The sequence below is a fragment of the Balaenoptera acutorostrata genome, chromosome 1, assembly GCF_949987535.1.
Source record: "Balaenoptera acutorostrata chromosome 1, mBalAcu1.1, whole genome shotgun sequence".
Taxonomy (NCBI): domain Eukaryota; kingdom Metazoa; phylum Chordata; class Mammalia; order Artiodactyla; family Balaenopteridae; genus Balaenoptera; species Balaenoptera acutorostrata.
The window spans coordinates 143,144,478-143,264,307 of record NC_080064.1 but is presented as its reverse complement, the minus strand read 5'-3'; the positions used below and the strand labels follow the sequence as shown (position 1 = coordinate 143,264,307).

General features: G+C 46.5%; 3 protein-coding genes across 8 annotated transcripts; all 3 read left to right on the top strand.

Moving 5' to 3' along the window:
• The first annotated feature begins 18,346 nt into the window (after window positions 1-18,346).
• Window positions 18,347-42,330, top strand: RGS8 (regulator of G protein signaling 8). Of its 3 annotated transcripts, XM_007175188.3 has the most exons (7): window positions 18,347-18,424; window positions 18,570-18,642; window positions 20,555-20,683; window positions 23,118-23,219; window positions 24,238-24,302; window positions 40,751-40,917; window positions 42,140-42,330. In XM_007175188.3, exons 3-7 carry the CDS (start codon window positions 20,658-20,660, stop codon window positions 42,320-42,322), a joined length of 543 nt encoding a protein of 180 aa, XP_007175250.1. In that variant the 5' UTR covers window positions 18,347-18,424; window positions 18,570-18,642; window positions 20,555-20,657; the 3' UTR covers window positions 42,323-42,330. The 3 variants fall into 3 exon arrangements, with proteins under 3 accessions (XP_007175250.1, XP_028020572.1, XP_007175249.2); XM_028164771.2 differs by lacking the exon at window positions 20,555-20,683; XM_007175187.2 differs by lacking the exons at window positions 18,347-18,424; window positions 20,555-20,683 and having other exon boundaries at window positions 18,443-18,642.
• Window positions 42,331-88,699: 46,369 nt separating this feature from the next.
• Window positions 88,700-94,368, top strand: RGS16 (regulator of G protein signaling 16). Of its 2 annotated transcripts, none has more exons than XM_007175186.2 (5): window positions 88,700-88,833; window positions 89,727-89,837; window positions 90,625-90,686; window positions 90,976-91,142; window positions 92,565-94,368. In XM_007175186.2, the coding sequence occupies exons 1-5, from the start codon at window positions 88,790-88,792 to the stop codon at window positions 92,769-92,771; spliced, it is 591 nt and encodes a 196-aa protein (XP_007175248.2). In that variant the 5' UTR covers window positions 88,700-88,789; the 3' UTR covers window positions 92,772-94,368. The 2 variants fall into 2 exon arrangements, with proteins under 2 accessions (XP_007175248.2, XP_007175247.2); XM_007175185.2 differs by having other exon boundaries at window positions 90,622-90,686.
• A 7,206-nt stretch (window positions 94,369-101,574) lies between these two features.
• Window positions 101,575-119,469, top strand: RNASEL (ribonuclease L). Of its 3 annotated transcripts, none has more exons than XM_057534415.1 (7): window positions 101,575-101,692; window positions 103,934-105,598; window positions 109,862-109,947; window positions 111,203-111,408; window positions 112,205-112,337; window positions 116,325-116,395; window positions 117,048-119,469. In XM_057534415.1, exons 2-7 carry the CDS (start codon window positions 104,122-104,124, stop codon window positions 117,226-117,228), a joined length of 2,154 nt encoding a protein of 717 aa, XP_057390398.1. In that variant the 5' UTR covers window positions 101,575-101,692; window positions 103,934-104,121; the 3' UTR covers window positions 117,229-119,469. The 3 variants fall into 3 exon arrangements, with proteins under 3 accessions (XP_057390398.1, XP_007175246.2, XP_057390402.1); XM_007175184.2 differs by having other exon boundaries at window positions 116,262-116,395; XM_057534419.1 differs by lacking the exons at window positions 116,325-116,395; window positions 117,048-119,469 and adding an exon at window positions 115,458-116,007.
• The last annotated feature ends 361 nt before the right edge of the window (window positions 119,470-119,830 follow it).

Below are 119,830 nucleotides of genomic sequence, written 5' to 3'. Positions count from 1 at the left end.
CCATAACCGCTGGGTGGGTGACTCACTAACTGTGGTAAACACTTACACCACAGAGGTCCACCCACTGGAGTGAAGGTTCTGAGCCTGACGTCAGGCTTCCCAACCTGGGAGTCCGGCAATGGGAGGAGGAATTCCCAGAGAATCAGACTTTGAAGCCTAGTGGGATTTGATTGCAGGACTTCAACAGGACTGGGGGAAACAGAGACTCCATTCTTGAAGGACACATACACGGTAGTGTGTGCATTGGGACCCAGGGGGAAGGAGCAGTGACCCTATAGGAGACTGAGCCAGGCCTGCCTGCTGGTGTTGGAGGGTCTCCCGCAGAGGTGGGGAGCAGCTGTGGCTCACTGCGGGGACAAGGACACTGGCAGCAGAAGTTCTGGGAAGTACTCCTTGGTGTGAGTCCTTCTGGAGTCCACCATTAGCCCCACCAAAGAGCCTGCAGGCTCCAGTGCTGGGTCGCCTCAGGCCAAACAACCAACAGGGAGGAAACTCAGCCCCACCCATTAGCAGACAAGTGGATTAAAGTTTTGCTGAGCTCAGCCCACCAGAGCAACATCCACCTTTATCCATCACCAGTCCCTCCCATCAGGAAGCTTGCACAAGCCTCTTAGATAACCTCATCCACCAGAAGGCAGACAGCAGAAGCAAGAAGAACTAAAGTCCTGCAGCCTGTGGAATGAAAACCACATTTCACAGATAGACAAAATGAAAAGGCAAAGGACTATGTACCGGATGAAGGAACAAGATAAAACCCCAGAAAAACAACTAAATGAAGTGGAGATAGGCAACCTTCCAAAAAAAGAATCAGAATAATGATAGTGAAGATGATCCAGGACCTCAGAAAAAGAATGGAGGCAAAGATCGAGAAGATGCAAGAAATGTTTAACAAAGACCTAGAGGAATTAAAGAACAAACACCTAGAAGAATTAAAGAACAAACAAACGGAGATGAACAATACAATAACTGAAATTAAAAATACACTAGAAGGAATAAATAGAGGCATAACTGAGGCAGAAGAATGGATAAGAGACCTGGAAGACAGAATGGTGGAATTCACTGCTGCAGAACAGAATAAAGAAAAAAGAATGAAAAGAAATGAAGACAGCCTAAGAGACCTCTGGGACAACATTAAACACACCAACATTTGCATTACAGGGGTCCCAGAAGGAGAAGAGAAAAAGGACCTGAGAAAATATTTGAAGAGATTATAGTCAAAAACTTCCCTAACACGGGAAAGGAAATAGCCACCCAAGTCCAGGAAGCGCAGAGAGTCCCAGGCAGGATAAACCCAAGGAGGAACATGCTGAGACACATAGTAATCAAACTGACAAAAACTAAAGACAAAGAAAAATTATTAAAAGCAACAAGGGAAAAATGACAAATAACATACAAGGGAACTCCCATAAAGTTAACAGCTGATTTCTCAGCAGAAACTCTACAGGCCAGAAGGGAGTGGCACGATATATTTAAAGTGATGAAAGGGAAGAACCTACAACCAAGATTACTCTACCTGGCAATGATCTCATTCAGATTTGACGGAGAAATCAAAAGTTTACAGACAAGCAACACCTAAGAGAATTCAGCAGCACCAAACCAGCTCTACAACAAATGCTAAAGGAACTTCTCTAAGTGGGAAACACAAGAGAAGAAAAAGACCTACCAAAACAAACCCAAGACAATTAAGAAAATGGTAATAGGAACATACATATCAGTAATTACCTTAAATGTGAATGGATTAAATGCTCCAACCAAAAGACACAGGCTCGCTGAATGGATACAAAAACAAGACCCATCTATATGCTGTCTACAGGAGACCCACTTCAGACCTAGGGACACATACAGACTGAACGTGAGGGGATGGAAAAAGATATTCCATGCAAATGGAAATCAAAAGAAAGCTGGAGTAGCAATAGTCATATCAGATAAAATAGACTTTAAAATAAAGAATGTTACAAGAGACAAGGAAGGACACTACATAATGATCAAGGGATCAATCCAAGAAGAAGATATAACAATTATAAATATATATGCACACAACACAGGAGCACCTCAATACATAAGGCAAATGCTAACAGCTATAAAAGAGGAAATCAAAAGTAACACAATAATAGTGGGGGACTTTAGTCAGACTCCCTGACTTCAGACTATACTACAAAGGTACAGTAATCAAGACAATATGGTACTGGCACAAAAACAGAAATATAGTTCAATGGAACAGGATAGAAAGCCCAGAGATAAACCCATGCACCTATGGTCAACTAATTTATGACAAAGGAGGCAAGGATATACAATGGAGAAAAGACAGGCTCTTCAATAAGTGGTGCTGGGGAAACTGGACAGCTACATGTAAAAGAATGAAATTAGATCACTCCCTAACACCATACACAAAAATAAACTCAAAATGGATTAAAGACCTAAATGTAAGACCAGACGCTATAAAACTCTTAGAGGAAAACATAGGAGGAACACTCTTTGACATAAATCACAGCAAGATCTTTTTTGGTCCACCTCCTAGAAAAATGGAAATAAAAACAAAAATAAACAAAGGAGACCTAATGAAACTTAAAAGCTTTTTTTTTGCACAGCAAAGGAAACTACAAACAAGACAAAAAGACAAACCTCATTATGGGAGAAAATATTTGCAAATGAATCAACAGACAAAGGATTAATCTCCAAAATATATAAACAGCTCATGCAGCTCAATATTAAAAAAAACAAAAAAAACACAACCCAATCCAAAAATGGGCAGAAAACCTAAATAGACATTTCTCCAAAGAAGACATACAGATGGCCAAGAGGCACATGAAAAGCTGCTCAACATCACTAATTATTAGAGAAGTGCAAATCAAAACTACAATGAGGTATCACCTCACACCAGTTAGAATGGGCATCATCAGAAAATCTACAAACTACAAATGTTGGCGTGGGTGTGGAGAAAAGGGAACCCTCTTGCACTGTTGGTGGGAATGTAAATTGATACAGCCACTATGGAGAACAGTATGGAGGTTGCTTAAAAAACTAAAAATAGAATTACCATATGATCCAGCAATCCCACTACTGGGCATATACCCAGAGAAAACCACAATTCAAAAAGACACATGCACCCCAATGTTCATTGCAGCACTATTTACAATAGCCGGGTTATGGAAGCAACCTAAATGCCCATCGACAGACGAATGGATAAAGAAGATGTGTTCCATATATACAATGGAATATTACTCAGCCATAAAAGGGAACGAAATTGGGTCATTTGTAGAGACGTGGATGGATCTAGAGACTGCCATAGAGAGTGAAGTAAGTCAGAAAGAGAAAAACAAATATCGTATATTAACACATATATGTGGAATCTAGAAAAATGGTACAGATGAACCAGTTTGCAAGGCAGAAGTAGAGACACAGATGCAGAGAACAAAAGTATGGACACCAAGGGGTGAAAGCGGGGTGGGGGGTGTGGTGGGATGAATTGGGCGATTGGGATTGACATGTATACACTAATATGTATAAAATAGATAACTAATAAGAACCTGCTGTATAAAAAATAAATAAAATAAAATTCAAAAAACCCCCAAAACTCAGATCTGATAATGCAAATGATTTGACCAACACTCTTTTATTTAAAACTTTTTTTTTTTTTTTTGCAATGTACCCATTAATTTACATCCTCCACTGCGGCCTCCTATCACACTTTACTTTCTGCTCCAGCCTCCCTAGGAAGAGCAGTCACTGTTCCCCAAACACCTGGGTCACCTCTAGACGCTGTGCCTTTGCCCAGGCTGTTCCTCAGCCTTAAATTCTCCTCTCATTAAACTCCGCTGGTCAAAATCCACAGGTAACCTTCACCGTGCGGGTCAGATGAGGCCTCCAGTGAGAGGACAGCTCTGCTTTCTCACGTGGACCTGGTCTCTCCTCCCCCGAGTGTTTCTGTGTCACTCTTTGTGTCCTTAGTTCACTTATCTATACACTAGCATCACTTATTTAAATCTCTCTCTCCTCAGATCACCCGAGACATGACAAGGATGTCTCAGTCATCTTTGCAACCCCACAGCACACAGTAGGCTCCAACGATTGTTTGAATTGCCCTGATTTTGTTGAATTGGGGCAGTGTTTGATGCTGCAGTGAAATGGTGATCATGACCCTTCACAGAGGCACTGTCCTAACCGGAGCAACCATACCCTGAGGGCCATCTGGGGCAGCGCTCGTCAGGGCATCTGAAGGCAGACCTAAAGGAAAAGAACTAGCTTGTAGCGGGGAAGGACGCTTCTCTGGAAGTCTGTCGCAGTTCTTGGCCCCTGCATCCCGCCCCTCCCTCCGGAGAAGGCCCTCGTTTGTGAGCTGTTTCCCTTCATTAGCTGTGCTTGTTGAGTCTCCCCAGCTGCACTTCCTTTGGTCTTCTCTGGCTTCGCTGTTTGTTTGTTTCCCAGTCAGCCTCTTTCTCTGGCTGTGGTTGTAAATAGAGCCGATGACTGTCAGCTCAGGGGCCTGTGCGGTGAACCTGCCGCACGTGGCGGCAGGTAGAGTAGACTCGAGAATCCAATGCGAAGGGTTACCCCTGACGCTCAGAAGCTGCTCCAGGTGCCGGCCCGAGCTGTCCAAAAGGTTTCGCTCCTCACCATCCAAATGGAACTTTACAGACAGAAGCATCCCATGACACGCCCTCTCCATCCCCTCCTGGGCCTCCCTCTCGCTCCTGTTTTTGCCACCTCACCCCCGTCACAGGTTGGGCCATTGTAAGAGGGGGCACTCAGGCTTGCCTGTGGCGTGGAGTGACAAATAACACGAAACATTTCATGCACTGTACTCTTCTAGGCCTGATTTTTGTCTCCTCGTCGAGAAAGTTGGAATTGTGCTTTGTCTACGTTGCCCAGCCATTCTGAATCCCTAAGCCAGAGTGGCCTGGCTTGTTGGCTGTGGCAGGAGAGACACCACCTTGAAGCCAGAGCAGGAGCAGGGCCTTTGGCTCTCGTGTCCAACCTGGTCTGTTTTTGAGTCAAAGCAGGTTCTTCTCTCTCCCTGATGCCAGTTACCCTGCTTCACCTCCTTCCTCAGTGTGCGACCCAGGGGACCTCCTCCCTCCCCAACCTCCACCCTCAGACCCCTCTGGGCTCTGCCTCTCTCTGAATTCTTCAGAGCGTCGGCCCCTCGGAGGCAGCTGCCAGTGAACAAGCTGTCAGCAGGAGAGCCACATAGGCAGTGCCATCCTGCTCGAGTCTGCGGTCCTCCCCCGACTCTGCGTGGCAGTGCGCATCATCTGTCAGAGTGCCCCCTCCCCTCCCTCCTCCTCCCCACCCCCTTCCCCTGGCGCTCGCTGCATTCCCGTTCATGAGCTGCAAAGCCAGGCAGGCGAGGAGCCAAGCTAGTGGGAGCCGCGTGTTGCAGCCGCTCTGCTAGGGGCTGAGGTGAGGTGAGCCGCCCCTCGGCCACCCTCTCCCATGTACCAGGAGGTGGCCGACTCTGTCACTCAGGGCTTCACCGAGCCATGCCCAGCTGGGGCTCGCGCCGGCCACACCTTCCCAGCTGCACTGCCCACCGCCAGACAGGTAAGAGAGAGCAGCTCTTCCAGCAGGGCCTGAGTGGGTCCCTGAACAGGTCGTCCTGAGCCACGGGTCTTGCTGGGAAGTGCAGAACAACCCAAGGCAGAAAAGGCACTGTCCGCCCGTCATAATCCTCCTTCGTTCTCTAATAGTGCTCCTCAGAGTGGGTTAAGCCAGTCACCCTTGCCAGGAACAAGGGTGCAGGAATATGCCCATCCTTCCCAGTTAGTGGGCGCTAAGCTGCAAATGTCCTTTTTTTGTTCTTCCTCCTCCTCGATCCCAACTCCCCAGGTCCCCTGAAACCTGCCTTCTGATCCAAAGGGATGCAGTATCTTCCCTCAGATCCCTTCGGGAACTCTGCGAATGTGGTAGGTTGCTGTCTGGACCGTGAGGCTTTCTCTGTTAGTTTCATTCATGTCTTTTTCTGCTGTTGTTTTAAGCGGATCACCTGCACAGCAGTCTGGCTGCCCACAGCATCTCTTCTGTTTCCAGACAGCATGCAGGTCTCCCGTGTTGCTGGTGACTAACACTGGTGACACATTCCAACGCAGGAGGACTCACAATCACAATGAGTTTGAGGGAGATCAAAATATTCTGGAGGTCACCAATTTCTTTTTTTTTTCAGCTTTATTGAGATGTAATAACAAAATTATAATATGTTTAAAGAGCACAATGGGATGATTTGATGCATGTATACATTGTGAAAGAATTCCCACCATCGAGTTAATTAACACATCCACTGGCAGGTCACCAATTTCTAGTTTAAAAATATTACTCCACCTTTTTATTATTATACATAATGCTGAAATAACATCATAGTTAAAATTTTGTTCACATGCTGGATTGTTTTCTTAGACATATTCTTAGAATGAGACTTGCTTGGATGACTTTTTTTATAAATTGATACAAGAGACATATAACATTATTTTGGCTTCCGGTATACAACATAACGATTTGATATATGTATATATTGTGAAAAGGTCACCACAATTAAGTCCAGTTAACATTCATCACCACACATAGCTGCAGATTTTTTTTTTTTGGCAGGTCACCAATTTCTAAGCAGTGAGTCGAGGACACAGTTACCACCTACAGGAGGTGATGAATCTTTGGCATCAGCTAACCGGGTCCTTCTCAGAGCTGTCTAGGGGGGCCATGGAGGAGGAAAGTGGCTTTTTTCTGTGTTAGAGTCACTCAGTATCACTCCATTGTTTCAATCCATACTCAAAACCTGCCTTTCAGGTCCTCATAGGTCTTTATCTTGGAAAGCATTCAATCTAATGAAATAGGAAGGAAAGCCTACCCCATCCTGCAACTTGGGTCATTTTTGAATTATTTGTTCCTACAGTTTTGGAAAACTCCAGGGTTTTCTTGGAAGATGCAAGAGGTGCTGGAATGTGGGGGAGTGAGGTAACTGTTATCATGAGCGCATCAAAGCGCTTGGGGAAAGTTCAAAGCTCTAAACATGCAATGTGGTATTATGCTGATGACAGCTATTATTTTTAGTTTGGGCACGATAGCCCAATGAACACTCAGTCAATCTGGCAAACTAGTTTTTATTAGCCATTTGCTCTCTGCTCAATCCTTAGAGTAGGTGTCCTAGAGGAAAGTTGATGGGAGTGGGGTGAGCGGGGGTTGGAGTGTGTCCGGTGGCTCCTAGCCCACCATGGCCAGGCAGAGGTAAGCTGCTCCTGGGGACCAGGTTCTGCTGGCATTTAAAAAAAAATTTTCACACAGTGCCTTACACACAAAGGAATCTGAAAACTTCCTCATATTCTTTGTCCAGTTGAATTAGACCTGCTAATGAAGCCAAGGTGTTTCCCCTATGGGTCAGTGAGCTCTGGCCTGAAGGGCATGGTTCTTTAGCCACAAGAGCCATTTCACAAATGCCAGGGACTCCCGAGGGATCAAACAAGAGTGTGGATGGACGGCACAAATCCATCGTGTTTCCATTTAAAAAACCCTCCCAATGTGGGTCTCAGGGACAGGTCAGCTGCAGCAGCACTGAAAAGGATGTGATGTTGTATAGAGGGGAAGAAGCCCTGGCTGTCCTGGGTTCGAGTCTCCCTAGGGTCATTAATTGAATTACTCTGTGCCCTTCACTCAGGGCTCCTGAACAGTTTTGGTTTTGTAATCTGTAAAATGGGCACAAAAACAAGTGCCCAGCTTACCTCGAAAGGTTTTTGTGAGGATCAACTGAAAGAAATAATGATAGCTCCCAGTTACCAAGATGTGCTGGGAACCTTTGCTAGGTACTTTCCTTACATGCTGCTGTTTAATCCTCCCAAATTCTCCAAACAAACTGAGTCTCAAGGAGCTTAAGAAACCTGATCAGCTAAAGAAGTGAAAGCAGTTTGTAGGCTGTGACAGTGCCATACAAATGTAAGTTTTGTTGTGTATCATGATTTCATGGCTTAGAATACTTGTCCTGTTAATCCTATCCCAGGCTCTCTGTTTTGTGCTTTCTCATGTCCTCTTTGTCCAAATACCTACAGCTCCAGAGTCACTAGAAATGCTCCTTGTGTCTCCTCTGTGCCTTGAGGATTAGAATATTTTTTGCTGTCCAAGAAGCATCAGCATTCTCATCAGAACATTTATCAGTGTTCTCTGTATGGAATTTCCACAAAGCTTTTGAATCCTTCAATAAAAGGTCCTAGAAAGAAGAGGGTCTCAGAGAAGCTGAATGGCTTAAGGTAGATTCCTACCAGGGCCTTGTCTCTCAAGGAGAAGTGTCAGAATTTGCTCAGCATCTTTGTGCATCAGAGCACACCCACACAACCCTGGTACCTCCTCCCGCCCCCAGTGCAGACATTAATGTGCACCTAGCACAGGCTCGAAAGCAAGGCATCTCAGTTCCCAGAGAGCTCTGTGAAGGTAGTAGCAGATCCCAGCGGGAGAGCTGTCCCCAGTCACCACACCACTATTTCCTGCCGCTGTTGTGGCCAGCCCCCATCCCTGGGTCTGATGGCTTGTGGAGTTTCCTTTTTGCATGACTCTAGGTGGCTGGCTAGAATGTAGCTGGCAGGGAGGACATAAAAGCCATTGGCTGAAGTCATTAAAAATGGAGGATGAGAAAGAGCTTATTTTATATTCAGAGGAGGGGGAGAGTGCTGAAACTGCTTTCTGCCCACAGCTGTAGACCCTGATGGCAAATAGTAAAGCTTTTGTTACTGCCTACGAAGGCGAAGAGATTGATAACCAGCACCCTGGCACTGCGAGAAAGGAGGAGAGCCACGTTTCAGTTGCGGCGGTGCCTCGTGCGCTTACATCTCAGCCCCAGGGCTTTGAAAACTAGGTCCTGCTGCTTTTCCATCTCTGGTCCTGCTGCCCTTTCCTCTGCAGCCTCCCCTCCACTCCTGTTTGGTGTTGGGCCTCTGTCTTCTATGACTCTGATGCTCTCCATGTTTTCATAAGGCTGAAGAATTTACAATCCATGTTTGCTTATATATCTATTGAATTCTTACAGTAACACAGGAAGTTGGCGTTGCCTTAGTATTCTGATTTCAGAGATGGGAAAACAAGGTCTTAAGCCAAGATGACCCAGCCATGAAGGGGTGGAGTTGGAGTTTGAGCCCTTGTTACCGGACCCGGAAGCCCATACTGTTTCTGTGACTCCACGCTGCCTCTTCGAGCCAGCATCCTGCTCCAAACGTAGTTTCACTCACCCACCCGACGGCTGGTTCAGTTAAGTTCAGCAAACATTTGCTGAGCATCTTCTTGGTGCCAGGCACTGGGCTAGGTGTTGGTGATGTAGAGATGAAAAAAACATTTTTTACCTGTGTAGTGTACATAGGTCATGTGATGGACCTATGCTGCCTGGTACATTGCTTGGCACACAGGAGATACCTAAATGTTAGTTGAATAAATGAATGAAAGAACGAATGAGAGGATATACTTTCCTATCCTTGGTGAACTTGAGAGAGTCTGGTTAGGAGAAGAGAGTTGCAGGCACTTAATTGTGCCAGGTGCTGAGGTAGGGAAGTATGTCTGGGAGCACAGAGTATGGCACTTGCGGAACCTGGCTGTACAGGGGAAGCTGCTTGGAGGAAGTGGTCCTGAAGTGCAGCTTGAAGGGTGAGTAGGCAGAGCGAATGGTAGAAACGAGGCCTAGAAACTTGGAGCCGTGGTGTGTGCTCAAGATTGTGAACAGTGTGGAGTCACTGGAACATGAAGCACAAGCCACGGGGATGGTGGGTGACTCTCCAGGTAGGCAGGCCCCAGCTCTTGGGGAGCTTATGTGTCAGAATCTTTTTTTTTTTTTTTTGCTGCATTGGGTCTTCGTTGCTGCGCGCAGGCTTTCTCTAGTTGCAGCGAGCGGGGGCTGCTCTTAGTGGCGGTGCGCGGGCTTCTCCTTGCAGTAGCTTCTCTTGTTGTGGAGCACAGGCTCTAGGCACGTGGCCTTCAGTAGTTGCAGCGTGTGGGCTCAGTAGTTGTGGTGCACAGGCTGTAGGGCGCATGGGCTTCAGTAGTTGTGGCACGCGGGCCTAGTTGCTCCACGGCATGTGGGATCTTCCCGGACCAGGGCTCGAACCCGTGTCCCCTGCATTGGCAGGTGGATTCTCAACCACTGCGTCACCAGGGAAGTCCTATGTGTCAGAATCTTTATTCAAGCTCAAACTTTATCCTTAGTCTAGCGGGGCTTATAGGTTGTAAGGGGAAGGGAACATAATCACATTTGTGATTTAAACAGGAGATTATGGCTGCAGAATGGAGTTGAATTTAAGGAGGTAGGCTGGATCACAGATCACGAGGACAAGAACTAGGGACCATGAGCCAGGACGTGAACCAGAGCAGTGGTAGTAAGGATGGAGTGGAGGCCGGTGTAAAAACTATGAAGGAGATTTAATCAGTATGATTTGGTAACTGGTTGACTATAGGAGATGACAGAAAAGGTGTCATCTCTAATTACTTCCCTATTTTTGGCTTGAGTTACTCAGTGGATGGTGGTGCCAGAAACTGAAACCAGGGCTTCCAGAGGAAGCCAAGATTTGTATGTGTGTGGCAGGTACGTGGGGAATAAAATGGGTCAGGAAAAGAAAGGGATATGGTGTGCTCTATTTTTAGGTATATTTGCATTTGTTGTACCTGGGGAATATCTGAAGGGTGTGTTCAGCAACCCATGGGCTATAAGAATGTTTACAACTGTTAGGGGGCCCAGAATTAGAGGAAAGTATTTAGAAATGGTCAGTATAGCCGTGTAGTTAGGACTGTGGACAAGAATGAGATTGCCGAAGAAGCATTTAAGGAGAGAAGAGCAGGGAGCCAAGGTTAGAGGGCAGGAGAATATCAACATTTATGGGGTGAGGAGGAGGAGGCAGCACAGGAGACCAAGGGACAGGGCAGTTAGGAGAGTGTAAGGTCGAGGAGGTGAAGAGAGTAGAGATGCTAGAAGTGAACGGCCACCGTGGTCAATGCAGTGAAGAGGTCCTTAAGGGCAAGGGTCATTTGCCCTCACAGGATGGGAGTCGCTCTTTCAAGGGAGTGGTAGGGATGGAAGCCAATCGTGAAGGATTGAGGAGGGAATAGGAAACAGGGAAACGGGAGATTCTCTCAGACAGCTTTGCTGACAAAGGGAGGAATACCCAAGAGGGATTTTTTTTTTTTTTTAATGAAAGAGTATTTTTATTTGTAAGTGTAATGGGAGAGAGAGAGAGAATAAAGATAGAGGTGAGAGTTGATAAAGCAAGGTAAGTGGGGAAGGAGGGGCTCGAAGCTAAGGAGGAAGAATTTGCCCTGAATAGACACATCTGAGAGGGGTGGATGTGTGTAAATGTGGACAGACTTGTAGGGGAGGAGATGGGGAAAGAGGCTGAGGTATTTCATACCTGAGGCCTGGATTATCTTGATGAAACAGGAGATGAGGCTGTGGGCGTGTGAAGGATTGTGTGACATGAGCTCTCTCTCTCTGTACTGTGGCTTCCTGCCCTTCAGCTGCCTTCACGGAAGCCAGCTGGCCACTGGGAAGCTAATTTGTAAAAACTGAGTTCACTGTTTAAGGCTGAGGTCACAATAGGGACAGAGAAGAGTTGGGGAGGTAAGCGAACAGATCATCCTTTTCATCCTCAGCCGAGGTTGACTTATTGCCCTCCTGGATTCTGGGTGTGTAGGTGGTCAGGTCAGCAGTAGGAAGAAAGGAGGTAGCTGGATTCTGCCCCAGCAGCTCTGGGCTTGAGTCCTGGCTATGACTCTAAGAAACGTGACTTTGGGCGAAGTCTTTAAAGTTTAGTTTCTGTAGGTGATATCTAAGAGTTACACCCACTCTAACCTCTATGAATTTTGGCACCTACTTCCTAGGAGTCAAATAATAGTTTTTTCTGAAAATTGATTTATTTATGGGGAAGAAAGTTTACAATGGAAAATATACAGGAAATCAATTCCCATTCAAATTGCACTTTTCTTCCATATTTTGATTTCCTTGCACTGATAGTTTACACATGGTATGCTCATTTTACTAAAGCACATATTGTTACTGGTCACACTACTTAAAAATTTTTTTATACATAATATCAGATATACATGAGTCAAGAAAATAGGACAATGATCCCCTCTGTACCTACCACTCAGCTTCGACCCCCTTGCACTCCCCACCCTAGATGATTTTGAAGCAGTTCCCAGATAGCATATCATTTCAATGCTAAATATTTCCAAGTGTATTTCTAAAGAAGAAGGTTGCTTAAGGAAAAAAAAATCTCAATATCAATATCACACTAATAACAATAATCAGTGCTCACATTTCCATAATTGTCTCGTAATATTTTTATGGTTTTAAATTTGAATCAGGATGCAAATTAAATTCCATATACTACATTAGGTGGATGTGCTTCTTAAGATTTTTTTTTTTTTTACCACCGATGACCATTGTCTGAGAGATAGCTCTGTTATCCTACAACATCTCCTGATTTCGTGTAATTTCCCCCAGTGTTGGTCTGCCATTTAATTTTAGATCCAAGGCACAATTGCAGTTTAGACACCAAAGCCTCCAAAGTTTCATTGTAAAATTCCTCTAGACACACTTAGAAGGAGAAGTATAAAAATAATGAATAAAGAAAAGAGGCTAGAAAGAAGAAAAGCCTGCAGGGAGTGGTAGGGAGACACATGAAGGCTCAAGAGGAACAAAAGAAAAGGAAAATAGTAATAGAGACTTATGTAACCCACTATCCACCAAGGTTGAAGATCCTTACAGATGTGTTTCATACACTTTTTGCTGTCACCTAGATTAGCAGGTGGCAAATGTTAATCTTTGAATAATAACATCTATTTGTTTAGTGTGTTTTCCCAAACAGCTTATCAAGTAGCTGAGCAGGTATCGTCGAAGTAATCCTCTATGTAAAGTAGGGAAGCAGTAGGAATTCTAGTTCCCATTTTACAGATGATGAAACAGTTGATACGGCTAAATAATTTGTCAAACATTGTGCTAAACTCGATGACATTATCTAATTTAATACTTATAACCAGCTGATGACATTGGTATAAGGATCGTTACAATCCTTATAACAAGCCGATGACATGATGAAAATAACACTCAGAGAGGGAGAGTAACTTGCCCACAGTTACAGATCTGGAAGATCAAGGAGTGGGGATGGAAACTCAAGGCTGTCAAACCCACTGTTCTTTCTTTCCAGGTCAGTCTACTAAGTCATCAATCTTGTTTTGCATATACTTGCTCACTGGCAAAATTCCATTTAAAGAGAAGCTCAGAACGTCACTAAATATAATAACAGGGTACAGTGTGCTGGAATTTGCAGAGCATTTTCCTTCCCACAGACTGTCTCATTTCTTTCTTTTAACCACCTTGAAAAATAGGGCAGGTGTGTTAATTTGTGTTTTATAGATGAGGAAATTGAAATTCAAAGCTCTTGATTATGTTAGTTAGTAATCAGGCAGCTAGTAAGGGCAGTTAGTGTCACGGAGCTAGTTAATGGCAGAGTTAGGACCGGAGGCCCTTTCTTCTGATTCCACATCCCGTGCTTCTCGGGTCCTCTTTGCAAATCTCATGGGCCCACACCTTTAGCTGCTACTTTTTTCCATGTCCCCTCTGATGTTCCTTGTGCGAAGTCAAGCAGGCTTATTACAAATTAAATACCTGGATGCCTGAACTGATGAACAGGAAATGAGGCTGCTAATGCTCAGAGGAATGGAATCAAGATGCATTTTTTTAGCGGAATTTTGGGCCAAGTGGCCTCTTTCTGTCCTTCCTTTCCCTGTGTCCTTCCAGTCTCCATGGAAACCCCAAATCAATGTGGCATATGTTGATTCATGTTTCTACTGTTACTAGGAAGCTACAAACTGGAAATTGCTTTTAAAAGATTTGTGGAAAAGCTTTAGCATGCTCACCAGAATTCAAATCTAATATCAAAATGACTGTTTTTTTAAAAGCTTTTAATGTGGTCCTATCCTAGGTGGTATGTTGATTAAATAAGCACACAGGGGGCATTTGGCAATAAACCTCCTCTTCCACTATCGTGCCTTTTAAAAATATTATATTGCAGACTGTAATTCCCTTTATCTCCAATGTAATAACATTTCTGTGGCCTGTGTGACAATGGCAGGTGTCCTTTTGCTCTTGATTAATTCCACTCTGCCCTGACCAGGCTGTTGGGAACAATAGTTTGCAGATGCCATAGGTACCTGTGCTGCTGCCCCTGGGTGTCATTAGCATTAGACTGACTTCCATCTTGACCTGGAGACTGCAGAAGTCTGGTGTGTTTCTGCCATAAGGAACCCTCGGTGATTTTTCACATTTTCTCATGCACTCAAAATCAAATACAGCTGACATTTATTAAACACCTGCTCCATACCGGGCAATGAGAATTTATAGCAAGGGGAGTAAGTCAGAGAGTCTGTCTTTGCGGAGCACACAGTCATTTGGGAGGCTCTGAAAACATAAATCACAAGGATAAACTACAGGCTGTGATGCAGGCTGTCAGAGAATCACACAGCACAGCGGTGGTGTTGGGATGGGGGTATTCCTCCTGATTGAGGAAGTTCTGGAAAAGCTTTGGAAAGGAGAAATTTTAGCTTGGAGGTATTGGGTTTTGAGAAGGAGCTAGGAGTTAAGAGGCAGACCCAGGGTGGGGACATTCGGGGCAGAGAGACCAGCAGAGGAATCAGGTGTGTGCTTGCGTGCATGCGTGTGTCTCTGTGTGTGTGCACACGCACACGCACGTGTGTACAATGGGATATGAGACTGGATAGGTAAATGGGACCAAATTATTGGACTATCAGGCGGGACAGAGAGCTACAACGGAGCCCATCAAAGACTATTATACTGATGATCCGCTTTATGGTACCTATGCAGTGGGTAACTCTCGTGGAAGTGGAATGTGCCAGCAGGTTTGTGAGGAATGGGGGTGATGAAACGGGGGCAGGAAGATCAGTTAGTTAGGAGTGGGTGGGAGGGCATATGCGTTGTGCTGGGTGCTGATAACCTCTGACATGGCAGTGTCAATGGATGGGAGAGGATGAAACTGAGAAATATACCAGAAATACAATGACAAGGTTTAAAAACCAATTCAGCAAGGGGAATGGAGGAAAAGAAACCCCAAATACCTGCACTTGTTACCCTGAGGGGCTAGAACAGAGTGACGTCATGAACACTTGGAGGGGAAGGTGGTTGTTTTGGGGGCAGTCGAGTCTGTGGGGTCTGAGAGGGGTGGGGCTGTCTAGAAGACCTCTGGAAAAGCAGCGTGGAGCTCAAAAGAGGCAGGACCAAACCACTGATTCTGGAGAGAAGCCGTGGCCGGTGCCTGGGAGGACTGTGTGTCCCAGGAGCAAAGGCAGAGTGGGACAAGCAACAAGGTACAGGGCAGCGGGTGATGCCAGAGCAGGGCTTATCGTGACTGTTTTCCTGGGAAAAACCATCTGTCTCGAACAGCGGCAATGTTCTGCACCCATTCTTCAGCCAGCAACTCAGGAGCAGTAACCAGAGAAGAATCCAGAGCTCTGCATCCCTGGACCAGAGTCCGAATAGCGAGTGCCTTTCTCATTAGCCCTCCAACCTGCTTGCCTTTTCCTGTCTCTCTCCTTAAGGAAAAAAGACCATGCTAGGATGCTTACCCCCTTGGTTTGGCTTAATACCACGCCCCTCCCCGACCCTGGGAGTTCTTTATGTACCTGCCTCTATAGGAAGGAAGATTAAATTAGAGTCCTACCTTGAGAGGGGCCTGTGCTAGGTCTGTGCTGCTCAAACTGGGTGCTGTGTGCTTACTCCTTGATGTTTAGGAGAGTTTTGGTAAAAAAAAAAAAAAAAGTTTGGAATGCTTTTAATTTTCTTTTTACTCATGCTAGAGGCATGTCCACACACTCTCAACCCTCTGTCTTTATATTCCTGTTCTTTCTTTTAAAGCTTTATTCATTATGATATCTTTCCTTAAACATTTGGGTTGGCTTATTGACTTCCTGGTTAATATTGATCAGCTTCCACTCGAGACTTGGGCCCATCTGCAGCCCTGCCCTGTCTCCTTGGTGCCTTTAAAATCCTGGATACAGGACTGGGCAGCTTAAGACTTGGAGGAGCCCTTCCTCCTACTATTTTAGCCCTGGTTGAGGTCCCACGATGACGCTGCCTTTGTGCTAAGGCGAGAGGCGGAACAGAGGCTGGAGGTATGGAGTCTGGTATCAAACACCAGCTCTGCCACTTATAAACGACTTGTCTCTGTTTTCCCATCTGTAAAGTAGGGATGATAAAGATGCTGGCCTTGTAGGTTTGTTGTGCGAGTTAAATAAGATAATGAAGTGCCGTGTTTAGCACAGTGTCTGGCACATACTAAGTGCTCATTAAACATTAGCCCTGGGCAGGGAATCCAGGGGGGATCCACCTTATAATATAAACTTATCTTGGATTAGCGAAGTGCTTATCAGTGGGCTTTTATTCTCCAGTTTATCTGTGTACCTCTTACTTACGGTGCAGTACACCAGGAAAATGCCCAGGAGTGAAGGATTCTCTTTATGCTTTAATTCTAAACCCCAGCTAACCTCAGCGTTCAAGACAGGAATTCTGAGGAATGGAAAACATTTCTTTCGCATCTCCTTTTATAACGCTAAGTTCCTTTTACCTAACAGAGGGGCACTGTGGACATTTTCAGAGAGAGACAATGAGTTACTGTAGAGGCAGCAACAGAATTTTTATTTCATCCTGTCTTCAGGCAACGTGTGGTTGCAGCAGAATCAGTGCCCTGTGAGAGTACAGGTTATGCACCAATAGATCTGCCAGGAAAGACTGGGTCCAGGTGTGACGTAGTGGAAAAAGCTCTGCTCTAAGAGTCATAAGAAAACAAGTTCTGGTCCTTGAGCTGGCCTCTGACGTGTTGTGTCACTTTGAAAAAGGCAGGTCACCTTTTCTACCCTCAGTTCTCTGATCTGTGACACAGGGATAATAATACTCTCTCTGACTATGGCATGGGGTTGTCCAGTGACAATACATGACAACGCTTTCTACGTTGTAAAAGGTTCAACAAATGGAATCTAGTATCTTTATTATAAAAGCATCACTTTCCATAGAGATGTCTGCTGCCTTTAGCAAATGCTGCCTTCTGGGTTTCAGAAACGATTTGCAGCAAAGTCTAGGTACATTTGGAGCTAGGTCCTGGGTGGGAGCAGGAAGCTCTGCCTTAGAGACCTAGAGCGGAATGGGGAGAAGGTAAGTAAGCTTTATCCCAGGGCAGCGGTTTGTAAACTTTAGCATGCATTGGAATCACCCGGAAGGCTGGCCCCATCCCCAGAGTTTCCAGTTCTGTAGGTCTGGGGGTGGGGCCTGAGACTTTACATTTCTAACACATTCCCAGGTGGTGCTGACGCTGCCGGCCCAGGGACCACACTTGGAGAACCGCTGTACTAGGGCGAGCAGGAAGAGAGAGTCCTCCTTCTGGAACTGAGCTGGGCAGTGTAAAGATCCATGTAGGTAAGGTGATTTGGAAGAAAAAAATGCAGAAGACAGAGAAATAGAGACAACATGCAGATTGGGCAGAACAAAGGGAAAAGTCTCATTCCGTAACAAATGCAGGTAGGGGGAAGTTGCTAGGTGATGGATGAGGGAGAGAGGTGAATTTCCACTGTAAGGAAACCCAGGTGAGAGGCAGGAGCATCGACTTGGAAATACATGTGTCTGGGGAGGTGGAGATTTCTCGTTAGGCAGTGAGGAGTGGTGTGGTTGGTGCTGGGGAGCGGGACGGGCTGGGAGAGGCATGCCACTGCAGAGTAAGAGGGACAGCTGAGATGTGGCAGAGCGGGGTAATTTCAGGGCTGTGTGGTTTGGCTCGGTAGTGCAGCACAATAGACATTGGGAGAAAGGGGGTGGAATTTATATGTGTGACCTGCCCCGTGGCTTTCTTGCTGTCTGCATTTATCACATCACGTCACACCCAACAAGACAGCCCCCTCCTCCTGGTTCATTAGGAGACTTGATTCGGCTTGGCTCCTGCTGTCAGCAGCTGTCTGGGGCAAGATCTTTACGCTCCCTGCTCCCTAAGCAACAACCAGCCTTCGGCCAGCAGCAGAGCGTATTAGAAGAGGCCCCCTGGACCCTTGATTTTCAGCTCACTGGTGGCGGGAAAGAGTTAATACCTCTGGCTTCTTTGCCCCCTGGGCAGCCTCTGGGTGCAGAGGAGGGCAGCTCTGGGCTGTGGGGACTTCCCCCTGAGCTGCTGAGCTCCGGCCAGAGGAGCAGGGAAGCACTTAGTGAGGCTGAAGACGTAAGTGCGGGAGGAGTGCCAGGCGAGCTCTGCTCAGGGGCACCTCCTGTATCCTGCCAATGAGGATGGGCGTGCAGACTGTGCCTGGGAGCTGAGCCGCCGCCCGCTGGGTGTAGGCTGCTTCAGTATTTACCGAATGTGACAAGCAGAGAGCAGAGCTTTCGGCGGGGCCGCTTGCTGCCCGGCTCAAGTGGTGGGAGGTGTGTTGTGCATGTATGCAATGTGAATATATGTGTGTGTGTGCGTGTGTGTGTGCGTGTGCAAATGTGCCTCTGTGTTCATGCACACATGCCCTTCACCCGCCAAGGATTTGCTTGCTAAGAGAAAGATCTACTCTTTCCCCAGAGCTCCTTACCCGCAACCTCTCTGACTATCCCGTTGGCAAAGACCCGCAGGCCATGAGGACTGGTCAAAGACAGTGAGTATTGCTTTGGCTTCTCTCTTTCCTCTCTGGGTGCCCGTGTGGGCTGATTGCATTATGCATATTTAATTAACCTGTCTCTCCATGCATATTGATTGCTTTCTTCCCGCTGAGGCTCTTAGTTTCTCTTCCCCTCTTTATAAATCTTTGCTCTTTGCTTTTAACCATTTTTTTCCCTTGAGTATCCTCGCTTTCCAATATGTCCCACCCTGTCTGCCCCAGAGTCACCTGTAACTTGATGCCCACTTATTAGGGCACATGGAGCATGGTGCTGTCATACCCTCGGCCTTCCTGGGCTCTGGGTGACCCCAAAGTCTGTCCCCTAGAAGTCGAGGGCCAAATGGGATAAGAGCCCCTAGGTGCTGGGATGAATGAGAAAGGTGGGGTCAGAGTATCCTGCAGATTCTTACTTAATCGACTTTAAGTTAATATAAGGGGTGGTGGAAGGGCTGAAGGGCAATGATGGCCAGTGCTGGATTTGGAAGAGAGAGGCAGACATCTCAGCAGCTCTAGGAGGCCAGCGTGGATTAGCAGTGGGATGGGAAAAGCGACAAGGCAGTGACAGGAGACCAGGTGATAACTGCCCCAGGTGACCTTGCCTGCTGTGAATGTGGGTGATATAGCACCTGCTTCTGCTGAGCCCCAAGGTAATAAAGGAGGCTTCCCCCTCCTCTGGGGCTATATCCCACAGGTCAGAGAAAACAAGGCTAAGGTACCCCAAACAATGATTTCTAGAGACCCTTACAGCTGTAAAGGGCTTTGATTTCCCGACTTCTGGGCAAGCAGGTGTATGCACGGTTAGGACAAAGATTAAGGAAATGTCCTTGCTGTCAGGGAACACAGCCTTGGCTCGGTCTCCCAGAGATGAGCCTTTACACGAAGTCTAACTAAATTTTTTCCCCAGTTTTAACAAAGCAGTCTTTTAATTTGACTGATTATAGTATTATTAGAGAAGGTTTTTTTCAAAAGTATTTGTGAAATGTTCTAGGTAATATCAAAATAATTTCACCTGCATAGGTCGTGTTGGAACCTTATCTATCTAAATTAAGTTTTTTAAAAAATGGATTCTATGTTTGGTGTCACGGTTCCCCAGGGGAACCCTTTATTGGTGGGCTGCTCTCCTCATGTGTTTTTTCCTATCAGTTTCTTCTGTGGGAATGAAGGGTTTGATGCTCTGAGAATGGGACCCTCAGGAGAGACAGATTATTAGTCTATCAGGCCTCCACCTCAAGACCCCCTTTCCCTGATGCCCTTCCTGCTTCGGTTCGGGAACAGGCCAGTCTGCAGAATGTGGAAGGTCAGACAGCCTCCATATGGGCAGGAAAGAGTGACTTGCATATTCATTTCTTCAGCCTGTGCCTGTGATCCCTGCAAAGGAGCAAACCTGAGTGGTGACAGTGCCTGACAAGCCTCCCTTGGAGTTCTTCCAAACCTTCCTCCCGCTCACGCCCTCCCCAGGCTCTGGCACTCCCACCTCTGGGACACGTTCCCTTGGAGGAAGGTGAGAAGCAGCCAATCAAAGGATTCTGGAGCAAGTGCTGACCACTCCTCCCCCACCCAGGGCTGGCTGGTCACTTGGGTCCCACTCGAGTAAGACACAGAGAACTGTAATTTTTGGCTTGCCACGCCTGTGCTTTCCTCCCCGGGGGCTCGTGTCCCACTTTACGCTGATGGCCAGTGGCTGGGGAAGCAGGACCTCCTGACCAACAGGCAGCAATGTGAAGCCACCCAACAACTGGTCCTCATTCACCCCCGGTTGGTCACCCTTGCTCAGGACCAGCAGATGTTCGTGGGGAACGGGGTGGGTGTGGGGGGAGGTATTCCGTTGGCAGAAAGTCACCTGCGAGGACTTGTAGTGCAGTCAGATAAGAGAGGGGGCCCGCTCTTACAGCAGATTCTTTGATTTTAGGTGAGAGGACGTGAAAGGGTAAATCCCTGTGCCCCGCAGTCTTATCTCCCGCCCTGACGTCCCTGCACACCAGCCAGAGGGTTAACCGTAAGCGGGTGCCTGTATGGCCGCTTTACTGATGCCACGCAGGTAACTGATACTAACCTCTCTTCTCGTCCCTGCCACTTTCCTCTTCCTCCACCTTCCCACCTCCCCTGCTGTCTGAGCCTGCTCCAAGCCTCCTAATGCCGTGGGTGGACCACTGGCGTCCGTCCCCCAGGCCTCCTGTGTGGACGGCGCTGTCTTTCCCCGGGCGCCCCTTGCAAAGTTGGGGCCTTGCAAGCAGCATCTGCAAGGCCCTCCCGCACTCTGCCGGGACTTATGGGGTGGGACTGTGCATGAGTGTGCATGGAACCATTTAGGGGTCTCTGAGTTTCCGGGGTAGAGAAGAAACATGAGGGCAAGTCTAGTCTTTTTCTTAAGTGACCTTAACCTTTGACTCTTGCTTCTGCTCCTATTATTTCAGGCCTGTCTAAAAGGTTAAGTCTCAGACAAGATGGAAAATAGAACTATTTTGCCCCAAAGAATATTTTGTGGAAGATTTTTGCGAACTATTTGGGAGACTTACTGTTGTCTTGGTAACAAGTAGCACACTTTACCCTGGCCCCTGCTAAACCTTGTTAAATGGCTTGCATGGATGTGCTGTTTTTTGAAATCCTCTTAATTGCCCTTTAGGGGCATCGACCTGACTCTTCAATGATTGATGTTTCTGAGGCACCAAGGAATGAACCGACTCACTCTTAAGTCGGTTCTGGCCTGTGGTACAGCCTGGGCAGGACCTGCACTTGAATTCATGGAATGTGATGACTCAAGGGCCCTTAATCAGTTGCCACAATAGCCTAGTGCTGGGGCACCCCGTGATTTGTAACAGTGAGTGGACATGAGATGCTCACTGTCAAGGAAGGGAGAATGGCTGTAGCCAATATTTTGAAATGCCAGGAAATCGATGGCTTCACAATGCACCTGGCTGAGATGAGCGGTAGGGGCACAGATTGTGCAGAAGAGGAGATATTTCTGAGAACTTGAATGTTCTGGCCTTAAAAGACTCCTCGGAGATGGACTGTGGAATACAAGTGTTGTCCATCTCTGCCAAATGTAATACCACCCCCGTAGACATTTGTTGGATAAGATTTCTGTGAACAATTACCAGGGTCAGGGATGAAAACCCATTTGAAGTAAAAGAAAGAGCTTGAATTGGATCTAACATCTCTGCCCAGGTCCAGGATTTGAGAAAATGAGGAAGGGAAAGCCAGGCTGGAAGAACTTCCTTTCAACAAAGAGAATGACATCTTCTAGGACAATTTCCATGGCAAACTGTTACCAGTGTGCATGTGGCAGTCCCCTTTTATCAGTCACTCTTAAGTCCTGATTATCCCAAACCCCTCCCTCTTAGCTTTACCCTCCATCCGAGGAGTTGCCATGGTTAAAGGCCAGGGGTCAGTAAACTTATTCTGTCAAGAGCCAAGGAGTAAATATTTTTGACTTCGTGGGCCATACGGTCTGTGTTGCAACCACCCAACTCTGCCCTTGTGTTCAAAAACAGCTTTAGACAATATGTAAACAAATGGGGTGTTGCATTCCAATAAAACTTTATTTACACAAACATGTATCTTGCAGGGCTGTAGTTTGCCAATCTCGGTGAAAGGTAAAAGTGGCCTAATATTTAGAGTCAGAAAGAGACATTAGCATAATTTCTCATTGGATCTGCCACAACAAATAACTACTAAGTGTCTGGTCCTTAGGAGAATAAAAAATATGAGAAATCTAAGCATGCATGTTACAATTTTACATATGTTGATTGAGATAAACCAAAGTATAAATAGGTGTATGAGAACTTAGTTAAGTGAAAGTACTGACAAAGAGCACCCTGGTTCTTAATGGCTGATTGTACCCACAGCTCCTCCCCACCTGTAGGCATCAGTCCTCACTGGTCTGTAGCCATTCATGTATAGCCTCAGGTTTGTGGGATCGGTAGGAAGGACCTGAGGTAGAACTGACCTGCACTGAAGCCCCATACTTTGCCTGTGCTCTGAGATTCTATGACATGCATCCCTGTATCATGCAAGCATCCCTCTGCTCTCCATATGGGTACCACTGGGGCTCTGTAATCAGGAGTTACTGCTGCTGCTGCTGCTACTTTGCCCTCCTAGTGGGAGAGCGAAATGTGGATTGTTATTATGTCATCACTGTATTTCCTTTCCCCACAGAGAATCCTAATTTAGAAATTCTTCCAAGCTAACGACCTTCATTGACTTACCATCAACTTGCATGTCAGCTTTAAAAAGCATTAAGCCTCTAGGGGTAGGGGACCTATTACTATTCCGGTAGTCAAGATGGGGAGTGAGTATTGCCCTTGATCCTCTAGGTGTTTCTCCTCTTGTTTATGAGATCTTCAGGGGCCACCTGGGGAAGGAGGGGAGGGGGCAGTGCTGGCTCCTGCCACAGGAACTCCAGGGGCGCTTTATGGGGCTGACAGTTATTATTATGACAGTTCCCCATCCTTCTGCCCCTGTGCTTGTTGCAGGAACAAAGGGATGAGGACTCGACTGGGATGCCTGTCTCACAAGTCCGACTCGTGTAGTGATTTCACAGCTATTCTTCCCGACAAACCCAACCGTGCTCTGAAGTGAGTAATATGGCCACACAGCATTCCCGGGGTGCCGACCATGGGATGCCCACTGTGGGACTATACAGCCTCGTCTTCTCTGGTAGATGGCTGAACAGATGAGCCGAGTGACAATAATTTCCTGCCTCTTGGCAGCTCCTTTTATATCTCTGAACATGAATGAAAAAATGTTATATTCCTTTTCAAAGTGTATGGCTTAACGATCTCAGAATAGGGACCCTCTTTTTCTCCTAAGAAAACCATATCATGCACCACCCTTATAAAGCTGCAGTGTAGGATACTTCTTGGTTCTACTTAGTTGTCAATCTGAGCTTCTCAGTTTGGAAACAAATTACTGAAATCTACTCTAAAATTCTGCTTAGGTTCAGATAATCTGGATTCAGTGCCTATACTGTGCTAAATGATGTCACAGATGGTACCTCATTTAACCCTCACGGGGTTCTGTGATGGGTGCCGTTATTCCCATTACAGATGTGAGGAAACTAAGGTGACAGTAAGAGATGGAGTCAGGAGCTCAGCCTAACTTTTTCTAAGTCCAGTTTCTTTCCATTGTTACTGTGACATATTAATTAATTAATTAATTAACTAGAAGTATAGTTGGTTTACAGTGACATCTTTATTTTTATTTTTTTAGATTTTTTTTTTTTTTTTGGCTTGTGGGATCTTAGTTCCCCAACCAGGAATTGAACCTGGGCCCTCAGCGGTGAAAGCCCAGAGTCTCAGCCACCGGACTGCCAGGGAATTCCCCTACAGTGACATCTTTAAATGATGCGCTTCCTTAGTTTTGCTTTTTAGACTGAAAGCCAACATAGTAAACTTACAGAATTCCAATCCTGAGATTTTTCCATCAGCTGCTTAAGAATATATACATTTATAGCGACAGGATTGTAGGAATCCAGGTATGATCTTCATTTGCCCTCCATTGTTTTGATTTATTCTCCTGAGCAAATCTCAGTGGTGGCTGAAGGAGAGGAGGTCGTTTCAGAAATATTCAAGACAGATGTTTCTTCTTTCCTAGGAGACTATCCACAGAAGAAGCTACGAGGTGGGCAGATTCCTTTGATGTGCTTCTCTCCCATAAGTGTAAGTAGAATTCAGGTTTCATCAGGTCTCGGCAAATCATTCATTTTGTAAAAGATGCATCAAATACCTGCCATGATCCAGGTACTGTGCCTGGTGTCCAAGACAGCTCCAGTCACTGCCCTCACAGAGCCTCCTGGCTAGAGGGCCTATAGACAAGAAAACATAATTTAAATGCAGTGGGAAGAGGGCCCTTATTTTGTATTCTGAGCTGAAAGGATGGTCCCAAGGAGCCTTCATGTTCTCAGCAACTTTAGCAAGAAAGAATTTGGCTTAGGGCGTTGCAGTGATGTGCTCAATGGGAATGACAGTCTAGATTCCATCCAAAGCTTGTTTTATAAACTAAGATGACCTCCCCCCAAGTCACTGGAGAGCCTCAGGTTACTAATCAGTCAAATGAATATTCTATGCATTTTGTTATTGACTTGAGTTGGCAGAGTTTTGAGTTTTCTTGTCCCTCCTTATTTGGGGGGTTTACTACCCCAGCTGTACTATACCCCTCAACTTCCGACTGGGTACAAGTTTTATTGTACACACTTCTGCTATCCCTCCTCTTCCATTTTCCCCTTTCCTCATCTTGTATGCCTTCTGTTTCCCACAAAGGCAAAAAGAGTTGTGCACTTTGCAGCGTGGGAAGGGCATTTTGATGGCGGCCAGACTTTTCAGCTCTTGCTTTTTTCTTATCATAAGCAAGTCCAAGTTCCTTGGGCTTTACATCCTAGTGGCATGAAAAACATGGGAGTGGGAGAATAGGAGTCAGGAAGTGTCTTTTGAAGAGAAAAGAAGGTTTTACACAGACATTCAGGGCTCCCCATAAATTCATCTTGCTGATATTAGAAGTCCTGATTGATCTGGGAGCAGAAGGGCTTCTTTTAGTTTACAGCGTTGTTTCCACTTACTTGGGGGGCATAATTCTGATACAACAAAGTGAAGGGCATTGTATGGTACTCACGCTTGTGTTCTTGATTTTGACCCAGCTCGGCTACCAGATAGTTGATGGCCTTGATGGAGTCCCTCAGTCTTCAGAAAATGTCTTTAGAAGTGATTTTGCTTTCATCTGGATGAGCGGTTCCCTCTTACTATGCCCCTCATCCTAGTACTAATTAAAGAATGCTTTTGACTAGATTTTAAAACGAAATGCAAAATTTAAGAATAAGCACATATCGTAGCAAGTAATTTTGTGAGACAAATAGTCATTTTAGTGTTCTATGGATTACACTTAGGAAAGAAAATAAAGCAGAAGAGAACAGCACATATAACATATGGCTATACCCCCAAACAGCAAACTTCTGTGGTGAATCTGCCGAGGTAATGGAATATGTACGATAATACTTAGGATTTGATAGTTGTTTTTTATGGGGCGATTCCGACTTATTTTCTGGAATCACATTAGGCTAAACAAGTGTCACTATCAATTTACACCTTCTTTCCTGGCTGGATTTGATTCAAGGTCATCTTGAAGTTTGGTTTCTATTTCAGCCTCATGATTGACTCAGTTTAAGTCACTGAGGCCGTTTCCTCATTCTTAAATGGGGATGGAAATACCTGTGTGCTACCTGTCACCTGGGTGTGAGAATCTTCATGAGAGGACAACTTTAGATGATTTTGGGTTCTCTATGCAAAGGTGTTTTGTAAGAATATGGTGGAGTTTTTCAGAAATGATGCTTGTATTTCTCAAATGAAAAATAACTGTGGCTTGAGAATAAAAATTCAAGTTTCGCTGCCAACGATTAACGTGAAGCCTTTATAGACAGAGTTTATGATGGTAAAATTAGTGGATGGAAGCTTACGGTATGTTTGGATTGCTGCGGTGATTTAGAGGTTTAATTGTGTTTGTTTGACTCAATGACTTTGAGAGCTAAAGACACTTGGTTCTGCTTCTATCAGGGGTGCTTTGGGTTTCCAGGAATGCAATCACAATTTTCTGAGTTGGGGATTCCACTAAGGAGTGTTACAAGCCAACACCAGATTGCTTCGCTTCTTTGTAAAGAAAAAAAAAAACAAAAAACAGTACAGAAATAAGCTTTTTGAACTTTGAAGTTCTGTGCTCCTTCTTGGAGTCTGATGCTCGTTTTTATTTCTGTCTAGTACGGAAATAAAAAGCCAATGGAGTGAATGTCTTTGAGAAGCAAGGGGCTTTTATTCAGGGGCCTCTGGCAGAATTGCAAGGTTCCCGTGAAGCTGTGGAGGGTCAGAGCCCAGCCTACCTCCAAGAGTGTTGACAACTTTCCGCAAGTCTAATTAATTTGGGTTAGTACTGTGACTCAGTTGGGGCTGATTAAGCTTTTCCAAAGGGATTACAGGTGTGCTGGTCTCTTACGAGGGACAGCAGTTGATCAGAGGTGTGCAGGGCTTTCAATTAAAACAACAAAGTGTCCTAAAAGAAAGGAGAATGACTGAACGACTGGGCCACGGAAAAACGCATGTTATCTAGAGCCCACTCCCTGGTAATTCTCCAGGCAGCTGTCCTCCCTGAGTTTTCTATTTCGGAAAATTCACATAATTGTTCTTGTTCCCGTTCTCAGTTTACAGAACATCTCTGCCATCCTGCTCTGCCTGGATGTTTAGGGCACTCATTTACTCTAAAAAAGGTGTCCTGAGTCTTCATTACAGACAAAATCTATGCTAAGCAGCTGATGGGAGAGGGGCCCCAAGATGAACTGGACAGTCCTGCCCTGGTGGAGAACGCAGGTTTCCGAGAAAACAGACATAGATACAGATAACACAAGAAATAAGGCCACGTGCTAAGACTAGGGGGCCTCAAGATTTCAAATAGAATCCTGACATTCAGTGTTCCTCTTAAATGCCACCTTGTCGATGTTAGACGTCCTCACCGATCCGGAGCAGAAGGGCCGCTTTTGGTTTAGAGCATTGTTCCATTTAATCAGGGAGTGTACTTCTGCAGAATTAAGAACACTGACTGGTAGTCAGACCTCTCGATTTTGACCCAGCTCTGCTGCTAAATAGCTGGGCAGCCCTGACGGAATCCTTCAGTGTCTTGGAAAATCTGTTTCCTCATCTCTACAGTGAAGGATCTGGATCCAAGGGGGCTGGATTGAGTTCTGCCCTATTGTTCTAGGATGCTGTCTGTACCAACCACTAGGATTGGCAGTCACTAGTCACCTACGGCAGGTGGTTTGAGACCACGCTGCCTGCAGGGTTATGTAAAACTGCTTGAGAGGGCTTCCCTGGTGGCGCAGTGGTTGAGAATCTGCCTGCCAATGCAGGGGACACGGGTTCGAGCCCTGGTCTGGGAAGATCCCACATGCCGCGGAGCACCTGGGCCCGTGAGCCACAATTACTGAGCCTGCGCGTCTGGAGCCTGTGCTCCGCAACAAGAGAGGCCGCGATAGTGAGAGGCCCGCGCACCGCGATGAAGAGTGGCCCCCGCTTGCCACAACTAGAGAAAGCCCTCACACAGAAACGAAGACCCAACACAGCCATAAAAATAAATTAATTAATTAAAAAAAAAAAACTGCTTGAGAGTTGAAATGGCTTGAGCAACCCGATGAGAGGCGAAGGTACCTGTGTTATGAAGCTTTCTCCTCTCCTTGGCAGGATCCCACGGGGCAGGGATGCACCTTGCGGGTTCAAATCTCAGGAAAAAAAGAAAGCAACTTTTACTATTTTTTAGAATAAAAAAATCTGGAACGTAAATATTTGGGGAGGAATTTTATTTCCAATTACATTTGCTTACAAGTGCAGCGCAGAGCTAAAGATGCACCCGTGGAGGTCTGGGAGATAACCACTTGCTAAGTGCTCTTTTTTTTTTTTTCCTAACTAACAAATGAAAAATGAAATTGAAAGTGCTGATGGCTTCATTAGATAGGGAGGGATTTCTAATGTGTGTTAATTTGGCATCTTTCTCCTGTTCATCCAGCGACAATTATAGACTTGCTGTCTGTGTGTGTGCACCTAGTCTGTCCCCAGGGGCATGTGTGCGTGCGCCCACCTCTGCAGTTCATACTCGGGAGAATGAAGGCTCCCAGCTTGTGGGAAATCTTTTCTGACAGGTTGCTGGAGAGCACAAAATTCTGTGTCTTCTGCTTTTATTCCTCATGAGGTTCAGGCATATGCTTGTTATTTGTCCAGCTTTTAGTAGGACGTTCAGTCCTTAACTCTGAATCAATTCTCCCTCCTTCCCTCTGCCCCTCCCTCCTGTCTTTGTTTTGTTTTGTTTTGTTTTTTGACGTAAAAGTTGAAATTCATCCCAGTTTTAAGGTGAAGGTGTAGACAGGGTTTCTTCCCCCTTTCTTTCAGCCTGATCCCCCACCTGGATGACAGAGCACCTCCCCCTGGGCCTCCACGTGGTCCTCAGCTTTGTTTCATTGTTTGCAGCGCATGGGGGGTCCAGGCTGACCCGTCCCTGCCAGGCCAAGGGAAGGCTAGGTTCATGGACTAGTGTAATTGAAAGCTGCTTTACATGTGCAGAGTTAGTATTCATCTCTGAGCAAAAGAGAGCAGTAAAGAAGCTTTTAGTTTAAAAAAAAATTAGCCCCTTTGGGATAACGATTGAGATATAGAAAAATAGAATGAAGTGACCTGGTCACATAGCAACCAAGCAGAAAACCCCACACAAGCAAACACTAAAATTATCAGCTCATGAAATTCCTTACTTGTTCATGCAAATGGTCTTTAGCTCTAGAATGTACCGGTTAACAAACAGATTTCCACCTGTCACGCAGCTCTCCTCACATCCCTCTGCAAGCCGAAAGGTTCTAGAACAGTGTCACTCAAAGTGGGATCCAAGGAAGGCAGCACCAGCAGCTGATGAGCTGATGGCAGCCTGTGAGAAGTGGAAATTCTTGGGTCCCATCTCATACTTACTGAATCAGAATCTCTGGGAGTGGGGACCAGCAGTCTGTTTTTGCTCAAGCCCCCCAATAATGTTGATGTGCGCTGAAGCTTGAGAAACACTGCTCCAGAACACAAGTATGGGAAACTATGAACCTGGAGCCTCCTGGCGGGGCAGGTGGTCTGTGCTTTCAAAGAAACACGCTAAAGACTGTACTGCCGTTCTCCAAAGTTCTGAGGCAGCACATCCCTTTAACGAGACATCGTCCATGTATTGCAGAGTCCACACATGTAGCAGGCGTGGTGGAGAGTGTACACAGTAAATAAACAAATATGGCAGGTGTGCTTTCTGCATAAAGTGAGGATAAAAGTTAGAAAGAGGTACTCGAACTAGAGATGGATAGAAAAGAAACTTCTCCTCCTCCTTGCCACCCTCTCTATATTGCTATAATTTTTATTTGCATCCAGGAACACGGATGCATTTAACCTTTATAGAAGGAGTGCCAAGAATATCCAAGGCAGCTATTAAAAGCTTGTTGAAAAAGGTTTGAATGAAAGTGTTTGGACACGCATTCTCTTGCTTACCAGCTGTGACCTTTGGTAAATCGTGTAAACTCTATTAACTTCACATTCCTCATCTGTAAAAGGGGAGTGCTTAGACTTACCTTGTAGAGTTGTTGCAAGGATTAAATGTGACTGCGGTTGTGAAATGCTAAGCATGATGACTGGTACATGGTCGGGGGCTCCATGAAGGATAAATGTTCTTATTATTTTTATTATAACCCAACATTAAATTCATGGAGAACGCATGCCTTTCGTGACTCCTATATGCTAGAGATGGTGTCAGCTTCTTGATCCCATTAGGCAGCTTGAGGTTGAACTCTGGGGGTAGGGTGGGGTTCACGTCAGCACCACCAGTGGGCTTATTCCAATCTCATAATACCTCACCCCCTTTTGCCACATGAGGTTTTGGCATCCCTTCTTCGTACTGTCCCAACTTCCCCTCCATGTATGTGAGAGCATCCGTCTGGGATGTAGTTTTTAAAAGCCCAGTAGGTGAATCTGGTATGTTTCCTCTTCGAGAGTCCCTGCGGTGTTGTTATGTCAAACCAACCAGAAAAACATTCCTAAACACTTAATTTTTGAAATCTTTTAGGCCGTGGACTGGTGTCCATGGGATTTGATAATACTTCTCTTGTTTTAAAGGAGTCATTTGTGAATGCTAAACTTTCACCCTATTTGGGGTACATCTCCTTTGTCACCCCTTTAATAAAAAACCCCTTGCCAGTTTCTTACAATAGTTGCAGATACAGGCTCTACCACGTTTTTTCTGTTACTTGACTCAGTTTCTGCTTGATAAAATAAGAAGGAACATTGGACTAGGAGTTGTAAGACCCAGGCTCTCCTTCCTCTTCTGTGACCACGTCCTAGGAATAAGAAGCCATGCAACCCCAGGGCCTCACCATTTCCCTGTGTTCCGTGTAGGGCTGGATCATAGGATGTCCCATGTCTTTTCTGACTCAAAGAGTCTAGCAACCAAGTCCTACTACTATCATAGTCTATCATCTTGCTATATATATACTAACGAAGTAGAGATCATTGAAGAAAATTACGCGAATCGCAAGACTGAAGTACAATTAGCATACTAATTGCTTGCCAGTAAATGTCAGTAACTGGAAATAGTTTGTTCTGTAAATAATCTTCCTACCTAAATCTTCTTAGCCCCAGTTATTTGCTTTAACACCTTCATTTTATAGATAACAGAAAAGAAAGGCTTTGATCCTGGTGCTTTTCTCATCACAAATTTCAAATTAGTGAGCTTGGTTTTGAATCAAAGAGGTTTTGACTTCGTCATTAGTATATGTATCCTAGATTTTATGAATGTATTGTCCTCTCCTCTCCTTTGTCTGACCTTGGATCCATTAACCAGCTTATTTTTTCCCAATTGATCAGGGATGCAAGAGGACTCTGGTCTTTGGGACTATACTTTAGCAAACAGAAAGCTAAAAAAAAAAAAAAAAAAAAAAAAATCATTCTTGTGATCTTTTTTTCCAAGCCTGGGAACTGAACTAGGCTCAAGCCCACCCCCAGTGCCAGCTAAATCAGGGCTCCTGGACCTTGAACTGTTACCTAAGCCACCCTCCCTGCTGCACCAGCTGCACTGCTCATTCATAGTGACCCAGTTTCTTTTCTTATGTAAGCACCCTGCATCAAAGAACTAGAGGGAAGATGCCGGCAGCAGACAGCGTGTGCGGCCGCTGGAGTGTTCTTGGAGATGCCGTGCTTGCTCGGGAGGATGCCGAAATTCTGTCCAGTGTTCCAGGAACTGTGGACACCATCCTTTCCTTTCCTGCGACTCAACAGACACTAATCTCAAAAATGTTTGATGTTCTTAAGTGTCTTGACTTAGAAGGTCATGCAGAGAAAGCCAAAGTGAAATGAAAATGAAATGAAAAAAAAAAAAAAAGGCAGATCCTCCTGTTTCTCTCTCATTCTCCTGAACGGTTACTCACCCATCATCTTTAAGTTACCAGGGTCATTTTTTGGTAGTAGGCATGTTACATTCTGTCCAGTGATTCCTTAAGCCAGCAAAGTACAGGAATAATGATCGCAAACACATGTGGAGCAATCACTGTGTTAGTGTCAGGCTCTGCATGCTGTTTACGTGTATTAACTCACCTCCTCCCCACGGCCCCATGGGGGAAGTACTGTTAGCATCTGCATTTCACAGAGGAGAGGACTGAGGCACAGAGAGGTTAATCATCTTGCTCAAGGTCACACAGAGCCAGGACACAGCCCCAGGCAGAATAGCTTCAGGGGTCAGAGAGGAATCACTCTCCAGCAGCCTGTAATCTGTGGGGGTGGTGGAGGGGGGGACTCTACTTCTCTGAGTATTGGGGAGGGATCTGAGTCTGGGATACCCCAGGGGGGTGAGTGGGTAAGGGGGGGTGGATGGTGCATGGCAGGTGTGGGCAAAGGAAGCACAGCTAACATAGCAGCTCACTCTGAGAGATGCCAGTAGATGCTGATGAGCCTTTCAGAGATGAACCGGCATCCTGTATTTTAACCAACTGCAGTTTATGGACAAGCAGAAGGGAAGGAGAGGGTCCTGGTGGAGAGAAGGGGAAAAACGGAAGGAGGAGAGAAAAGGGACGGAGGACAGAAGAAAAGGGAGAAGAGCGGGGAAAGATGCTGAGGAGTTAGGGAGAGGACCAGACGAAAGGCTTGCTGGGAGGAGGCGGGAGGTGATAGAAGGGGGAGGAAAAGATGTAGATGGGAAGAAGGAATCCTGCTGTAGCCTCATGCAATTCCTTGGCTAGGTCACATGAGCAGGAAAGTTGGGCCAGGTTGGGGACAAGTGGTCTGTACACAGAGGCCCGCTGCGGCCATCTGCTCTGGGGCAGGGGAGGGGCTCCCGCAGCCATGGGGCGGTGGAGGGAGGCTTCCACCCCATCTCACTTCCATTGTTCCGGGATAAAGTTTCTCTTTGCACAGTGACCCTCCACCCTGCCTTGCTCAGAGCCGGCCCTGGGAGTACGAAAGGATGGGGAGAGGGGCTGAGAGGGGAGGGCAAGCAGAGGAGGAGGGGATCCCCACGGTCTGTGCAGGCCTCCATGAGGTTTTCAGTGTGTCTTTGCTGCAATGCCGCTTCTCGGGTCCAGACCCTCCTAGGCCTTTCTCCCCTCCTTCCTCATCTCTCCTCAAGCTCTTCCCTTGAAATCCTGGTAAATTTCAAGTGCTACATTTTGCTTTGTTTGCCCTCCCACTCCCTCTGAAGCCTGCCCTGGAAATGCAGGCAAACACAGTTTGGATCAAGGCTGCCCGTGAACAGGATGCACCTGTACAAGGTCACTCAGCTGTGCTTTGTTAGAGTGTCCCCGGGCCAGGGTGGGGGAGTATGCCTGTCTGCTCTCTGAGGTGCCCCTGCATCCTGGGAGGGACACGTAGGGTGGGTATCAGAGCTGCGGGAAAGAAGAGAGTTTAGACAGATTCCAGGTTATGAGTGGTACCTAATGGCCTCCATTGTCGCCACAGAGGAGGTGATGGCAGGTGTTGTCCTGCCGGAGAATCTCCAGCTCTGTGAGCCAAATGGTGTGTTTGGCCTGCTGTGGCGTACTTGCAGCATACTGTCTGATTTGGGGTTATCGTCCAGCCCTCCTTTAGAGGAAGTGATAACGTGGGGCCTGCCAGTGGTCACCAGAGGAGAGACAGGCAGAGTGGGCTCGGAAGTCGCGTAGATGTGTGTGTAAATCCACCTCCCACCCCTTACTGTCTAAGGGACCACAGACGTTTCACTTAAACTCTCCAAGGTGAGAAAGCCTTGGGCTTTGAGATGTTAAGCTGTTTTTCCAAGGTCACACAGGATTCAAACGCAGGCTGTCTGACTCCAGAGCCTCTGCCTTGATAATAGGGTTGGTGTAAGTTGATATGTAGATTGGATACCATAGAACTTGGCCTGGGGTAAGTCCTTGATGTATAACGGCGATGAGGAGGAGGAGGAGGAGGATGGAAAACCATCGTCTGAGAGCTGTGTGTGTGACACGGGCACATCAAAGTTGTGATGGGGGCACAGAGCAGAGCACTAACCCTACCTGGGAGAGTTCATGAGATCCACCACCCTCGCTTTCCAGACGAGGATGCTGAGACTCAGTGAGGTTGAATGTGCCAATTATGGGCAGCCTGCCTGTGATCAGAACTGGTGCTTCTGGCTGAGACACTGGTGCTCCTGCACCAGGAGGGATGGGCAGGGTCAGTAGGCTGCCTCAACGGAGCTGCCAGACAATTGCAATCTGAGTATGAGCTCACCACACATTTTACTCCAAATCCCCATCCCCACTGAGTCAGTCTGAGCTGCTGTAATTCAGTCGGATGCTACTGCCCATGCCCATTCTTATCTCTATGTTGTTCTACTCTCCGATACTCCTCTGCCTCCCTTGGTGACTTTTTTCATTTCCTCCCCACCTCATCTGTTGCCATCATTCCTGGAAATGTCGTCACTGTTGTGTTGTTGCTTGAGGCCTCCTTGTCTCGTGCTGTGCAATGGCTCTCCCTCCCCGGCTCTCCAGTCATCACTGGCGCAGGCGCCCCTCGGGCCCCACCGTTGTGCAGAGCTGGAGAGTGGACCACTGTGTCACATAAGAATGCTGGCTCTGCAGCTTGGCATCCTTGCCACTTGCTAACTGCGTGACCATTGGCAAGCTATTTAACTTCTCTAAGTTTCATTTTTCTCTACTGGGAAATGGTGAAACTATCAGGACCTATGCTGTGTATTTGCCACGAGGTTCACAATGCATTTGGTGCTGCGCCTGGCCCAAAGTGAGTGCTCAATACCTATTTGCAGAGGTTATTTTAAAAATGCCTTCTCTAACTTCAACTTTTCTTTACCTCCAGCTTAGCCTCTTTCTTTTTTAGTGTCCCAACTGCTGGTGCCTTCCTGCTCTCCAGGTTCCATTTGCCAGCCTGGAGCTGATGCTCCTGTCTTTTTTTTTTTTTTAATTTATTTATTTTTGGCTTTATTGGGTCTTCATTGCTGCTCATGGGCTTTCTCTAGTTGCGGCGAGCGGGAGCTGCTCTTCGTTGCACTGTGTGGGCTTCTCATTGCAGTGGCTTCTCTTGTTTTGGAGCACGAGCTCTAGGCGCACGGGCTTCAGTAGTTGTGGCACGCAGGCTCAGTCATTGTGGCTTGCGGGCTCTAGAGCGCAGGCTCAATAGTTGTGGCACACGGGCTTAGTTGCTCCGTGGCATGTGGGATCTTCCCGGACCAGGGATCGAACCCGTGTCACCTGCATTGGCAGGCGGATTCTTAACCACTGCGCCAGCAGGGAAGTCCCTATGCTCCTGTCTTTGAATGACAGGGACACCCCCAAACTAAAAGGTCTTGCTCCTTTCCTGGTGCATCGTAACCCTCTCCAGGAACTGAAATCTAGGTCTTCGTAATGGTTTGCCTGTTTCCTACCAGGGTCCTATTCTTTTTTCTAGAGTAGCTGTTCCCAGACTCTTTTCACTCTCATAGGTGTCCCCACCACAGTACATACTACATTTGTAATTATTCAATTAATTATTTTAAATGATTGCTTAATGTCTGTTGCACTAGACTAGCTTGCAAGTTCTGTGAGGTGGTGACTTTATATGGTTTGATTCTACCGTATCTCCAAAATCTGGCACATGGAGGCAGACCACCTGCAGGGCCTTCATCCCAAATTCATAAAGAAGATCAAAGCTGTTCAACCGTGATGCATCTCAAATATGTCCCTTCCTGGACCATTTCTCTCTATCTCCATCTGCCCCCCTCTCTTTCTCTACTTTTGACTTTCAGGAAGTCAAGTTCATCCACTTCTTCTTGAACCCTTTCCTTCTCTAGAATCTGCCTTTACCAGATACTGTTCTTTTGCCCCTTTAATTGCTCTCTTCCCTTGCTCTTTCCCTTCTGCTTGCAAACACACCTGGAAAGATCTTGCTTCAGAGTCATATGGACGGTAGGGAAACTTGGCTGTTCCTGCCAGCTGTGGGCTGGAAAATGTATCTGACTTCGTAAGTTTTAGTTTCTTCCTGTGGAAAATGAGAGTGGGTCATTTGTGCTATCTGTGGATCGGCACTGCTGTGAAAATAAATTTAGCTGCTGTTTGTAAAATCTCCAGCAAAAAGCATGGCGTATAGTAAATAAATAAAACTCCCTGCCCCAGATCCTAAAGAAAGAAAGAAAAACTGTACCATTTCCATTTCCTACCACTTTCTCCAGCTAATATCAGATGGGAACTCCTTCAACATCCTGCACCCAAACTAGAAACTTTCCCGCATCCACGTGCAGCCTTTCCTCTTCTTCTCCATCACAGCGCTGTTCTCAGGCCTATTTCTCCTACCTTCCTGGAGGCAACATTTTATCAATGAAACTTTCTTTTCGTTAACTTCAACTCCTCCCGCTCAACAAGTCTTTTCTGGCCAGATCAACGTTTAATCACACCCAAGGCTATCTTACAAAAACCCCACGACACACAGACACACACAGACACACACAGACACACACAGACATACACACACACACACCCCCCAGACCTCTTTCGTGACTTCTTGTTTCCCTCCAGCTGTGCTGTCTGATCTCTCTACTCCCCTTCTTGCAAGAGGCATCTGAATTCATTGTTTCAACTTCCTCCCCCCTCATTCCCCACTATACTTACCACAATATGATTAGGGCTCTCATCACACCACGAAGACTGTTCTTGCCAGTGGTTCCAGAATCTTGTCACCGAGTCTAAAGACCACCGCTTCTCAGACTGTATCTAGCTTGACCTCTGGGTAGCGCTGGACACAGTGGCCACTTCCTCCCTGAAATGTTCCCTTCCCTGGCCTTTTGGAATGCTGTGTTATCCTTCTGTCTCTGGCTCTTTCACAGGCCTCTTGGTGTATGTCTATTCTACAGGTAGGCTCAATAATTTTAGCATTATTATTATTATTATTAAACACTAGTCTTACTAAACTATTTCTGGTTACTCAAATAAACCTTTCTTAATTGTAGGCCTCTGTGCCTGTGGTTCCCCCCTTCTGCAAGCCTCTTCTTCCTCTTTCCCTTCCTTTTTCACTTAGCTTCCTTCTCCTCAGCTTCACATCTCAGCCTAGAAGCTTCTTCCTCCTATAAGACTTCCCTCTCCCCCTCAGTTCGGGCTCGGGCGCCCCCCCTGGGTACTTTCACAGCCACCTACGCTTTCCCTAGCATATCACTTATCATCTATACCATAATTACCATAATTATGTTATCTTGGCTCAAATTGCTCTGTTACTGAAAGTTCTGTGAGCACTTAGTTGTGCCTGTGCTTTGTGCCCAGGCTCTTAGCAGAATGCCTGGGTCACATAATGGGTGAAAGAATGAATGCATGAATGAATGAGTGGGGATGGCCTTACTGCTCTGTTGGATTGGTAGTTAGGCTATCTTACTTTTTTTTGGTTAATTTTTATTTATTTATTTATTTATTTATTTATGGCTGTGTTGGGTCTTCGTTTCTGTGCGAGGGCTTTCTCTAGTTGTGGCAAGCGGGGGCCACTCTTCATCGCGGTGCGCGGGCCTCTCACTATCGCGGCCTCTCTTGTTGCGGAGCACAGGCTCCAGACGCGCAGGCTCAGTAGTTGTGGCTCACGGGCCTAGTTGCTCCACGGCATGTGGGATCTTCCCAGACCAGGGCTCGAACCCGTGTCCCCTGCATTGGCAGGCAGATTCTCAACCACTGCGCCACCAGGGAAGCCCCTATCTTACGTTTTTAAATGCTGCATATTATTCCTTGTGTGAACTCAGCCAATCCACTTCTCTAAGCATGTTTCCTCATCTATAAAGTGGGAAGAAGTAAAGCAACGTTCCTAAGGGTACTCTGCAGGTGTCATCTCCTTTAATCCACACAAAGACCCAGCAAAGCTGAGATCTGATGCAAGGAGATAACGTCTGTACCTTGGGTAGGGTGAGGCCACACAGTTTCCCTAGCAGGGCGATCCTCTCTAATAGCATCGAGGAAGGCAGAGAGGTAATTTTCTTGATCTCAGCTTGCTCACAAGCACCCATTTTTGCTCGATGGAAAGCAGAACAAAATCTAACACAAACAACAAACTAAGTTTTCAGTTCAAAGAATTTAGTCTCGTCTGGTTTAAAAACAACGGGCTCTTCAGAGGCACTCTTCTGAGTCACTTTACATTTGCCCCTTTAGATAAACGCATAGTGTTTTAGGGTTCCCCCAGCCCCGCACCTTTTCCTTCCCACACCCTGACCGCAGCGGGAAGGCAGCAGGGGAGGGCCTCTGCCCTGTGTCCTCCCTGTGTCATGGATCGTGTCCCTGGCGCTTATCACGTGTGGACTGGTCATTGCTCCGAGGCCACGTCGCGGAAGCAGCCCCGCCCACGCCCCTTGGCTCTCACTGGCACTGAGTCTCAGAGGCTTCCGCAGCTGCAGGTGGTTTTCCCTCCCACCTCTGCCTGTAGCCTCTGACAGGCATGCTAGCTCTCAAACCCCTGTTCTTTTAGAGCCTGAGGAAACTTCTAGAGCTCCTCTATGAGAACTTGGAGGAGACAAGACATGGCAACAAGAGCACCCACAAGGGATTTTATGGACAGGGATTTTATGATCTGTTCTCTGATGTATCCCAAGATTTTGAACAGTACTTTGTTCATGAGTGGTTTTTTTAAAAAAAATTGTTGAATTGAATGAATGCTTTTCAGAACATCTCTCTGCCTAATTAGTGCCACGCCACTGCTTCACACTCACTTTGATTCTGAATTTATCTCGGATTTCTATGTCCTCCTCTCAGGGTTTTGAACCCAGTGCAGGAATGAGGGCCAGTGGGGCACTGAGCAGACCTTTCGTATGAGTCTAAACTGTGTTACTCTCCTCCTGCCTGGCACAGGGACAGTTTTATTTCCATCCTGCCTGATGGGAAACAACCTTATATCATATTCTGCTTTCTCCAGACTCCTTGTCTTACTGTTCAGGTGACCATGTGTCCTGGTTTCTGCCTATGGTGGTCATGGTTTATGTCTGTTGTCCCTGTGTAATTAACAGAAGTGGCCCCCTTGACTCCCAGAAATGTCCTGGCTGGGGTGGTAAATTTCACGGCCACCCCTACTTTTGTTAAACACTTTAAGCTCAGGCCTCCACACTTAGATTTCTTTGTGATTTAAGGTTTAGCTTTGGGATTTTCATCAACACCCTTTTCTCTCCCAAGTTCCTGGCTCTTACAATTAAAAGTCTTGACTTTTATAACTATGGTTCTAGGGTGGGCATTAAGATGTCTATTTCGGGGCTTCCCTGGTGGCGCAGTGGTTGAGAGTCTGCCTGCCAATGCAGGGGACACGGGTTCGAGCCCTGGTCTGGGAAGATCCCACGTGCCGTGGAGCAACTAGGCCCGTGAGCCACAACTACTGAGCCTGCGCGTCTGGAGCCTGTGCTCCGCAACAAGAGAGGCCGCGACGGTGAGAGGCCCGCGCACCGCGATGAAGAGTGGCCCCCACTCGCCACAGCTGGAGAAGGCCCTCACACAGAAACGAAGACCCAACACAGCCATAAATAAATAAATAAATAAATAAAATATTTTTAAAAAAATTAAAAAAAAAGTCTATTTTGAAAGATAAACAATGACTTTTTAATTAGGAGAAATAAAAATGTTTCAGAAAAGTAAAAACAAGCAGTTAACTATGTCAGCCACATGGCGCCATCAATCCACGGAATGATGGCGGACAGTGCCCGGGCCTAGCGCCTGTGGACGGACCTTCGATGCTCAGGGGAGTCCGTCACCCAGAATTAGGAACTGTTAACATACGGTCCTTCTAGTAAATTTTAGAAAAGAAATAAAACATTATAGCCAGAGTCTTTTCGTTTAATTAATTAATTTTATTTATTTATTATTTTTGGCTGTGTTGGGTCTTCGTTGCGGCGCACGGGCTTCTCGTTGTCGTGGCTTCTCTTGTTGCGGAGCACGGGCTCTAGGCACGTGGGCTTCAGTAGTTGTGACACGTGGGCTCAGTAGTTGTGGCTCGCGGGCTCTAGAGCGCAGGCTCAGTAGTTGTGGCGCACGGGCTTAGTTGCTCCGCGGGATGTGGGATCTTCCCGGACCAGGGCTCGAACCCATGTCCCCTGCACTGGCAGGTGGATTTTAAACCAATGTGCCACCAGGGAAGCCCCCAGCCAGAGTCATTTTTAACCAATGCAGTCACTCCTTTATTTTAGGCTGTATCTGTCCTTCCTCTGAGGACAGTTGGTAGAAAGCTATAGCTCTTATTTGATTTGAGGAGCATGCGTTAAGGGTTAAGATAATTTATCAAAACTATTTTCAAATAAAAACATCGGCTGAATGCATAGGCTCTCAATGAATGTTGTTTCCCTTTCCAAATCTATGTGATAACCTTGCTCATCTTATTCCGATTGGAAGCTCTGTTTGGCCATACGCATGACATTGATTAAGAAAAATGCAAGGATATGTTAATCATTAAATCATTTAGTAGAAAAATTATAACTAATCTTAATTAAAATGTATAATTTGATAGGCAAGATCTTTTAAAATAAAGCATCCATGGAATTAATCATTAAAATATGGGGCCTCAAAAGTTTTTTAAAAGAGGCTGAGAACCCCTTCCATATAACGGAATGGTTTTACAGACTGCATTTCAGTGGGTGTTTACTTTCAGACATTTTTCTGATAATAGTGAAGGATTTGCCCTGAGGCATTCACTGCCCCCCACCCCCCATCAGTTTGTCTTGTGACAGATTGTTTTTTCAGGTTGACTTGGATTGGTGCAGGGAATGGACTACGTATATTACTTTGGCCTCATTAGAAGCACAGGCTCACCAGTAGACCCAGGGGACAGCCAACTCTGCATTAGGGGACAGACAGTCACCACCGAGGGCTGATTAGAAGTGACCAGGCCTTCCCATAGTCATTATTCCTATGGCTTCCTAAACATTTCTCCAGAATATCACTATGATCCTTGAATGAGGAGCATGGCTTGCCTCTGACGCTACCTGTGTGTTTAAGAGACTGGAGTCTTCAAGAGGATGTGAAGGAGAGCAGTGAGGGCTGGACAATCAGGGCCGCTCTTGTGTTATGACTACCTTTCTTTCTTCTACAGTTCTTGGACTTAAGCCTCTTCCTATTTCTCTTCCTTTCCACTTCCCTCCACATCCACAGATGGGGTGGCTGCGTTCCGCGCCTTCCTGAAGACGGAGTTCAGTGAAGAGAACCTGGAGTTCTGGTTGGCCTGTGAGGAGTTCAAGAAGACCAGGTCAACTGCAAAACTGGTCTCCAAGGCCCATAGGATCTTTGAGGAGTTTGTGGATGTGCAGGCTCCGCGGGAGGTGTGTTGGCGGTGGGGTCTTGTCAGACCTCCATCCATTGCTCTCTCTCCTTGCTGGGGTTTGAGCCAGGTTTGATGGGGACTTTGTTCTGAAATGAACCTCACTGCTCTGACGGCTCTTGATACAAAAGGGATCACTTTTAAGGTGCAGAGCCCAGGGATTCTATAAAAAGGAGCTCTATTGGGAGTATTTTAGCTGTCTGTCAGTTAAACATGTGCCAGCAGGAACTGTGTTTCTATAGGGATTCTGCAAGATAGATGCCAGTAAATCCATGTTAGTTTTCCTAGTGGAAGGCAGCATGACTTGATGGAATGAGCATGTACTTTGGAATCTTGTTCTAGTATCAGCTCCACTACTTACTCGTTGTGTGATCTTGGTCAAGTTACCTGGTCTCTCTGAATCACATTTTCCCCAATGTAAAAGGCTATAATATCACCTTTCAAGACCACTCTGAGTATTAGGAGTCAAACACCTATTCAATATTTGTCACTGCTTATTAATGAGTAATTATAGTCATTTATATTATTTTATGATCATTTATTATAATTACTTATAATAATAATATGAATTTCTATGTACTGCTATTCTGAGTTATAAAACAGAGTTTTACCTGGGAGAGTTTTATAGGAGACAAATATTTGTTGTCTATGAGTTTAGGTGCATTCTATACCTAAAACTCTTCAATTATGCTTTGACTTGGGATGCAGGAGGTCTTTGGCCAGGGGCCAGAATGCTACAGGTTCCTTATAAATGCCGGTTGGAACAGAGATGTACATTGTAAACATAGTCTTTCTCCCTGGGGTATTTGTTTCCTTAGCAGCTGAGAAAGGACAAAAGGGCAAGCTTACTTTAGGGAACTGACATTAATGCTTGTCTCTGGTTTAACTCTGCCTGACATTGCGAAGACCCATGGATTAAGAGTTGAGTAATTTGGGGTTTTGCCTTGGCTGTTACTAACTTTCCATAGTAAATTAGACCAGCTTTTTAGTATCCCTTTTCTTCAGTACCTTTATCTATAAATTGGGATGAAGAATATCTGGTCTTCAGACCTCACAGGATTCTTCCTGGGATCAAAAGGGATGACCTTCAGGAAAGCAGTTTGAAAAGCATGAATAACCTTACATATTTAAGATGCTGTCATTAATAATTATTATATAGGACCAGCTGCCAGGCACCTTGGCCCTTGAGGGCCTGTGACCATGCTCTCTGTTTGCGTCTCCAGGTAAACATAGACTTCCAGACCCGAGAAGCCACGAGGAAGAACATGCAAGAACCCTCCCTGACTTGCTTTGACCAAGCCCAGGGAAAAGTACACAGTCTCATGGAGAAAGACTCTTACCCCCGGTTCCTGAGGTCCAAAATGTACTTAGATTTGCTGTCTCAAAGCCAGAGGCGGCTCAGTTAGACCTCAGATGGGGACTCCTGGAGATCACCGGCTTTCCCCTCCCCTTGCTGCCAAGACCATATTCTAATGTGAAATGTCATAGGTGTTCAAAAGCAGTGGCATTTAGGTTGGGAGCCCGGGAGTGAGGAAGGGATGAAGGGCCATTCCAAAGTATGATCCAGCCACCAGAGCTCGGACTCTATTCCATTAACCCATGTTTGTGTTTTGGTTAGTGGTAGTACCTTGTCGCTGTCACCCTTCTCTGGGTGGGCAACTTGCCCTCCATAATGCCTTGGGTCATCTCCACTAAGAAGGCAGATATGCCATGCTGGGCTAATCTGTAAATAATGCAAATGCAATTTCCACCACTTCCACACCCTCCTCAGTTAGGATTCCTGACTCTCTAACTTGTCCTATACTCCTGTGAGGAAGAGCTAGAAGACTCTGGCTTATGTTTGTGATTTGCCGTCACAATGTAATAGCCGGTCCCGCGTGCTGGGACCTCACGGTTTAGGAGAGAGGTCTCGGTGGAATCCCAGGTTTCTAGCGCCGTCACTGATAGGTGGCCTCTGAGAGAAGGGGCACACTCCATGGAGTTGGCTGTTTCTTCCATTTGCATAAGACCAGTGTCACTGCCCATCTCAGCCTAGGAAATTCACACGACTCCCATACCCTTGCAATTCCAGAAAGGGTCTTGGGAGATGTCCTTCACCACTTCTGATGTGGAACTGCTATTGAGAAAGAGACAGCTTGCACATCTTCCTCAGTTCTACCAAGAAGTTTTCCGGAAGTTGAATGAGCAGGGAATGTAACACCAGTCGATTTTGTGCAGCAACCTCTCTGTTGCTTAATGTATTGTCTGCCCTCACCTCCCTGTGGTATCACACATCACTGATCTCTTAGAATGAAGGAAGGCTTGGTAAAGGGAGGTGAATTCCCCTAGCATGGACAGCTCTCACAGTGCTTGATACTTCCCCTGTCTCTCCCTCTTCCCCCCCTCCATGCAGGTCATGTAATTCCGATGGGGGAGAATGGGAACTTAGGCTGTAATTCTCTTTCCAGCTTGCTTCCTGGGAGCATGCTTTTCTAGAAAGGTTCCTCTCGTGGGGGCCATCTTGGCTGATCAGCAGCTTCCTTCTAGACTTTTTGGGATTGAACGTGGAACAGGAGGCGCGGCTAAGAAGATCGCTGTGAACATCTGGTTGTAGAGAACCTTCCTAAGATGTCTTAATGGTATCCCCGTGCTGCTCTTGGAAATACATCAGGAAACCTTTCCCTGGAGGATGAGCAAGACACAGGAAACTTCCTCCAGCTGCCCGGGAAAAAGCTGACTTTGGCCCAAGACTGCAGTGCTGAGGAGGTGAATCCTCAGCAGAGAGACCAGAAAGTGGAAGAGGAACCTGGGAGAGGCTGGTCTCTGGGTGGACTGAATCACAGAGAACGTGCTGGAGGTACTATTGGGCTAACTCACAGCTGATGGATTTGGATTCACTGCAGATCTCCAAAACTTTCAGCTTGACTAAGTGAAACAGCACATGATGAGGTGTAAGCTCTGGAATGCAGGTGATTGAAAACTGGGCTGAAGCAGTCTCCTCGTGTAGCAGGGATGAGCCTTTTTAGATGTGCGGGTATTCCAGTGCTTGCGTTCCTGTCCAGTAACTTTATGGATCTCTTCCTTCCTTGGCTGCAGCTAGACAAGGCCAAGAAGGCTCTTGAGTCACACGGACTGTTAGGGTCCGCTGCCCTGCCGTGTATCTGTGAGTATCTGTGAGTGAGGGTTGACGTGTCTGTATGAACCATCGAGGAGAGAGAGAACGCAGGCCTCCTGAAGAGACCTGTGGAATTTCATGTTCAAGAACTCTGCAGCCTCATGTGGGTGTTCCTAGTTAGATCAAGTAGTATTCCCCCACCCCCACTGTTGAAAAACCATCCTTGGTTTAAGCTGCTAGAATTACTTTAATGATCAAATTCCGGAACAGGGTATTTTCAATGTTGTTTACATACGAAATGTACGTCTGCCGCCAACTCTACTGTCGACTAGGAGGTGCCTATAAATGGGAACAGCACAGAGTTATGGAGACCTGAAACGTCCTAAGAGGGGCCTTTTTACCACTTCCACTGTCCCCAGGAGAAAAGTCTGAACAAGAGCGTTTTGCGGTCGCCTTATCTGGGGCCTAGAGTTCTTGCCAACTATTGGTGGAACGAAGGCTGCAGATGGTGGTGTCATGGCGCCTGGTGACTTCCTCCCACGATGGGGAGGTGTGAAGGACCCAGCTTGGGTATCCCGAAATTTGCCGCTAAGTGAGGGTCTGTGGGCGTATGTTCGTGTGTAGAGGAACGTGATAGTTATGTTTATGGTACTCCCGTGGAGTGTGTGTGTGTGTGTGTGTGTGAGAGAGAGAGAATTATGAACACTAGACTAGTACACCACAGAGATGGTCTTCCCATGGGTGGAGCTTTCCTCACACCCTTTATGTCCTGCTTCCACCAGAAGGCACAGAGCTCTCTGCTCCAGTGCTACTTTCAGGCACTTTGGTCATGCCAACCATGATTTTGGTCTGTGACGAAACAAACAGATATGTTTACAACATCTAGAGCAATATCCAAGCATACCTCATCCCTGACCTTCCACATTGCCCTGTCCCACCCTCTCCCTCACCCTCTCCGCAAGGCGTCCTCTGCCCCGTTTGGTGGGCACCCACAGCGGCCGCTTCTCCACGTCTTCCTTGGCTTCTCACACCGGGCTCGTGCTGTGGACTGCCTTCCGGGCACAAGGCTTGCTCTGTGCTTGGGACCTTTAAAGGCTCAAGGCAAGCCATGCAGTCGGCCGGGCAGAGCTGTGACTTTTAGGATTGCTCTCCATCCCTGAGTGGCCTTTCAGCCCCACGTGAGTATTAACCCATTTGGGGGCTGGTGTGAGATTTCCTGTTGCCCTCGGCAAACCAAATAGAACACAATCGGCAACAACCCTTCATAGCCCTGGGCACTTCTGGGGTGAGGAGTGTTCCCTGAGCAGCGTTTATTCTGAAAGTTGAGGATGTGCAGGGATCACCCAGAAAGCCTGTTATAAGTGCTAATTCCCAGGTTCCACACCCAGAGATGCTGATCTAATAGATCTGGGGTGGGATCCAGGAGTCTGCATTTTTAATAAGCTCCCAGGTGTGTAGTGGCCTGTGGACCATACTTTGAAAAAAGATGGTCTAAGACAGTGGTCTAAGACAGAGGCTCTCACTCTTGGTTGTTCAATGGAATCACCTGGGGAGTTAAAAAAACCCGAATGTCTAGGTCCCACCCCAGAACAGCTTGGGGTTGGAACTCAAGGCATCAGTAGTTTTTAAGCTACTCCACAGGTGGCTGGGTCCAATGTATAGATGAGGCTGGGATGCTGGGCCTGAGGAGTGGGTGGGTCCCATGTATAGATGAGGCTGGGATGCTGGGCCTGAGGAGTGGGTGGGTCCAATGTATAGATGAGGTTGGGATGCTGGGCCTGAGGAGTGGGTGGGTCTAATGTATAGATGAGGCTGGGATGCTGGGCCTGAGGAGTGGGTGGGTCCAATGTATAGATGAGGCTGGGATGCTGGGCCTCAGGAGTGGGTGGGTCCAATGTATAGATGAGGTTGGGATGCTGGGCCTCAGGAGTGAGGAGGAACACAGCTAAGGGTAACACACAGCTGTGTGAGCCGAGAGGGCTGGAGCACACCCAGACACAAACAAGCACAATATCCAGGAACCTGCCAGCCCTGAATTTGACTCTTAGGGTGGTTGCCTCTCTGCCCTCTCTGACGTTTGAGATAAAAATGCTTCTGCCCCAGCTGAATGCGTTGTCAGGCGGCGGGTATGCCAACAGTGGGGGCTGAAAGGGTCCTTGGGGTTTTCCTTGCCTGCCGGGTCTCGTTCACAGGGCTTCCTCCAATCTCTCCTCCTAGGCTGCTTCGCTGTTTGTTTTCATGTGCTCTTGTGCTTGGTCATTTCGTGTTAGGCCATGCCTCTGTACCCAAGGCCACGCGACTTGGTAGTTGGACTCAGGTAGTGGGTGAGAGGTGTGTAGTAGTGATAATAGTGGTAGCACAACAGCTTCAAATTTCTCAAGGGAGGGTGTTTTACCCTCAGAATAGCAAGCTCTTTGAGGCTTTCTTTTCCAAGGCCACCACGGGGTTTTGGTTGCTGCTCTAAGCCCTCACCATTCCCTTTGGTCTTAGGCCGGATGGGCAGCTAGAAGGTTCCTAGTTGATTTTACCCTCTGGTGCTCTCCGCAGAACTTGCTGCTCTGGATGAACCAAAGCTGTGAAATGGCTCTCTGCTCAGGCTGCAGGCCCAGCCTCTGGGTGCAGGCCCTGGGCGCCTGTCCTCAGCAGGGCCGGGTGTCCGGGTGCTCCAGGCCCTGGACTGTGAGGGAAAGGCATGAACTCATGGCGCGGAGAGCCGGGCTGGGAATGGGGAAGACTGAAGAGGAAGGAGCAGGGGGGAAAGACAAGCAGCTCACGTGGCATCTGCTTCTCCATAAACCAGCAGGGAGAGGTGATGAGTGGTGAGTTCAGAGGCAGGATCGTCTCCCATCAACAAGAGCACCTAGAGCTCTCCTGACCGTGTCAGTGCCCACTTCCAAGCAAGGCAGAGGAATTATGATTTTCCATCCGAGGCTGTCCTTCAGTCTGCCAAGTGTCAGCCCTCTTCAAATCTGCATCCTCCATTTTAGAAGCAAAAGAGGTGGCAAAGTCACCCCTGGCATGGGGAGCCTGTGCCACTTGGCATGAGACTGTGAAGGAAGAAGCCAAGAGCAGAGATGTCTTCCTGTCCCTGTGACCTCTCGGGATTCACAAGATACTGTGGACCAAGACGAGAGATGGCAGGATGGGGCCACTGGCCTTCCCTGGTGTGGGGTCCTGGTCTTCTCAATAAACCGTTCTCTTCTTGATTCTTCCTCCCTTCTGCCACTCTGCTCCCTCCCCTCTGCCAGGTACGGAGAAGGTGGCTGGGCTGGTGTGCCCGCCAGGCGTGGTGACATTCGCCGAGTCACGGGGCGGCACAGATCTGTAGCAGCTCGTCTGCTGTAGAAACCGCTTGGCCGATGGCGTCCTCATTGAGTTGTTTCATTACCATGCAAAGTGGAATAATGTCACTCACCTCTACTATAAACAAGGCTGTGAGGACATAATAAACAGAACCTGAACACGCTGCGTTTTGCTCTCTGCCCACATTTCTGGCCAGCTGACTCTTTATGAGGAAACACTTCCCATAACACGTGGACTGCCCGGGAGGGGGCACGCGGCCTCTCCCTCGCAGAGGATGGCACGGGGCTGGCCATCAGGAAAAGCAGCAGTGTGGGTGGAAACGGGATGGGAATGACTTGGGATGAGTTTCGGGGTGGAGAGTGACTTTGGGATGTGAGAGTGGCTTTGAAACTGTAAAGTGCTATACAAACACGAGGTGGTATTTTTATTAGTGCCACCTACTGCGTGAAAACGCAGGGAGAGAAAAGGCTGAGGGATGGTTTATATATTTGTTCAGCTGGAGCAGTCTGAAAATGGAGTGGGTTGATCTTGCTCATGCCCGTACCTCCCTTTGTACAATCAGCGTGCCCCTGAAAGGCCTGCGTGAGTCATCGAATCTTCCAGAGTCTCTGATGATGGGCCCCATGGAGGGGACCGCAGGAGAATGAGCTGGAGAGCCTGCTCACAAAAGCTCATTTTTCAGTTGTGGTGATGAGACAGAGATATACAAAATATTATTCATCCAGAATAATTAAAATGTACCAGAGAAGGTCTGTCTTTAAAGGAAAGCTGATGTTTCTTCAAAGGTGAATGCTTTGGGTTAAATGAAGAAGGCTTTGCCATGCAGGTGAACCCCCCTCCCCAGTCCCAGTTTTGTGGACTTGTCATGAGAGTTGTCAGGAGTCTGCTGCAGACAGGAGGCCCGCCCCTGGGGAGGGGATGGCATTGGCTCCTCTCTTCCCAGCTTTGCCCTTCTACTCCTTCCTACCCCAGTTGCCACCTGGACTTTCTGACCCCGCCCCCAGGCCTGAGAAGGGCAGGGTGGGAGGTGAGGTGAGGGAGCAAGGGGCTCAGCCCTTGGGCTCATGCCTCCTGGGACAGGCCTCTGGCTCTCTGAACCTGGGAGGACTCTGGTGGGTCGTTCCCGGGCTCATGGGAGACCCTGTCTCTGGGGGATTCCTTACTCCCTCCAGCTCTCTGAACCGGGATGAATGCTTTCCACCCCTGGCTGGTGGCTTGCTTCTTCCTGGGAGTTGCCCCGGCGTCTCTCTGCTGCAGTCTGTTTGTCCCTCCAGGACGCCCTCTTGGACAGCTGCTTGGATGACCCTTTGCTAGTCTCTTTCTCTCAGAGACCCATGACTGGCCCACTGGAAGCACTGGGGCCTCATTTGGCCCTAGAATTACCAGGCAGCAGCTGCTCTGCCTTTGCTCTGCAGCCAGAGCCTCCAGCCAGCCCACTGCTCGTCTTTTCAGTTTTCCAGGCTGGAGTCAGATCCCCAAGCATCAGGAGGCACATGTCAGGCTCTCCAAGGGGCCCACCGCCCCTTCTCTCCCTGGGGGCAAAGTGAGAGGCAGGCATTCAGCCCCATGTGCGTGGGGTGGGACTCAGAGTACTCCAACAGCTCTCTCCAAAAACTTTCACGAATTCTCTAGGCCTGACCTTTTCCCCTTGGAGACAGGCTTTGAGTGCCCGTCCCTGATTCTCCACTCCCTCCCTGCACTGTTTGCTTGGTCTGGAACCCTTCAGATCTCCTATCTATCTCCTAGGCCTTGACGGAAGCCTCTTACACAGACTTAACACTATGAGGGGCATCTCATTAACATGTAGTACATGTGGAAGAAAACAATCAAAGTCCCTTCTGGTCCTATTGTTTACATCCACAAAGTGAGATCCACAGCCAGAGGGAGACAAAGCAGGGGTCATTGAGATAACGCCCTCCCGTGGATACACTTCTTGGTTGGGGTCTGTCTTGGTCCCCTGCCCAGGAGCTGTGGGACAAAGCCCTCTGGAAGGCAGGAGGGAAAGAGTGGGGATCCATCATGGGAATGCTTCCCCCTGTTCAGGCCTCATTCTACAGCATAGAGGAGAGTCCAGGTCCGCCAGCCCCTGGCACAGCGGCTCGTGCCCAGCCAGGGAAACAAAGTCACAAGCTTGGGAGAACTGTCTTTGATCAGGGTTTCATCACACACTCCTCCTCATATCTGGGCCTCTGATGCAGATTCTGAGTTTGAATCCCAGCTTGAACTCTGATAAGTTGTGTGAGCCTAGGAAAGTTACTTCGCTGTGCCTCAGTTTTCTCATCTGCGAAACTAAAATAACAGAGCCAACTGCTTGGGGCTGTTGTGAACGTTATGTAAGTTAACACAGACCAGTGTTTATTGTGATGCCTGGCACATAGTAGGCACACAGTGCGTGCTCATTGGCATCTCCTCTCACACTGGGATCACCAGGGCTCAAGCCAGCACCCCCTTCTTGATTGAAAAAGGAAACCACTCAAAGCAAATGATACGACAGGTTCAATGTCTCTCCCTTCCCTGCTAAATCATAAACTCCCTGAGGGCAGAGACTGTTTGCTTTGTTCCCTGCTCTAGTCCCTGAATATTTATTGAAAGAATATTGTCCCTACAAATGTTTTTTGAGCACCTCTTATAAGTTAGGCACTGGGATTGTTTGGAGGTGAAGGCAAGAAATCCACAACCTGGGCCCTCAAAGAGCTTATTTCACTCTTACAGGAGCTTAACCCTTGCCAAGGCCTAGGAGACAGATCTCAGATACCAAAGAACTTAACAAATGAGTGGTAAAGGAAGTTACGTGGCTGCGTAGTCACAGTGGCGATACTAATAGAAAACACCTCGGAGCCTAGAACTTTGCAGAGCAATTTAGATGCCTCATCAAGTTGAATCTCCACAACAGTTCTATGAGGTAGTGTGTTGGTTTGCTAGGGCTGCCATAACAAGGTACCGCAGGCTGGGTGGTTTATAACAACAGAAATTTCTCTCTCATGATTCTGGAGGCTGGAAGTCCAAGATCAAGGTGTAGTCAGGATTAATGTCTTCCAAGGTCTCTTTCCTTGGCTGGTAGATGGGACCTTCGCACTGTGTCCTCACGTGGTCTTTCCTCAGTGCCTACACCATTGGTGTCCCTTTCTCTTCTTATAAGGACACTAGTCAGATTGGATTAGTTCCCACCCTAACAGCCTCATTTTGAGTTAATCACCCCTCTAACTACCTATCTCAAAATATAGTCACATTCCAAGGTACTAGGGGGTAAGGCTTTAACATATGAATATTTGAGGGGGGGGGTATAATTCATCCATAACAGGTAGACACTGTTACCTGTTATTATCCCCATTTACAGATGAGGAAAGAGAGCTTAAGTAACACACCAAAGGTCGCACAACCTGCGGGTGGCAGAACAGGGATTTAGAACCCTGTAAATCCAGAACCGATGCTCTTAACCCCTGTTATGCCAGCGGACCAGAAGGGAATGTGGGGTCGGGGGCATAGGGGTGGAGTGGGGACCTGAGGAGGTATGGGGGAGGGGAGGGAAGGCTGGAACTAAATGCTCATGGGATGGGAAGGATGCATAGGCACACCAATGCAGGTGAGGTAGGGGTGAGGGGAGGGGTGGAAATCTGGGCTCCTGGAGAAGCTGGAGGCCTGGTGGAAAATGATGGTGGCTGAAAGACACACTGCAGAGCCTGCTGGAAATTGGATTAGCCAATTATCTGCCTGAGCTGTCCCCTGGCCGTGCGTTCAGGCGCAGTTATTCGGGTTTGTTTTGTTGCTGCCCTGACCTTTGTACTTTCTCTCCGTTCGTATGATAAGTCCGCTGCTGTCTCACAGCACTACTCGGCCATCACCCCTGAGCCCACCACTCTTCTGGGGGAGGCTGAGTCACGGCCCCGCCCACCGCCTGCAGAAAACCTTTGGCTCCATCTCCTGCATCTGCCAAGGGGTGAGCACATTTCTCCCAAGGAGGGAGAAATAGCCCCATCTTCTCAGGCACTGAGACCTACCTTGCAGGCACCAAAAGGGACAGGGGGCTCTTCCCCCAGCGACAGGGTGGGAAAGAATAAGAGATGTGGATGAACTAGCCTGAGACTGAATCCTGACACTCTTGCTTATTCTGTGTGTGTGACTCTGGGGAACTTAGCCTCTCCTAGCCTCTGTTTTCTTATTAGCAAAATTGGGGGTAATAATGCCTACATTTCCAGGCAGGGTGGCTGTGAGGATTAGAGGTGATACGTGCAAAGCACCTGAGGCAGGAGCTGGTACAGATAGGGACTCAAAAAATGGCAGCTGTAAGTATTAGAGATCCAGGCCCAAGGTTGCAGACATGTTGGCGCTAGGTCTCTAACCTTTTCTGGGGGCCAGAACCTGTCATGGAGCTGTTGGCAGTGGAAAGTCTATCGGGTTGAATGTAAGTTGTACTTGCAGGAAAACAGGACCTCTGTCAGCTAGAAACAAAACAAGGTGGCTTTCGTTCAAGAGGGCGCTCTGCCCTGGCCAAGATATTAGGACCGCTCCACGGGTGCCCTGTGAGCTAAATGTAATAGGCCTCACTCACTTGTCACACAGGCTTTTCAAAGGGCACTCAAAAGGCAACAAACTAACTGGACTTTGAACTGGCAGAGTTAAAAAAAAATCCCTGTGTCTTTCAAAACCAATGTAACTGATCAGACACCTCCAGTAAGTACACCCTTTTCTAATTAACCCCGGGACCAGAATTATACTTTTGACTTGTAGCTTTTGCAGAAACTCAGGAAATGAAACTGATGTGGATATTCTCATTCAAGGTGCAGAGTATGTAAGTGGCTCTGGAGTAGATTAAAATGGAGCCTGCCTCGACTACAGAATAGCTGTGTGGAGGTTTGCTAGGATATTAAGGGAAATCATTTCAATCACGTGTTTTAAAAGTGAAATCGTCAGGGTTTTCCAGTAAGTGCTTTTTCAGGTCAGTTGTAACCAATAGCAAGGATGATGTCAATCTACAAGCCCGCAGGGCCTAGATTGGCAGCAACTCCCAGGAAATGGCAAGGAAGGGGTGAGGAGCTAGGAAGGGGGCTTCTAGAACCTAAGGCATCACAGTCACATTCAAATCACAGAAACCCTGGGTTTTCAGTAGTACGCTGGGTCGAGGCCAACTTCCTCTCCCTGCATGACGGGGAGAAAGGGAGTTGACTCCTGGGGAGATGAATAGGGGGCAATTACCCCGAAGTAATATCAGCCCTCACTGTGGCCTGGCATTGGGGAAGACTGAACCCAGGCCAGAGAGCAAACAGGTTTCCTTTCCTGACTCGGGGCGGGCGAGGCAGTTGCTAAGATACGGGGACTTTGCAAGAGAAGAGGGGAGCTAGTGCTTGTGGGCAGCCAGGGGAGTTGTGGGACCCTGGCCCCTTTCACTGGCCAATGGCTCTTGGCACGCAGCTCTGCGGAGGACTTGTCTCGGCCAGGAGGAAACATTCTCATGCAGAGGGGTGGCATCTGGGCCCGCTCTGCAGCCACAATGACAGTCCTGCTCTGTGGAAGGAGCAGCTGTCGGCCACCTGCTCCCCAGCCTGGGTCAAGTCCTCTTTTGAGCAGGAGTGAAGGAGGCTGGCCTCTGGAATAAAGGGCGCGTTCAGTGCCACCTGCCCCGGCCATTAGCGTCGGGAGGTGAGCCGTGAGTGGGGTGCGGTGGCCCAGACGCTTGTCACGTGCCCTATGGCTCCACCTAAGGTCCCACACAGGGCCCCCTCTGGATGCTGGCAGCTGTCCCATCTGCGGGCCTTCTTGTCTCAGTACCACGTGCCCCTGCTCCTATGTCCCTGTCCCAGAGGAGGTGTCTCTCCCAGAGCCAGACAGGCTAGCAGCCGGCTGGGCAGAGAGATTCGGGGATGCCAGCCCTTCCACTAGAACAAGTGCAGGTCCCAGAGCAGGGCCAACCAACCACCTGTGGGGTGTCTGTGCTTATGTAGGGAGGAGGTCTGGGAGGGGGCAGAGGAGCAGGGACATATTCTATAAAGCTGTAGAAGAAAATGCCATGAGTACATATTCACCACCGATCAAGCAGGAAAGAAACAGACCCAGAGGTGAGGAAGTAACACATCCTGTAATCCTTGAGTTTGAGCAGAGAACTAGATGTAGAAATCGCCGCTCTTCACGAAGCACTTACTATATGCCTTACAAACACGGTTTAATCCTCCCGGCAGCCCTAGGAAGCAGGCATCACCCTCCTGTTTTATAGAGAGGGGCATGAGGCTCTGAAGGGTTGGCAGGAGGGCACTGCAGACTCTGGCCCTGTGCTCTTAGTCCTGGCCTTTCGCAACCTCCTGTGTCTGTGCTCTGCCTTCTGAAAGGCAAAACCTCTCTAGACACCTCTCCTAGGAGAGAGCTAAGCCATTTATTTAATTTTTCATCTGTTGTTCATTTTCTCTCTTTTTATCCAGAATATAAGCTTTCCAAGGGCAAGAGCCAAATCTGATACTTCTTGGCAGGCAGCTCCTGCTGCCCAGGGCACTTGGATGCTACACATTGAACACCCAAATACTCTCTGATGATCCAAGATCACACCGGCTGTCCTTCCCGCGTGAGATGGTATCCCTCACCCTCTATCTGTAGGGCTTCAGTATGAGATAGTTTTCCCAGTTGGGTCCCACACTCGTTCTCCTAATCACCTTCAGCAAATTCCATTATAAGGTGAAGGTCTGAGTGAGGACAGGTCTGCAGCCTTGGGAAAGAATGAGGCCTCGGTCCAGAGGAACAGGATCTGTGCCTGGGGGCCCTGTGAGGAGGGGTTTTATGGGCCCTGCCATTACTTAAACGTACACAGATCTGTGAATCCTGTTAAGCCTGGAGCCAGCGAACAGCTGGCCTGCCGAGGGCATATTTGTCTGGTAATTCTAATTTTTATTTGAATGCCCATCTGCCCAATCGCTGACATCACAGGGCAGCTGCAGATCTTGTTTTCCCTTCCTGTTGTCTGCGCCTGTGAAGTGGCCTTGCTCTGGGGATGATTAAATGGCTCTGTGGGTGGCCTCACCCCATAGTGTGTGCGCATGGGGTAGCGGTGGGAGCAGGCGGGCCAGAGGGGGTGGGGAGGGAGAATACTCCTCATTACTTCTTTCCCCTACTTTTTCCTCACCTTCTGCTCTTCATAGCAGTCCTGGATTCAAATCCTGGATCTGGTTATTTGCTAGTTGTGTGATCTTGAACAGTTTCCTTAACCTCGCTAAGCCTCAGATTCCTTATCTGTAAAGTGGGCCCAGCATTTCCACCCCTAGGCATGTAAATCTCAGAGACAGTCTTATCCGAGGACACCAGTAGACACAAGAGTGTTCTTAACAGCACTGTTTGCAATAGCCAAAGCCTGGATACCACACACCAGGCCTTAGGAAGAAGAATGAATAAATTGTGGCACGGTCACACAGTGGAATACCATCTAGCTGTGAAAGTGAACAGACGGCAGTGATATTGTAGTAACCGTATGGATGAATTTAGCAAAACAACGTTGAGCTAAAAAAGAAGGTCTTTTTATTAAAATTTAAATATAACCAAAATAAACAGTGTATTCTGAGATTTCCGTATATATGCAATAAAACTAAAAACGAGCAAGGGAATGATAGGAGAGGTGGTTGACTTGTGTAAGGGGAGGTCGGAGAGGAACGGGAAGGAGCACATGAGTAAATGTAATTTAGCATCAGTGTCTTAATTCTCGGGTTGGATGCGAGTTCAAGGGTGCTTATCATATCACTAAAATTAGTGATTGAAAGATTTAGAAAATAAATAAGTAGGGAACAAGCATGGATCAATAAGGATAGTATGAAATGAATCCAAAAATTGTAAAGATTAACTCAATTTTGCACACTGATTCCATTAAAAAATATGATTGCAGGATTCCATTAAATGAGATAATATTCATAACAACCACTATCTGGCATCCAGTAGGTATTCAAGAAATTAAGTTAATCCCTCAATTCTCCCAGCCACCCAGGGATCTTATCTTGCTCTCCATAAGTAAGGATTCTCAGAGCTTTGATCCTTTAGGGCTGAATCCTAAATCACTCACTAATTTTCTTCTACTTCCTTCCTCCCTCCCCCTACTCTCCTCTCCCTCCCAGAGCAAATAAAGCTTAATTATCCTATGTCACAGAGTTATGGGGATACTATATAAGAGAAGGCTTTGAGATTGTTAAGTGCCCCCAGTAAACTGTCACTTTCCTATGTGCCCTGCATTCTATCAGTGAGAGAAAACAACAAGACACAACTCTTGAGCTGGGCAGCTTCTGTAAGTGAAATGGACCCATGACCAGGCAGTTGATGTTTGGGGAGGAGAGAGACTGATGTGATCTCTAATATTCTAGGCGGATGCTGCAGGAGGTGGCCAGGCGTTGCCCCTGGAATGGCATCTGTGATTGAATGGAAAGAACCCTGGACTTGGACTTGGAGCTATAAAACCTAGGTTAGAATCCTGACCTTCCCACTCATTGGCTGTAGGTAGGCGAGTTACTCAGTATCACTGAGCCCTGCTTCCCTTATCTGTGCAATGCACATTGAATGTAAGTTAAACACACACACACACAGAATCAGTACAATGCTTGCCTGACACATAGCGGACATTCAAAAACTACTTGCTGAATCTGAATCCTATATCCTCTCCAGAGCCCAAGTTTCCTGCTGGGGCATTGGGACACCCACTTCAGCTAGAGTGAAAATGGCTTAATCCAGATCTGACAAGAAAGCATCATTTTGAGATTCAGTGCTGATGAATTGGTGGGATAGATGGGTGACATTTGTCATGGGGTTGGAAGCAGTTCCTTGACCCCCTTCCTTACTTCCTGAGCCCTAACCATTGGTGCAGGATGACTGGAAAAGAGAAAACAAATCACATGTACTGGTGGCTCTCTTCTCAACTTTTCTGTCAGATGGAACCCAGGGAAGGAGACAACCAGAGCAGTCCTAGGAGGGAAAATAAGTTGCTGGATATCGATTCTGGAGAACCCTAATAGAGGTGGAAGTCGGGAGGAAGGTTTAAGGGGACAGGTAATTTACATCCTATAGGCCTTTTAAAAATTGCTAAGCTTGGCCTGAGAAAGCTATCTCCTTTTTCCTCAAAAAAACGACTTAGCCCAGCCCAGCCCATGATTAGTTAGTTCTAGGTCTGCGAAATAGACCAGAAGCCTGTGGTGAACTCTGAAACTTACTTTCAAAACAGAGATATATTGAACACCCATTATGTGCTAGCACTGTGCAAAGCTTTTTATGTACTTCAAAAAGCAATCTTTACAGTATCTAGCCAATATGTCTCTAAATCTTCATTTTCTAGACTTGGGATGACTTCTTAGATTAGATGGGGTTACCCAGAGATAAATAGTGGAAATGTGAGGGCAGAAACCAGGCGTCAGGGCTGAGGTGGCTGCCACAGACAGGAAGTGAGGGCGTCCTGTATCTTAGGTCACACCTGCCCGTCTACCTCAGAGACAGGGGTGATGTCTGCGGATTCTGACCAGAGCACAGTTGTGAGACTTGGGAGGGAGGCCCTGGGGGCCCCTAGCTTCCCAGCTGGAACTATCTCCTGGCAATACTGACCTTTCCACACAGCCCATCTTGCCACACCGTGTGGGGAAAGGAGATGACTAACGTTGGCCTGTCACCCCAGCAGAATCTGCATTTAACTGGGATGAAAGACTTAGCCTGAAGGGATAGAGCTTGGTGAGATTCTGAGCATCAGTAGGAATTTGGGGGGAGGGAGGGTTTTAAAAGGACCCCTTGGGTGCCCTTCCCTTCACTCCAAAGGGCAGAATTTTGTCTTATTTGGAAATGTGGCCGGTCTCCTCACTCCCTCCACCCTCCCATAGATTTGAAACTCTGGGGTATTTGCTTGTCTTTGTGAGTAGGGACAGGCTTTTACATTTAGGAACATTTTTGGGGGGAGATAAGGTATATGAAAGTGTTTTATAAATAGTAAAAGGTTACATAAGTGTAAGGTGATGCTTTTCTTACTGCTTCCTATGGAGACTGATGCAAGCAGAGGTCTCTGATCTCACTCCCACTGGGAGCCTTTCTCCCTTCCTTGGAGCCTGACCCAGATTTGAAGCCCAGGAATACATCTTATGTAAGACTTGGCTAAAGTGATAGAGCCCCTCTTCCCAGTTCAAATTTCGTTAGATTTATATCAACTAAACTTTTTAATTAAGCGTTTACAATGTGCCCAGGCACTGTGCATAGCTGAAAACATAAAGAATAATATATGCATGATTCCTGTATTCAAGGAACTTATAGTTCAGGACTGGCTAAATAAAGGGGGGGCGGGCACGGAATCTTATTGTTAAATGAAATTTTAATTAAAAACCTCAATACATAAAATGAAGAGGGGCTGGGCTGCTTTGATTGAGGTGGAGATAGAGGAAGGAAGGGGTGAAAGAGGTAGAAGGTCAGGGGTCATGTTGGCCGGACCTCACCATGTCCCCTTGAGGCCCTTCTAGGGTTTTTCAGAGGCCAGTTCAAAAGGCAATAATTTCCATAAGGCTTCTAGAAGAAAACAGAACACTTTCCTGGCTTGGAGATAGACCCAAAAAGCCCTAAGTATAAAAGGAAAAAAATGATAAATTAGAGTATATCGAAGTTTAAAACTTCTGCTCATGAAATGACAATCGCTAAAATAAATAGGGAAACCAGAGTGGGAGACCATATTTGCAATACTTATATCGGACAGTAAATTTGTATCCAGAAAATGCGAAGAACTCCCACAACTCAATAAAAAACAAACAAAAAACAATATAAAACATTGGTCAAAAGACTTACACAGACACTTCAGAAATGAATTTTACATTACTGGCCAGTAAACCAAATTAAAAAACTAGTCAACACCATCAATCATTCGGAGAGTGTAAATCAGTAGCTTGACAACAGTTTGCTTTTAAATAGCAGTGCCGCCATTTGAAATGGCTTTGTGTGTGTCCTTAACAGTTCCATGGATTCCCAAGTGCTTTTTCTTATTTTAGTTATAAAACTTTTTCTCATATCCCTTCTCTGCCTCCAAATTATTTTTATCCACAGCACTAAAGCCATGAAGATACAGCTAGATGATCCATAGATGTCAATGGTTTTGTAATCCTTCATTAATGGCCTCCGAGGCCTCTTTTCTAAGTTCAAAAATGACATATTAATATTTCTGTTTGCCAGGGAGCGATCTCCCAGTGGGCTGCAGTCACCATCCTCTGTAAACATGCAAACTCGCGTTACTACTAGTATAGCACCGTAACGATTTTCTCTTGCCCATAAACTGCTACACTTGTGAAGTACAAGTGACACCCAAAAAGAGTGCTAAGAGACTCCTGTCCAGGGCTCTAAGAGGCTCTTCCAGGGACTAGGGAACACTTGGAAAAATTATGGCAAAACCCACAGTGATATACACCCACCAGACATGTAAAATGAAAATCTTGGTCACACAGGGGTTCGCAAGGATGTGGAATAACTGGAATTCTTATAAAGTGCTGATGTGAATGCAAAATGGTACAAAGCGCTTCAGAAAGCAGTTTGACAGTTTCTTATAAAGCTAACATATATAACATATATATAAGTTATATATAACTTACAACTTTCTTATAAAGCTAACCCTATGGCCCAGCTACTCTACTCAAGGAGTCTTCATATCTGAAAACATACGTCCACAAAAAGACATGCACACAAATGTTCATAGCAGCTGTATTCACAATAGGCAAAAACTCGAAACAACCCCAATAAGCAGGACAATGCAGGATAAGCAAATCGTGGTGTAGTCATACATGGAAAATACTACTCAACAGTTAAAAGGAATGCACTATTGATATGTGTAACAACACGGATGATTCAAAAACATACTGAGCTAAAGAAGGCAGACACACAGCACTATATCCTGTGTGATTCTGTTTATGTGAAATTCTACAGCGGATAAACTAATCTATGGTTTTAAAAAAATCAAAAAAAATAAGAGCCCGGTTGGGGATGGATGGAGTGGGACGGTAGCAGGAAACTGGGGAGGGCCACAAGGGAACTATCTGGGTTGATGGGAATGTTCTAGATCTTCATAGCGATGTGGGTAACATAGGTGAGTGCACTTGTCAATACTCCTTGAACTAAAACAGTTAAGGTCTGTGTATTGGGTTGGCCAAAAAGTTTGTTCGTCTTTTTCCGTACCATCTTACGGAAAACCCAGACAAACTTTTTGCCATCCCTGTATTTTGCTGTATGTAAATTACATCTCAGTAAAAATGTGAGGCAAAGAAATCACTACTTTCCAATTTCAAGAAGGCAGAGTAAAGACCTTTTTGTACCCATCTTCTCTCAAAAACAACTCACAGCTAGGAAAACAACAGCAAACAGCAAAATAAACTGAGGCTTAATGAAACTAGGTAACATCTGTAACCCACAATAATACACAGAGACAGAGAGCAGAGCGAGGAATGCCAAGTGATTTAGCAGAGAGGATAGAAGCCAAATCTGAGCCCTGAGGGGTAGGGGTGAAGAGTGGGATGTTGGTTGATCGACAAGGGTCAAGTTCAACGGCCTGCAGAAATCCAGAAAGGTTCTGGTGCTAGAGGAATCAGCAGGGGTGTGTGGGATGGGGACGCTGGGGCGGAAGGACTGTTTGAGAGACTGGTGAGAAGTGTTCGCTACAGCCTCCCCACTGCTTCCCTAGGACACCATCGCTATGAACCCACAAACTCCTCCTTTTACTTTTCTGCAATCCTGAACCCTTCTCAAGGTTTAGGGTCTGGGAAATCCAAAGCCAGGAAGATCAGCGGTCTATTTCTGTTTTCTTGCTCTGTACAACCCTCCTCTGACAAAAGAAGGTACAAAGTAGCTTATTTGCTTGAAGAGAGGAAGCGAAAGAGGAGATTTTGATTTCTTGATTTTTTGATAGGTAAGAAGTGGATTTATTTAGAGAGAAACACACTCTACAGAGTGTGGGCCATCTCAGAAGGTGAGAAAGGCTGAAAGAGGAAATTTTAGGTAGGGGAAGAAAACCCCAGATTAATATTGCCAAATATCCTTTAGCTACTTACACATGCACTTGCACTCTCTGTTTTCTAGTACTATAACTTATATTGTATTTCCTCTATAAGGGAATCTGTGAGGTAGTGAAGACACTAGTATTCCCCATCTAATTGATAAGGGAAACTGAGGCGCAGAAGAGTTACATGAGCCGTCCAAGGTCACATGACCTGTTACTGTCTACTCAGAACAACGGCCCTGGTCCCTTGGCTCCAAAATGATTATTCTCTCATTATTCAATGATGACTGTGTACTACTCTTCCAAACTATAGGCAAACAGGCAAAAGAAGAGAATATACTGTGATTCCCTATATACAATTCTAGAAAATATAAACTAATCCATAGAGCCAGAGAGCAGCTCAGTGGTTACCTGGGGAATGAGAGGGCAGAACAAAGTGAGAAGCAGAGATTACAAGGAGATGATAGAGACTTTGGGGGGGTAATGGATGTGCTCACTGTTTGACTGTGATGATTGCACTGTGTTTACATATGTCAAAACATCAGATTTTACACTTTAAATATGTACACTTTATTGTGTGTTGATTACTCCTTAATAGAGCTGTTTACAAAAATATGGGCAGAAATGAATCAGTTGCTGGGAGGCCCTGCAATTACAATTTCCACTTTTTAAACCTCTATAAAACATCCACAAATATGCTAGACGTACGGAATAATATACACCGTGACTTCATGGGGATAATGCTTAAAAGAAGAGGACTTCCAAAAAAGGAGTCAAGCGAATAAAGATTTACTGAGTATCTGTTATGAACTGCGTGTTCGAGTCTCCCCCAAATTGATATGTTGAAACTCTAACCCCCAATGGGACAGTATTAGGAGGTGGGACCGTTGGGAGGTGATTAGGTAAAGATGAGGTCATGAGGGTGGGGTCCCCATGATGGGATTAGTGTCCTTATGAGAGGGAAAGAGACTAGAGATGGCTCGCTCTCTGGGCCATGTGGGGACTTAGTGAGAAGGCGACTGTCTATTGGGTCTGCCGGTGCCTTGAACTTGGACTTCCCAGCCTCCAGAACTGTGAGAAATACACATCTGTTGTTTAAGCCACCTAGACTATGATATCTTTGCTATAGCAGCCTAAAGTGACTAAGACAATATCTAACATGTGATCTGTAAAAATTTCCACTAAACCCTACGTGATGGCTATTACCATCATATCCATCTTACTGGTAAGAAATTCTCAACACAGCAACAGTTGGGGTTTGGGGGAGCCAATAACTAACACCCCCTTTTCCCACTCGTTTCCTGAGTTCTGAACCCTTTGTCTGACTCAGGAGTCAGACACACAATGATGAAAATATCAACTTCATTACTGATAAAAGATGGTTTGGAAGGCTTGGCTGAGAAGTGCTGCTAAATGGTTTTGCTAATAGGTTCTTTTGACCCGACCTGAACTCTCAGATTTCAGGCTTTCCCTCAGGCCCCACTAAACTTAGCAAAGAGTAGGGATTTCAGGCTTCCTGGGGACAGGCCACTTCAGAAGCTGCTGCTTCCATGGGTAGGACTGAGTCAGGTTGGGGAGAGAGGCCACCAGTATAACTTTGAGGGAGTCCCTTAACATGAAAACACAAGGAATCAGAAATAAGTATTCTCCCCAACAGTCAGGTGGAATTCAGACACAGGTCCACATGCCAAAGCATTTACTACATCAGTGGGCTTCATTCTAAGAGTTGTGTGCAAAAATCATTTCTGTGCGCTGAGTCCTGTGTTAAATGGACTAAGGGACCTTTGATTTAAAGAAACCCAGGGGTAAACTTTTCATTAATTGGATAACTTTCTATATTCTTTCATTCATTTAAATACTTTCTGTGCACCTAGTCTGTAGGCCTTTGAGGCCATGACTAGGCAGGCTAAGATAAATGTCATGGTCCCTGTCCTCAGGGAGCTCAAAGATCGACCAGCCATTCCTAAGTTATAGCTCCTGCCTCAACTTTCCTTTTCAGTATATCTTCCATGGATCGATTTTGCGCCTCCTGTTAAAAACAAATAGGATTTCTACTTGGGGCTCCTATAGATGCACTCCATACCCTTTCCCATCTCTTGCCTTTACTTATGTTATTCCTTTTGCCTGGAATCCAATTCAATTAAGCATAAAAATTGAGCATCTGCTCTTTTAGGACTGTGGGAGCTGGAGCTACAAAGAGGAACACTATCTGGCTACTGGACATTGTAAAGCTTGGCCTTTAAATGTCTAAATCCTATCCACCCTTTAAGGTCCACTTCTTCTATGAAGCCTTCCCAGGTTTCCCAACGAGCCGTGCTCTCTGATCTTTGCCTCCTTGGAAGTTTTTGAGTTGTAGCTTTGAATGGTGCATCTACCTGCCGATTGGTGAATCTTCAGCCACACTTACCTAGGGGAACACAATGGAAACACCCCATAATTCCATGATTCATCTCCATAGCAGAGTCCCCGAAAAGGTGGTATTTCATTCTCTTGTCCCCAAATGTTGCTGCCTAGCATACAATGGGCAGGAAAGGACATAGTCAGTGATGGCAAAGGCTACTACTGGTTGGCCTACCCCTGCATCTAGCGTGTCCCACTTTTGCTTTGTGGCTACTGCCCTTCCTTCTTCACCTGGCTGTTGCCACGGCTGTCGGGTGTCTCGGCCTTCCCCTCACATCCTCCCACTGAAGCCTCTGCACTTCAAGTTTGAATAAACTCAGCCGCAGATGCCCTCGCCTTCCCCCAGAGCCCAGGACCTCAGCCTTTTCTGTCCTTGCTCTCATCCCATCCCACAGTCCAAGTCCTTCCCAGGAAGCCAGAGCTGCTCTGTCTTGGGCCCAGAGCCAGATTACATCTCAATGCAACCCTAGGGACTCCTTTGGGTTTTTCCAAGTTTAAGCTCACCCAGTGTCTCACCAGGCCAGGGAATATGATCAGATCTTCCTTTTTTTCCTGCTGTGTCTACAGGAGCGAGGAAGACGGGAGGGCTGCCTCTATTACAAAAGAAACATTGGTTGGCAACATAAATTCAACTCAAACCAGCATGAATAAAAGGGGGACTTGGCCAGAGTATGGGGCATCCCATGGAATCTAGACAGGGATGCAGCCCAGCTGGCATCAGAAACAGTGAGCAGAGCTGCAGGGAACCCGGAAGCTCTGTTTCTCCTCCCCTCTGTTTCTCTCTGTGCACCTGCCGCATCCTTTTCTCTTCTTGCAGACTGTTTTCCTCTGTTTCCCAGTTCACATGGCAAAAAATGGCTGGTAGCTCCCATGTTTACACATCAGTCCTAACACAAAGACATGGAGAGGAGACCATTCTGTCTCTCAGTCTCAGGTCAAAAAACTCCCAGACTGACTGGCCCAACTTGATTTGGATGCGCTCCCTTGGGTCAAGGAGGCAAGCTCGCTTTATCAGAACACAGCTTCTGCTGCAACTGTGTGGAAGCAGGAGGGGAAAGGGAAATTTTTAGAGAAGGGGGTACTGTAGCCACAATCCAGGTGTCCCCCAGACCTTCTCATGGGGCACGTACTGACAGGTTCTCCCTCTAGGAAACTAGCCCCCTCCAATTCCGCATCCAGCCACCTGGACACTGGTGCTGGTAATATGCTTATTTATGGGTGCATCTTCTGGCCCACTCCCTACCCCCTCCTTAAGCTCCTGGAGGGCAGGGACAGGCTTAGTGGCAGCCCCTCTGCCCCACTGCCTATCCAGTGCCTGCACTTGGCAGATGTCCCTAGTGGTTGCCGAGAGAATATAATACTTAGATGTACCAAGAATTGTTCTGAGACCTGTACGCATTAACTTATTTAATCCTTGAAATAACCCTACGAGGTAGGAACATTTGAGGAGACCGAGGGGGTAAGTTGCATGTCCAAAATGACATAGTTAGTCAGTGGCTGAGTCAGGATTCAAACACATTTAGAGTGACGATCAGGTTCAGGATCCTAACCGGCAGATCCTACCAACCTCTTCATGAGTGTTTGGTGAGTTTCTGCCTTGCTTCTCAGGTTTCTCAAGTGAGCCACGTCTGAATACACACACTGGCAGCAGTGACCCTAGGTAAGGGGGGCAGGGGGGTAGAAGTCAGGAATTTCTTGGCCCTCCCTTCTTAGGTAGAATTGGCTACTCTCTTTTATGCCCATGTCTTACCTGTACACATGTAGCACCTGTAACTCTTTCCTGTACTGATCTGTTTATGTGTCTATTTCACATATGTGACCAGTGGGGCACATTTTTAATATTCACTTAACATACTTTTATTTTAAATAAAAATATTGCTGGGAAATGAGTTGTAAGTTATAGATGTAGAAAAAAACACAATAGGGAATTCCCTGGCGGTCCAGGGGTTAGGACTCTGTGCTCTCACTGTCAAGGGCCTGGGTTCAATCCCTGGTCAGGGAACTAGGATTCCACAAGCCATGTGACATGGCCAAAAATAAATAAATAAATGAATAAATAAATACACAAATAAATAAGTAAATAGGCAAACATCATTATAAAAAAAAAAAAGAAAAAATACAATAAAAACTGTCTCTTATTCCCCTCCCCTCTGCCCCAGCTCCCTTTCCACAGAGAAAACCACTGTCAATGCAGCGTTAAGTTCTTTATCTGGTGATTTCCCCTATACTTCTAACTCATGCCACTCCCTCTTGATTCATCAATTTTAGACGTCAGTTCTAGACTTCTCATTATGGTAGTGAGGATTCTAAACTCATGTACTTTCCCCTCTTCTCTTCTTCTAGGTCTCCCCAGTTTCTGGTTAACAATGCTTTTGTTATCATGATTGTATAGATATTGTTTACTGTTAAGCCAGTTAATATATTTTAATTACATATCCATTATTGCACAATTTTTCCCCCTGGGATTAACAATTGCCTCTAATTTTCACCTGTTTAGTGTTCTATCAACACCTGGTTACATCTTCCCACATGCTCCCACAGCTGTAAAACATTGCCCGATGACACCTCCACATCGTCCAGTCTGTCAGATAATCCCCACACCCCACTTCACCACCCCAGACATCTCTCCTGGAGTCCTCTGACCCCCTTATTAGGGATCGGTTGCTGTCTCAGTCTGCCGTTTAGATGTTGTGGCCCTTTCCTCTGCTGACTTCCTGGGAATTCCTTTCACCTCTCTCGTCTCCTAATTCCCATCTCCCAGCCCATCCTCTCTCTTCCTATTTTCTTGTTTTTTTTCAATAGAGCACACTTTCCGGTAGTAGCTTTCTAAGAAAGGGTGCATGGGAGATAATTTTTGGAAACTTTTTGTACTAAAAATCTCACCTCTGCTCACCTTTGATTTGAGTGGTACAGAATTCCAGGTTGAAAATTGTTTTCACTTAGAACTTTGGAGGCACTACTCTTGTTTTCTGTTTTCAATGTTGCCGTTAAGAAGAAGAATTATTTTGATTCCTGTGTATCATTTGTGGTCTCCCTCACCCTGGTTTCTCAACTTATAGGATCTTTTTTGTTTGTTTCAGCGTTCTGAATTTACAATGATGTGCAGCTTTTTCCGTTCATGTGAGCATGTAGTAGGCCTTGCCAATTTGGAGAAGACTCATGCTTCACTTTGGGGATGGTTTGCTTATATTATTTCTTTGACTATTTCTTCCCCATTGTTTTCTCTGTTTGTTTTTTTTTCTGGCACTCCTATTAGTTAGAAATGACACTCTTTGGCTTTATCCCCTAATGGTCTTATTCACTTTTTTTATTGTCCTTTGCTTTATCTTTTTTTCTACTTTCTGGGAGATTTCCTCAACATTGCCTTTGGACACTTCTGTTGGTTGTTTTTGTTTGTTTGTTTTGCTATTGTAGTTTTGATTGCCAAGAGCTTGTATTTCTTTTCTCTGATTAGTCCTTAGAAAGCAAAATTCTGTTCTTATTTCATAATGTAATATTTTCTCCTACTTGTCTGAGGATATTAATGATGGGTTTTGTTTTGTTTTGTTTACTTTTTCTTCCATTCCCTGCATTGTTTCTGTTTCTCCCAGGTTCCATGTTATTATTTGTTTTAGTCTCTTTCTTTCATGTTTGAGACTTTGCTCTAAGGTCTGGTGATCCTTGGTTTTTCCCTCACATTTACGAGTGAAGCACTAAGAATGTGACTAAAAGCTCTGTGTGCGTAAGTGGGGCTTTTTCTGTGGGAAACCCCAAATGTCAGCATCTGTAAGTCTCCTCTCTGGAGCGGTTTGACCTCTCCATTGGAAAGTGATTCCCCTGGGGCTGGGCCGGGAAGGAATAAATAGCTGCTGGGTCATCAAAGCAGAGGAGGCCTGGGACCTGTTCTTCAGGGGTGTCCCCAGGGAGGCAGCAAGACCCTGAGAGTCATGGCCGGGAGGGCAAGGGGTCCATAGACAGTACTTCCAAAGGTTGCTGTTCAGCAAGAGAAGTTACGAAGCAGCAGCTGCTGCTGGACCTGACTGTGGATGGGGATTGTGGCTGTCTGAGCAAAAACCTGAGTGGACAGAGGACCAAGGACAAAAGAGGGCCACTCACTCCCACTACCTGATGCCTCAGTGTTGTATAAAGCCTTATCACCCTGGTAACATTCATGGAGAGGTACCTCAGGTAGGTCTGAGTTCTTGTTTTGTTTTTGCTTCTCTAGCAGTTTGCAGAATGGGTGCTCAAATTGAGAAATTAGGTTAACCTATAGGAAATAAAGAAAATAGTAAAAAAAAAAAAAAAAAAAGAAAGAAAGAAAGAAAAAGAAAATAGTAGCTTGAGGACTGGGATTCACAGCTGGCATGTGTACATTTGCAGATAAATCAACACCAAGTGTACCACATAATGATGACATAAAATAAATTCCTAGACCCCAAATGCAGGAGTTCTGGATAGGCTTCTGTTGGCTCCGTGGCATCCCTCAGCCTCTCATGGTAAGTCTAACCTGAATCCATCATCGGAGGAAGCTAAAGAATGATTCTACCCTGTACCATCCCACTCATATATCATCAGGGAATCACCAGTCCTCCAGTGGGAAAGTCAGATCAATGCAGCTGAAACTGCTGACATATTTGGAGAGAAGTTCAGTCGTTTAGCTTAGGAATCACACATGTGTGTGCACACATGTACACATGCATACACATACGGACTGGGTTCCTAACTCAAGTGGTCGGGGGAGAGATGAGGGAACCATCGGGCTCATTTCCAGCGCAATTCCAGAACTCTCCAGACAAAGCCCAGAACTCTCCAGACAGAGCCTCAGTGCCTCTGGAGATATAATCACAATCCCAAAGAGGTGTCAGGTGCAGCTGGGGGCCAGCCCGACTTCTTAGAGTCTGACAGTTCCAGAAAGGCAGGGTGGAGAAGAGAGACGGTGGCAGGGCACGGAGGCACACGAGAGGGCGGTGATGGGGACCGGACTCCCTCCTGAGCACTGGTGAGAAACAACCCTCCCTCCCTCCCCTCCCCCACTTCCCTGCGAGCCCCAGGGCTGAGGCAACGCGTCACCGTATTTTCAGTGATTCTGCTAAGTTGTGTCTCGGGGAAGTGAAAGACAAATCTCCAGAGGTTTGCGTGTTTGATTCACACCTAACACGGCTGCTGTCTACCGCCAAGGGAAGTACAGCTGTGCAGATTTCTAGCAGCAGCCTGAGACTGGGTCTTCAACTTTATAGCTGTTTTGCCTGTCTTGTTGTTGGGCCTTGGGGAAGAGTGTCCATGATGCAATGCCAGCCCTCCTTGCTAGGGATGACTCAGCACTTTGGGAAAATAGAAACCTGGCCCAGGGGAGAGCACTCAGCTAGGAGTGGCAGCAACCTGTTCATCATACCCATAGGTGAGATGCTGCTCTCTTAGATGTATGCAGTTGCATTCGAATAATACTTTGTGCTCATCTCAAAGGGCCTTAACCAGAGAGCTTCATTAAAATCTCATGAGAGCCTCATGAAATATACAAAAAACTCCGTGCTTTGTATTTCAAAGAGAGAAACTGAGTCCTGAATGGCCAGCTGGGTGGCCCATGAGTAACCAGTAACAAAAAGAGCAAGAAATTCATTTCACTCTCATCGCCTCTCTCTTTCTCTCTCCAGATTAATTAATTTAACCAAATTACCCATTTAAAAAATACTGATTTATTACTAGACCTCTAAGTATATACATGCAATCTGATGGATAAAAACCAAGAAGAAAAAATCCAGTTCACAACACGAATGTCTTCGGGGATGATGTTTCTTATCAAAAAGCATTTTTTTTTCACTTTATAAGATGATTTCCCTTGGAAGTCCATTCATGGTGAGCTTCCCTGGTACATTTATTTATTTATTTATATTATTATTATTTTTTAACATCTTTATTGGACTATAATTACTTTACAATGTTGTGTTAGTTTCTACTGTATAACAAAGTGAATCAGCTATACGTATACGTATATCCCCATATCCCCTCCCTCTTGCGTCTCCCTCCCACCCTCGCTATCCCACCGCTCTAGGAGGTCACAAAGCACTGAGCTGATCTCCCTGTGCTATATGGCTGCTTCCCACTAGCTATTTTACATTTGGTAGTGTATATATGTCCATGCCACTCTCTCACTTCATCCCAGCTTACCATTCCCCCTCCCCCGTCCTCAAGTCCATTCTATACGTTTGCGTCTTTATTCCTGTCCTGCCCCCAGGTTCTTCAGAACCATTTTTTTTTTTTTTTTAGATTCCATATATATGTGTTAGCATACAGTATTTGTTTTTCTCTTTCTGACTTACTTCACTCTGTATGACAGACTCTAGGTCCATCCACCTCACTACAAATAACTCAATTTTGTTTCTTTTTATGGCTGAGTAATATTCCATTGTATATATGTGCCACATCTTCTTTATCCATTCATCTGTCGATGGACACTTAGGTTGCTTCCATGTCCTGGCTATTGTAAATAGTGCTGCAATGAACATTGTGGTACATGACACTCTTTTTGAATTATGGTTTTCTCAGGGTATATGCCCAGTAGTGGGATTGCTGGGTCATATGGTAGTTCTATTTTTAGTTTTTTAAGGAACCTCCATATTGTTCTCCATAGTGGCTGTATTAATTTACACTCCCACCAACAGTGCAAAAGGGTTCCCTTTTCTCCACACCCTCTCCAGCATTTATTGTTTGTAGATTTTCTGATGATGGCCATTCTGACTGGTGTGAAGTGATACCTCATTGTAGTTTTGATTTGCATTTCTCTAATGATTGATGATGTTGAACATCCTTTCATATGTTTGTTGCCAAGCTGTATATCTTCTTTGGAGAAATGTCTATTTAGGTCTTCTGCCCATTTTTGGATTGGGTTGTTTGTTTTTTTGATATTGAGCTGCATGAGCTGCTTGTAAATTTTGGAGATTAATCCTTTGTCAGTTGCTTCATTTGCAAATATTTTCTTGCATTCTGAGGGTTGTCTTTTCATCTTGTTTATGGTTTCCTTTGCTGTGCAAAAGCTTTTAAGTTTCATTAGGTCCCATTTGTTTATTTTTGTTTTTATTTCCATTTCTCTAGGAGGTGGGTCAAAAAGGATCTTGCTGTGATTTATGTCATAGAGTGTTCTGCCAATAGTTTTCTCTAAGAGTTTGATAGTGTCTGGCCTTACATTTAGGTCTTTAATCCATTTTGAGTTTATTTTTGTGTATGGTGTTGTTAGGGAATGCTCTAATTTCATTCTTTTACATATAGCTGTCCAGTTTTCCCAGCACCACTTATTGAAGAGGCTGTCTTTTCTCCATTGTATATTCTTGCCTCCTTTATCAAAGATAAGGTGACCATATGTGCGTGGGTTTATCTCTGGGCTTTCTATCCTGTTCCATTGATCTATATTTCTGTTTTTGTGCCAGTACCATACTGTCTTGATTACAGTAGCTTTGTAGTATAGTCTGAAGTCAGGGAACCTGATTCCTCCAACTCTGCTTTTCTTTCTTAAGATTGCTTTGGCTATTTGGGGTCTTTTGTGTTTCCATACAAATTGTGAAATTTTTTGTTCTAGTTCTGTGAAAAATGCCAGTGGTAGTTTGATAGGGATTGCATTGAATCTGTAGATTGCTTTGGGTAGTATAGTCATTTTCACAATGTTGATTCTTCCAATCCAAGAACATGGTATATCTCTCCATCTGTTTGTATCAACTTTAATTTCTTTCATCAGTGTCTTATAGTTTTCTGCATATGGGTCTTTTATCTCCTTAAGTACGTTTATACCTAGGTATTTTATTCTTTTTGTTGCAGTGGTAAATGGGAGTGTGTCCTTAATATCTTTTTCAGATTTTTCATCATTAGTGTACAGGAATGGAAGAGATTTCTGTGCATTAATTTTGTATCTTGCTACTTTACCAAATTCATTGATTAGCTCTAGTAGTTTTCTGGTAGCAAATTTAGGATTCTCTATGTATAGTATCATGTCATCTGCAAGCAGTGACAGTTTTACTTCTTTTACAATTTGGATTCCTTTTATTTCTTTTTCTCTGATTGCTGTGGCTAAAACTCCCAAAACTATGTTGCATAATAGTAGTGAGAGTGGATATCCTTGTCTTGTTCCTGATCTTAGTGGAAATGGTTGCAGTTTTTCACCATTGAGAATGATGTTGGCTGTGGGTTTGTCATATATGGCCTTTATTATGTTGAGGTAAGTTCCCTCTATGCTTACTTTCTGGAGAGTTTTTATCATAAGTAGGTGTTGAATTTTGTCAAAAGGTTTTTCTGCATCTATTGAGATTATCATATGGTTTTTCTCCTTCAGTTTGTTAATATCGTGTATCACATTGATTGATTTGTGTATACTGAAGAATCCTTGCATTCCTGGGATAAACCCCACTTGATCATGGTGGATGATCCTTTTAATGTGCTCTTGGATTCTGTTTGCTAGTATTTTGTTGAGGATTTTTGCAACTATGTTCATCAGTGATATTGGCCTGTAGATTTCTTCTTTTGTGACATCTTTGTCTGGTTTTGGTATCAGGGTGATGGTGGCCTCGTAGAATGAGTTTGGGAGTGTTCCTCCCTCTGCTATATTTTGGAAGAGTCTGAGAAGGATGGGTGTTAGCTCTTCTCTAAATGTTTGGTAGAATTTGCCTGTGAAGCCATCTGGTCCTGGGCGTTTGTTTGAAGATTTTTAATCACAGTTTCAACTTCAGTGCTTGTGATTGGTCTGTTTATATTTTCTATTTCTTCCTGGTTCAGTTTTGGAAGGTTGTGCTTTTCTAAGACTTTGTCCCATTTCTTCCAGGTTGTCCGTTTTATTGGCATATAGTTGCTTGTAGTAATCTCTCATGATCCTTTGTATTTCTGCAGTGTCAGTTGTTACTTCTCCTTTTTCATTTCTAATTCTCTTGATTTGAGTCTTCTCCCTTTTTTTGTTGATGAGTCTGGCTAATGGTTTATCAATTTTGTTTATCTTCTCAAAGAACCAGCTTTTAGTTTTATTGATCTTTGTTATTGTTTCCTTCATTTCTTTCTCATTTATTTCTAATCTGATTTTTATGATTTCTTTCCTTTTACTAACTCTGGGGTTTTTTTGTTCTTCTTTCTCTAATTGCTTTAGATGTAAGGTTAGGTTGTTTGAGATTTTTCTTTTTTCTTGAGGTAGGACTGTATTGCTATAAACTTTCCTCTTAGAACTGTTTTTGCTGCATCCCTTAGGTTTTGGATCATTGTGTTTTCATTGTCATTTGTTTCTAGGTAATTTTTATTTCCCCTTTGATTTCTTCAGTGATCTCTTGGGTATTTAGTAGTGTATTGTTTAACCTCCATGTGTTTGTATCTTTTACAGTTTTTCTCCTGTAGTTGATATCTAGTCTCATAACGTTGTGGTCAGAAAAGATACTTGGTAGGATTCCAATTTTCTTAAATTTACCAAGGCTTGATTTGTGACCCGAGATATGATCTATCCTGGAGAATGTTCCATGAGTGCTTGAGAAGAAAGTGTATTCTCTTGTTTTTGGATGGAATGTCCTATAAATATCAATTAAGCCCAACTTGTTTAATGTGTCATTTAAAGCTCATGTGTCCTTATTTATTTTCATTTTGGATGATCTGTCCATTGGTGAAAGTGAGCTGTTAAAGTCCCCTACGATTATTGTGCTACTGTTGATTTCCCCTTTCGTGGTTGTTAGCATTTGCCTTATGTATTGAGGTGCTCCTATGTTGGGTGCATAAATATTTACAACTGTTATATCTTCTTCTTGGATTGATCCCTTGATCATTATGTAGTGTCCTTCTTTGTCTTTTGTAATAGTCTTTATTTTAAAGTCTATTTTTTCTGATATGAGAATTGCTACTCCAGCTTTCTTTTGATTTCCATTTGCATGGAATATCTTTTTACATCCCCTCACTTTCAGTCTGTATGTGTCCTGAGGCCTGAAGTGGGTCTCTTGTAGACTGCATATATATTGGTCTTATTTTTATATGTATTTATCCAGTCTATGTCTTTTGGTTGGAGCATTTAATCCATTTATATTTAAGTTAATTATCAATATGTATGTTCCTATTACCATTTTCTTAATTGTTTTGGGTTTGTTATTGTAGGTCTTTTCCTTCTCTTGTGTTTCTGCCTAGAGAAGTTCCTTTAGGTTTTGTTGTAAAGCTGGTTTGGTGGTGCTGAATTCTCTCAGCTTTTGCTTGTCTGTAAAGCTTTTAATTTCTCCATCAAATCTGAATGAGATCCTTGCTGGGTAGAGTAATCTTGGTTGTAGGTTTTTCTCTTTCATGACTTTAAATATGTCCTGCCACTCCCTTCTGGCTTGCAGAGTTTCTGCTGAAAGATCAGCTGTTAACCTTATGGGGATTCCCTTATATGTTATTTGTTGCTTTTCCCTTGCTGCTTTTAATATTTTTTCTTTGTATTTATTTTTGATAGTTTGATTAATATGTGTCTTGGCATGTTTCTCCTTGGATTTATCCTGTATGGGACTCTCTGTGCTTCCTGGACTTGATTGACTATTTTCTTTCTCATATTAGGGAAGTTTTCAACTATAATCTCTTCAAATATTTTCTCAGTTCCTTTCTTTTTCTCTTCTTCTTCTGGGACCCCTATAGTTTGAATGTTGGTGCGTTTAATGTTGTCCCAGAAGTCTCTGAGACTGTCCTCAATTCTTTTCATTCTTTTTTCTTTGTTTTGCTCTGTGGTAGTTATTTCCACTATTGTAACTTCCAGGTCACTTATCCGTTCTTCTGCCTCAGTTATTCTGCTATTGATTCCTTCTAGAGAATTTTAAATTTCATTTATTTTGTTGTTCATCATTGTTTGTTTGCTCTTTAGTGCTTCTAGGTCCTTGTTAAATGTTTCTTGTATTTTCTCCATTCTATTTCCCAGATTTTGGATCATCTTTACTATCATTACTCTGAATTCTTTTTCATGTAGACTGCCTATTTCCTCTTCATTTGTTTGGTCTGGTGGGTTTTTACTTTGCTCCTTCATCTGCTGCGTATTTCTCTGTCTTCTCATTTTGCTTAACTTACTGTGTTTGGGGTCTCCTTTTCTCAGGCTGCAGGTTCGTAGTTCCCATTGTTTTTGGTGTCTGCCCCCAGTGGGTAAGGTTGGTTCAGTGGGTTGTGTAGACTTCCTGATGGAGGGGACTGGTGCCTGTGGTCTGGTGGATGAGGTTGGATCTTGTCTTTCTGGTGGGCAGGACCATGTCTGGTGGTCTGTTTTGGGGTGTCTGTGAACTTATTATGATTTTAGGCAGCCTCTCTGCTAATGGATGGGGTTGTGTTCCTGTCTTGCTAGTTGTTTGGCATGGGGTGTCCAGCACTGGAGCTTGCTGGTCGTTGAGTGGAGCTGGGTCTTAGTATTGAGATGGAGATCTCTGGGATAGCTCTCACTGACTGGTATCAGGACATTGGACCAAGAGAGACCTCCTGGGGCCAGGAGGTCTCTCATGGTCCAATGTCCTGAACTCGGCTCTCCCACCTCAGAGGCTCAGGCCTGACACCAGGCCGGATCACCAAGATCCCGTCAGCCACATGACTTTTAGTGTTGGAGGGTGTCCTGCAGAGGCAGGGGGTGGCTTTGGCTCACTGCATGTATGAGGACACTGGCAGCAGAAGTTCTGGGAAGTACTCCCCTGGTACATTTAAATATTGGCTCATAGATCTTTGCTTGCCAAGAAAAGTATGAAGGCAGGGGGCAATGAAACTTTAAGCTGAAATACCCAGTTGTCAATATGTGTTGAAGAGCAGTTGTAAATTAACAATGATTTCTGAAATGATGGTGTAAGCCAATGAGTATATAGAATCAATTCACAAAAATGCAACTCACATGCAGCTTTGGGGCCATATGTGTTTTTTGAAAGTGAGCCCTGCCCATAGCAGTGTAAACCCAGAGTTATAGAACCCCAGAGAAGATTTATGGAGGCCTGGTGGGCTAAGGCTCAGTGGGATGGAGAGGTCTGCCCTGACAAAAAAGAAACCATAGATCCCTGTCAAATGGCCTCACAGAGCTTGGCTACGTGGGAGTCTGGGACAGCTGCAGTCCTGGGGTGTCAAGAAGAGACACAGGTGGTTAGCAGGTAAAGAGCTGGAGAGTCTCTGGTCCTAAATCCAGATGGAGTTTACTGTCCCCTCCCCCATTGGATCATGGCTGAGATTCAGCAGCAGGGATCTCTTTTGTGCCAAAATTTTGCCTGAATTTCAACCCCCCTAGGAGACAGCGTGTGTTCCTGTGAACATAACAGATCTGTGTTCAAATCTGGGCTCAGCCATGTTCCAGACAAGATTCCTAATCTCTCTAAGCCTTAGATTCTGCATCCAAAAATGGAGAGAGTGAGTAGCTACCTTGCAAAGAGGTAGTAAGCCTGAGAGATGATGTCTGTAAAGGATTTGCATATAATAGGCACTCCAAATTAGCAGCTATTATTTTTATTGGAAGAGAGGCTGAAATCCCATCAAGGGGAAAGAGAAAGGCTGCCATCAGCCAAAGTGTGTTTGGAGGGGGGCGGACTTCAGTAAAGAGCGGATGGATAGTCAGCCCTAAGGTCAGGTCTGCATACTCAGAAGCAATTGGACCGGTGCCAGAGGCTGCCTGTATCTGCCCAGCACAGCTTGGAATTTGGCATCAGAAGCAGCAGGGTGCCAGTTAGGTACTCGCATCTGGGACTCTTGAGTCAGGAGCTGGTGATGCAAAGAAATGGGGTGGGGGAGACTCCACTTTGAGGTTAGTGGTGGCCATGGCATCTGGTTTCCAGGGGCAGCGGAGCCAGCAGGGGGGTTCTGGGGAGTTCCAGCGCTGGCTGTGGAGCAGGCTGAGACGTCTAGCCTTCAGCCGTGGCACCTCGTTGGCGCTCATCAGAGTGGTTCTGTGGAGGGATTTTTGGCCACCGAGCCTCCTTTTGTTCTTGTCTGTGTTCGGAGACTCCCTGAAAATTCTGTAGGCTACCCCAAACTCCCTTCAATAATTTTTTTCTCTTTAAGTCAGAGACAGTCCATTTCCATTCTTCGCAACAGAAACTTGACCAGGACATCTTTCTGACCACCTTATTTAAACTAGGTCCCCCTTTGCTCTCTGTTTCCTTTATTGCTTTCGTCACTGTTCATCATTATTTTACCAATTTGATGCTTGTTCCTTATTTCTCTTCCCCTTCCGGATGTAAGCTGCCTGAGGGCTTCATCTGCCATCCTCTGGGGTCCATCCACAGCCAGGCTCCTGGAAGCTGCTTGGCATAGCATCCTGGCTATGCCCACAGACGCCGGGGCCAGCCTGCCTGGGTCTGAACCATGGTACTGCCACTGTGAGATTTCAGACCTCCGTGTGTCTTGGCCTCCCTAACAGTAAAGCAGGATAATAACAGTTCCTGTGTACAGTTGTTGTGAGGATTAAGTGAGGGCACATATGAGAAGAGTGCCCGGCACACAGTGTTCATGGATGAACTTAGGAGAAATCCAAATAAGAAGGCAGCTGCTTTTCAGGATTTGATGATCTTTGTCCCATTGCTTTAACCTTCAATCTCAGTGGAGAACCCCTTTCCTAGGGTTAGGCTGATCAGATTGAAATTTGGGGTCCAGAACCAAGGGCCCAGTCTTCGACGTGCTCTCCTCTTTTGAGCATTTCGTGCTGCCCCTGTTTTGTTACATAAGCATCCCAAACGTGGGTGCTCAGAGCCTGGGAAGCCAAGCTTCTCTGAAGCACTGAGTCATGGCCCGCCGTCTCCTTCCTCAGAGTCCTCTCACTGTCTTTCCCCAGCCTGCTGGGGCTAGTGGGACGGCCACTGCTTCCAGGAAGAGCTGCTCCTTTTGGGATCCCCAGGCCTTGGATGATACAGGAACATCAAGGCAGAGCCTTTCACCCAGACAGGCTGTGGCAGGGCAGCCAACTAAAACATCACATTCCTGGACGACTGCTTTTCTCCAGAACCAGTGTGTTACTTTTTTTTTTTTTTTTTTAGTGTGTTACTTTTTCCATGGTTTTGGCTCTTCCGGCACAGAGGGCTGGATGCCACGTGAGCCATCCATTTCTCGGTGTCTGCTGCCAAAGTCCACTGATGGTGCAACCGAGCATGGGGCTATGAGCCCAGATGTTTGCTGCTCTATTTTAAGATTCCTAGTTATGTCTGTTTCCCAGAAGTTGTCAATTGGTCAGAGGAAAGGGAAAGCGGGGGTGGGAGAAGATGAGGCCCAAGCCACAGGGGCTCATTCCTTCCAGCTGGGTGGAAATTCCCATCCTTCAATGAAGCGAAGCACCGCCCTCCAGCCCCAGACAGAGTGACTCAGAATTCTTCACTGGTCCTGGCCACGACAAAAAAGTCTTGTTCATTTTAATAACAGAAATGAGGAGAGTACCGCATTATTTGTGTAAATCTTAGACTTCTCAGAGCCCGGTCACCCACTTCCCCCCCATTTGTTGGGTAAGACAGACCGTGTAACTCCCTGTTTGCAAGTGAGAAAACAGAGGCACAGAGAGGTTGGTCATTGCCCACGGTCACACAGCTGGTTAGTCACGGAACTGGTCACAGAGGCTAGATCTCCTGAGGTTTAAACTATTTTCTGCCATTCAGTAAACAGCCATTTATTATCTTTCCCCATGCCAAGGTGCCTTCCCGTGCTTGTCAGCATGCGTGTGACGGAGATCGTAGCCCGGGGGCTGGTCTATGGTAATTCCCAAGACTTCCCGTTCCTATGGCTTATTGCTTCTCAACCTCACAGGAGAGGACATTCATTCATGCAAATGAACAGTTATTGTGTGCCTGCTGTCTGCAACTACTGTGCTTTTGCAGGTTCACAATTTGCAGAAGAGAAAGTTGCTAAATGCAAAATTACAATAAAACGTAGTAAAGTGCTGTGTTGTTGGCAAACACAGAATGTTTAGGGAACACAATGAAAGGGGTAATTCACTTTGTTGGGGGGAATTCCCTGGCACCCCCGTGGTTAGGACTCCACACTTTCACTGCTGAGGGCGAGGGTTTAATCCCTGTTCAGGGAACTAAGATCCCACAAGCCGCGCAGCCAATAAACAAACAAACAAACAAACAAACACTTTGTTAGGGGCAATGAGGACAAATTACAGATGAGGTGGTTTTTCCCCCTAACTTAAAAAATTTTTTTTATTGAAGTATAGTTGATTTACAATGTTGTGCTAGTTTCAGGTATACAGCAAAGTGATTCAGTTATATATACATGAAGAATATATATACACTCTTTTTCAGATTTTTTACCATGATAGGTTATTACAAGATATTGACTATAGTTGCCTGTGCTATACAGTAGGCCCTTGTCCCCCAACTTTTAATTGTGAAAATTTTCAAGCATATAGGAGAGCTGAAAGATGATTATAACCACCACCTAGGTTCAACCGTTGCTATCATTTGCCATATTATCTTTCTCTCTCTTGATATATAGACAGGTGGATATAGATACCTAGATACGCAGATATATACACATTTATGTAGGCATACAGCTGAATCGTTTCGAAGTCAGTGAGGGATGTCATGACACTCACCCCTAAACATCTCAGCATGCGTCTTCGAAGAATAAGGACATTTGGAGAGGTGAATTTTGAGTTGGGTCTTGTCAGATGAATAGGAGTTTATCAGACAAAAGGGGAAGGTCATTTCAGGTAATGGCAATGACAATGTACGTGAAAGCAAATGAACGGCATGGAGCGTTTGGGGGAAAGGTTATGGAGCGTGACCAGAGCTGAAGGGGTTGGGGAGCAGGTAGAAGAGGAGCCTGGAGCAACTGATTGGAACCAGACTGTAGAGGAACAGGAATGTCCTGCTAAGGGTTTCAGTGTGGCCCCGGGGGAGGTGGGAGATACTGGAGGCTTGAAGAGGGTAAGGACATGCTCCAATTTTTCTTTATCTGGCACCACAGTAGGGAGGATGGGTAGGATGTGAGAAGATGGCTTAGGATGCAAGAAGGTGTACAGTGGTCGTGAGGATGGAGAAGGGAGAGTCCAGAGGTTGGATGAGAGTAGACAGGACTTAGAGGCTGATTGGAAACAGGAGGGATGAAAGTGAGGGATCATTGATGGCAAGTGAGATTTCTCTCAAGAGCAACTGAATGGATGCTTTACTGCCATTCATCAATGCCATTCATCTAGTCACATGATGGTATGTACACCATATTGAATGAGTTTTGGACGAGTTAAGTATGAAGACACCTAATAAGCAGGTGGAAATATGGGTCTTGAACGCTAGAAGGGGTCAGAGAGATGGGTTTGGGAAGGCAGCAGTGTAAAGAGAGTGGCTGAAGCAAAAACAACTTACTCTGGTAGAGGCTGAAGTACAAGGAGAGAGGCTGGCCAGGGCACAACCTTGGGCAGCACCTATATGGAAGGACAGATAGAAGACAAGAGGGTCAGCCTCGGAGGTGGGAGACCAGCTAGAGGGAGGCCCGCCCACCCGCCAGGTTCCCAGTGAGCATTAAATGAGCTCGTATGTGTGAGATTCCAAACTCCAGGCTAGGGCTGGGTAGCTGTTGGATAAGTGAAAGTACCATTCTTTTTTTTTTTTTTTTGATGTGAACCATTTTTAAAGTCTTTATTGAATTTGTTACAATATTGCTTCTGTAACGTGTTTTGGTTTTTTGGCTGCAAGGCATGTGGGATCTTAGCTCTCTCACCAGGGATCGAACCCGCAACCCCTGCATTGGAAGGCAAAGTCTTAACCACTGGACCGCCAGGGAAGTCCCGAAAGTACCATTCTTAGAGTGGATGGATGTTCTAGGTGATGAGTGCGTCTCCAGGGTCAGAAGCTGCCGGGATTGAAGGGCTGCCTCCTGCTGAACTGAGGCTTGGAAGCTGAAAGCCCTGTTCCTGTTCCCAAGAAGGGAAGACCAGACTGAATTCAAAGAGGAGGAAGGTAAACCTTCATCTCTCGAATCCTCTTAGAGCCGGGGATGTGAGTGTTGGAACCCAGGGCAGGAAAGAGCTTTCTGCAACTCTGGAGGGGGGCGAGGAGGGGACTGTCTACACAGCGAGTGGCTCACTGCCTGCGTGCTGGCGTCAGACGACCTGGTATCAAACCAGGGCTCTGCCCTCTTGTCCCTTCTCCAATTAGCCTCTCTATGCCTCGGTTTCCCCATCTGTAAAACCACAACAGTAGGTGTGCCTTCCGCAGAGGTTAGCGTGAGGATGAGATGAGATGAGAAGAACCATAAATGTGGAGCACAGAGAATGCTCGCTTCATGTAGCAATTGTCATCACCATTGCTGGCGCCCGGGGGTTCGGGAAGCCTGGGGATTTGGATCCGACAGGTTCTCCCGTAGCCCACACCGGAGCAGCACATCCACGTGGCGAGCGGAGAGGGAGTGGCTCGCCGGGGCTCAGACACACAGCCCAGCGCGTGTCTGCCCTGCTCAGATGTCCGGGGCCCATTAGTCAGAGCTCATTTCTTTCTCGGCCAAACATCACGCAGCCTTCCCGCTGCGCTCTTCCCTCTGTCCACCTGGGCCTGTTTCTAGGACATCTGCTATGTCAGGAGCTGATGGCCGGGGAGCTTGTGAAAGGATCACCTGTTCCCATGGCTCCCCCCGCCCCCTTCCCTCCCACCCCACGTCTGTCAGCCCCAGCCTCCCGTGGCTCAGACAGCCGGCCACGTTCCTCCCTTCGCTCGGGGAGCTGCGGGCACAGTGCAAGGAGGCACGTTTCCTCCCAACTTGTTACGGAGGAACAGCTAGGGTTGATGCTTTGTCAAGCCTCCTGCTTTCCTACAAGATTGCTTTTCCTCTGCGCCCCTCCTTCAACCCTCCCCACCCACCCCTATTCTCTCCCTATTGAAATGGGGGTTCAGAGACTGTGACTCAAAGGAGGGCAGACCCCAAACTCCCAGGAGACGGCCACCCCCTCCTGGAGCTCCGACCTGACATCTCTGCACGTGTGTGAGACGTTCACATGCCGGGGCTTGCTGTGTGAGCAGTCCTCGTGTGTCGTCTGTGGCCTGTGTAAGCACCTACATATCCCTATCTAGGGCAGCGTGGAGAAATGGCCTGAAGTAGCAGCCAAGGGCCAGGGGGAATGCTGCTCAGAGGCAAGAGGACGGCGCATTGAGCAGCCCTGTGTCCTGACCTGCTGGACAGAACTGGGTTTCAATCCTGGCACCTCTGTTCACGGGGTGTGTCACTGCGGGTAGATTACTTACCCACGCTGTCAGTTTCTCCATCTGGAAGGCACTGAGCTCAGTGTTGGGTCATGGGGGCCCTGCAAATGGCATGTCCCTTCCTCCAAGACAAGGTCTAGAGCCGGGACAGGTGTTAGCCAGCTGCAAGCAGCTGAAATCAAACACAGCATCTCCCTAGCACCTGCCTCTCTGGAATACCTAGGAGAGGGGGAAAGGCAGCGAGGTGTGCGGGGAGCTCTCCTTACTGAAGACCTTCAGAGAGATGGGACGAAGTGGCACAGTTCCGTGTGTGTTTGGTGCCCTGTTTCCAACTCGAGCTGGGCTCTGGAATGACTGATGTGTGTCAGGCTTTCCCTGGCTTTGTGCCGGTTTGCCTGCACTGGGGGACTCCACCAGCCCCCGTGGGGGCCATGTGAGGGAGGTGCATAATAATAAATTTCATTGCGTAAGGCAGCCTGTCTGTGACCCACTTCCAGAAAGTCATCAGGTTGAAGTTCAGCCAAGAGTGTCTGCGATCCCAAGGAGCCTGGAGAGGCTGAGCTGACAATGGCTCTCCAATGACATCCACCGTGTCCAGTGGGACGCACTCCTTCTTTCCTCATCCAACATTTCATGACCATCTATATTATGCCCGACACTGAGCTAGGTACAAATTCCAGGTTCCAGGCCACCCTGAGGCCATTTCAGACCCGCCCAGGTGAGCACCTACATCTCAAAGGCAGCTTTCCAACCGAGGAGAGCACATGAAGTGTCTCTAGAACCAGGGATGGACTGGTGTGCTGAGCTTTCCTAAGAAATGAAGGTGGGTGGGCTGGGACTTAAACTGCTACTTGCAGAGGTTTCCGTCTCTGAGGGTCTTTCAGTCCCCTGTCCGCCCTCACCCCCCGCCCCCCCACATGGTTTGAGGGTAAAACAATGTTTCAGTTAGGCCATTTGCTTCCCAGAGAGCAGGGGGCATTCTCCTTGCCCAGAGCATTGCCTATCAGTGTTAGTGGCTGCCCCGGCCCGTGAATATGGTAGAGGGAGTGAGTTGGTCAGAAGCCCCCTCTCCTCCCCAACCAGGGGGTGGCATCTGTTAGATTCCCCCGGTGCTTGTTTCCTGCCTGGAGTGAGGCACAAGCCGGCAGGCAGTACCTGCCTCACGTCCCAGATCTGCAATCCAAAAGTCTTCACTCCTCAGTCCAGGAAAGAACAGGGAATTGGAAATGTACATTTCACCTTTCAGTCATTTGCAAATCCCAGGCCTCACTTTTTTGCCCCCTCTAATCATTCATTCTACGTGGCTTCTCAGGGCCTTGGAAGATTATTAAATGAGAACAATCCAGATTTTTATAAACTTTGTTTCCAAGACTCAGTGAGTAGAAGTGAGATGCTCTCAGAAAAAGGACATTCGTGACAAAAGTGAAAATGGGGATGGGGAGGGAGGGTGAAAAAGAGGAAGACAGAAACCCAGGGCGCTTAGGTAACCCCCCTCTTTCGGAATTGGCAGTATTAGGGTGAGGGGGGGCTCATTTATTGCCACTGATTTCGTTGATACTTTAGGGAATGAATCAATATGCAAGCACATGCAGGTGAAAGCTGAGGCAGCACGCTGCAGGGGGACCCCGGACACTGGGAGAATTCAGGATTCAAGGCAGGCAGACAGTCTGGTTGGGGTGTGGGGTAAAGCAGACCATCACAGCCAGGCAGGCAAGCCCACCTGCATGGGGGAGACCACAAAACACCAAGCACAGGGCCTGTGAAGGGCCACAGCCCACATGCAGCGGAGAAAGCATTAACCCCAGAGGCTCCATCTACCAGCAGGAGGATGAAGAGGAACAAAGGTTTCCGGGGTCCCACACATCCCAAAGGCTTTGGGAACTGGAGCTCTGCCTCCCTTGAAAGCTGCCCCGGGGCTCTTTCCAAGGTGGGAACCAGGATCCTCTATGAGCAAAGAGGGCTTGGGAAGCACAGCTGGGAAGGGAGGCGTGGCAAAGCAGCTGAATTGAGTTTTCCTGAAAAGATAATAAAAGCCCAGATGTTCACCAAGGGATTTTAGCAGAGAAAGGAGCTCTCGGCAGCCACATGCGGGAATTGCATACACAAGAGACAGAAGAAGCAGACAAGTCCAGAGCCAGTGATGAGACACAGCTGAGGGCAAAGACAGAAAGTGGGAAATGTGAATGGCCGCAGAGGGATGGGGTGAGCAAAGAAGAGGGGTCGGGGTCGGGGGGATACAGGAAAGAAAACTACAGAAAACAGAGGATGAGGTGTAACGTCCTTCCCAAGCTTATGCTTCGTTCTTCTCATAGTGAGCAAACTCTGAGTTCTAGAAAACACCATACAGCAAACTGGCATGGTGTTATGTTAGCAACACAGGCTCTGGAATTGGACTGAGATCAAAACCCAGCTTGACCACTCACTAGCTGTGTGATCACAGGCAAGTTACTTAACCAGTCTCTGCCAGAGTTTACTCAAATGTAAAATGAGGACAAGATAGCACCCGCCTTATGGGGTAATTGTGAGAACTGAAAGATAATTCAGGGGAAAATAGCACACAGAACAGAGCGTGGTACACAGTTAGTGTTCTTAGCTATTATGATTTGTGTTGAAGCAGAAGCCAGTCTGCCAGCCAACATTTATAGAATACACACCAAACTGGGCATGGTGCTAGGGGCCGAAGATAAAAAGAGGACCAAGGCAATGGTCCCTGCCCTGCAGGAGCTCACAGAGCAAACAGATTGGGAATCAATTGTGAGTTCAGGGTAACATAGGCGGGAACAAGTTCCAGGGATGAGAGAGCACTTGTGCCAGGCCTCAAAAATAAGTAGAAAACAAACTCAGGATTCAACGTGAGTCCTATGGTTCTAGGACTCAGACTAGTGGTTGCCTCTGATAGGGGGTGGGGTGGGGTGGGAGGTTGGCTGGAAGGAGCGTGAAGTTTTCTAGGGTGACAGAAGTATTCCGTAGCTTGATTGGCTCTTGATTAAAATGCCACCCAGCAAGCTGGCATGGTGTATGCCATGGTTACATGGATGTCTACATTTGTCAAAACTCATCGAGCTGTGTACTTAAGATCTGTGCATTCATTATATGCAAACTATATCTCAATATATGTAAATTAGTTTACTGAAAATATCTTTTAAAATGAGTAGGACTGGGATTGGAGGGTCCTTCAGGCCTAGAGAACCTCATGCTCAGGGCTTGTAGGTGCAGGCGGCATGGTGCCTGGGGTAACCTGCAGCTGCTGAGGTTGGCTGGGTGTTAGGGCGTGAGGTGAAGGATGTGAGATCAGTTGGTTAGAGCCTTAGGTGCCATGTAGAGGAGACTAGACATGATCCTACTAGCCATGGGTGCTGCTGAAGAGTTTCAGCCTCTCCCAAGTGGCTGGGACTGCCCTCCTTGGAGGCTAGGGGTCCATTGGTCCAGTTGGGTAGAGAGAAGCAGGCCTCCCATCCCCTCAAAACTCTGCTCAGAGGGAAGGAGGGGAGGGAAGAGGAGAAATCAGAGATGAGTAGTACAGCCATCAAAGTGAGCTGCACCCAATGCCCTAAAGGATAATCAGTTGAAAACAGTCGTTTCTTGCACCCAGGCTGAACTCTGTCAACTTCTCCTGCCCAGGAAGGGAGAATACCCACAGTTCTTGTCATGAAGCAGCAGGGACCTGACCCCCAGAGACTGTCTATTTCACATCTGCTGGAGGCGATCTCTCCCTTCTTTTGCAGACGTCTTAGGATATGTGCTGCCCCTGCTGTTTTTGTGCTTCCAAACCTAAAAGTGGCATCCAAGTGTGCACACTGCCAGCTTAAGCGCCTCTGCCTGTATGTAAGGAATTCCTAAATCTTTGTGCATCTTTGCTGTACCCCCAAACTACAACAGGCTTTTCCTAGTTGTTTGTCCCACCTGAGGCATGCTTCCTCCCACATGCCCTGCATATTCTGACCTTCCATGGTGCTCAAACCTCTCTCACTCCTGTTTTTTTTTTTTTTTTTAAACACTGCCAACGCTCTCTGATCTCTCCCTTTCCTGGACACTTGTTGCAACACCAGGCAATAATTTCCTATCACCTCTCCCTCTCCCCTCTGGTAGTTCTGTTTCCTCAGCTGGAAGGAAATATAAGGCCATTACAGTCAGAGAAGAGCCTTAAAAGCTGTTGTTTCCCCATCAACTTGGGAACATAGTACATTCTTTTTTTTTTTTTAATTCTCTTTTTTGGAGTCATGTTTCTTTTATTTATTTATTTATTTATTTATTTATTTATTTATGTTTGCGTTGGGTCTTCGTTGCTGCACGTGGGCTTCTCTAGTTGCGACGAGCGGGGGGTTACTCTTGGTTGAGGTGCGCGGGCTTCTCATTGCGGTAGCTTCTCTTGTTGCGGAGCACGGGCTCTAGGCACGCGGGCTCAGTAGTCGTGGCTCGCGGGCTTCAGAGCGCAGGCTCAGTAGCTGTGGCGCAGGGGCTTAGTTGCTCCGTGGCATGTGGGATCTTCCCGGACCAGAGATCGAACCCGTGTCCCCTGCATTGGCAGGCGGATTCTTAACCACTGCACCACCAGGGAAGCCCCATAGTAAATTCTTAATAAATATTTATTAGTAGATTGATGACTGACTTTGGAAGGTCCGGACCACTGTGGGATCGTCTGTGCCAAAGTCGAGCAAGTATTTTCATTTCCTCTAACTGTTTTCAGCAGACAAAGGTCCTGCCTAGACCTCAGTCTCTGTGGAAAGAGTGGTCCTGGGGGGTCAGAGGGGCTGAAGGAGATGGAAGGCAATGTGGCTGGGATACTGTGGGATGTTGAATCCTGACCCCAGATGACCCAGGCTGCAGAGCACCACTAAAGAGAGCACAGCTGCACTGGGAGCGCTGGGCAAAAGTGAGGTCAGGTTCTGTCAAAGCCAGTACGATTCACAGGCGAGCTCAGCTTGCTGGATTGACAGCAACTGTTGAGTCATTACTGCAATTGCAGACATGAACCGATTTACCTGCTGGGAAGAGAATTTGGGATAAACCGTGAACTTCAAAAAGTTTCTGCCTGGAAACTGAAGAGGTAACCATGGCAACCGGGAGGCAGGTTGAACTCGGAGAGGACTCTTCATCTTGAGCAGGGAGCTTTGTGCTCTTGGATTTGCCCATCTGCGCACCATGCATCAATTCCTTTGTCTCTTTCGCTTTCTTTGTCAAATGAAAAAGTACTAGCTCAGGAATCTGGAGACTGGGCCCAGGGTTCAGCTGTTTTCAGCTCCAGTGCACTTAACTAAGTGCCTTTAGCACTGCCGTTTTGTTGTCTGCAGAATGGAAATTTAAAAGCTCCTCTGGCCTATTCACAGAGAAGGCAGAAAGGACAGGAAGGTTTGAGGAGGTTTTCTGCCTAATCACTATTATTGTTGTCATGTGGCCATGTCCAGGCTGATTCCAACGTGGTACTACTGAGGGTAAGACCGGGGGTTCAATCCGTCCATAAACTTGCCTTTATTGCTTGGAGAAAAGCTGTCTCAGACACCACCCACGTCCCCATTCGGCAGCTGCATAATAAAAGCATATGCACTGGGGCCGGAGCAGCAGCAGGTGACAAAACAGCCCTCATCCCAGCTGACCAACTCCTCCAGCAGAAGGGCCTGCCAAAGCTGCCGGGTGGGCTGCGTCATCGTGTGGACCAAGGGCTGTGCTGAGAAGCAAACGTTCAGAAAGGCATCCTTCCGTTGCCCCCCTCCCAACCCTTGCCCATCGCCCTGCCCCACACCGGTCCAGCCCTGGACTTGTGAGAAAAGTAGAACAAGAGCCAAGGTGGGCGAGACGGGGCGCAGGTGGGAAGCGGCATCTAAGATGGTGCTGCCAATGCGTGAGCTGCTGCCTCGCCTGTCCCTGTGTTCCACTAACCAACCCACTAACCACCCGGGAGGCTGGGGAGCGTTCAGCTCTGGCTTCAGAGAGCATTAGGTTTTGACTAACTGGATCATCTTCTGCAGGCCCTGGCTTAACAAGGGAATCTGCTCTGACAAAAGACCCCCCATATTGTTCTGATTTGGGCCTCTTTTCCTATAGCAGTGCCTCAACGGCTCTCTCACAGGCCTTCCTCCCCTCTTCCCCTCTGTGGTTTTCCCCTTTCCTTCCCTGACCAGCTTTTCTGGGACTTCTCACTGGGCTCTGTCAGGTGGAACCTCTTCGCCTCTGGTTTCCGACCCTTACTTCCAGGCCCTGCTGAGGAATAGCAACTCTTCAATGCCTCTCATGAAATAAACACGTAAACTCCGAGAGAGTCACAGAAAAAACTTGCTACTTTGCCTTATTGCCTAGCAACCCCTGTAACCCTACTAAGTAAACCTGAGAGCGAAGGCTGACTGAGGGCTGACTATGAGCTGAGCCTTGTCCCAAGCACCTTCCAGGTGTGGCTGCAGGTGCTGTGGTGTGTCTCCCAGATCTGCGTCTGGGACCAGGCCCTCATCCCCCGGGGTGCTGGCGGCTGTAGGCTCACAGCCGTCTCTCGCTGGGAGTTGCCCTTGACAGAGCGAATTGCCTCGTCTAAAATTAGGCCGTCCAAAGAATCGTTGATGTGGGATTCAAAGGCCCGGCCCCTTGCTTCACTGCGGGACTGGGTCACCCCACTCCAGAGTATCCCCTGGGACCAGCTTCAGGCATTCGTTTCCTCCCTCTGCCCAACCCTGCTTCCCTCACACCCTCTTAGTTCCCAGAACTCTCCCCAGCAAGTCTCTGCCTCCCAGAAACTGAGTTTCCCGTCTCCTGGGGAATTCAAACTAAGAATTAAATTTCTTTAGTTCTCACAACAACTTTATGAAATAAGCGCATCATGTTTTCGTTTTAGAGACAAGGAAACGGAGGCATGGAAAGGTTGAGAAACTCGCCTAAAGTCTCCCATCAGTAAATGGTGGAGCCCAGATTTGAAACTGAGAAACCTATCCCTAGATGGTACACTCTTAACCTCAAGTGCAGCCTCTTAACAGCAATCCCCAAGGGAAGTGAGGGGCAATGCGGAGGCTCTGACGCCTTTATGGGAAAGTGAGGAGAGAGGCAGGGCATTTATTACCTTTATCTCAGAGATGAGGACGCCGAACTAGCTAGCAACTGCTTAAAGGCAGGATCATTCATTAGTTCCGGAGGTGTTGGGATTCTAATCTGCTGAGGGGCAGTGAAAAAGCATGGTACATTCATATTTGACTTCTGGCAAAACACTTACTAACTGTGTGACTTTGAGCAAGTTATTTAACCCGAGTCTTAGTAAAAAAGTACATAGTAGATGCTCAATAAAGCCAGCCACCACCCCCACCCCTTGTCTGCTATTTCTAACTCTGATCTTGGGCAAGTCTCTCTAACGTTCTGACTCAGTTTCTTCATCTATAAAATGGAGGTGATGATGACAAAGGGCTTACTTAGTTGACCCGTGGCCATTTGGCTAGGAGCACAGTAAATGGAAGTAATCAGTGTAACCATGATGCTCTCTTGCCTGGCTTGCATCCTGTGCTCCGGTCCTGCAGGACCCAACAGACTCAGGCTCAGGCTGTGCTCGACACCGTGCGTGCCTCCCCGAGGAGGCACCCCAACACCAATCCTCCTGGCACCGCTGAGTTGGTTTCCTTCTTTTACTAGCGGCAGAAGGTGTTTTTTTTTTTCCCCTACTAAACTGGGTGTGCGCTTCTCATCTCCGTGTGACTTCTCTGCCGCTTCTCCCTCGCCACGCCGGTGTCCGCCCGGAGGAGGGGGTTAGCCCCGTGAGCACCCCGCGGTGTGAAGGTTGCACGAGGGTAGCGGCGCATCCCGGGCAGGGCGCCCCGCCCCGTCGAGCTCCAGGCCCCTCCTGCGCCTTCGCCCGCGCTCAGTATCGCTCTCCGATTGGCCGGCGGCGCGCAGCCCCGCCCCGCCCCCTCCAAGGCAATAAAAGCCGCTGCCTCGGCGCAAGCAGTTGAGAAAACCCAATCTTCGCAGACAGGCGCTGGCCGCCGCTGCTCTGCCTCCTCGCGCCCTGCGGTGCCCGCTGGAGCCCGTCACCATCCTCCACACGACGTGCTGCCCTGCACCCGCCGCCATGTGCCGGACCCTGGCCGCCTTCCCCACCACCTGCCTGGAGAGGTAAGAGCAGTTTGTCCAGCTGCCTGGAGGAAGAAGAACAAGTCCCACCAACCTTAGGGAGTGCAGCAGTGGCAGGCTTGCAGACCTGGGTGGGCTGGAGAATGGGACGCAGGTGACGAGAGGCAGAGGTCAACTTGGTTCCACGTTCTCAGATGCCTCCCTTAGAGTCTTAGAGAAGGATGGGCGACGAGGATGGAGAAGGCAAAGCAAAGGGAAGCAGGGGGACCACTGCTTACTGCCATTCCCCATCCTCTGACAAGTGGCAGTTCTACTCAGGTGACCCAGCTTCAGGAAAACCACGGTGGCATCACCAGGCAGAACTGAGTCTTCCCCGGTTTCTTAAGCACTTGGTTTTCATTCTAAGTCATAGGTCTAGGGGCATGGCCTCCTCTGGCCCTGGAAAGGCAGGGAAGTGTTTTTCAGCAGCCCCCCCAGTGAGGGATGTGCTCGCTTCCCAGGGAGCTACTCACCCACTCCAGTCCTTCTGGAGCTGGGAAAGAAAAAGTAAAGATGAAGGCAGAAATCAGCTTCCACACAGCTCCAGAAATATTTGTGACAAGTCTAAGAGCGTGCTGAACTGCCTTCTGCTAATCAACAGGCACAAAGATGGATCAGTGTGACTTAAGTGGGAAACAGCCCATGTGTGCTGTACTGTAGACCCAGAAAGTATAAGACCTACCGAGGCACAGCTTAAATATTGCTTTCATTGTTTCTGGGTTCATGATACCGCTGAGAGAGGCAACGTTTAGGCCCTGGGAACAGTTACGGGTTCCCAGGAACCCCAAGGCTGGAATTTGAGTGACACTAACCTGAGCTCTTCTGGGACCTCATAAATCTCTCTGCCCTGGCTGAGCGAATGGAGAATCCTCACAAGCTCGTGCTTTGTCTTCCAGAGCCAAAGAGTTCAAGACACGGCTGGGCATCTTTCTTCACAAGTCAGAACTGGGCTCCGGTACTGGGAGTGTTGGCAAGTTCGAGTGGGACAGTAAACACAGCAAAGAGGGGTAAGTCCTGCTGAACACAGCCTAGGGCCCCTAGAGGGAGGGAGCCAGATTTAGGAAAGGAGTCCTGAGAAGGAAAATACCAGGAGGAATTAGGACATGCCACCGTGGACGTTGGTGACCTCTTCCTAGAGATTGTAATGGAGCTGGTCATAGCTGGTCTGCTATGGTTGCCTGGCTCATGGGTGACTGGGTGGATGGCTCCAGGCTTCTAATTCCACCAACAAATGAGCACACCCAGGCCCTGAATGTCTGGTTACCAGACTCCCGCACCTGAAGATGTCATTGCACACGCAAGCAGGGCAAGGACAGGGTCCAAGGCCACTGGAGGGTTTTAAATTAGTGACTACTTCCACTGACATGCACTTTACCTGGAAGCCCTTTTATACTGACCATCAACTGTGCCAGGTGCTACATTAGGCTCTGGGGTTATGGGTAGACATAATCTCTATTCATAAGACCCTTATTTCCTTGAGAAAGTATACAAAACACGCTCTGAGAGTCAGGGGAATAGAAAGAATTTTGGACAGCGAAGACACAGTCTGAGATATTTACTGAGGGCCAGAAGGTCCCTGCTTTGGTTTCTGGTTACTGAGCTGTCCTCTAGAAAACCCAACTATTTCCCTGAATCCCAACCAAGAGTTTGAGGCATCAGCTCCAATAATTATCCAATTATACAATTGTGTGAATTATACGACTTCCATCAGCGTTCTGGCTAGGATATGTGCTGTGCAGTAGTTGGTTGATTTTTTTTTTTAATTAAAATCCTGCCTTTTTTTTTTTTTAGCAGAAACTTCTCAGAAGATGTGCTGGGGTGGAGAGAGTCATTTGACTTGCTGCTGAGCAGTAAAAGTGAGTGGGACCCTGTTGTGTCTGTCTGTGGATGGCACATGTGTACCCATGTGCCGTGGACCCAGCCTGAGGATGCTGAAAGCGTGGGCAAAATAGTAGTAGTAGTAATAATAATAATGATCCCCTAGTGAGCCAGCCTCTATTCAGAATACAAAGGCAGGTCCTTGTTCGAGAAAATTACATCCTAAAAGTAGAACCATTAACTACAATTGCCGTCTTTTCTTCTTTTATTCCCGGCTGGCTGTCCCCGCTGTCTGACCTGTCTCTTCCTCTCTCCCTGCAACCCCAGATGGAGTGGCCGCCTTCCACGCCTTCCTGAAGACAGAGTTCAGCGAGGAGAACCTGGAGTTCTGGCTGGCCTGTGAGGAGTTCAAGAAGCTCCGGTCAGCTACCAAGCTGGCCTCCCGGGCTCACAGGATCTTTGAGGAATTCATCTGCAGCGAAGCCCCCAAAGAGGTCAGAGCCGTGACATATTCCAGGGATCCTGCAGACCCTGCCTGCTCCTTCCCCACTGAGAATTGGGGATGGTGGGGGGCCAGCAAGGAAAGGGCCAAGTTTAGAAATAGAGTGGCCTCATTTGGCACAGGAGGCTGCAGACTATAAAAGCCAGGCTCCGGGCCACCCCTGCCTGCTGTTACCCTCATACTCACCAGTGGGACCGGAGGGGTTGGCAGGTGTTTTTTTGGCTTCTGTCCGTATGCACTTCTGTAAACTAAGCCCTTTTTAGAGCTCAAAACACTTACACAACTGGGGAGACAGGTCATCATAGGATAACCTGGCTCAGTCCCCTGGTTGACCTGCCTCAGGTCTGTGAACCTTTTAACCTTCCCCCCACGCCTCCACTGTGTTTGATAGAGAATATGGCGCCACCTTGTGGAGAGAACGTAGTAATGCCTTGCTTTTGTATCTGTACAATATTATATTTTCTGAGCACTTTTATTTATTCCATAAAGATTTGTTGAGCATCAGTTACATGCAAGGCACTATTATAGACATTGAGGATATGGCAGTGAACAAAAAGTCTCTACCCCAGTGGGAGAAGATGACAATAACCAATTAAGTAAATATTGTCAGGGAATGATCTGTGCTCTGATAAAAACAAAGCAGGATATGGAAGGGAATACCAGAGTACGGGGTGGGAGGATGTGAGGTCTTTCCGATTTATAAAGGGAAGTGAGGGATGGGCTGTTTGATAAGGTGACATGTGAACAGAGACCTGAAAAGGAGGAAAGAACATTCTAACACAGGAAACGGAAAGTGCAAAGACCAGAGCGTGCCTTTTGTGATCACAGACCAGCAAGTGGGCCCATGTGGGCCCAGAGTGAAGGAGAGAGAGTGAGAGATGATGTCACACAGGTGGCAGATGGCCAGGTGCTGGCCCAGGTGGCCGTGTGGGCTCATTGCACACTTGGGCTTTTCCTCTGAGTGACGGGAAACAACAGAGCTGCTAGCAAACTGACTTGGGTTTTAAAAGTCTTGCTCTGCTGCTGGGTGGAGAATAGACCCCGGGGTTAAGGGGAGACAAGAGAGACACCAGGTAGCAGGCGCTGGCACTAGTCTAGGAGAGAGGTGATGGTGACTTGAATCCGGGTTGTTAACAGTGGAATGGGTGAAAAGAGGTTGGATTTGTACCCATTCTCAACATATCCTGGGTCATTCTGAGAGACTGGAGGACAGACACTGGATCAGAGGTGGGGACAGGCCCAGAGTTGAAAAGCCCGTTGATGGTCAACTCTGGAGACCCCCGGTTCCGTGTTCGGAATCCAGTGCGCCTTCCACTGCCCCACGTGCCAGTCCTCCCGCGCCTGCTGGCCTCCTGCCCCTGCCACCCCGTGCCCTGACGCCCGCGCACCCACGTGCTTGCCCTCCTTCCCACAGGTGAACATAGACCACGAGACCAGGGAGCTGACCAGGACGAACCTGCAGACGCCCACGGCCATGTGCTTCGACGTGGCTCAGGGGAAGACGCGCACCCTGATGGAGAAGGACTCGTACCCGCGCTTCCTGAAGTCCCCAGCTTATCGGGACCTAGCTGCCCAAGCCGCAGCCGCCTCCGCCTCCCCATCCGAGCCCTCGCATACCTGAGCCTCCGGGCTGAGAGGGGGCCAGCCGGGCAGAGAGGTTGGGTCGCCCATAGCCGAGGCGCCGCCCCCGTGCGGGGGTGCGGGTTCTGCAAAGCCAGAGAGGACAGCGAAGTGAAAAGCCCACCCGGTGACACCCTCTCCTCCAGACACTGCGGGACTGAATTCCGTGCATGAGAGGGTTCCGCCACTTCTAGGACCTGCGCCCAAGGGCTGAAGAGGACGGTTGTGTGGGGCTCTCTGGGGGAAAAGAAAGATGGTGCAAGAGTCAGCGTCGGCTCTGGCCGCTCAGCGGGGCGAGGGATATCCCAGGGTGCTTTGGGAAACTTGTGGATAAAGGGAAACTTGAAAATGAGTGAGGGAAAGACAACCAGGTTAGCCGTTCTGCCTGTCCATCGGGGGACACATCCTGGTTTCCTAATTCCCAGACTGTCCTGGGCACATGGGGAGCCTTCCCATCCCGTCCTCTTCACCTGCCTCTGGGCTGCCTGGGGGTTCCCTGGCTTGCATTTCTCAACACTCCTGCGTCCAGCCTGGCAGTCTTGTCAAGGCCAGAGAGCCAAGGTGATGCTTGCCCCAGATGAGATTTTTACCTCAAATACTGGCCTTCAAGCCCCTTTCCAGATCAGTAGAGAGCCCTGAAAAGAGGCCATCTTGCTCACATGAAATGAACCTTGGTGCCCTTGGTGGCCTCTTGTAGGTGCCCCGACCCTGTGTGTGCAGCAGGGTCCACCTGTGAGTAGGGCCCGCTGAGGACCTCCTGCTGGGATGTGTCCTCTCTTAGCTCCGTGCTGCTGTTGAACGTGGGGCCCATCAGGAGAAGGGCATGGGGCCTCTTGGTGAGCCAGCTCTTTTGCCGGGCAGGGTGGAAGGAGGGAGAAAAGGATCCTGAGAAACAAATCTCTTGGCAGTTCCAGAAAATCCTCTTTAAATCAAGCTCATCTTTTATTTTTGTGGGTCTGAGAACAGGGAAAAAGAGATCCCCCAGGATGGAAGGGGAGCCTCGTGTTTCTTTCCTGTGGATGTGAGGTACACTGGGGTGTCGGGAGAAATGAGGCAGGAACCTCAATGAACTTGGACAGACCGTAGAAGCTGGGAAGAGCAGGACTGGGGGCAATCAGAACCAGCTTGTCACCTCAGGGCATCACTGAGCACACATTGCGTGGTGGGACTTCTGCCTGGGCCCAGGCTGGGGAGGTGAATTAACCGGGCAGCTCCCTTGTGCCCCAGGAAAATCCACACTGTTCTCTCTGCACTATGAGCTCCTCCAGGAGACAATTATTTAAGTCTAACATATTGTTGGTTTTGTGACCGTGGTCATGGCACATTATTTTTATTGCTGTTGTCGTGTTGTTGCTATTGTTATTTATTGTCATTTGAGTTTGCCTCTACTGGAGAATCTCAACAGGAGCTGGCGGCCTGACTCTCTCCCTGTCCACTGGACTCTACCTCTTGAACATGCTGGGAACCTCTTAGCGCCTGTCAGGAACTCCTCCCTGTTTAAATATTTATTTATTGTCGACAACTGGAGCTGGTTTTCTAGATGTGAATGATGTACTCGATCCCCATTTTCCTGTTTCAGCATGTTATTTTATTGTGAAATAAAATAAAACCCAAATATGAGATCCTGTCTCCAAGGGCTGTGTGGTCAGGGGAAGAGGGAGAGGGGAGTGCCGGCGGGAGTCTTGTGGGAGAGCTGGCGTCCGGAGATGCCACAGGATGCATGGGGAGCTTTCGAGTTACGGGCAGAGGCACAAGTCAAAGGCTCAAGTTTGCCTGGTGACCTGTTCAAACGGTGGCCACCAGGATGGGTAACTTCATTCAGCTGGTGACAGCCCAACTTGTGTCAAGCCATTGTGTCGTGTTGATTGGACCTGGCTCAGCTGTCATTTCAGAGCCCATCTCCTCTCTCCACCCTGCCCAGCACAAGCCATTCCCAGTTCTTCAAACAGAGCAAGGGGTGGTTGCCTCTGGCCAAGTAGCCGCACATTATCAGTTGGGGGGGACTTCTGTGCCATTTTCACCTTTGCCCATTTCCAATTTGCATTAGTATCCTTTTAAGATGTCATATAAATTCAGGGAATTAGTATTCCTTATAATTTCATAGATGTCTCTGAGATGAGCTTTGGGAAGGCACTTGATACACGGGACTGTTCCATTCCCGGGGCAGAGGGAATGAGAGGTTTGCGCTGGGCTAGGAAGAATTTCGGGGTAGGCTTGCAAGGATCCAATCTGCTCTCCCTCTGCCGATCACCTACTCGTTCTCCCTAAATTCTTCTCTATGTTGAATTATCTGTTTATATAAAGATAATTGAGTAAAGTGACCAGACTTCAGGTACATCGAGTAGAAAACCCCATGGAAACACATTCTAAGCCCAGATCTAAGAGGCGAGTCTATGCGTGATGCCAGGAGGGATTCTGAGGTTAAGGGCCTGGGATGGAAGATGGGAACACACACCGTGGCAGGCCCTGATCTCATTTAGTCCTTAGGACAGCTCTGTGAGGTAGGTATGATAACCCTATGATACAGATGAGGAAACCGAAGCTCTTGGGGGCATCGGGAGTTGAGAGGGGAACACGCCCAGGGCAGCTGGCTCGAGAGAGTGGCAGAGATGAGACCGGAACCCAGTGACACCATGGGGGGGAGGGAGTCCAGTCCGTGCGGGATGGTCGAGGGATATGATGGATGAGGGAAGAAGAAAGATGGTACCCAGAGAGGTGGGGAGGTAGGAACCTTGTCCTCTTCTCATTACTTTCCTTCCATCTTTTTGCCTTTTTTACATGCATTTATTGCATCTAGTGCATTCTATGCCTGGCAGAAAACCAAAATAGCCGTACCATCAACTGCAGGTAGCCTCATTTAATGGTGGGTGGGTATTCTGGATAAGTTTAGACAAGGGCACAAATGTGTATTTCCTGAAGCAGTATGGGTGCCAGTAGGAAAACGTGGGTGTAATTGGCGAGTAATGGAGAAATGAACTGGGGTGATGGACATCCAGTGACTGGGGTGGGTGCTGGCAGTCTCCTCAATCCAGCAAGACCATCCTTAAGGCTTGTTCCCCTCCCCTAGCCCTTCTTCTCACATACAGGGTGGTCTTGGAGCCCATGGTGTGGCCTGAAGGTGGTAGATACGCATTAGAGATAAAGAAGAACGACTCTTGGCTGACCTAGACGTCTCCCAGGTGTCAGGCTCAAACCAACACAGGACCTCTACTGTATTGGTTCTCAGAGTGTTTAAGTGATTTCCTGAAAATCACGCAGCCAGCAAGAGGTCTCCAATATCTTTAAACTCACTGGCTCTGGTCCTCCCCCAGAGCACTTCAGGCTTTTGCTTAGCAGGCAAAGCACTTCCTGAGTGGGTTGCTTATGCCTTTCCGGCCTCTCCCAATCCCTCACCTGCCCCTTGAAAACAAATCTTTCACGGTTGCCAGATTCACCCTACTGTTCAAGCCTCCTTGCTTTTGCCTCCTGGACCACCTCCCTGCTGTGTCCCCTACTCTCATCACTCCATCAGCCTGGGGATGCATCTTTCAAAAGCCGGCTCAAGGGTCTTACTGGGGCGCCTTCCCTGAGCCTTTGGGTCTGATCCCTGAAGCCTGTGCTTCATGTGCCCCCACGGCTGCTGACCCTCATCAGAGCACTTACTTCCCTCCTTTCTGTCTCCCTTTAGCAGACGGCAAACTCCTGGGGTTTAGGCATGTCCCCCTCTCCAATTTCCTACACCCAGGGCCTAGCATATACATGTTTAGCAGATGGCTCTTACGTTAATGATTAATTTTAAATCCAGCAGGAGAAACGCTTAGATGACCATTTCCAACTTCCTACCGGACTCCTCTCCCTGGACGTCCCACAGGCTCATTGTATGGAGCACATTCAAAGCCAAGGTCATCATCGTCCCCCTCAGATATCCACTGCCTTCTGGTCCCCTAACCCTGATAGGGAGAGACGCTGCTTCTCCTCCTGGCTCCCCGAGACGTCTTTATATTTTTTTTTTTAAAATAAATAAATTTATTTATTTATATTTTTGGCTGTGTTGGGTCTTTGTTGCTGCACACGGGCTTTCTCTAGCTGCAGCGAGCGGGGCCTAGTCTTCCTTGCAGTGCACGGGCTTCTCATTGCGGTGGCTTCTCTTGTTGTGGAGCACGGGCTCTAAGCACGTGGGCTTCAGTTGTTGTGGCATGCGGGCTCAGTAGTTGTGGCTCACGGGCTTAGTTGCTCCGCGGCATGTGGGATCTTCCAGGACCAGGGCTCGAACCCATGTCCCCTGCATTGGCAGGCAGATTCTTAACCACTGCGCCACCAGGGAAACCCTCACCGAGATTTCTTAGAGGAACCTTTCATCCTCTTCAACCTAGGCTATAAAAACGACTTCCCTGGTGCCCCTCCCCAGTGCTCTCCCCCTCCAGTTCATTTTCCACGCCGTGTCAGTCTTTATCCATAAAGCACAGATCTGAGCACGCCGCGGCTGCATTCAAGCCCTTCAGTGGCTCCCCTTTGACTACGAGAGAAAGTCCAGCTCTTAACGATGACATACGAGGTTCGCGCTGATCTGACCCAAGTCCCTCACCTGACTTCGCCCCTGCCCGGATGGCCCTTACACACATGCTCTCTGCTTGTAACGCCCTCTTTGTCTTTCTTTTAATTAGGGGTTGGGGGCTGAGGAGGAGGATGCCCTCCTCAAAAGGCCTCCTGAAAATCTAGCAAAAACTCACCTCCTCAAGTGAAGCCTTCCTTCCCAGACATCCACTGCCCAGAGTTCATCTCTGCCACTTCCGTGATTCCAGGACACCCTGTCCTAACCTTGATCGCCTCCTGTGTGACATGGCACTGTCACTTGCCTCTTCACAGCTCTTTTTCTTTCACGAAACCACTCTCTTCAAGATGGGCAGCCACGTTATTTGATAAGATGGGGCAGAACAGACCACGGCAGAGTGATACACAGCCCAGCTCGTGGGGTTGGAATGTTGGGGCTGGAACCGGCCCCTTCGCTGTATGACCTTGGGAAGCTACTAAGCCTCTCCAAGGCTTGCTTTGCTCATCTGTGAAGGAGGGCAGTAAGAGTGCACCCCTCGGAGGGCACATGGAATGAAAGAAAAGTGTTTGGCACAGTGCTGATATCCCACGAATATTAACTATTATTATTATCTGATTCCAGGTACTCAGCACAGTACCTTGTACACTGTCAATAACTATTCGTTGACTTTTTGAAAAGAATAGAAGGGTCACACTTCAAAGCCAGGATTCCAAGTCTACATTCCCAAGTATAGTACAGCTGTTTCCACACTGTATTTTATCTGATATGAAGAGCAGTCCAGAATTCCAGATGAGGAAATCAAGGACTGAGCCATTCAATCCAGACGGTACTCACTCAAGCCAGGCTCCTGTATTTCCGCATCAGCACTGTTGTTCCCGTGTTGACCGTGGAGGGCTTTGGCCTATCCCTCACCCTCTGCTGCCTCCTTGTGGCCATGTCAGGTCAGGCTATACAAACTTTGCTCTTGGAATTGGTTAACTTTGCTCTCATTTTAAGTTGGCTCCTTCCTTTGGAATTATATCCAAGAGGTATAACTTTTAGTTTTGTTTATTAATGCAGTTTAATAAAGATGTGAAATTTCAATAGAACTGAAAATTATGAGCATAATTGCTAAGATAGCCCAGGGGGTACGGGGGTTAAAATTAGATTTCTTTAGCCAACAGGGCTGAAATCACCTATAAAAACTGAAGCTCTTGGCGTGGATGTAGAGAGAAGGGAGACCTTGTGCACAGTTGGTGGGACTGTAAATTGGTGCAGCCAGGATGGAAAACAGTATGGAGCTTCCTCAAAAAATTAAAAATAGAACTGCCATATGATCCAGCAATTCTACTTCTTTTGTTTTTTTTATTGTAGCTATATGAGATAACGGATGTTAACTAAACCTATTGTGGTAATCATTTCAGAGTATGTGTGAATCAAGCCATCATACTATATAACTTAAACTTCTAGAGTGATGTATGTCAATTATTTCTCAATAAACCTAGAGGGAATTCCCTGGTGGTCCAGTGGTTAAGACTCCGTGCTTTCACTGCAGGGGCCCAGGTTCGATCCCTGGTCAGGGAACTAAGATCCCACAAGAGAAAGGTGTGCTGGGCATATTAAGTGCTGATCACAAGGTAATTCAGAGTTACTGAATCTTTTAAACTGGCCCAGCTATTCAAATTACTTTATGAGGAGAAGACAGATTTAAAACTTAAGCAATGGGGGCTTCCCTGGTGGCGCAGTGGTTGAGAATCCGCCTGCCAATGCAGGGGACACGGGTTCGAGCCCTGGTCTGGGAAGATCCCACATGCCGCGGAGCAACTAGGCCCGTGCGCCACAACTACTGAGCCTGCGCGTCTGGAGCCTGTGCTCCGCAACAAGAGAGGCCGCAATAGTGAAAGGCCCGCGCACCGCGATGAAGAGTGGCCCCCGCTTGCTGCAACTAGAGAAAGCCCTCGCACAGAAACGAAGACCCAACGCAGTCAAAAATAAATAAATTTAAAAAAATAATCTGTTTAAAAAACAAAAAAAAGAACACTTAATCAACGGAGGAGTGATCCTAAGGGTAAGGGATGTAATGCAGTTAGGTGCTAGATAACGGAGTTTGATTCTTCATTATTTAGAAAATATATCTCTTGACTCATAATCCCCATCCTGGTATTTTCAACCCTCCTTATTCTACTTATTATTCTCTGTAGGATTTTCCCCATAAAGCATATTACATATAATTTACTTATTTTGTTTATTGTCTGGCTTCTCCAACAAGAATGAAGGCAGGCATCTTTCTCTGTGTTGTTCCGTGATGTAGGCCAAATCTCTAGAACAAGGGAAGTTACTTAATCACTTTGTGCCTCAGTTTCCTCATCTGTACAATGGGATCAAAAACAGTACCTACATCAGGGACTCCCTGGCAGTCCAGCGGTTAAGACTCTGAGCTCCCTATGCTGGGGACCCAGGTTCGATCCCTGCTCAGGGAACTAGATCTCGCATGCTGCAACTAAAGGAGCCCACACGGGGCAACGAAGATCCCGCATGCCGCAACTAAGACCTGGCGCAGCCAAATAAATAAAATAAATAAATGAATAAATATTAAAAAAAAAGTACCTACCTCATAAAGATTAGATTATATGATTTAATATATATATATATATAAAGGTCTCAGAACAGTTCCTAGAGCATACTAAAGAGCTACATAAATGCTTGCTACCATCATCATTCTTCTTCTTCTTATCATTATTATTAGTTCAGGTAGCAAAAGCAGCGTGTGCAGAGACATGGTGGTGGGAAGCAGTGTGAGGTGATGGGGAACTGGATGGTAGTAGTGATGATGCCCATGGGGAATCGGGACAGTCAGGGACCATAGCAGGACCTGAAATCATGTTACATATTGCATTTCTCAATTATTTATGATCTATTTCTGCCTACTAAGACGCAAGCTCCGGGAAAACCCCCATGAGGCATTTGTGTGATAAATGCACTGTATCCCAAGCATTTAGAATAGTCACTGGCAACATTGTCAGTGCTCAATAAGTATTAATTGAACGAATGATGGGTTAAGGATTTTGAACTTTGTCCTGAACACTATGGTGAGTGAGTGAAGCAGGTAATACTAGATTAGAGGCTGAGAAGCAAGTCGTCAGTTTCTTCCAGTAAGCGATAGTAAGGGCTGAGGTCGTCATCCCCTTGCAGATGAAAGTAGGAGACTTGGGATTGGGATGAGAATGAGGAGTGGCATTCGGGAGGCGAGGCCATTCATGGGGATGGAGAGAAAGGAAAGGAGCAGATTTAGGGAGAGACGAGAATCTCTGTTTGGGACATGTTCTAGATTTGCGGGTCTGAAGTTCAGTAGAGAGGCTGGGGCTAGAGAGAGGGGCTTGGGAGTCAGTGGGGCGTAAGGGGCCACTGGTGACCAACATGTTACCACATCTTGCTCGCTGTTCATGACCCTCTAGGAAGTTTGTCTCCCGGCAAGACGGGATATTCTTTGAGGACAGGAATACTTCCCATTGTAGCCTCCAGTATACAGCGTGCAACTAGTGCTAGGAAAATGGTCAGGAACAGAACTTCTGGAGCAGAAAGGAATCTTAAAAATCATATTAATACGAGAGAACGAGGCCCAACATTGTTCAACCACGTGCCTGTGGTCACTCAGCAAAACAGCCACAGCTCTGGCTGCAGGACCAGGTCTCAAGACTGCCAGCCTTGTGCCCTTTCCAGGAGGTCACATTGCCTCAGGGCGGTGAGTTGAGGGCACCCAGGTGAGTGAAGGAGCTCGGGCTTTGGGCTGATCTAGCTTCCTGGAGCCTCAGTTTCATCATCATCAGGATTGGTAGGGGTGGACTGGGTCCGAGTCTCTCGTGAAGCAATGAACATAGTGCCGGGCACCCTGTCGGTGCTCAATAAATGTTTATTTACCACTCATTTCCCTCAGGAAGATAGGGGGTTTGGAACAACGTGGTCAGGCTGGAGCTGGATGCTGTGACCTGAAAGGCTGAAGGCTGAGCAGCACGATCTTGGACATCAAATCAGCCCTCAGCGATCAGTTAAGAGCCACCGAATAAACACATGTATACGTATAACTGAACCCCTTTGCTGTACACCTGAAATTAACACAACATTGGTAATCAACTATACGCCAATATAAAATAAAAGGTTAAAAAACAGAAGAGCCACCGCTTTCCTCCAGGAGGTTCAAAGGCGCTACTAGCTCAGGCTACCTCTGCCGAGTGTAGGCGTGGTCCGTGACCCCGCCCTCCTCCTGTCACTCTCCTTTCTCGGCTCCGCCCAGCTGGCTGGCTCCTTGACGCTCCAGCCCCAGGAGGAACTGTTTCCGTGCTGGCTACAGTGTTTGAGGGTTAGGTGCTGCCAGAGAAATAACCAAGGAGGAGGCGTCTTACCTGACTTAGAAGGTAAGGTGGGCAGAAGGAGGAGAGCTGGGAAAGCTTGAGAAGTTGTTTTCTTTGAAGGAGTCCTTGGGCTCTGGGGACTGGAGATGACAGTGGGTGTGGAACTGGAGGAGAGGAAGGAGCGCACAGAGCCAGCTGGCCAGCCCCAGGGGGCCCTTCAGGCCTGAGCCCACCTGAGGTTCCCAGGGTTCTCTCACAATCCACACGTTATTTATGCAAGTCAGCTCAGTTTATCAGGCGCGTCTTGTCGTGTGGAGAAAATGAAACTGAAAGCAGAGCTCTTCCCTTGCAGTGTTTTTGATGGGTTGTTTTCATTTTCTACTCGATTTTACCTGGGGTTTCTTTTATTACTATTATTATCATTATCGTCACTTTTATTTGCATTTCCTCAAAAGGAGTCCAAGATGTGGTATTCTTAAACGATTGTATGACACTGAAGTTAGCAGTTGGAGGTGGGATGGAATAAATAAAGGACCAGAGAAGGAAAGAAGTTCGAAGAAACGCTGAGTCTTCCAGGTTTCTTCGAGCTTCTTTCCTTCTCTGGTCCTTTATTTATTCCAGCCCACCTCACACCCACTGTCACCGGAAGTGTTTACACAAACATTGGGTCCAGAGAGTTCATTACCGGGTGATTGTGCTTCCGCTGCACATTTGATTAGACCTCTGAGGTAGGGGCTTTGACACTGTCGGAGGGGTGAGATTGCTGAAAAATGGTTGCTCTGTGAATTTTGCAGCAGATGTAGTTATATAAATCTTCAGGTAACAGTTTGCTGCCATCTGCTATTTGAATTGGGTCTAAATTGCTCAGATCTGATCAAGGGCAGTTGGATTAAACTGACACCCCAGGTTCCCTATTTGTGTAGTGTGTATATGCACATGGGTGGGGAGACTGGGATTTGTTAACTTTTGTTTTCATAAACGGACGTCATTAGCTCTACCATTTATTGAAGGCTTGATATTTCCCCCTCTCCCTACTTCACTGCACTTCATATGGGGGACTGTATTTATTGTTGCCCCCATTTGAGGGAACAGAAAATTGAGACTCAATAATCTAAGGTTACACGATTAGGAATAAGAGTCTAGAATTACACGACCAGGGGCTCACACTTGGATCTTGCTGAGTTGGGAGTCCGAGTTCTTAACCATACGCTACACTAGTTTGAACAGGACCGCACGTGTGCAAAGAACCAGGGCTGTGCTGAGCATGTTCAACCAGAAACACAAACTGATGAAAAACACCTATTTTCTTATTAAATGAGGGTTCTGGTTTTTTAAAAAGGCCATCTATTTCTAGTAAGAGTATGTTTATATGGCATTGGAAAAAAAATGTACTAATTTAGGTTGAGAATCCTAAAAACAATCATAGCCTTTGACTCGGCATTCAGTTCTTTGAAATCTATCCTAAGAAATCCATTATAAGATCTATCATAAGAAAACAAGCTAAAATAAGCTAAATTTGCTCCGATGTTATTTGGAATTGTGAAAAAAATAATCATTTTGAAACTCTGTTTTAAAAGTTATTTTAAAAATTTGCTTCATAGTAGAGAACTGAAAAACCTCTCTGATGGCATATTGCATAGCCATTAAAATGTTTTAAAACACTTGTAATAATATAGGACATTATTTATAGTAAGGCATTAAATGAAAGGAGGCAGGATACAAAGTTACTTACAGAGCATGAGCCCAACTATTTTTTTAAAAAATCTATAGAACTATACTAAAATATTAACAATACCTGTTCTGGGCAGTGGGAGAATAAAGTAATAATTTTCTTGTTTAAAATTTATATATATTTATGATATTGTATAATAAAAATGTCTATAATAGATGTATTTTGAAAAAGTTGCTAGTAAAATTAATTTCTCGAATTCAAATGTTTTCTTTTTTTAAATAAATTTATTTATTTTTGGCTGCATTGGGTCTTCGTTGCTGCGTTCAGGCTTTCTCTAGCTGCTGCGAGCGGGGGCTACTCTTCATTGCGGTGCGCAGGCTTCTCATTGCGGTGGCTTCTCTTGTTGTGGAGCACGGGCTCTAGGCGCATGGGCTTCAGTAGTTGTGGCACATGGGCTCAGTAGTTGTGGTTCACGGGCTTAGTTGCTCCACGGCATGTGGGATCTTCCCGGACCAGCGTTCGAACCCGTGTCCCCCTGCATTGGCAGGCAGATTCTTAACCACTGCGCCACCAGGGAAGTCTAAATGTTTTCTCACTGTTATAAAATTATAAAGTTCCTCTCTCATTTCCAGGTGGAAAGTCAGAAGACTTCAAGAGTATTGTCCTTCCTGATACTGGTGGTCTGTAGCCAGATAATTCTGATTTACCCTGACAGGATTTTCTAAGAGTTCCACGTCTCTTTGATCAAATCCCAAGGAGATAGGATTTTCATTTTCTTGAAAAAAAGGCAAAAAATTTGTAACCAGTGGTATTTACCATCATGGAGACCAAGAAGCATAAGAATCCTCAGGAAAGACCCACACCCTCTACTAATGGGAGGGCTTCAGTGGAAGACAATCATTTGTTGCTTAAAGCTACTAAAAATGAAGACATTGAGCTGGTCCGGCAATTGCTAAACAAAGGGGCTGATGTCAATTTCCAGGATGAAGAATTTGGCTGGTCACCTTTGCATAATGCAGTACAAAGTGACAACGAGGACATGGTGGATCTTCTGCTTAATCATGGTGCTGAGCCTTGTCTGCGGAAGAGGAATGGGGCCACTCCCTTCATAGTTGCTGGCATCGCTGGAAATGTGAAGGTGCTCAAACTTTTACTTCCGAAAGTAGCAGATGTCAATGAGTGCGATGTTCATGGCTTTACAGCTTTCGTGGAAGCCTCTGTGTATGGTAGAGTTGAAGCCTTAAGGTTCCTGTATAAGAATGGAGCAAAGGTGAATTTGCGTCGAAAGGCAAAGCAGGATCAAGAGAAGATTAGGAAAGGAGGGGCCACTGCTCTCATGCATGCTGCTGAAGAAGGGCATGTAGATGTCGTGAGGATCCTCCTTCATGAGATGGGGGCAGATGTCAATGCCCGAGACAATATGGGCAGAAATGCTTTGACCTATGCTCTTCTGAACTCTGATGGTGAGAAGGTGAAGGCCATTACTCGCCTTCTGCTGGACTGTAAGGTTGATGTCAGTGTGAGGGGGGAAGGAAGGAAGACGCCCCTGATCCTGGCAGTGGAAAAGAAGAACCTGGGTTTGGTGCAGATGCTTCTGGAACAAAAACATATAGAGATGAATGACACAGACGTTGAGGGCAAAACAGCACTGCATCTTGCTGTCGAACTCAAGCTGGGGGAAATCGCCAAGTTGCTGTGCCACAAAGGAGCCAGAACAGACTGTGGAGACCTTCTTGCCATAGCAAGGCGCAATTACGACCGTGACCTTGCGAAGTTTCTTTGGCAGCATGGAGCCGTAGAAGATTTTCACCCTCCCGCTCAAGACTGGAAGCCGCAGAGCTCACGTTGGGGGGAAGCCCTGAAACATCTCCACAGGATATACCGCCCTATGATCGGCAAACTGAAGATCTTTATTGAGGAAGAATATAAAATTGCTGACACTTCTGAAGGGGGCATCTACCTGGGGTTCTATGAAGACCAAGAGGTAGCTGTGAAGCTATTCTACGAAGGCAGCACACATGGACAAAATGAAGTCTCGTTGTTGCAGAGCAACCGAACCAACAGTAATGTGGTGACATTCTATGGCAGTGAGAACTACAGGGGCTCTCTGTATGTGTGCCTCGGCCTGTGTGAACACACACTGGAGGAGCATTTGGCCGACCACAGAGGGGAGGCTGTGCAAAACAAAGAAGATGAGTTTGCTCGAAATGTCCTCTCATCTCTATTTAAGGCTGTTGAGGAACTACACCTGTCTGGATACACTCACCAGGATCTGCAGCCACAAAACGTGTTAATAGGTAAGTCCCCAGTCTTCTCTTAGAAACGTAGGGTCTTTAGTTACGAGAGGAAAGGATTTTCCTGGCAGAACAGGGAAGAACTAGAGTCAGTGTGGATTGTTCAGTTTGAGGATTAATGTAACGAATCCATAGTTACAGGGCAACCTCTCCTGCTACCAGGTATAACCCGTATTCCACATGGAGGTCGAGGATGCCAATGGAATAGCAGGCTAACCTTATACTGCCCTTGGCAAATACAAATATGAAGGTAGGTCTTGGATGGAGCCAGCTCCAGAAGTTTGAACTCTTAGAGTAGTCTGCAAGTCAGGGAACCTAGAAAGCGTGTTCCTTCAGAGAAGGTGGCAGTTACAGTGAAACTTAATGGCAAAACCGAGGTTACAATTGGGATCCAGGTTAAGATGTGACACAGTGAAACATACTGCAAGCAGGCCGAACAAGTCAGTGTCCACTGTTGCAAACCAAAACCAAAATAAACTAAAGCAACATTCAAGGATACAAGCAGAGCTGAGGGCTTCCTTGGTGGTGCAGTGGTTAAGAATCCGCCTGCCAATGCAGGGGACACGGGTTTGAGCCCTGGTCTGGGAAGATCCCACATGCCGCAGAGCAACTAATCCTGTGCGCCACAACTACTGAGCCCGTGAGCCACAACTACTGCAGCCCACACACCTAGAGCCCGTGCTCCACAACAAGAGAAGCCACCTCAATAAGAAGCCCGCACACTGCAATGAAGAGTAGCCCCCGCTCGCCACAACTAGAGAAAGCTTGCACAGCAACGAAGACCCAATGCAGCCAAAGAAACAAACAAAAAAACCAAGCAGAGTAGGGAACAAATGTATGGACCCCAAGGGGGTGAAAGGGGGGGAGGGGCGGTGAGATGAATTGGGAGATTGGGATGGACATATATACACTAATATATATAACATAGATAACTAATAAGAACCTGCAGTATGAAAAATAAATAAATAAAATAAAATTCAAAACTTAAAAAAAAAAACACACAAAAAAACCCAAGCAGAGCTGAGTGTGAAGTCCCGGGGGGCAAGGTGGTACAGTAAAAAGAGCCTCGGCTTCAGCCATGTTTAAGGAGACTTGCAGCCTTGTCCCACCACTTTGTAGCTTTGTAACCTCAAGCAGGTCACTTAATTCTGTGAGCACTGGTTTCCTCACTTGAGACTGATAATACCTCCTTCATAAGGTTGTTATGACGTCTAAGTGTAGTATGTCAAATGGACAAGTCATCTGTCCATTGTAGGTGCCCAACAAAGGCCAGGTACTTGTCTAGAGGGCTAAGCAGAAGCAGATAACTAACCTACAGATATGCACTGACATTTAAGCTTGGTGTAAGGGACCAGGGCAAAAAGAAGATGTGGGTACTGAGAGTCAGAGAAGAGTACTTAAGGTCCTGGAAGAGAGAGATAGGTAGACGTAAGATCTGGTTTGAGTTTGAGGACAGGTGCTTGTGGCACTCCTTCCTGGTTTTAAGCAGCTTCGCTGGGGAGACTGACAAGGGCCAGAAATATGTGCAACTCTACCCAGTAAGGAAGAGTCTTTGAGGTTCAGCCAAAGGTGAGGTCCTTCCCAAGTTTACCTGCTGATCTTGATGCAAAAGGGTCACACATCACGTTCTAAAGAAAAATAATTTGTGCCTACCTATTCTTTGAAATTTCTAGCACCACTTCTTCCATTCTTAAGCTTGAACAGGAAAGAATTGATTATATTTCTGCCTCAAGGTGGTGAACCTAGCACATACTGCAGACTCTTCCCTGTGTTAAATCCCTCAAATGATGGGAAAAGGTTTCTAAATGAATTCATAACCGAGATCAACATTAAAAAAAGAATTCCTAGAGGACAAAATCCTTGAGGAATCATGGAGAGACTAAACATAGATAGGATGGGATTGAAGAATAACACAGGAGCCCAGGACAAATGCAGGAAGCCACAGGGAAACATTCCTCATGAAAGTAGGAACAGTGTAGAAAAGTGCCACTCCAAAGTGATGGAAGCCAGAAGCAGGAGAGGACCAAGGACCAGCTAGCAGGCAGATTGCTGCGTCAGTCAACACTAGGCAGATCAAACCCTGGGCTTCCCCTCTTCCCCAGGGACCAAGCATCTATGACAGACCTTTCTTCTACAGACAGGGGGACTGCTTGAGACACTGGGTCATTGGTGATATCAAGAGAAACAAAGAGCAGTTAAACATGCAAGATTTCTGCCAAAGCAGCTACTAAGTGGCATGTCCTGCTTCCCCCAGAGCTTCACTGAATAAAACGCAAAGCAGAAGCTCTGACGACTGCTTCCATCCCTCCACTATGTTGGGTGGCATTAACAGAAGCAAGTCGCAGGACGTCAGGGAGTCTCAACCGCAAAGTAAGACTTACAGTCGAAAATCACTTAGGATTTTTAAGAGGTGCCAATACCGTGAAAGAGATGCATGAAACAGAAGAATTTACACCCAAAGAAACATAGCTAACCAAATGTGTAAGTTTCCATGGCTGTTAAAAGAAATTGTCCCAAACCTGGTGGCTTAAAACCACAGGAATTTAATCTCCCACAGTTCTGGAGGCCAGAAGTATGAAACCAATTCCAAGGGCACCAAATCAGGTGTCAGCAGGACCGAATTCCCTCTCTACGCTGTAGTACAGAAACTGGGCGTAAGTATTAAAATTTTTTATAGCACTTTAACAATGTCTGTTGAAACTAAAAATAAAAAATTGAGGAGTGTAAAAAAAAAATCAAATGTTAGAAGAGATGTGAGGTATTCCATTAGGTACTTTCAAATTTCAGTAGCAGAAAACTCGACTCCAAGTGGCTTAAATAAGTGAAGGGAATTTATCACTTCAAATAATTGAAAGTGGTCTGTGGTTTATGATCTGCACCCCATCTGCCCCTTCAACCTCATCACAAGCAACTTTCTGACTCTGTCCCTCCTCCCCAAGTGCACACTTGGGCCTTCCTTCTGCCAGAGTGGAATTCTCCACGCATTCCTATCTGGAATTCTCTCTTCCCTCTCTTCCCCATTCCACTCACCTACCCAAATTCTACTTTCTGATCTTTTCTGTCTAGGCGTCTCTTCCTTTTTTTTTTTTTTTTGGCTTCACCATGCGGCATGTGGGATCTTATTTCCTCAACTAGAGATTGAATCCATGCCCCCTGCAGTGGAAGTGTGGAGTCCTAACCACTGAACCAGCAGGGGATTCCCTAGGCGTCTCTTCCTTAAGGAAAACTTCTCCACCCTCCCCGCGCCCCCACCCCCCAGCCATGTAGCTCTTCTTGTGATACACTTTTAGGGCATCCTGCACTTTTGGCTAGCATTTTCAAAATTGCAATTAATTTAATGTTTATCCTCCTTTAGTATCGGTCTCCTTGCCCAGAGACTTTAAACTCTGTAGGGCCAGGACTGTGTTCTCCTTCCTCACCATCATTTTTTTCCCCTCACTAAACATTTGTTGAATGATTTAATGGGTTCCTTTTGGTTAGACTCTGAGCTTCCTCACAACTCTGATGTCTAAGTTCATGATGAAAGGAGTTTGAGAAGCACACAGTTGTACTGGCCATCATCCTACGTGGGGTTACCCAGCCTTCCTCTCAGACTCCTTTAAGCCACCTCTTCGAGGACAAATTACTGACTCACCCACCTTTCATTTCGTTCCTGACCTCTCTCATGCATGCATCCCTCTTTCTGAGGACTTAGTGGCTTCCTTTAAGGGAGGAAGATTCTGAAGGGGACCAGGAGGCAGTGACTCATTCCGAGCACATGGTTTACTCGTGGTAACAGATGACAACGTCTTAGTGGGCTTGATTTGGTGCATACTTGATGCTTGGTGCTTGGTACTTAAGCACTTGATTTGGTGCTTAAGTATACTTAAGCATACTTAAGGTGGTCTTGGATTTGGACCCTTGTTGTTTAGTTGTTCTTTAGCTATAGGATGTAACCTTAACTCCTGCCAGCAGCTTCTTTACAAATCTGTGCTCTTTGACCCCAGGAGTTGCATGACTGGGGAGCTGGTTATACTTATCCTCATGCTTCCCTACCACTTGGCTTGGAAGAAATAAAATGTAAGTCCTGCTCTTGGCAGATACCAAAGAGATCAAAGGACACAGTGCACATGACAGTGTTTTGAGAAGCAAACAACAAAGCAGATATGAGCTTATCATTGTCTTCCTCAGAGACGATAGATTGTACATTGTGTTACAGACTTATTTAAATTAATTACAGCATGGAGAAGGAGGATTTTCAATGCATCTCTACAAACTATCCCTTAGATTCCAAGAATGGTGCTTGCCTGGCAGATTTCGATAAAAGCATCAAGTGGACTGGAGATCCACAGGAAATCGAGAGAGATCTAGAGGTAATTTCTACAAACAATTTACTTTTCCATCTTTCTGCTTCCTTCTTTGTTCATTACCTTACTCCCTGTGGCCAGTTAGAGGATGTTCCTATTTCAACCAGAAGGAAAGACGTTTCCAGGCATTTCCCCGGTACTCATTGCCTTCACTCCCTTGCAGACAGCAGCATTTCCCCAAGTGGGTGTGGGGTTGGCCATGGCCGTGGCTCCTTTCTCTATCTCTTTAGATCTCTCTCTGACCCCACAGGCTGAATAGTAAATACACTGAGCATGCCACAGTTCTTCCAGAATTACCGCCAGGAGATTTTCTCCAAAAGAATTCCACAATTCCTGTAGGAGGTATTTTCTGCCTAAAGACAAAGTAAATGAGATTTCTTTTCCCACTCTATTCAAACACGTGTGCCAAACTCTTAGGAGGGCCAGCGACTAAGGCCCTCTGAAGCACAGCAGAGGGATGGGATCGATCCGCAACTCGAAAGAGACTAAACTTGGCCCCAAAGGTTAAGGTCCTGAAAGAACTGTTTCTCCAGAGAGGAGACAGAACAGAGACATAGCCTCTGCTGACCGCAGCTCCCAGATAGATACTGAGCTTGTCAGGGCAGCTCTTGCCTGGAGTTCTCCAGGGTGCTGAACTTCCAACCCAATAGACAAGAACTCTCCATCCATGCCTGGCCTTTCTGGTTCAGTGGCTCCAGGTCTTAGCTCCTTCCCTGACTGGTGTCCTTCCCAGTGCAGTTTCTATGCTGGCCTCCTTCCTGGTCCTTCCTCACTGCTGTGCCCTGACTCCTGGGGCCTTCACTCTATTCTGCGGGACCTGGTCTGGCTCCTTTATCTGTGGCCTGACGTAGGCCCGACCCAAAGTCCCAGTTCCCAGCCAGACTCTGAGCATCCCCCTTGTTTAAAACCTTCTCCCTTTGCCCTGTTTATCTAAATTCTATCCGTACTTTGAGGTCTAGCTCAAATTCCTCTTCCTCTAAGCAGTCTGCCCTGACAACTCTGGCCTGGGATTATCTGTTGTTCCTTATAAACCTAAACGTATAAGCTATACTACCTTGAAGAGGTAGTATACTAAACTATACTACCTTGAAGAGTTCTCTATGCACAAGTCCATGCCTTCTCTCCCTGACCAGGCTGTGGAATCTCCTCGAGATTCTACCCATTTTCCATTTGCTCATAGCCTGCGCCACACCCTCCAAAGTTCCCCAAATAGAGTGATAATTCATAAGCACTTTTGGGTTGATTTATGGCTTTTGTGTAGGCCCTGGGACTGCTGGTCCTGTACGTGGTCAAGCAGGGAGACATTTCTTTTGAGAGGCTGAAGGATCTAAGACGTGAAGAGTTGATTCAACTTTCTCCAGATGAGGAAACTCGGGACCTCATTCGTCACCTGTTCTTCCCTGGGGACAATGTGAAGGACCATCTGAGTGGCCTGCTGGGTCATCCCTTCTTTTGGAGTTGGGCGAGGTAAGGAAAACTGAGTGTATATTACAGGCCTCCAAGACAGAGACAGTGAGTGTATTAGTCAGGGCTCTTTATATATATACAAAATAAGGAAATGCCTCATGCAATATTGGGGCTGAGAAGTTCCACTATTTGCCATCTTCAAGCTGGTGACCCAGGAAAGCCAATGGTGTAATTTTACCTGAATCCAAAGGTGTGGGAACCAGGGGAGCTGAAGATGTAGATTCCAGTAAGGGTCTGAAGGCCTGAGAACTAGGAGAGCTGAGGGCAAGAGAAGAGCCGTGTCCCAGCTGAAGCAGCCAGGCAGAGACGGGCGGATTTCCCCTTTCGTTCTATTCAGGCTCTCCGTAGATTCAATGATGCCCACTCACACTGGGGAGGGCCGTCTGCTTTACCGAGTCCACTGGTTCAAATGCTAATCTCCTCGGAAACATCCTCTCAGACACACCTAGAATAATATTTAATCTGGGCCCTGTGTGGTCAGTGAAATTAACACATAAAATTAACCATCATGGTGAGGTGGGCAGGAGTCAGGCTGGGAATCAGCAGACCCAGGCTTTTCTCTCAGCTTGGCATTTCCTGGCTGGGTGTCATTGGAGCAGTGACTTAACTTCTCTGGATCTGGTTTTCTCCACTGAAGAATAGAAAAAGGATGAGGGAAAAGAGAGAGAGAGAGAGAGCTCTCCCCTTATGCAGATTTGAGAGACATGCTTTTACTACTCGTATCAAAAGCCAAAATCTAATAGTTCTGTAAAGAGTGGGAAGGATGGAACAACCGTGATAATTCCGTCATTCTCAGCCGCTACAGGACACTTAGGGATGTGGGAAATGAATCTGACATCAAAACGAGAAATGCTGATGGCAAGGTCTTCCAGCTTTTGCATCCTGAAACATCTGAACTTTCCACAAGTTTTGCCCAGTGGACAACTAAGGTATGAACAGCTCCTATGGTCTGGGAGTTATTCCAGGAGGAAGAATCTGTGTCATGTGTTGTGTTGGTTTTCCTAACTTTTTTATACTATGGGCCTGGCCCAACCAAGTGGTGAGAAAGGGGATTTTCCTTTCCCTCCTCCCAGCCCAGGTCCCTTCTGCCCTTTTGAGTCTCTGCTCCAGGCCAGGCCCTCCTGAGAGACTCATCCAGCCTCCTCTTTAGGATGGCCTTGTCACAGCCCAAGAGCCTTTTTCTTTTCTGTGACTCTTTCTCTCAAGCCTTGTTTTCTGAGCGAGGTCTGACTAATACTTCTATTTCCACTGTGACAAGAGCAGCTGATTAAATAGAGTTTAGCCCAAAGGAGGTCCTGCCCCATGGGGCATTCCCATCCAGGGAGACGGGCTGCTTCTGCTGCCAGTGAACAGCCCAGCCTGAGCACCCATATACGCACCTATTTTCTGTATGAGAGAACAGAAACTGAAAAAAAAAGAAAAAAAGATGATCTTTCAAATTCCTCCTCTTCCAGAGAAGGTCCACTCAATATAATGGAACATAAAAATGAATCACCATTTCATTCTAGTCAGTACTATCAGAACTTTCGTTATTATGAATGAGCAGACATCTATCAAGTACCAGTATGTGTTAGGCCCATGCAAGGTCAGAGATATACAAAACAGAGTACAGCATCCATGTGGGGCGGAGAGACCCACAGAATGGTGGCTGTGGGATACATGCTGGGTACCCCAGAGACATGGGCAAAGCATTATGGGAAAATCCATAACTCTCAAGTCTTTGAGTGAGACCAGCAGCTTCTGTATCTTAAGGCTGATGTAGGACTCTTGCTTCTTCCAACCCTCTTCATTTCTGCGTCTCATTTTGCTTTCCTTCCCTTGCTTGCCTCTAGACCACATATCACACTCATAATTGCTGGCTTAACGTCTCTCCTTCTTGCTACCCAGTAAGTTCCACCAGGGCAGAGACCATCCGTTGTCTTGTCTGTCATTGTGTTCTTGGCATGGAGTAGGTGTGCCATGACTCTTTGCTAAATGAATGTCTATAAAAGTTCAGCTAAAAATTAAACTTGTAGAAACAAAGACATTTGAAACCAGAGCAGATGATAGTAATAGCTAACGATCACATAGTGCTAACTGTGTGGCAGCTGTAGTTCTCAGGACTTTGCATGAGTAACCACAGTTAATCTTTACAACAGCCTCTGAGGCAATTAGCTCCATCTTGCAGGTGGGCAAACTGAGGCACAGACAAGTGATTTGTTTCAAAGGCACAGAATCAGTAAAGGGTGCAGCAGGATTTGAAGCTGGGCACTCTGGCTTAAAGGCCATGTGCTAACCTGTAGCTGATAGAGATTGTCATTTTCTTTTTCTTTATAATGTCTGAGACAGAGAAACAGGACTACAGGCAACAGAAAGGAGAAATCCAACCTCAAGACTGAAGTGCTAATAAAAGTGGTTGCAAAAGTAGAAATAAGAGAAGTATAGAGCACAAAGCACAGAAGAAGCAGGTGATGAAAGCTATTGTTTCCCTTCTTTTCTCACTCTCCACTCAGTGTTAAATGGAGCATTATTTTCAGACCATATAGGAAAGTCGTTCTCTTGAAGGTTAATTATCTGGCCTTTACTTTCTGTTTGAAAGCAGAAGCAAGGTTTGAGAAAATGCAGTGGTGTTGGGTAAATTATCAGTCAAAGCCCAAAGGTCCAGAGGCATAAGAAGGAAGGACAGAATTGAAATGAAGAGGAAAGTACAAATAAAGAAAAGTGCTAACTATCACTAGAGAGATACAGGTTATGGAGGTGATGGGACGTTATCAGTCATCAGAGGTGATGGGACGTTATCAGTCATCAGACATGATGACACAGGCAGGTTCTAAGGTGCAAAAATGTAATTTTAAAAAGTGCTTCCAGAGAACAAGATACAACAACGAGGAACCTGGGAGACAAGGGGGTTGGAGAAAATGGGGCTGAACCCAAAGATGCAAGACTCTATCATCCAGAGAAAGGAGCTTCAGTTTTATTTAGAAACATGAAAAATAATGGTAGAACTACTTTTTTATCCTCAGATAATTTACGTAAGATTTTATTCTGATTGTACTTCAGATGACAAAAAGGATACCCAATCTACTGTAATAGAAGGTACAGAATTGAAAAGCGAATAGGAAAATAGAGATCCAGAAAAAAAGATAATACAAATGAGACCAAATATTAAATGTGCCAATTCCCCTAGAGAAACATTTAAAACTGGTTAAAAATAAAAATATAAAAACGTATTTAATCAGCAAAGTCCTACTGCATAGCACAGGGAACTATATTCAATACCCTCTCATAAACCATAATGGAAAAGAATGTGCAAAAGAATATGTATATATATGTATAACTGAATCACTTTGCTGTACCAGAAATTACAACTTTGTAAATCAACTATACTTCAATGAAAAATTGGGAAATAAAAAATAAAAAGGCCACGCACTAAAGCGGCTCACTGCACAATGTTATGATGCCGTCAAGTCCACCAAATCATTTAATTGCCAAGGAAATTGAGGCTCAGAGGTGGAACCCCAAATACTCAGGGCTGGAAAGCCAGAGGTTGGTAGAGCTGGGAAGAGAATTCTGTTCTTTTGTCTCCCAGTTCATTGGTTCTTTCCCTTAAACTTCATTGACATATGTTGAATTTTTTTAAAAAAATTTTCCATTTGTCCAAGTATTTTATTTGCATATTCCATATTTTTCTATTTTTATTTTTTAAATTATTTATTTATTTATTTTAAAATTTTATTTATTTATTTATTTAATTTCAGCTGTGTTGGGTCTTTGTTTCTGTACGAGCTTTCTCTAGTTGCGGCGAGCGGGGGCCACGCTTCATCGCGGTGTGCGGGCCTCTCACTATCGCGGCCTCTCTTGTTGCGGAGCACAGGCTCCAGACGCGCAGGCTCAGTAGTTGTGGCTCACGGGCCCAGTTGCTCTGCAGCATGTGGGATCTTCCCGGACCAGGGCTCGAACCCGTGTCCTCTGCATTGGCAGGGAGATTCTCAACCACTGCACCACCAGGGAAGCCCCATATGTTGAATTTTGATTGACTTCAAGTCTTATCTTTTTGTTTTCATTTTCAGCTTTGTTGTCCTGTTGATTTTGGTGACTTGCCCATTTTCCTGGGTGTGCAACCAGTTTTCCAGTGTGGACTCCACCTTCTTCACACGGCTGCCTCTCCTCGCACACATACGTGCTCAGCATTTCTCACATGTGCTCCACACATAGTGCCCCCAGGCAGGCTTCTAGTCACCAGTTACTCTTCCTAAGGGACCCTCTGGCTTCATGGTTGTTGCATCTTATTCTCTTACTCCAGACTCTTTCTACCTATCAGAGCCATCTACAAGAGGAAGGCATTATTAATATGAGAGCAGCTGCCCTGGGACACCTAGGGACAAGGAGAAACATGTAACCTTTGGAAACATAATTACAAAAACAAAACAAAACAAAGAACAACCACACTCACTATGGCAATGGCTGCAACGCCTGGTTTCAGTCAGGACAACCTTCTTGAAGGAGGAGATGTAATCAAGTATGAATTTGGAAGGGTGGCCACAAGGATAGTGCTACTGTATAGTGAGCAAATTTCCTCGTATAGTAGCCAACGATTTCCTAAACCATGTTTTAATGTAGTTAATTTCTATGAAAACAATTCTCTTGGAAAATAGATACATGAATTTAAAGATATTTATAATTCCACATCCAAACACAACTACAGTTAGCATTGTGGTGTACGGTGCTTACTTCCATTCTTTTCTTTGTATTAATTTGCTTTATTAATTAGTGGAAATTTTGACATATGTTCAAATTTGTATTCTGCCTTTTTGTATTAACATTCAGGATTTATTTTGTGCTGCTACCACGTTTTTGTGTAATTTTTTTTTTAGATTGACCGATTTGTGATGAAAGAAATGAATAAGTTTTATAAAAAAAAACGCAATTTTTATCAGGACACTGTGGGTGACCTGCTGAAGTTCATCCGGAATTTGGGAGCGCACGTTGATGAAGAAACGAATAAAGAGTAAGTCATGTATGAGAAGTTATGTATGAGATGAGAATAATTTTACAATTCCAGCTCTAAATTTATATCTGCTATTTGATGGAAAGAAGAAAATTTATTTTGGTGAAAGTCATTCCTCCTTCTGTTTGGAAAAGGGCCATCACAAGGGTCTTACAGTCAACAGTGGACATGCCCTGCAGGTTCTCCTCTTCCTTTTCGGTTTTTGCTGAGCCCCCTTGAACAGCAGGCTAGCAATTCTTGTGTGAAGAAACACAGGGGACTGCGTGGCTGGGTAAAGCGAATGTAGCATTAGAAGAGTAGCCCCGTGTTAATCCAATTAGCTTTTGCTACCAAAAATCTGAGCTGCAAACTCACAAAACACTTGCACTTTTCAGGGCTCTTTTGGATTTCAGCACTGTAGATAAGGGATTGTGGGATTGTATTATGTACACTTTATGGATAATAAAACTGAGGTTCATAAAACTTAAGTTGCCAAAGTTTAGTCCATTAGTTGAAGAGTCAGGAGATGAATCTTGCTCTGTCAGATTCCAAAGTCCTCATTTATTCTGCTCTAGAAACCAGGGGAGCAAAAAAGATTTCCAGGGCCATATGCTATAAAGGGGGGATGCAGAGTTTGGGGCAAGAATATCAAAATATTTATGTTTCATTTCAGGATGAAGTCAAAAATTGGAGAACCTTCCCAGTATTTCCAGGAGAAATTTCCTGATCTGGTCATGTATGTCTATAGGAAACTACAGAACACAGAATACACAAAGCATTTTCCAAAAACTCACAATCTAAATAAGCCTAGGTGTGATGGAGGTGGTGGTGGTGAGCAGGCTGGCCAGCCCTAGTGCCTTTTGAATTCAGGGAAGTACTTTTTTGCTGTGTAATTCTGGGCAAGTCACAACTCTGGGCCTCTTGACATTTTTTTTTGTTTTTGGCCACACCATGAAGCATGTGGGATCTTAGTTCCCCCACCAGGGACTGAAGCCATGCCCCCTGTAGTGGAAGCACGGAGTCCTAACCACTGGACCACTAGGGAATTCCCTGGGCCTCTTGACTAACCTGGTTGCTTGTGAGCAATGAATTGGATAGCTGATGTGTCAGTTCCTGGTGCTATGCTCAGCATTCTCCACATTTACAACAAAAAAAGCATATGCTCAAACTAGTCCTTTCTAAGGGTAAAGCTTAGTGGCAGGAGCTGGGAGAGCATCCTGCTAAGATTCGTCTTGTCAACTGCACCAAAGGAGTGAGTTCCTAGACCTCTAATGCTTTATGTTTTACATCAATTATCTCATGAAATTCTCCCAACAACCTTGCCAGATAAGATTAATATCCCCTTTTAGGAACTGAAGAGCCTGAGAGACTCAGGGAAATTGAACTACTTGCCCCAGATTATACAACTTGCACAGAGCGCAGTATAAATGGACGTGGTGTTATTGTTACCTCTCAGTCAGCACCTTAGAACTTAATTACTAGCTCAGAGCTCTTCTGCATGAGACCCAAAAGGTCAAAGGGGCTCTGGGTGGCTCATTCATTCATTCAATATTTGTTGAGTGCTAACTAGTATAAGTCTAAGCACCAACTGCATGAAATGCATTCCTTCTAGAATCACCTGTGTTGGTTTTCTATTATGTTAAGGCTGTATTTCTCAACTGTAGGCAATCTTGCCCTCCAGGGGCCATTTGGCAATTAAAATGTCTGTCAAAGCTGAGGGTAGGGGGTTGTACTGGCATCTAGTAGATAGCGGTCAGGGATGCTGCTGAACATTCTATGATATGCACAGGATAGCACCCCCGAAACACAGAATTATCCAGAAGAACAGAATTATCAGTGACACTGAGGTTGAGAAACTCTGCCTTAGCGGGCTGTGCTACGTTTGAGCTGGCTGGGAGCTCACGACTGCGGACTGTGTGGCTCACCTCACAGAGGAGTGACTCGAGTTTGATGTCTTGCTTTTGGATCTGCAGTGAGACAGTTCCAGTCTCACCCCCTCAGGAAGTCCTCTGAATGCCCTCACTTTCCACACCCCCGTCTGAGTGTCCTCTCTGGTTCCCTAGCACCCGTGGCCACACCCGAGCATGCTTCTCTCCACCCAGAGCATGATTCTTCCCCACTGGAATGATATATATATCATTGGCTCCTTAGGGCCAATGATAGATATATTTTTTGATGTGTATCATTACAGCCTAGCAAAATGTCTGCCACATGGTAATGACCAATAAATATTCATTGAAAAATGAATGATCCATCTTCATACATGAGTAATAATGCTAGGATACATTTTGAGGGTGTTTTATAATTTATAAATTACATCTGCATATTTTACCTCTTTTAGTTTTCAAAATAATCCTGTAAGATAAGTGTTGTGATCGTCATTTTGCAGATGAGGAAACTAAGGTTAGAGACGTGTTGATTTACTCTAATGCATAGGAAGTGTCACTGTCTGAATTTGAAAAGATTTTCTGGCATGAAGTCTGATGTTCTTTCCATTTATCCTCACTGCGGTTGTGAAGATGAAGCTTTGTAAGGAGAGGAGCTGGGAGAAAAACCAGTGTCTTAGGTTCTTTCTGAAAAGGAGATGGTCTTGACTTCCCTGGTGGTCCAGTGGTTAAGACTCTGCACTTCCAACGCAGGGGGTGCGGGTTCGATCCCTGGTTGGGGACTAAGATACCACATGCTGCGGGACCAAAAAATTAAAAATAAGTAAGTAAGTAAATAAATAAATAAATAGAAACGTTCTTTGGGACTTCCCTGGCGGTCCAGTGGTTAAGACTCCACATTTCCAATGCACGGGGCACAGGTTCGATCCCTGGTTGGGGACTAAGATACCATATGCCACAGGGCGTGGCCAAAAATAAATAAATAAATAAAATTTAAAAAGGAGGTGGTCTAAAAAGGGTGTCACTGAATGAAATTAACAAGTAGTGGAAGAAACAAACTTAAGACTTTTCTTTAAGGTTGTAGGAGCAGCAAGGTTGCTTTAAGTTTTAAAAGTAAGATTTGTTTTTCTGATTTGTAGTGAGTACTTGGATATGACAATCAAATGCCCATTTGTAAAGCATATTCAATAAAACTTTGAATTATCTGAATGTCTGATTTTCTCTGAGTGACATTTCTACTTTAGAGAGTAGGGATATCTACAATAGAAAATGCTCAGTGATTAATTCCTGGGTAAGTTTTAAGAAAGGCATCCTGCTGTTTAATAATGGGAAAAGGAGCCTAATTTCAGCCCTCCATTAATTCGGGAACAATACGCACCTTGGGGGTCCTTGCAGAAAAGGAAGGGTCTGATCATTGTACTCTCTACTTTAATCCTCTAAGGGTTTCTGTGGACATGCTGCAAATATTTCTTATTCAGTTGCCGTTATCACAAACATTTAATTGAGCTTGTAGTTCTTGTTAGGTACTGTGTTAGGCAAGGTGATTCTGTGCGTGGGCTTGTCAAGCAGA

Bases quoted from the DNA above. Each gene is read 5' to 3' on its own strand.
- RGS16 (XM_007175185.2), top strand. From the start codon at position 88,790: ATGTGCCGGACCCTGGCCGCCTTCCCCACCACCTGCCTGGAGAG. The intron at 90,687-90,975 runs GTGAGTGGGACC...CTGCAACCCCAG, and splicing joins CTTGCTGCTGAGCAGTAAAA to ATGGAGTGGCCGCCTTCCAC. The intron at 91,143-92,564 runs GTCAGAGCCGTG...TCCTTCCCACAG, and splicing joins GCAGCGAAGCCCCCAAAGAG to GTGAACATAGACCACGAGAC.
- RGS8 (XM_007175187.2), top strand. From the start codon at position 18,455: ATGTGTGTGTGTGCGTGTGTGTGTGCGTGTGCAAATGTGCCTCTGTGT. The intron at 24,303-40,750 runs GTAAGTAGAATT...CCACATCCACAG, and splicing joins TGTGCTTCTCTCCCATAAGT to ATGGGGTGGCTGCGTTCCGC. The intron at 40,918-42,139 runs GTGTGTTGGCGG...TTGCGTCTCCAG, and splicing joins ATGTGCAGGCTCCGCGGGAG to GTAAACATAGACTTCCAGAC.
- RNASEL (XM_007175184.2), top strand. From the start codon at position 104,122: ATGGAGACCAAGAAGCATAAGAATCCTCAGGAAAGACCCACACCCTCT. The intron at 112,338-116,261 runs GTATGAACAGCT...TTTTTTTTTTAG, and splicing joins TTGCCCAGTGGACAACTAAG to ATTGACCGATTTGTGATGAA. The intron at 116,396-117,047 runs GTAAGTCATGTA...GTTTCATTTCAG, and splicing joins GATGAAGAAACGAATAAAGA to GATGAAGTCAAAAATTGGAG.